This window comes from Rissa tridactyla, chromosome 6, assembly GCF_028500815.1.
Source record: "Rissa tridactyla isolate bRisTri1 chromosome 6, bRisTri1.patW.cur.20221130, whole genome shotgun sequence".
Taxonomy (NCBI): Eukaryota; Metazoa; Chordata; class Aves; order Charadriiformes; family Laridae; genus Rissa; species Rissa tridactyla.
Genome location: NC_071471.1, coordinates 32,137,017 through 32,281,195, shown reverse-complemented (window position 1 = coordinate 32,281,195; position 144,179 = coordinate 32,137,017). Strand labels below are relative to the sequence as shown.

At 39.7% G+C, this 144,179-nt stretch overlaps 3 protein-coding genes across 3 annotated transcripts; 2 read left to right on the top strand and 1 right to left on the bottom strand.

Moving 5' to 3' along the window:
• Positions 1 to 4,219: 4,219 nt before the first annotated feature.
• Positions 4,220 to 32,533, top strand: GPR149 (G protein-coupled receptor 149). The gene is made up of 4 exons (XM_054206652.1): positions 4,220 to 5,194; positions 6,233 to 6,425; positions 9,291 to 9,751; positions 31,961 to 32,533. Exons 1-4 carry the CDS (start codon positions 4,226 to 4,228, stop codon positions 32,531 to 32,533), a joined length of 2,196 nt encoding a protein of 731 aa, XP_054062627.1. The 5' UTR covers positions 4,220 to 4,225.
• Positions 32,534 to 38,836: 6,303 nt separating this feature from the next.
• Positions 38,837 to 59,810, top strand: DHX36 (DEAH-box helicase 36). Its single transcript, XM_054206522.1, has 25 exons — positions 38,837 to 39,085; positions 39,802 to 39,923; positions 40,723 to 40,924; positions 41,624 to 41,662; positions 42,916 to 43,086; positions 43,992 to 44,071; positions 45,088 to 45,162; positions 45,302 to 45,468; positions 46,049 to 46,130; positions 46,608 to 46,748; positions 47,987 to 48,089; positions 49,667 to 49,754; positions 50,624 to 50,679; positions 50,795 to 50,859; positions 51,368 to 51,511; positions 52,146 to 52,263; positions 52,920 to 53,018; positions 54,021 to 54,194; positions 54,472 to 54,558; positions 55,211 to 55,294; positions 55,393 to 55,492; positions 55,579 to 55,669; positions 57,230 to 57,350; positions 57,832 to 57,984; positions 58,879 to 59,810. The coding sequence occupies exons 1-25, from the start codon at positions 38,837 to 38,839 to the stop codon at positions 59,062 to 59,064; spliced, it is 2,997 nt and encodes a 998-aa protein (XP_054062497.1). The 3' UTR covers positions 59,065 to 59,810.
• A 5,340-nt stretch (positions 59,811 to 65,150) lies between these two features.
• On the bottom strand, positions 65,151 to 121,076 carry ARHGEF26 (Rho guanine nucleotide exchange factor 26). Its single transcript, XM_054206306.1, has 14 exons — positions 119,557 to 121,076; positions 118,000 to 118,039; positions 115,879 to 116,024; positions 110,293 to 110,349; positions 105,767 to 105,927; positions 89,469 to 89,621; positions 88,853 to 88,982; positions 86,840 to 86,914; positions 85,034 to 85,123; positions 80,039 to 80,193; positions 71,680 to 71,889; positions 68,571 to 68,638; positions 67,991 to 68,095; positions 65,151 to 67,313 (listed from the first exon to the last, which is right to left on the bottom strand). The coding sequence occupies exons 1-14, from the start codon at positions 120,610 to 120,612 to the stop codon at positions 67,171 to 67,173; spliced, it is 2,589 nt and encodes an 862-aa protein (XP_054062281.1). The 5' UTR covers positions 120,613 to 121,076; the 3' UTR covers positions 65,151 to 67,170.
• Between the last annotated feature and the right edge of the window lie 23,103 nt (positions 121,077 to 144,179).

Below are 144,179 nucleotides of genomic sequence, written 5' to 3'. Positions count from 1 at the left end.
TTTGTACAACTACTGTAATAACCTTGTCTCTCTTGAGTGACAAAAGTAAGCAAAACCATAAGGCAAAGCTTAGCTTAGTGCAAGGTATGAAAATAAAATGTGACGCACACTAAATAGGATAAATTTTTAATACCCTATTTGTTGTTTGTGTTTTATGAATGGTAAATATTTGATTCTCTTTACAAGCGTTTCTGAATTGTTATGATCAGTGTGTCTCTTAGAAATCCTTTCACAGAGTGTCGAGTAGTGCTGACTCTTCCTTTAAAGAGGCATCGTTGTGCAGTGCTGTTTGAAATGAGGCCAGAGAGGAGATTTCTGTGCCTTATGCATTTTCTCTTTGTGATCATTCCTTAGCAAAGAGAATTCACACCAGCATAAAGAATATATACCTATATTGCAGAGGACAGTATTTGTATTTGGAAAATCCCATAATTCAGGAGGCTAAATGCAAAGAAAGGGAATAGGTAGTAACGGTCTTAATCTAGAAATTCATGCCTGTTGTGACACAGTCCAAACCAAGGACACCACAGCAGACAAAGGTGTCTTTTTCTTTCTCTTGGTTTCTGCGAGATCATCACCTGTGGCTTTTTGGCAGTGCTCTATTATTCTATTCTAGCCCTGTTTCTTTAGAAAATTTGGGAGAAGGGGGGTTGTAATTACACTGTCTGCCTCTCTGCTCACTTACGTGTCCTTGCCAACCCCAGACCTAGTTGAATCTGTTCACAAATTTCAGGGAAATTTGGGAGCTCAATTACAATTGCAAAGATAGCGTTCCTGAAATTTTGAAAGATTGCAATATAAACTCATCCTTTAGAAGAGATCAGAGAGTCTAATTCAGATACATTTGCCCCAGTCACAAGAGACGTTTAGACCTTACTGGGCATGTAGGTCAACTGCCTGGAGGCACAGCTGTGTGGAATATTATGCTTCTCGTTGTAGGGTTGCTTGTTTCTTACTACAACCAAATTCTCTCTTTGGTTTTAAGATGAAACTTACTGTTCCGTAGATGTTTTATTGGAATTTATCAGCCATGTTAAAGAAAGAGAAATAAGAAGGGAAGCTACTTGAATTCACTGAATTGCCGCTGAATTGCTCCTAAGACCTTTGGTTTGTAACTATAAAACGATCAGAGGAAAGAACATTTCACTGTATTGTAAGTTATGGTAAAAACTGCCACCGAGAATGGCAAGGTGCAGTTCATATAATAAAATAGATTCTGTGGGAAGAGAAACTGAAGTGAGTAATACGTCATCTGCCTTGAATGGGTATGGCCATAAATAAAAGTGACTGTCTTCTTAAACACGCTGACGAGCATTTCATTCCAAATACAAACGTAAGGCACAGAATGGACTGCTCTTACCAAAGTGTTCAATAAGCTACAGAGAGGCACTGAGGCTGTATGTGCACAGCCAATAAAGCAAGGTCAGTAAAGTACATGAAGAGGATTGTACTGAGGGAACTTCCAGAGAAATTGTGGTTGATATATGCTGTCAGGGCTTTTGGATATCCAGTGTAGTTATAATGACTCAGGGTACAGCAGAAAAATTTTCAGAAGCAGGGAAAATAAATTTCCCAAGCATCATTAAAATTTTTTCTAAACAGCTGGCAGTAATGTGGCAAGAGCATATGAGGATGACACAGGCCATGGAAACAGGGAATTTAAGAATGAAAGTAACTGATCACGTATCGGGAAGCACTAAGACATACCAAGAGTGAATGAAGCTGGTTTGCCACAGTTTAGCATCCAGGTTAATTGAAATTTCATTTGAACGTTTCTTTATGGTTGCAGTATTTATAAAACCTCTGTTTTGTCTTCACTAGTTTCCAGTGAAGACAAAGTTTCTAGTGAAAAGGGAACTCTGCTGCAGCTTGCAGCAGATCATCTGCTCATTTTCATAAAACTTGTGGGAACTTAATACCTTTGACACTGTCAGATTGAGATGAAAACAATCATTTTATCAAAAGGAATTGGGGGATGGGGAGTGGAAGAGAGAGACATGCGCAGGCATGTATCCACACTCAGGCATGGTCATGCGTTTCCTGAGGAAGCCAGGCTAAAAAATAAAGGTCCAAACAAGGGTGAATGATGCTTCTTTCTCTTCTTATCTCTTGACTGTACTTCTGACCAGGCTCACACTGTTAATCTTAAGATTTAGAACACTGTCCTTAATTTAAAGTTGACTTACGGGGGCAGAGGTGACTGTGATTTGTAAATAGAAGGAAATGAGCCCTGGCCTTTAGCTGGCACAGCACAGATTAACAATCAATAGTCCAGCAGGACAGATAAATCACAAAAGCCAAGTCAAATCCTGTACAGTTAAAGGCCAGATGGATGCTCCAGATCCAGGACTGTGCCTTGTGTGGAAGGCAGGATGGATGCCCCTCTCTCTTGCAGATTTCTGGCATGAGGGTTGACAGTTGGTCCTGATAAATAATGCAGAATCCTCAAGAGGGAGCTGTGATGTGAAAGGAAGCATGGAGAAGCAAAGGCTCCTGGTCGCGCTGCATAGGAGGAGCATGGCTTTATGACAGGTCCTGCACTGACGACAGTTCTATGGCTGTATGGGGCACATGGAGTTGACTGGATGACCTACCCCGTTTTGTGGGATAAGCCATCCCAGTGCCATGGCAGGGCAGCTTGGAAATCGGAAATGAAGGAGGGGTTGTTCATATAAGTTGTTATTGCCCTTAGCTCTGATTCTTGTAATGTGGGCGCTTTTCACATGATGCAGCTGCAGCCATGCGTTCTTTTTCACTGCCTCTCCCATGTGGGGCTCCAACGCCTCTGAGAATCACTGCCTCCAACCTGGCAGGAGGGAAAACACATGAGCAATCCAGTCACTGGCTTGACACAGCTAGTGCGTTCCAAAGTGGGTAGAACTGAGCAAGGATCAGATTGTTAATAACACAGATTTCTAACTGAGTGGATTTGTAATGTTACCTAGACTAGAAGGTAATTGCGACAACTTTACAATATTACTCTTAATCAGAAAATGTTTGTCCTGCATCCCCATGGCATATTTGAACTCAAAGTGGTGCCAGAAAGAGGCAGAGTCCTCCAAGAAGATTGCATTGAACCTATCTGTCCACTTAACATCTGAGCATTGGAAATTTTGTCAGCTTATCAGTTTCACCAGTATTGCATTTCCTCAAGAGAAAACATTCATAATGTGCCAAAATGCACCTGCCTGTGATTCTGTCCATGCATTCAGCTAGAGCAGACAGACAGTCAGCGTTTGATGTGGCTCAGATTTGAATCATGTGGGGAATTAAAGTTTTATAAAGCCCAGACTGAGTTGAGATACCACATAGGCAGGCAACACCTGGCTGACAAGCACGGCAGTTGCCTGTCATTAATGAAAGGTTGTCAGTAAGTGTACAGTTAGCATCCGTGTGCAGTGTATGCACATACACATGTGCACTTGCAGAGGGAGTAGGAATACAGAAAGGCAGAGCAGACACACCCCTTCTGTTTCGTCTTCATAAAAGGCTCCTGCGGTTTTTCCCTTCACTAAGCTTGGAGTACAGAAGTGTGAAAGAATAAAAGCAGCACTCTAGCTCGTGATGCACAGCCCTGGAGCAGCCATGGGCTTTACGGGAATGACATTTACAGCTGACATCAGATCTGAGTATTTGCATTGGATTTCAGTGTCAGCATCGGAGGTGTGGCTTAGCAGGGACACTGTTTCAGTCTTCTGATCCAGCTAAGAGGCAGCTCCGTCTGAGAAGATACTCACTCCCCTCGTCTCTGCTATCCTGCTTGCATCTGACTCCTCCCTCCTGCAGCTCAGAACAGCGCAGGGTGAATCCAACAGCTTCTCGTTTCTACTATGTTTCTCCCTGAGCTACTAGAGCTTGAGCGTACCTGATACTCTGCCTTCGTTTCAACTGAACTCGTGAGTAAGGCACATTGCCTGATTATCTGTCAAAAGTGAATGACATGTTATTACCTGAAGAGCCTAAATTAACCATCTTCCAGTACTGAATGGATTATGAAGAATTGGATTTTTTTCATCACCTTTGATACTTCATTGTTGCTTGATTTTTCGAGAGCACGAGTTGTTCTGGTTATCAAGGGTGCTTTCACCTGAATATTTCTTCATCAGATGCCACAAAAGTCTAGGAAAACAAAGAAACTTGTGATGTGGAGCTAACAGTTCTGGTTTCAGCTAGTGAAAACTTGCAGAGTCAGTGAGAAGGCAAAGAAAAAAATTTGTCAAGGACAATGTCGGTAACGCCTAGTAATTTGTCACTCAATGGGACGAGCTTCTTCAGTGAAAATCATAGCATTATGGATAAGCCTAGTGAGCAGAGAACTTTGAATGTCTTTCTTTTCTGCTTGACTTTTATCACTGCATTCACAGCTCTTCTGGGCAGCATTTATTCACTAGTTTCCCTGCTTAAAATGCAAAACAAAACCACAGTTTCGATGATTGTGACCTCTTTGTCAATAGATGATTTGATCAGCATTGTGCCAGTGATTATTTTCATGCTAACCCAGTGGTCTAGTAGTGTCCTCCCCCAGCCTCTGTGCACCACCTCAGCGCTTATATATTTATTCCAGGGCATTTCTAGCAACCTGAAAGGGTCTCTTATAGTTTCTTACAACTTCTACACCATCAACAAAACTGAGACAATGAGCTGCAGCACTTCCAAGCGACGAGTGAGCATGGTACGGGCCATTTTCACCATCTGGATTTTCAGTTTGCTGATCTGCATTTTGCCTCTCTGTGGCTGGGGCAAGTACATCCCTACCTCCTGGGGTTGCTTCACTGACTGTGCCAGTTCCTACATCTTGTTTTTATTTATTGTCTACTCACTGTGCTTTTGCCTCCTTACAGTGCTCTCTGTTCCTCTAACTTACCAGCTGTTGTGCTCAGATGAGCAACAGCTATTACACATTGATTACCAGGAAATCTCTCGAGGCTACATCACCCCTGGGACACCTGCAGGCTGCAGTACTGCTACCCCATCTCTGTCACCGGTGGACCCTGTGGATAAAATCCTGAAGCATTTCCAAAACGCATGTCCAAGCTCAGAGGCAGTTTTTAGGAAAGGTGTGGCTGAGAGCGGTGCACTCGAGCCTGGTTGCATGAAGAGCGTACAGAGCAGGAGCTTCATGGTGGGCTTTGCCCAGAAACGATTCTCGCTGATTCTTGCATTGACAAAAGTCATTCTCTGGCTTCCAATGATGGTAAATTGTTAGATTGCTTTACTTTGTAATGTTTACTTACATTTAAATGGAGTGTGAGATGGTGTGCCATGTATTGAAACAGATGAACTGTAGCCATTGCAATCGTTCCTTATAGTGTAGTTTGTGCTGGCAAAAGTCCTTTTGAGCAGGTCTGTGTCACTACTGAATTTAACTGGCTTTCAGCAGATTTGGCAGAGCCTGATTCATCAGTGTGTTACTCTATCATCACATCATTTGTATCTCCTGAATACAGGGATGAATAAGGTCCACCCTTTTGTATTGCCAGCTCTCTGACAAGCATTGCTTCAGCATTATGGGGTCTGTGAATTGTACTAAACTCGCTCTTCTGCCCCTCCTCACAGCTGTGAGTCACGTCCTTTGCCAGACTGGTTAAAAAATAGGAGTTTGTTAGAAAAATTAGGTTTGCTTGCATCTTTGTAATCTCTATAGCATTGGGGTGATGGGGTGGGTGGGATGGCATGCTGTCCGTGTGCATGCACTGGTATATTTGGGAACAGGTACATTCATGTATAATTAGAAAGGAGTCTGTTGAGAACAGGGAACATGAGTCTGGGGCAGTGTTACGCCTGTCCCCAGGGTGTGTATAGGCTCAGTATCTGAGCTTCTCTCAAGGGAAAGAGGGCATTACAGAACATCTGCAGCGCAGTCCTGTGTGGTGCTAAGTTCTCTCTCCTGTTCTCCATCTGGAGTTGGGGTTCCTCCATACCGTGCAGGAGAGACTGAGCTCGCAGTCTCTTCTGAGTTGCTTGGACTGTGAGTTGCTTGTTTTAATAGTGCTCAGGCATCTATATTTAGCTTAAGCAAGGGTTTTTCTGAGAAATGCAGAATGAGGAGGAGAGCCTCTGTCAGTGTGTTTTCTCCACTCTCTGTTAGAAACAAAATTGTTAGGCTCAGCAAACATTAATGACAACCTGTGTCTTCTGGTTGTGTCATATTCACAGTGAGATGTTCTGTTTATTCCTGGAAATATCTCATGTGCCTGAAGCGATTTAAATTTCAAAATGCTCTGCCTTTCAGATACAAATGGTTGTCCAGCACATCACTGGTTTCCAAAACCTTTCATTTGAGATACTTAGCTTCCTGCTGACTTTGCTGTCTGCCGCAGTCACCCCAGTATTTGTCCTGTCAGAACACTGGATCCACCTGCCCTGTGGCTGCATCATTAATTGCAGGAGGAATTCGTATGCAGTGTCTTCAGAAGAACTCAAAAGTAAGTATGGAAGGGTGACACGCAGCTGGAATGTATCTTGTAGTAAAGAGCATAGGGAGTTAGTTAACAGTGTGTTGTACTCCTTGAAATCATTTACCCGAGTTACATAGACATTATTCAGAGCAACATGTGAGACTCACAACATTCATGCGAGACAGCTGGATGGAAATAGTGGATGCTGAGGCTCAGAAGCTTGGCTGAATTTACCAGGTCACTGTTAGATCTTTTAATAGAGTCTGATGGACTCTGAATCCTAGTTTCCTCCCTGGGAAAGATGTATATACCAAATCTGACTTCTACTAATCAAATACATGAAACATGCTAAACACATTCAATGTTGTGGGGGAAAAAACATGCTAATTGCGAGCAAATTATAAGAAGGAGAGGAGCTATTGTTGGTACACCTGTGCTGTAGCTACTAAGCAGAAACCACAGTGACACCAATAAGCAAATAGCAAAGGATGTGATTTTTGGGCAGGGCCTGTATCTCACTGTGTTCATGCTGCTTGTTAAAAGCTCAGGAACTCCTAGACAGTTTTTGCCTAAAAATATTTCCCTGCATGTTTATAAAGTTTACCTTGGTGTAACAGAGGATGCCAGACGTTCACTGGTAACCTTCTTACAATCTTCTAAAGCCCTGGTTTTCTCTGGGCCTCCATGTAGAACTAGCTGGAGGAATCCCTGCACACTGACTGTCACAGCATACCTCCTGCAGTTACATGACTTTTGTTCTTCTCATAAAGAACTTGATCATGTGGTAATAGTCAGAGAAATAGAAGACAAAGAAATACAGCTGTCGCTCCATCAACTTTTCTCTAGTGAAAAACACATTTAGGCTTCTGTGAACATGAATAACATTGTCATGTTTGTGGCTAAAAGACTGCATAAGGCTTCCCTGAAAATTTCCTGGCTACAGTTACTTATGAAATGCCTCAGTCTCCACGGTTCATGTATCTGCACAGAGGGACTGCATTTTGAATTACAGATGAAAATATGTTTACAGTATTATTCTGAGACAAGTATGTCTATTGAAGCTTACTATACCTACTAATGTAAATTCAGTATCTTGATTAGTGATTAATTTCTGGGCAAACTGAAAATGTACAAACTTTAAAAAATTTAGCTGTTCAACAGTAGATAATTATGGAAAGTCTGAAGGATAGAAATCTGCCACAGGACTTACATACATCTGTAGCTGTTAGATCTCTGTTAACGTATAGTAAATGTGTTCTGGTAAAAATACCAGTACAGAAGCCTACAAGGAGGGAAGATAGAGCAATAACTGATTTTTTTATTTATGTTCATAATTATTATCAAGAATATCTTAACATAAAAGTAGTTTTTATTTCCTATTTATAATTCTGCCGTTATATTAGTGTATAAAAATGATAGATTTATGCATTAATCTTTCAGAAGTGAGAGTTGCAGTGCTGGTTTGTCCCTTGAGGCCTTGTCCAAGGGGAATTGAAAATGCTGGCAAGTTTTATTTAGAAAGTTAGAATTGCAATGGAATGGCAGGGAATGGAATGGCATGGAATGAATGGAATGGAATGGAATGGAATGGAGTGGTTCACTTGGAAGGGACCTACAAGGATCATCTAGTCCAACCACAAAAGTCATGAGTTAAGTACTTCTGAGGATCTGGGTGTTTCACATTCTCTGGAGTGAAAGTCCTCTGACATCAGTGGATGGATCCCTGACATTCACTGCATGTTTAGGGAGAAAGCAAGCTCCTGAATCTTAGAGAAAAGCCATTCTCATTCATGGCTTTCACTTACTTTGAACACCTTCTCCAAATGCAGAACAGCTTGTGCTGCAACTGATGCTGTTTTAACTGCTTTCCCAGATAGGATGACTGCAGCTCATCAAGAAGGCAGTTTATTTCAGATGTATTCGGAGATAAATGTACAACAGATGGAAAAGTAGCAATTATAAAATTATTTAAAATAAATCTGTCACTTTTGGATATTTGTACTAAAGGCTATTCTCAAGTTTTAATGCAATGACTGCTAAGGTCAGAATTTCACTAACAATTAAATATGATCTAGTCAGCACAAAAAATGTTGAGTAGAAATAGAGGTTGTATAAATGTATCCCCATACCTTTTTTTTTATAATTTAGCATGAAAGGTTTGGTGGGAAGATGATTTCATTAGTTAAATAAAAGGTACTTCTTTATTTACTACATCATGTAAGATGAAAAGGGGGAGGATGGAGAATCTCAGGTAATTTCTATTAGAAAGGAGGAAGAATGAAAGGGTATAAATAATAATGAGAGTTTTTATTTAATTGTTCAATTACTGTGTAAGATTAGTTGGAGCACTGAATTTAGAACAGAGAATATATGAAAATTTCATTGTGTAAATACTTTGAATATTTATTTTTTATTGTAAAATTCTGGGGGTTTTGCTTGATTATTGATATTGAAGGTTAGTTATTGATTAACAGTAATATTTTATCATGTTGTACAATTTTACAATTTTTCACCTTTAGGAATAAGCTGAAACAGGCTCTGAAAAAAAAGAGTATTACAAAATCTAAGTATTTTCTTCTTGTGTGTATCCCATAAAACATCATATATCATGTGGTTTTGAAAATAGCAGATAATCTACCAGTTTCTGGGAATCCATTAACTTTGGAATGTGTAATTTCTGAATTTGTTAAGAAGGCAGTATAATAACATACTATCTGAGAAGTCTTTCTTCTCAACAATTCATTCTTTTTATGCATAGAAAATTGCCTGTTTCTAGCAGTAGTTAAATAATTTATTCCATGTTTTAGAATGTCATTTTCATTGTGTATGTAATCTCATTTTTCTTCTTGGTTTTGACTCTTATAATATGACTTTCCTTTCCTTTCTGCTTAGCCAAACGTAGGGCTTTCGAATTCAACCTGTCATTCCAGCAAGGCTATGGAATCTACAAAATATCCCATGAAAACCACCACCACCACCACGTTGGCGATGATAAATCTACGTCCTATCACAACCTGGTGAGCTACGATTGCGGTAACTCCAAAGAACCTCGGCGAGGAAGCGCCGATCGGCCCGTCGCTGGGGAGGCGGCGTTCAGCACCACGGCCCTGCCGGACAGCTCCCGGGACGCCCCACAGGGACCCCAGGCCCGGGCGGAGCCTGGCCAGGAGAGCAGCAGCGACCGCCTCCTTCCTGACAAACTGGGGGCCTTTAGCAGAGAAGAGGTCAGAAATTTTGATAAGTCGACTTTTTTTGAAGGACCAGAAAGGAGATTGTCTCACGAGGAAAGTCATAAACCTGAACTCACAGACTGGGAATGGTGCAGGAGTAAATCAGAGAGGACCCCTCGGCAGGTAAAATATGAATTTGCCCTTATTTTTTTCTGATGATAAGCTAAGAGTAGTTTTTACTTACATTGAAGTTACTATTAGTCCTATTGGTGGTATAGTTACTTTTAGTAAAAATCATACTTAACATTGTCTATTTTAGTAACCTCACACCTGTTGCAGATTCTGATCCAGCAACAATTTCTCACTTGTCTTCTTAATCATAGGAATTATCATTATTATTATTATTATTATTATTATTGTTGTTGTTGTTATTATTATTACTACTACTACTGCTACTACTATTACTATTATTATTATTATTTTGTGTGCACCTGCATCATCTGTATAAGGTAAGAATTCAGCATGAATTGTGTTAATTCATCTTAATGAATAGGAATTTTCTCTCCAAAAGATTACATTTTCAAGAGTATTTCAAAGCCTCTGGTGACTTTTTTTGTTATCCTTACATTTTGGGTAGGCGAACAAAGAGAAATGCAAAACCAAACATGAATGGTAAGTCCATGGATAAATGCAGATTTCAATCTGGGCACAAAGATTCCTATTAGATTCAAACAAAAAGATTCCAAATATTATATAGTTCATCCCTTTCCTTTAGATTGTGGACAGTTATTGAGAAGAAGAAACCCTGAGAAACTTACTAGTTTTCAGGAGCTCTGAGAGAAAAGTGAAGGTGGAGTCTTAATACATCAGCACTTGAAATTGAAGAGCTTGTTAAAGGTGTCTGTAACCTCACCTTGTGTAGTTCTTTGCACAGAAGTTCTGATTCTGCTCTCTCACATTTGCTGTGCGCTGTACTGAATCCAAGAGAGCTTTTCACAGCTTGGGAGAAGAGGAATGTCAAAACCCATAGCCTTTAAGGACATGCTGTCTAAAATTAATAGACTGAGCTCCAATCTTGCTATGAGACTCTTTCACCTAAAGGTGTCTCCTGTTGAATGTACCACCATTGCTGCAGAAGTTGGGGTTTGCTTTCAGTTATGAGATTGCAGGATTATGGTCTGTTCCCAGTGCAGAGTCTTCATTTGCCTGTTCCTTGCCATGCTGATAGAGGCATATCAAGAACAGCAGGATCACTGATTTCCTCAGCTTGGAGGTGTTTTGGTTCTGCTATGACAAACCTTGTTGTTAGTGCCCATACTGGGAGGGTCTTCACTGACTTCTGACTAGAGTTGGGTTCAACACTAAAGAAGAGCTGTGAGGGAGAATTGCCCAAAACTGCCATTTGTAGAATGGCAGACTGAAATTGGATTCAGCAAAAGGACAGCTATTACAGTATGTGAGAACGTGGGCTTAAAGGAGAACTGCCAAGCTTTATTTTCTGTAATCGGTGTTTGTTTAAGCAGAAAAATGTCACAACAGCTACTGCAGGTTGAATGCTCTTAATGAAAGAAGGGAAAGATTGTTAGCTGTTCCTTGTCAACTGCCTGTTAAGCGGGCAATGAGTATTAGGATTTTTTGTCTCCTAAAAATTCATGATTATGAACCAAAGGCGAAACACTGCCATGAGGCACCAGGTGAGCCTGCAGTGTGACATCTGTAGTGGAAATAGGAATGAGCAATAGCTGTTTATCCCTGTGGAATTTACGTGATGCTTTCATCACATACTGGACTCTACAAAGCATCTCAGAGTGGCCTGAGGAGTAAAAAAGAGATAACACTGTATCGTGCAGTTACCTGCTACTTCTGTGTGCACCTTTCCCATGCTATGGCATTTGTGCTTCAGCACACAGTACTGGTCTGCATAAACAGTGTATGTAATGGTCCTCTGGCAGCATAGATATATATCCATTTTCAAGATAAACCAGGGCAGTTCTGTGTACATATAAGTACGGTTTTCATTTTTGATATGTGACACAGTCAAAGGTTCCCACTGTTGCTGTAAATTGACTCTGAGACAACTTAAAATGTCAATTCTGGCTGCTCACCTTTGGAAGTTTCCCTTGGTGGAATCCAAAAGAAGACAGTATCGGCTTTCAATTTACTACACACGAGCAACCAGGAAACACATGCAAAAGAATTAAAACAAAGAACACTGAAGTATTTTAAAAAATATTTTATTGCTATTTGAGTAATAAATAGTAATACTATTTGAATTTGAATTTTCATTTTATTTTATTAAATTTCAGGAGCTTTTGTAGTATGTAGCAAAATCACTGCTTTTTTTCTGCTATATTTGCACAGTGAAAAGTTCATATTGGCCATAGGAAAAGCATATTTTCATTTTTTTTCTAGAATTGTCACATTGAGAGAAAACAAGACTGTGTATCTATCTTGTGAGGAATGAACAAAAACTTAAGTGAAAACTTAAATGCTCAGAAGGATGATTTTATATTTGGGGAAAGCCGTTTCTTGTGTGGTGTGGAAGCAGTTATTCTTCCCCTGTCCTTCAGTGGTCACACAAAGTAAAGTATCAGTTGCCTGTCAAAGGGGTTTAAGTGTCTCCCCTAAAAGAAGCAGAAGTCACTGTAAATCTGAGAAACACTTTTCCAGATGATGTGGTTGCATGTTTATGCCCTATTCAAGAACAACAGAAGATAGTCAATAATTTTACTGGAAGGCTTAGTTTTTCCCAAGCTATCTCGACAATGTTTGGAAGGGCAAGCTTGCATTCAGGAAGTTGAACTTTAAGGTCTGAGTGAGTGGAAAGGGCTTGACCTTGCCTGGGTTTTGAGAACCCTGTCTTCTGGAACAAGTGTTTACTGTGCTAGGTGAGACTGTCATGCTTTTGTAGCATTTCCTGCAGAACTGTGGCTTCTGTTAATCTTTCCAGTGTGTCACTTCAGTGAACTCCACAGTCGGTACAGTCTCTCCTTGTTTATTTGAATTCTGATACCTGCTGATGCCTAGAACACCAGTCCTTCCTCCCAGTGCAAAACCAAGGTGATGCAGGAGGCAGGAGTTTGGGGCACAATGACGTCAGAAGCCAAAGCCAGTCTGCCTGGCCGAAGGTTAACTAAACTCTGAGGGTTTGAGTGTGCACTGTGGAATTCAGTAGATGTTTGCCATTACATTCGCTGGGAGTCGGGCAGGAGGCTGTGTGAAGTCCACAAGACAGGAGCTGCAGAAGGCTTTAGGTTGGAAAGGATCTCTGAAAGTCACCTAATCCAAACTCCTGCTCCAAGCAGGGCTGACTTCAAAGCTAGATCAACTTGCTCTAGACCTTTGGTACATACATTGGTAAGATGTATAAGAGATGTTTTATATCTAAATAAGGGAATCCCTTCTCCCTCTGATAAACACAAGTTTATGATTTGAGTCAAAGTAGGAATTTGTTTGATAATTCAGATTTAATTGATAATCCCTTCATGAAAAAGCAAATGTTCATTTCTGGTGCAGTGTGCATTGATGAACAACTATGTTTCTGGGTGAAAGTAAATGATGACTCAACCTGGTTTTAATCTACTAGTTCTTGCTAACCCCTTGTTTGCCACGTATAGTTTCGTTAATAAAGTCAGTACATCACTAGGTTCATCATTAACTGTGGCTCCCTTTGCAGTAGTTTCCAGATGGTGTTTAAAAAAATTTTTTTAAAAATTCCTTTCCTGTGACTGCCATTTCAAATTGCTAGACCTGTGACTTCCATTACAGCAGGTATGAGCATCTCTTGTGAAGCAGCTGGCAGTGACTTCATGTGGATGGCTTTATTTGCTCTGGGGCTTTATATGTCACTTTTGGACATACTTCTTCACTACTTGCATTACAAGGAATCCCAATTCATTCTTTTCTGACATTTTCCAAGTTATAACACAGTGTGCAGTTGCCAGGCATTAAGGTTCCTATGGTCTAAAAGTTCAAGGCTTCTAAGTTACAGATCTCAGTGTTTCTGACATTCAGCATGAGCTTCCAGAGCTTCACAGCACTGACATTTGCTTTGCTGCTGAAAAAGGGCAGAATATAGAATTCCGGCAAGCATTGTAAAAATAACTTTAATGCATTTCTCAGGGGTATGTTGGATGAAAGATCAATTTGGGCCAAAGTTGAAAGCCACCCCTTTTATTTGTTCTGTCTGGAAGTCCCTAAGTATCTGAGAAAAGTCACTTTCTCCTCATCACTCTCCATTTCTCACCTTTGTTAAAAAAGGAGTCTTTCCCTAGCATTTATTGGCCATGTACTTCTGCTTAATTTGTCAATTAAGCTAGTCAACTGGGAAGAAGGTAAGAAACCTTACAAAGAAATCGATGATTATCCTAATAGGATAAAAGTTCTTCATCTTCAGTACTTTCAGACTATAAATGCTTGATCGTAGAAATAAATATAGATGTTCTTATTACAGTACTTCCAGCTTTCTTTTCAATAAGCAGAACTTGTAATAACTTACAGTAGGAGGACGAGTAGCAATTATACATGGGTTTTCAGTTCAGCTGTTAAGTGATGTGATAAATGTATCCTTACATGCTGAATTTCCACATAGCGAAGGGCATAGATGCTTGGCATGAGAACTTGATAAAAACACAACCATAGTCCTTCTGCACATACTTGTTGAAAAGTGGACAGTGAGTTGTCTTACAGAAAATTAGAATGCACTTTTCTCACATTAAAATTCTTTTATCATTTCTGTTGTTTCTGGTTTGAAAGCTTTTGAAATTAAGAGGTTCCACGATAGCCCTGAGAGCAACCAGGTCAGGGTGCTCCATTTCTCTGGTGCTGTTATTGGGGTTCCCCCTCCTGTTGTTGTGCCTCTGGGCTCCTTTCTGTTGGCGAAGAGGGTCTGTTACTCACACAATCAAGCAATTTGCAGTTCTGCAGCAAAATGGAGAGCATCGCAGTAACCAAATCTAGAAAATACCATGCCAATTGAACTTACAGTTGGGAGAACTACAGTGAACTTCAGCCAGGTATTTAAGAAATCATTGTGAGAATTGCTGCTGCTGAATGAGTAATACAATGTGCATTGCTGCAGCTGACGGGTGTCCCCTGTGGAATAAAACCTGCTTTGCCAAGTGCGATAACACAGAACATTTTGGGAAGGGCCAAAAAGGTGCAATAGTCTCATGCTGATCTCCAAGCAGTATCTAGCCAGGCACGCAGATTTTTCACAGAGGACAAGTATTTCTTACCAGCAGAACAAGTAAACCCTTTCCAATATAATCCTACCCCTTCCACCAGTGCATCAGCATTAATTTTGCTATGCAGATGAAGCACCAGTAACTGCCTCAGTCTTTGCCTGGTGCTGGCCATGGCATTTTCCTGTACTGGGCAGGTCATCAGAACTGAGCTGGGTGTCACCACCTTCCTAAGGGCCTGTTGTCATGCCTTTTATTAATCCTTCTCATAGCCACTTTGCAGATTGAACAGGAGAGGAGAGAGAAAAGGGAGATGAGATGTAGTGTGCAAATAAAAGCAGGCTTGAACAAGCATTGTTTCATGAAAGAATAATTGCCCAAAGTTTCCCTGAGAAAGCTCAGGAAGAAAAGAAGTGACATACCAGAGAACAGTCCGCTCTCAGCGTGCTGGGGCCCAGAAGCAAACCCAGCTCATATCCTGCTCAGGGTACTTGCGGCAGCAGTTTATTCTTTACAAGGTGACCTACTACTTCAGCCTTCCAAATGGCGCAAGTTCCCTGGGACACAACCTGGCTTGAGGAAGCTGTTGACACAAGTGGCAGTGACAAGAACCAGAGCGTGCTATGCAGAATGGTCTGATCGCCCTGGGTATTGGGGGGATGGGTATGAGGGGAAAGGAAAGGCAAGGAGGGCTTCTCCCACGAAAGAGAGCGTATCCATGCTCGTGTTTTGTTTGAGGGACCTGCCTGAAACACACAGACATGTCACTGTATGTTATTTAAAAAAGCCATGAAATCATTAAAAGGTAATCTGTTAACTTGAAATAAATTCTGCGTTCTCTGTAGACCCTGTTATTTAGTATTGCTTATGTAAGGAAACATAATTAGGATGTATACTTCTGCCACAGGTCACCTTAAGGCCATGTCGATTTCCAGAGTTCATAGCAGTGAGTGAGAATTTTGCTGGCACTGATATATAAAATTGATGTTGTTTAAAGACATTTTTGTGTGTGTGTGCACGCGTGTTGATTTATATTGAGCTGGTCAATTAGTTATCCTATTTTTGCAGGTAACTGTAATGATCTGGAGGTAGAAACTGATAACATTAAAATGATGATGCCACTGAGGAGATGCAGTGCAGCTGTGTTCCATGCAGTGTGCTTGGTCAGCACATTGTTTCTGGGAGGGCAGCAGGGATTGCACCAGCTCTCCATTGCCTTGCAAGTTGTGTTACTAGAGAACTGATGACAGGATCTTGCAGCCATTAGTTTTGTGCATCTGTTTACTCAGAACTGGAGTGAAAAGAGAGAAAAATAGGATGGGCAAGAGAAAGTTCAGTCACGTGTGTGAGTGTAGTTTAGAGTGAAAGGGCTTTATGTCTGCTCTGACAAAAACCACTCTCCAAAGCTATTGAAATAGTGCTGGTCAAGTGTAAAAAATTCGAGAAAGATCCATCTTTTTTCAGGCTTCTTTTTTCAGCCTTCTTTTTTGCGGAGTGTCTAATTTACTCCATACCATTATTTGTTTATTTATTTATTAGTGTTCACTAATTTATTCCAGTTCCTCACCCAGTCTGATGCTATTAGCCAGTTGTAGTGACTGTACAAAGGCTGCTCTCCAATCTTTCAACAGATCACACAAAAAAAGTTACTGCAAGGGCAGGGTATGAAGCATTCAGTTTTTCATTTCCAGAAACATCCAAACATGCAGACTGTGTTTTCCCTGCTACTTACCAACAAAACCTCTGATTATTTTGCAATGCATCTGTTACAAGCTTTGCCTCTACTGGCAGTACTTTAAAGTTCTCTGCAGTTTTTTGTAGGCTGCCATCAAAAAGAATTGACCTAATCTCATGGAATTTAGTTGGTCCCTTGCCTGATCATAGATACTGTTTCTCTCACTGGTAGTTGATCTTAATTCTGGTCTTAAAAAAAACCTTAGGAGTTGAGTACTTGAGGAGTTGAGGGGTTGTACCCCTCCCTGCAGCTTTATGCTGCTGACAATATACTGGTTTCTTCTGAAACCCAGACGCAAACTCTGTGAGGTACTACAGCTGGAGATCTAGGCTCATGGAACTGCGGTGTCTCCAATACTTTCCCTCCACAAGAGAGGAAAATGACATGTGAAGTAGTAGGCACTCTGCAGTGCCCATATCTCTTCTCTGCTCATTAATCTGCTGGCTCCCATGATGGGAGTGCCCAGAGGGAGGAACCCCAGGCTGAACTGGAGATCGGAGTCTACTTGCCCGGCCAGTACTGAATCCGCTTGAGAATATGGAGGGAAAGTGGAATTTAGCTCTGTCCTGCACATCATCTGGATAAACTCTACTGAGCTTCCCACAAGTCAAGGTGGGACAAAATACACATGTAACCCAGCAATACTACAGGCTGCTGCTGGCTGCAATCTCCGGTCACAGCGCAGTTATAATATCCAGCAAAACTAAAGCTTGATATGGCTCTGAATGACAGCAGATCCTTGGTCTGCCAGTTGCCTGGTTAGGGACAGTTTTGTCTCTGCTTTCTGAAAGGAGCCCAACACCAAAACCACAAAAAGCCAGTAGAGATGCAATGTTTGGATGTTACTTTTTTTGTTGTGTGGGCTGGCAGTCCATTGGGTGGAGCAGGAAGAAACGTCTGATGAGATGAGGTTGAGCCAGAGGCAGACTTTGGGAGTTTCCCTGCCAGGACTTCAGTTGGACAGCTGGAACTGGGATGGGGATGGGGTGGGGGGCCGAGGGGGCTGGTAGAACCTTTCTTTGCAATAGGAGAGAGGACACGTAGAAGAGGAGGTTCTTGGAAAGAAAGGGAAGATGCAGCTGCTCTCCAGGCTACTGCAGTAAATCCATCCGTGAACCTTTTTTATAAAGAACCTCTTTTATAATGTATCAATACTATATTGCAGTTCTAAAGAAATGCAACAATTTCCTTGGCTTGCATTTGGCCTTTGTTTTAGTTTTCTTTTATTTTCATAGCCAGAGCATGATACATTGCTCCACTGTAGAAGTACTGCAAGTGGCAGTGCATTTGTTTCAGCAGAACAAAACCTGATGGCAGCTGAAGGGAGACATCACAACATGGCTCCCTGTGACTGAAAAGCAAGTGGAAGGAGCAACATGGCATAATAAGTGACCTTCCTGCATGTCAGTATATGAAGAGGTGAAAAATGTCATTATCTATTCCACCCCTTCCCCCAAGCTCCTTCCTACTGTGTCATGTCCACTATTTTCTTTCTTTCTTCAGCACTTTCCAGTAAATTTACTCATCCCTTTCACCTAAAAGCTGTGGTTTTGCCTCTGTTTCAACCCAGGGAAAATGAGCGGAAAAATAAGCTTCCATAAATCTTGTCTAGCTGCAAAGCTAGGACATGGCAGTGGCTGCGCTGATGAAATGGAGGCAGAGGTGGGAATACTGCGTGCGGTGCTGTGTACTAAATTGTAGTGTTTACAGGCAAAAATATCCTCTTGGGCTGCATCCTGAGGGTAGGGACATAGCTGTGTTTTTCCCATTAACGCTAATGGAAGTCAAGAGACTGAACCACACACCATGCCCTGGAAATGTGCCCCCTTAATGTTTCTGTCTTACAATGCCGTCTTGTACATTTTCTCCCAGTTCTGCTTCTGTAGCAGGAGGTGTTTAGAGGTGTTAAATGGTTATAGTCATCATGCTGATGGTCATATGCGATATTTTCTCATTTGTAAAGAAATGTTAAATTTCCTATTTTGCTACCCCCAAACTTACAGTGTATGTTGGGCAGATTGGCCCAGTGTGTATACCACTTCTTCATAGTAAAAAAACCCTCTGAGGCAAGGGACTTGCTGAGATCTTACTGCATTTTGTGTGATGATTTCCATCTCACTTGAAGGCGGTTTGCACTGCTCAGTAAGGGTAGGGATCCAGTGAGAGGCTTTGCATCTCTGACGCAAAATTAACAGAGTAAGGAATTAGGACTGCTAGGCTCCTCTGAGTGTTAGGTCAGGTACAACTGGAAATCGTGTCTCGTGTTCGTATGACCAAACCTCTCATCTGCACTGTGATTAAGAATTAAAATGTGAAAACCTGTGTGCTTGGCTAAAACCTGGTCAGCCACCTTGCCAGAAGATTATTAGTTTCAGCTGAATGGAAACTGGGCAGCATTGAGGACTGTGGTTTGAAATTTAAACCCATGCAACTGGATCCTTGTGAATATGACTTTGTCTTTGCAGATTTTAAAGTTATCTGATTTGCACAGTGAGATAAAGGTATAAAGATTTCATAGTTAAACACACAATCCTGGAATTACTGTAGAGGTGGTCCTCATTGACAACCTCTTCACACACTGTACGAGGGGTGAGAGTTGCAGGCTGAGCTGCAGACCGCATGTCAGTGAGCGGAGGTGTGATATTGGAATAGTGTTAAAAAGTAGAGCTTTCCCCAATAAACTAACCTCTTGCCTCAGGTAATAAACTGGGGTTGGCTTTTGAAGTTGGAAGGTCAGAAGCAGATGTGGGTAGGTTACCTTTAGCAACTCAAACTATCAAAATGGGGAAAAAAAAATCCAACCGCGTTTTAGTGAAGTTTGTAAATAGAAAGGTTTGTCAACAGTGGGTCTGATCCAAAGCACCCCAAGTCCAAACATCCCAGCTTTTAGCCAGGTAAATATTCCATTGTATTTACTGGGGCTTTGTCACAGCTTTCATTTGAAAAACTGCTGGTTTTTCATATCCCTGAAGCCAGCAACCACTCCAGTACTGCAGGGGAGGGTAACTCTTAGCATGACTGCCTATTTTGCAGTGCTGTCTGCTGAGAGGAGGGATAGCGCATTCCAGCTGGCCTGCACTGCTCACTTGCCTGAAGTCATTCAGGGAAACAAGGATAAGAAGTCTCTCCTTATATTACTTTTTTTTTACCCTCTGAGCAACAAGTGATACTTGCAGAAGGCTGACCATTTTAATTTGTATTGTGAAAGAAGTATTTTTTATTCAGTTATTTTCAGACCTTAAATAAACAGTGAGAAGGGTATCAATTACTTTGATTTAGTTTTTTGAAGAGCAGGGTGCCAGACAATATAGGTGATGCCTTTGATTTTCTGTTGAATCTATGTGCTACTTGGAAGATGGCACTACCTTGGAGTGATAGTAATGATGCTGTAGCTGGTTGTCTCCTCATCATCTGTTCTGTGAGTAAAGAGTTACTCCATCAAAGCGATTTCTCTGAAATCAAAGTGGCATGAAAGGAGAATGAGGTAGCAGGTTTTATTTAACACCTATATAGGCTAGCTGTAATTGAGAGGAAGAGAAAAAATGGTACTTGTCATTTCTAACTCTTGCTCAGCTGCATTTTTGAAAGATACCTTTAACATCTCATAAAATACCAGTGTATCTCCCTTTCCTAAAAAGATTGGGTGTAAATATGTCATGTACGGTTTTTGCCTATAGTTAAGTGCCTTCAGGCAACAGAAATATCCCAGGCTTGCAATATGTTATAGGCTTTCTGATTATTTTTTTTCTTTGACTTGATACCTCGTCTGTGGGTTGCCTCAAGCAAACTCTTTCAAGAGACTCTCTGTACAGAACCTATTTATGTGCCCTGCAAAGAGAGAGAGGGGGAGGCTGTGTAAATTAATTCACTTAGGAGGAGTCGGCGCTGTATCTCTGTATGTCTGCAGTTTGAAGATTTTTTAGCAGTAATACATAGGATCTTTCTCACTCCAGGAAAGTTGTAAACATTCTGGTAAACACCAGGCACAGCATAGAGGCCGAGTTATGAATAGACTTGAAGATTGTATTTGCTTTCTACTGGCCTATACAACTATACTCATGCTAATCTGCTGTGATGTTCTCGTCTGGTCTCTTCCTGCGGGTGGTGTTCCCTTGGTTGGAAAATCAGTGTAGCATTTCACCATCATCTTCTAACTTTGCTCAAGTGAGGTAAAGTGGTGTTGTCCTTGTGGTGCTTGCTGACTCTCTGCTCACAGTTAAACTGCTATTGTCACTGTGTTGAATTGCATGAACAGGAGAAATATTGAGAGTAGAATCATTTGCCCAGGAAGGCAAGGCTGAATATAGGCAAGCTCCTACAGTGCTTCCCTCACACTGGTACCCCAGCATGAAGCAGCTAGCTTCCTATGGCTGCTGTTTATTCTGACTCGTTCAGATCTGTTGCTTAAACAGTTTTTTATGAATGCTAGATACAACTATACATGCACACGTGGAACTAGAGAAAAGACAGAAAAAACTGGGCTGTGGAGAAGTAATGAGGATAAATAAGCCTTGTGGAGCTGACCCATGACGCTGTATGTCAAAGACTCTTACAGGAATTAATCCCGCAAAAAGCTGGGACTGATTGATATCAATGTTCTTTCTGAGAGAACAGACAATGCTACAAACAAAATCAATATCACACTGACCAAGGGATCCTTGTACATTGGCCCTAATGCCACTTAATGGATAGGAGTTACAAAAGCCGTGCAATTTAGACACCTTCCAGTAAAGCCATTACATTCTAGGCTGATATGTTCTCCATTTTTAAAGGCTTGTGCTGTTCTTCAACATATTTTTCTTCATTATATTTTCCTAGTAAGTAGAAACACCATTTCAGTTTAACTTTACAATATGTGCAGCTCAGCAGAAAGCCTGTTAGTATGATGCTTGCAAATGAACTCAGAACTTTTTTCCAGGACTGGCTGTACACATGTCAAAGAGACTTCATCAAGTCTGGTGAAAAGGGTAAGGCCCAGTTTTGCAGCTATTACAGAATGAATGTCAGCAGATCTTCTCCTGTGCAAAGAGTGAACACTTCCTGGCAGCAACGTGATGGAGAGAGCTGGACCAGCCATCCCAAGCTCTGATTTCTGTACCCACCACATACTGCCCGATAGACCTCTTCTCTCTTCTGCAATACTAACCTTCTTCAGACAGTTAATAATGCAATGAGCCCTGTCAGTCAAAACCATAAGAAGTAATTTTCAAATGTTCATGACTGGAAAGCTTTGACAGATATATATAACTATGCAAAAGCCACGTTCTGTAGAGTGTGCAATGTAGGTTGCAGAGTTGCACCTTTCTAAAGCAGGAAATGTCAGTTCTGTGGACACTTAACACTGCCTTAATTGTGATCCAGTTGGCAAAAGCCTTATTACTTGAGACTCGTTGATACTGTGCAATGGAGATGCAGGGCTGGAGCTATTTCTACAGCTAGGAGCGAGGCAGTTGCCTCAGTGCAGTGCTGGCCTCCTTGTTCTGCTCTTTGAACTTCAGGTATTTTCTCTGCTTACTTCTCGATATGAACATAGGTGTATACATAGACCATGACCTTAGCCTTCAATTGCGTGGTCAGTTGTTGCCCATTTTCACTGTAACACATGAGGAAAACACACAAGATAGAAATTCAAGAGACATAATTATTTTGCGCAAGTAGCCACAGTGCTGGCATTTTTATATTTTCAGATGCATGACTTCGCGATTTAAATGTTCCTGTAGTGTAAATTTTTAATAACATCTCTGTCTCCTGCGCACCCCAAGTATTTATCTTCATGCAAATAATTAAAACATAACACTGAATTTCTAACTCTGCACACTTTTTTTTTACCTGAAAGTGCAAATAAATTATTAGAAATTGTCATAAATATCTCACACCTGTGAGAACAAGTGCATAGAGTTACATAAGGACCAAGTCTGTACTTGTTCTAAAAATCTTAGTAAGAATTACAAACATACAAATCAAAACAGACACACTTGTTTTCCTAGTTATTTTTGAAAGATCAGTGTAGAATGTGAGACAGATGTCCTGAAGGTAAGAAGTTTGGTAAAAGCCAGACATATCAGCCAAGCCCACCAGCTAAGCCACTTTCCATACTGAAAAGAGTTGTTTCTTGTAAAATTAGCTATTCTGTCTGTGAAGAAGACTATTAAAATGCAATAGATGTGAAACAGCAAATCTTTACATGAAAGTATAGATTGGTTGTAATAATTTTAGCATAAGTAGGTGTAAAGCATCTAGACTTCTGTAGGACATCAACGATTGCAGACGACAGAGAAACTGAAGCTCATGGCAGATGACTCCCATGAAGTCCAGCAGTAAGGAGAGCCATGGATTCATCTGAACGGCCTTAAAGCCAGGTGTCTCATGAGCTTCTGTCCATGCTGCACCCATACTGCAGGGGGTCACTATCGGTGCCATATGCATTATTTGTGCAATATTAAAGGGCTTTCTGTTTGAAGTCATTTACTTCAGCCCCAGACAACTGAGTAGAGAAGTTCTGGTATGTAGATTCACATAGTCTTACCTTGGATGCCTCTGTTGCACTTTCTGATACTAATTCGGTCCAAATAAGGGTCTGTCCACATCGGGCAGGCCAATGACAAATACTGGTTTTCAGGTCATCCGAGGTGAGCTTGTCTATTCTTGTCATACCCTATTAGCTCTAAATTTACTGCAGTCAGCCTCTTAAAGAGCAAATTGTTGCAGTAATTAATTTTACTGCAGCTAATTTTTATTTTTAGGGAAGCAGAAGACTAAGCCTCTATTTTAAAATAAACAGAAAACACATTGTCTCTGGAAAGAAACATCTGGATCCTTACTGGAAACATTCTAAAAATAGAACTTTTCGGCTAGAGCTGTATTCCACCAAAGTAATTAGGAATGCAAACTCATTAGAGCTTTATTTAGGTTGCTGATATTTCTGTTTGGGAAGACGGCGTGGCCCAATGGGAGTGACGTTGGACTGGGACGCAGCAAAACCTGCCGTCTGTTCTTAGCTCTACCACTGTGCCGTTCACAGGCTCGGGAGAATCACTCTCCATTCTGGGATCTCGCATCAGAGCTCTCCTACCTTTTCTGGAGACGAGACACACACCCTAATATGATCTGTACTTCACTGTAACACTAATGTTACACCTATCCGATTATTCCAGGGCCTGTGCTTCCTGACATTTGACAATGAGGAATTGCGAGGGAGAGTCTACAAACTATCTTGTGCTTGAATCCGTTGCCCAGACACAGGCCTGTAGACACAGTTGAGATGCCTTAGAGTGTCCCACTTGGCCTGCAGCTGCTGCTTCAGGAGGGTTCAGAAGGCTGTAGGTCTCCCATTAGTCCTCTGTTATATCTGAAAGTTTTTTGAGGGTATCTCGAATCCTCTGTGCCACCTCTGAAAGCACTAGGCAACCATGTCTGGGTAACTGGTTCAAACTTTAAATGTCTAAGTACGCAGCCTTCTTGCCTAGTCAGGGAGGGTAGCTCCTAACTTAGGTGCACTGGAGTATCCTCCAAACAAATTTTCTTCTTCCCCTTGATCATGTAGGAATTCCAGGCTCAGGCATTTCCTTTCTTCCCCCAGGTAACCTTATTTTTTTTCTTCACTGGCCTTTACCATACTGCAACACCAATTTATTGTCTTTAAAATCAAACTAAGCTGTGAGTTACGTGAGCCACCATTCAGCTGATGTGGTTCTGGATAGTTTATCTTTGATTTCAGTTGCTAACAAGCGTTACCTAGCTAAGGATCCACTTTTGGAACAAGTCAGCTTTGTTCTCAGGAGATGAAGTATTAATTGATGACCGTGTTTGGAGAATGGAGCTGTTCGTGCTTTCCTTTCCCTGCAGCGCAGCCATCCGCTCCCTGAAACAAAAAATTAATGGGAAATCCTGGGAAGTGTGTGCTTATACAGACTGGACAGTGATCTCTGCAGATGCAAAGCACTGGAAATGTGGGACCACTGAGTTTAAGAACCTTGTGACAGGATGAATCTACTTACACTTAATACAAAATGCAAAAAGTATATAGGAGTATTTGGTACTTAAATTATTAATATGTTATCCTTAAAGAATTTTCTAGACTTCCTCTAGCGGAATAAATTCTTGATCACTTGTAAACTAGAGTTTTAAATTATTTTGAACATCGCATGTAAATACATCAGAAACAGTATTCAAAGTTGATTGCAGTTGTACATTCCTGGCTGTTCTATAAGTGCCCAGCTCTGCAAATTGCTGATGAGCTCCAGCAGACAGTGAAGGGGAGCAGAGGAATGCCGTACACCCCTGGGAGGCACTTACCAGCATGCAGAACGAGGCTCTGCTTTGGCAAGTGATGAAATGAAAAATTTCTTAGAGTGTATTTGCAGCTTAATACTCCTTTATTAATATTTCACATAACTATTTCATGGCAAACCAGATAGAAAAGGGTGTTTTGCTTTGGTTCCTGCCAGTTTGCAAGGACAAATACAATAACAGATTTTGTAAAGGTTGTCTTTCCCTTTCTTTCCCTTCCCCCTCAAAAAAGCCATAGGGATCAAAAACTTATTTCCTGTTCAGGGAAGGCTGTGGAGTTTCTAGGTTCCATAAGTAGGATCATTTAAAAACTGTAAGTCAGATGGCTCTTGGTGGGTCCTTTTTCACTGCTTTGAGCATTTCCAAATTGCAGTCTTTCAGCCAGGGCCCATTGCCAAGCCGCCATGGGGCTCGGTCACGTCCTCTGCAGAGGCTGAAGCCTCCCCTGTGTGATCGCATCTTCCCCTGTGAATACGGCTCAAACTCTGCTCAGGCAGTCAGAACAGGACAGGGGAGCCCGGGCTCAAACTACAATGATTATAAGGAACGTTTGCCTCTTAGCAACAACGACTGCTTTCTGTCTTCTGTGAAATCTGGAAGGTGGATGATTTAATTTAATAATGAAAGGAATTGCTTTATCAATTATGCAGAGATTTCTCTGTTCAGTATGCATCAGCACTCCTTAAGGAACAAGTACATTTGTGATTTATTTCATTGTAATTTTTTGTCTTTGCTTGTTAAAAATGCATGTACTGGTACATGTAGTCCTCCAGTGAAATCCCTGTCCCAGATTCTGACAGAATCGCCTCCAGCCATCTCGGGCAGGAGCTGCACAGAGGGTATGCCCAGTGGTAGGACGAGATGGAAATAAACACTCTCCACAAAAAGGGAAACCAGACAAAGGAAGGGCCAGCTCCTGTTGGCAGGAGCTCGTGGCAAACATCACAGCGTTAGAGATCCTGCAGCATTCCCGAGTGATGAAATGCATGTGGATATATATGAAGCAACTTTGAAAATTACCAGCTTGCTGTTTCTGTGATGCAAACTTGCAGAAAACAGTCCTCCAGAGAGACAGCTCAGATTTAGTGCTAGTCTGCAACTGAAACCCAGCAGATATTTTGTGGGATTCAGTTAAAGCTGGCCTCGGCGTAAAGAGAGCGATTTTGGCTTACAGAATATTTTGATTGGGGAATGCTGTAGTTTTAATTGAAACATTTGAGCATTTCCAAATTGAAACCTTTCATTGAGTCATACCAGACATTAAGAAATAAATTGTAAAAAGGTAAATATTTTATATACATATATGCATGTATACAATGAATAACAAAATGCTTGTATGTATCTATGCATGCGTGCACACAGAGAAAAAGTATCTGTAAGTGGATGTAAGAACCAGAAGAGACTTAATTTTAAATCTGCCATGTTCAGGCAGCTAAGTGTCTGATCCTTCCTTCACCTCTCCTAGTTGAGAGTAAGTAAGGTCTCAGAAAGACAAGTCTTCGCACGATCAGAATGGCTGATAGCAAGGCTTCCTTGCCCTGTGTAGTTACCATGGATGCCAAACTAGTATGGGATGCATGAGAGATAGAAAGAATGCACTTCAGCTCTCGCGTGTCTTTGAGATAGTACTACACAACCTGGTATAACTAATTCCAATAGAGCAGACACAATACCGGAGTTGTAGAAAAATGTCAATGTTTTATTTAGGAACAACGATAGGTAGATATGTGTATTTAATACGCTGCGAAACTGCTGAGACACAAAAGCTGCAAAATGACAGTTTGGTTGAGAAGATAGGATTTTATTTTATTTCACAAAGCTCTTTTTACCTTTGTGCTCATGCCTGATTCCTGCATGCCTTGTCAAGACAGCATCAAAACGTTGTCTTTCTGAAGATGATCCAAGAAACAAGTGGCTGTAAATTTTCAGTACCTTCTTAAAACCATCTTTGTAGAAGTGCTTTAAAAAGAGAACACATAGCACAAATTGTATGGGAGGAGTTATGTATATTTCTTTTAGAAACTACATTTTCTTTTAAATGCAGGAATATATAGCATGTAGGCAAAAGTGTGGAAAGAGCCCAGTGGAGCAGTAGCCCTTCAAAGACCATTTTGGGCCCAAGCTGTGGTGAGTAAGATGGCAGACGTTCAGAAACAGCATAGTTGATCTCTTTCTACTTTCACTGAAGTGAAAATAAATTATAATCCTTCTACAACTGTGAACGCTCTTGTTCACGCTAAAATAATGCAGAGATGAGATACAGGAATCTGGATAGATGAACTGAAGGCCACTGTTAAGCGTTCCTCAAATTGATTCCTGTTCCTTGGGCTTTAGAATTAAATTGCATTGTAAGGCTTAAAATCAGAAAGCTGAACTGTAGGTAACAATGGGAGTGGAAGATAAAATACTTCTTCATGGAATATACCAGCATAGTCTGGTCTGCTAGTAGGTTCCTATTTATTGCCAGGGTTGTGTCATAAGAAGTAAAAACGGATATTTAATAATGTTATCAAGGACAAAATAAGGGTCACATTCTGTTCACATTAACAGTAATTGATATTGAAAGTGATTCCAGTATGGCTATACACAAAACCAGAAGTGCATTCTTCCCTCTTTCAGATTAACAGTGGTTTTATCCATAGCATTTTTCTGTTGAGCTGCTGGATTCTAGAGCGAAGCTTGCAAAGCAAGCACAAGATAGGGGACACTCTGAACCCAGGAGGGATCCTGGCTGCGGTGTTCAGTGCCCTGTGCATCACTGATGAGCTGAGGGGCCAGATCCAGTTCTTGGTCACTGGCCCCTTCCCAGCTCTGATGAAGAGTCCTTTCAGGTACTCTGGCTGCAGAGGGACAGTCACCGTCTGTGGCCCCAGCGGCTTTCCTCCAGCGTGGAGCACAGAAGTCTTCCCAGGGCTGCGGCACTTTTGGGCCAGCCCAGGTACTGCTAGTTCCCCTCAGCACTTAGCAGGGAATTTTCAGTTCAGTGGCTCAGATCTCTGCTTGGGCTTTGTTCCTGCCTTCCCCTATCATGTAGTTCCGGGTTTTGATTTAATTTTTAATAATCTCTGCTTAGGAAGTTCTACAGTATCACGCTGCTTACTTTTTTCAGTAAGTAGTTGGATTTTTTTAAACTGAACATTTTGCATTGGTGATGAATGGGTTTGCTTCATACACATGTACGTGGTCAAAGCTTGCAGTTAATAGTCCCATTTCCTTGCTACTCGGTTGCTGCACCGAGGGTGTTTAAGCCATGATTGAAAGCTGCTCCCTGCGAGGGCAGTGGTGAGTAGGCAGGCACCTGTCACAGTCATGAGTGCATGGCATTATGGTGCATGGTTTGCAAAGAGCCAAATGGATTCTCTACCTGTAGAAACAGGTGAAAGTGTCAATAATTAATATCTCTACTGGAATTGTTCTGGTAGAAAATGTCATAGTTTACTGGCTTCCTGGTTAGTGACTGTGAAGTGGCATAGAAGACTTGGTATGTCCCTTTCACTTCTAAAAGTAAATACTGATTTCTCAACAGAAAACAGACTTTGGGAAAGAGCTGTGAAATCTGTGGTCATTGGAAAATTCTCATTCTCCAGAACTGGAGTATTCATTCCAGCACTGAGTGAGGATTACTCGTTCTCCCTCTAGGTGCCTCAGACATATCCTCCATCTTCTTGATATTGTCTGACAAATCTGCAGTGTTTTATTAAGTAGAACGTAACCTTGCACTGAAGTAATCAGTTCTTATTTAACTTCTTTTTTCATACTCTTTAGACGTCTTTCTGTATAATCTAAGTGCTGTTTCAGACTTCTTCAGACTCTGAGCTTGATTAACAGCTAGAAATGCAGACACTCTTAACTGACCCTGCAAAGGACTTTCGGTGTTGACTTGCAGAAACTAGACAGGGGGCTGGAAACGGAGTTATAGGGCTTGTATCCAACAGAAACACTGTTCTAAATGTGTGTTACCAAAATCGTTAGGTATCCAGGCTCTATCTATTGCAATATCCAAGACACTAACCTTATCTCTGCATCTTCATTGCTTAGAACCAGTAGACTTTGCCCACTTGATCTTCCACAGAGCTGGATTTGTTGCTCTGTCCTCTGATGGCCCTAATTACCTGAGATGGAAGACAAGTGGACAAGAGCTTCCTCAAGCTGAGAAAGCAGTTATTCTCACATCTCTCCTTTCCTGGAGGAGTGATCCTAATTACTAATTACTACAGAAAATTTAAGTGCCAACACCCAACTGTGCTTTAAAAACAGGCTCCCTCATCATTGCTTTGAAGCAACAGCTGCTGGTGCTCACCTCTAGGAGAGCTACACTTGTGGGACTGCCTGTGTCCGCCATGGCTGGGTGTTGGAGCCGCGGCCATGAGCTGTTGTCCCCTGACACTCACTGATGTAGGACCTTTGCTGGCTCGATGACACAGCACAATAGCTTCCTCTGTAACTGTACATTGGAAGAACACTTGAGGACCATTTTTCTCTGACAAATCTATTAAGGAGACTAATATAACTTTGATTTCCTTCCAGCAGGGCAAGCCAGTTCCTAGGGTTTTTTCAGGCAAATTCCTTTGTCAGAAGAGCACTTAAGTCACAGTCTGGCAAGATTTTTCTACGCAATGAAATCTAATTTCCTTTTCATGCTTTTTAGTGAAGGTGAGGTAATGTGGCACTTGATATAGCTGTGTGTTGTAAAGTTGTACCTAATTCAATAAAGGTCTCATCACAACACCTTCCCTTAATAATCAGCAAGCAATTGCCCTTCCTAGCTCCCTATGAACAATTTCACCTTTCCAATTGGTATCCTAAACCTCTCTGGTTTTACCCACTTTCTTAGTTTTACCAGAAAGGAAGTATTCAACAGAACTGGTCCAAGTGGAAGGGGTCCTTTCTGTCCTGAAATAATGCCAGCATTTCTCCATACTGCTGATTATTAGACCTCATCTTCCTGCCACTCCTCCTTCTTCCTCTCTATCCACACAGTTTGCAGAAGACAAATCAGTACCCAGGAGGACAATATTGGAGCTTCTGCTTCTGAGGGTAAACTCAGGGTATCCCCCTGTAACTTACCTGGGAAAGACCAGTTGTATCTGAAGCTCGGGTATTCTGCCGTTTGTCTCTTGGCTGAAATCACAACACTCACAAACGAAGAGGCATATCCTACTCTCCTAGAGTGTCCCTCTCTCATTTTAGCCCTCCCTTGCATGGACAAAGAAATGTGAGTGCTGTCCAAACTGCTTACATGCCTCAGACTTACACATCTTGATAAATCAACTGTCTTTCCCTGGTTACTCTAGCTGTATCATGCTTTGTCACTTTTTCACCTCATGCATTGATTGCTGTAATACTGTTTTTCATTCCCAAATCATCCAGAAAGCTACGTGCTACTAAAGAGGGTCTCTGTGCACATGTATGTGTGTGTGTATAGAGACGGAACGGATGAGGTTTGCCCTGCCAGGCAGCAGCAGCAGGAGGTAGAGAAGCACCTTTGCTGGAGAGGGAGCTGCAGCGCAATAAGGGTAAGGTTGGAGTTCACGTAACAATGTGGTCTGGAGATAATCAAGGTAGATTTAAAAGATCGCCAATGGGTCCCAAAAGCAGCATAGCAACAGCAACACAGAAGACTTTACGGGGTTACTCACCTTGCTACCTGGGAGCTTTTCAGTAGCCTCCATGCACACTTCTCCCTAGTGTCTGTGTGGGTGCAGAGCTGGATTCCGCATCTTCCCCTAATTTCAGTAGCGTTCTCTGTTGTGCATTTCTCTCTAAACCAGTGCAGCCCTTCCTTGTGAACTGCCCTGTCCCAAAGTCAGCACTTACTGCCTGCCGAAGCTTCTGCTTTTGGCAAAGCTGCAGTTCATTTTAATGGTATTTTTTAGTGAATAAAAGCGAATATTCAAATGCTAATCCCTGCCCTTCTCGGTAAGCAGTCAAAGCCCAAATGTAGCAAAGCAGATGAGGATGGAGCAATAGATGAGCCCTCAGTGAGATTCTCCAGAACCCAAGTCTGATGTTTCTTTTCTGTGTATGTCTACTACTGCCATCACTATGGTTCTGTCCAGCACGAGTCACCGAATGGACAACACAGTTAAAAATTAAAGTCTTTATAGTGTGAGAAAAAGAGTCAGGATCTGTCCTGCAGTACTACAGAAGGGAACGTGTAACAACCTACCACTGAGTTAGATACCACAGTCCACATAGGAGCAAATCAGGTCTTCTGTTCTCCACGCAGGCACTCACAGGGATTTCTTTGTGTAATGCCTTTATTTATTTACAGCCTCTGAAACACTATTTTCATTGCAACTGTTAAAAATTCTTGGTTTGAGCATGACCTTCAGTAGTATGGAGCTGTAATTGAATTTTCTTTCTCTGCCTTCAAACATGTGAAAATTTCTTTACTGATAAATTCAGTTTTGCTCTAGAAAAATAATCCCATATTGGGTTCTAGAACCACTGTGAAATGTGGTTGGGAGTGAGGTTCTGGATGGGTCCTCTGGGCATCAGGGTAGTGGCACTATAAATCCTTATTATAGATTTCCTACTGATACTGTTGAATGAACATTATTTCCACCATAAAAATAAAAATGCATAAAAAGTTCCTTGAATACTATCTGACAAGTTGTTTTGGAAAGTTCAGCTTGGTAGCTAAGCTATCTTAACTTCGGGCACCTAGTTTAGTTAGGGTGCCCAAGGGTGACAGATGCTGTCAGTGTTGGGTCTTGGTTATGAAGAATCCTCTGGTGTCATTTCTTTCCTTTCCGTCGCTGTATGAGAAGCCTTAGGAGATCAGTGTCTTGATCTGAATTAAGCAGAGTGAAAAAACTTTTAGAGGTATCTGTTAATACTAACTGGAGAGGTGCCTGCTAGTGCTGGCTGTCTCATCGTGGACTGGCTGCAATGAAATGTGAAGTCTGTAGACTACTGTAATAAAGTCTCTGTGTCCATAAGCTGTTGCTGAGTCACAGTCACTTGGGACTTCATTTTTTACACTGAAGTGTATGATTATAAAACAGTTATCTACTCTTTTAAAAGTCATCATGTTAATTTAAATACCAGATTTCTAAAATACTACAAGGAAGAGTCTATAACAGTAAAATAAGTTAACAAACTAAGCATAACTGACTTATTTATAATGGATTCTAACTTCAAGAATTAGCATTAGATGATGGTCATTCTTTCTCTTTTCAGCGATCAGGTGGGGCCTTAGCTATCCCTCTGTGTGCATTTCAAGGAACTGTATCTCTTCAGGCACCTACGGGAAAAACACTCTCTTTATCTACATATGAGGTAAGCACTGAAGGGCAAAAAATAACACCCACGTCAAAGAAAATTGAAGTATATCGATCTAAAAGTGTTGGTCACGAGCCAAACCCAGAGGAGCCTCCTAATACATTTGCTGACACAAATGTTAAAATTCATTTAGAGGTTCTTGAAATTTGTGACAATGAAGAGGCCCTGGATACTGTGTCAATCATCAGTAATATCAGCCAGTCCTCCACGCAGGTAAGGTCTCCATCCTTACGCTATTCACGGAAAGAAAACAGGTTTGTCTCATGTGATTTAGGGGAAACTGCCTCCTACTCCCTCTTCATACCATCAAACAATCCTGACAGCGATATTAACATATCAATTCCAGACACTGTCGAAGCTCATCGGCAGAATAGTAAAAAGCAGCATATGGAAAGAGGTGGTTATCAGGAAGAAATACAAATGTTGAATAAAGCATACAGAAAGCGGGAAGAAGATGGCAGCAGCAATTAAAAGGCATTTAATCTAGACATTTAAACTGATTTGACAGACATTGTTCATCTTAAGCTACCTTACCAAATACATTGTCAACTGTTTTTTCCTAACATATAAATTAATTCCGTTTGGCTACACTGTAAATAGATTAAAACTTCTGATGATATATGGATGGGATGACAAATACTTAAGTGCTTTACAGCTTTGCATAGTGAATTTCAAGTTATTTATATATCTCTTTATTTGAGGAACACTTGTTCTAAAAGGAATCTTAAATAAAGTCTTAAAAACCAGCTTTGGTTGCTTGTTGGCACTGGGTGGTCTGTCTGTCGGAACCTGCAGAAAATGAGGGAGCGGATCCATGGGTGTGAAGTTACAACAGTTTTGGCTGACTTGCAATTCTGCTCTTACTAATGTGCCAGACTTGAAACATCTATCTGAAAAAATGTAGCCCAAACTTAAGACTAGCTCATTTAGTTGACTAAGTAGAGGATTAAAAGATATGTAAATTGTTTAATTTTCTACTGCTCTATACATGATTCATATGTAATACCTGTATTAGTGGCCATTGTATAGACCTTTGAATATGGGTGGCTGAAATGTAATCATGCACATTTTGTATATATGACATTGTGAAACTTAAGAGTGTTCTCATGGCTTGACATTTCTTTGATCAAATGTGACAAACTGGTTAATTTTATGCCAGTACTCTGAAGAGTCCCCTTGTTTGCCTCTGTGATCTCTTACCAAGTTAAGAAGTTTGCCAACCCTACAGAATATTTGCACTCAATCAAAATAAAGACAGTATTTGAAATGTTTGAAGAGCTAGGATGTCAAAAGTAATTTGAATAGTTCTTCATGTCTGAGTTGTCCCTAAGTAGGGAATAGTTTTACAATGCCATCTCCATCCTTGAGGCCCATATGAAGCTAGTACTTCTCTCGACACAGCCACGAGAGCAGGTGTACCTTGCAGATAGTTGCGGGAGTCCCAGTGGCTCATAGCAAAAACACTAATGTTTTTTTCTGCCATATATACTCTGTCCGTAAACCTTTTGCTCTTCTTTGGATGGACCCTCATGCTTTAGATCTGAGTCAGGAGCTGGGGGTTATGACTGATTTGTGACTCCTTAGGAGAGAGGGAAGGAGCTATCCAAGGCAGCCAAACTTACCGACTGAAGTTAGACGTCGGCCTCAAGAGGGTAAGTCTGGTTACCTACATCAAGTTCCTGTCCTGTATCACCCTCAGGAGGAGCCCGTCTTCCTACTTACTTATAAGGAACATAGAACTAAGTCTAAAACCAACCTTAAACCAGTGAATACTCTATTTTGTGTCAAATTCAGATAAGCCAAGGCAGAAACAGTGAATGGGGTCCTCAAGTCTTTCTTGAAATATGCTGCATATGCTTGAAATGCTAGTGCATTTTGACTGAGAGCTCTTTTTGAATGAGGGCTTATCATGCATTTCAGTTAAACAGAGGTAAATATATTCCTAGGACTTTCAGCAGTCTGGTTAAAAATTATACTGCTTCTTTAATGAGTAAATGCAATTTCCAGTGGTATGCGTGACGACAGATGTCTGCATTTTTCCACTCAGTGGAAACATGCAAGGGAAAATAAGCAGAACCCTATTCAGGATTCCTTTATGGGTTATGAACAGGCAGAGCAAAAGTGCCAAATCCTGTCTGTTTGCACTCAGCATTCGATATGGAGGCATGAAAGATAAAGAAGGATCACTCTGCAAGTTGTGCTTTCTGTGCACTGCCTTTCTCATAAGACTGCTTCAAGGCCCTTAGTTCCGCTAAGATGCTATGTTACATTTCAGATCTAACAAGAATCTACAGTAGAAGGAGCAGTCAGTGGTAAGACTATTGAATAAATCCATATCCATACCCATAGAGCAGAGGGACACATTCTGCTGTCTCTGTATGTGTTGCTTTTCTTTGTGTTCTATAGAAGGAACGCAAAAGGTATCTTTATAGCAGCAGACACACTCGATCCAGATCAAAGTAGCACAGTTGTGATGGAGGATGCAGTCCAGCACAGCTGTAGTTTGCTCAGGTGTTCTGCTTTCCCTGGAAGTGATTCGGGCTGTGTTTATGTGCTGATGTGTTAATCTCCGAGGGATATATTTACAAAGGGTTAAAATTTGGTGGTATTAAAATTCCGTATAGCCGCAACCCTGAGCTTGACCCAATTGTAGAGTGTTGTCTTGTTGCTGTAGTAAAACAAAACATTTTCTTTAATGAATCGTAAATTTGGTAATGTACGAATGTCTGATTCTTTTAATTTTTTGCTCTAAATGACTTACATCATTAAACATTTTAAAGCGTCTGAAAACCCAAGTTGTAATTATTGAGTAGATATCAGCTCCTTGCACAAACCACCTTGCTGTTTGAGAAAATTTTCTCCTGGTTTGTTTATTCACGTAAGTGTTAAAGTGTCTTCATTTATCATTTCATGAAATGTATTTGGACTTAATTTTTAAAACAGTTATTTTATAATAGTTTTTAAGGAAAAAAAATTTCTTCCTCCTCTGTTGTTTTTCCCCATCTGACCTTTTGATGTATTTCAGTGACAGCTTGACATTTGAGAGCAAAGTGTTTGTCAATGACCATTTGAAGGTGACTTGAAAGAGACCTCATCTCTGCTCAGACACCACAGCGACTGATGGAAAAAAATCCCTTGGAAAATGTGATCTGAGTCAGCGCCTGGGCTTCCCCTGCTCTTAAGATATGATTTGTTAAATAATGCAAAGGATAGAAAACCAGAAACTGAGAAATAATTTTTTGAGCTAATCTTTGGTAAGCAGTATATCCAGTGGGTCAGTGTTTCCTTTCAGTGGTACTCATGTACACTGAGAGTAACATTGCATTAACAGAGTTATAAGAAAAATAAATCTGAAATAGGCAGGCCCAAGAATCCCAAATGTCTCAAAGGATTGTGCTTCTTGAAATAGAGGGTACAGACAGGTGCTGAAATGTATATTTTCTATACTAATCTTGATAGAAAGTGTATCTTACAGCATCATACTATTTCAAAATAACAATAATTTCATAAAAAGATAATAAATGTTACTTATATGTTACATTACCTTTATGGATTTGGGGTTGATGCATAGATTCTGGAACATGATTTCACTTCCCAGTATGTATCACCGTAATGATTTCTAAGATGAGGGTTTGAGGGTTATGTTCCTCTCTCCTAATAAATTTTGGAGATTTAGATGTCTCAGAGCAGAATAAATTCTGTTTTTCTCAACTCAAGCAACAGCTTCTACAAGAATTACAGTACCCGTATCTGTATACTCCTGTATGTTGTACACTCTGTGTTTTATAAAACAAACAAATTGTAAAGACCTTCAGTCCTTGCACAAATGATCTGTACTCGTAGAGACAGTCCAACTGACAGCAGTGCTGCGAGCATGCAGTAGCAGGGTTTACTCACTGGATTGAGAGCTGTAACGTGGGATCCTTTTCTATTGTGTCTCCCCCTTCTCAGTGTTTACCTGCCAGGTTTTGTGTTTCCTCATTAGGAATTTAACTTCAAGGAATCTCACTTCCAGGTACTGAGAGGAGAACATCATCTTCTGTCCTCTTTGAGAGCTTGCTGCAGCGTAGAGACCGTTACGTACAGGTGCATTACTTTGTATCATGGTAGTGTGGTACTGAAGTGGATGTGAGTAGTGGTTAAAAGGACTTGAAAAGGCCCACTAATATGCAAACCACTGAGATAATTTCAAGAAATAGATCTTGTCAAAATGATCTATACATAAATGGATGCACATTTACTATCTTTCCAACATCTAAATATACAAATCTACTCAAAATATTCGAATTTGTAATGTCTTCTTTAGGGCGTGGGTTTTTTCACAGTGTTAAAAAGATGTGGCTGAAATGCAGTAGCTGCATGCATGCATATGGAAATTCCTCTTACGCTAAAATCCCATTTCTTTCAAGTGTGTGCACTGCTTAGGTGTCCAAATACACTATCATGGAGAGGTATACTGGATCAAACAATAAATCTGATAAGTCACCTGGGTGATTCAAGGTAACCCTAGAATATTTTTCTTCAATAATTTTAAGAAGATGTAACAGACAAAACCAGCTTTCTGACAGCTTGTTTAGGCATGCAGAACCTAACACACAATGCAACAGTGTGTCTCAGTCAAGCAGCGTCTGAGAGAGTGGCCAGTGCTTACAGGATATGTACCCTGGCTGGTGGCACGTGTTACAGATGGTCACCAGAGCCCTTTCATTCCAGGCTTCACAAGTTTCAGATTAATATCGGGCACGTCTCTTGTCCTGATAGATCTAAATAACAGAACTGGAGACAATAATTGCCCCAATTTATATTGACCTACAGGCTAAAGAAGGCAAGGGAAGGCAAGGTCCTTTGTGTGTGGGTAATGTTGTGCCACTGGCATGGAAGTTCATACCCGAGCAGCAGGATGTGTTTTCTCATCTGGTATTCTACCTTGTTTATCCTTTCAGATGAAGTTGTGCCATTCTCCCTTGTTTGGCCTGTATGCCACTGACATATTTAATCAGGGGATCTGTTAACATTTCTTAGATTTTGGCATTATTTATTTTGTACTAATTTTCTTTGGCTCTTTTTTACTGCCTAGTTGGTTGCCACTGTGAGATCTGAAGAATGCTGTGAAATGACTTCTAGTTTATGTAGGATAACAAACACAAGAAGCCATGGAGTGTGCTTCCCTAGACTGCATTAAGCTACAGATGCAGGGTGAGAAGAGGAGAAGAAAGAAATAAATTTATTTCCTACTAACTCATTTCTCTCCCACGCTCCTTCCTGTAATTTGCCTTTCAGATGATCTTCCTCAGGATCCTCCAGTCCTTGTACTCTCTGTTCTTGGTCCTCTCCTTTTCCCTCTTTTCTCCAGGTAACCTCACCCAAAGTTCAGCTACTTGCTGTGCTGATGATTCAGAGACCTTGGTGATGATTCAAACTCAGAGAAGTTTGAAAAGCAGTGGGTATTCTTTACTTCTCTTTTTATTCAAATTAAAATCCAAGCTTCTCTGAGATTTCCTCATACCTGAAACTGGGTATAGCTAAAAAAGACCCCATGATGCTTCTTGCACAAACCCTCCTGTGCAAGACCGTGGCATGATGCTGTACTTTTCTGCAGATGTACACATCAGCTCTGGATGAGTGGGTAGATCCATGCAGGACACTGTGGTGAGCTGTGCCTCTGGTCCCCCGCACACTGCAGTTTCATCTTTGGAGGAACAGGCCCCATCAGCCATCTGCCACCTACTGCCGTGATCACTAACAGGAGCTCCTTGTCATTCAGGTCCATCACCTGAGGTGTCTGAGTAAAAGGCTACGAGTGTACAATGTGACAAGGCACTGTGGTTTTGGTTTGCATGTCTTAAGGCTACGGCTATAAACATTTCGTTAAGCATGGAAAAGGATAAACCTAGCAGCAAGACAAGTGGCTACTTGGATGCATAAAGCATTTTGCAAGGGGAAAGGAAAAAAGAAATTACAGATCTTTAACTCGAGCACCTAGTTCTTATTTCTTTACATAGCCAACTGCTGGGAGGTGTTGGAATAACTGTAGGTAAATGGTAGGCAGAGAAAAGAAAAGAGAGAATGGCTTTCTCTGAAACAAGCAGTCCTTTACCCAAACGAAGTTTGAAAATCAGTGGGTAACATTGTATTTTGGAGATCTGAATGCCAGTAATTTTTTAATGAACGTAAATCATACCAACAAAGAAGAAAAGGCAAAATAATATGTAAAGAAATGAGATCGAAGAAGCATTTATAGCTGCACAATGGTGTTCAAGGAAACAAAAAGAACATTGATTAACTGTTGAAAGAGTAATAATTTGGTGAATAATTTTATCTAATTTAAAAGGTTTCATTCAACACTCCAGAGAACCTGGACAAAGTATACCATATACACCAGCGGTCAGCCAGCAGACCCAGAACTGGTAGCTATTTAAATTTGTATATTCTATTTAAAAAAGAAACACTAGGAATACCCATCTGCTGCACCGAAAGGGTAATAACCCCATGGGTAATGATAGAGACCAACATTTAATGTTTCCTTAAAACCTTATCTGCAGCCTCGGGAAGAGAAATCAAATCTTGGATCTGTAAATCAAAACAAGAAGAGGTATTAATGTAGGATGAACTTCAGTGACATGTTGCACTGACTGTATTGCCTTATTTAGTCGCTGTTATGCTTTGCTCCCAGCCGCGGTTTGCGATGGGAGCGGAACTCGAACCCGCGGGCGGCAGGGGCGGGGCGCGGGGGCGCGGGGCGGGGCGGGGCGACGGTCGGAAGTGAGGCGGCGGATGAGGCGGGCGGTGGCAGCGCTGCGAGCCGGGTGCCGGGCGGCCATGAGCTACGAGCACCGCCGCGACTGGGGTCGGGGCCGCGGCGGCGATGGCGGGGCCGCTGGTTCCTCCTCCTCCTCGGCGGGGGGACACGGCGGCCGCGGTGGCGGCCGGGGGCGCCACCCCAGCCACCTCAAGGGCCGCGAGATCGGGCTGTGGTACGCGCGGAAGCAGGGCCAGAAGAGCAAGGAGACGGACCGGCAGCAGGTGAGGGGCGGCGGCGGGCGCGGCCTCTCTGCGGGGGCGCCGGCAGCATCGGTGCCCCCCTCCAGCCGCCGCTGCGGCCCGGGGGCATTTCGTCCCGTCCCCGAAGCAGCGGGGGAGGAGGGACTGCGGGGAGCTGGGCCAGGCCGGGAGGAGAGCTCGGCCTCATCCATCCCTGTGAGAAGCGTCAGATCGTGCCGAAGAGTCTCGCTAGGCTGTCAGTGACATTGGAATGTTAATAATGTAAATCTGTCGATATTGCATTTTTTATTTTTGCTGTTAGTTGGCCCAGAGAGTTGGGGTTGTTCAGCCTGGAGAAGAGAAGGCTCCAGGGAGACCTTAGAGCCCCTTCCAGTCCCTAAAGGGGCTACAGGAAAGCTGGGGAGGGACTCTGGATCAGGGAGTGGAGTGGTAGGACAAGGGGGAACGGTTTAAAACTGAAAGAGGGGAGATTTAGATGAGATATTAGGAAGGAATTCTTGACTGTGAGGGTGGTGAGCCCCTGTCCCAGGTTGCCCAGAGAAGCTGTGGCTGCCCCATCCCTGGAGGTGTTCAAGGCCACCTGGATGGGGCTTGGAGCAGCCTGGTCTAGTGGGAGGTGTCCCTGCCCAGGGCAGGGGGGTGGAACTGGATGGTCTTTAAGGTCCCTTCCAACCCAAACCATTCTGTGATATGCTAAGCATATGTTGATGAAAATTGTACTTTTTTTTTTTCATTAGAGAGCTGTTGTGCGTATGGACGAACGCAGGGAAGAGCAAATTGTGCAGCTGTTGAATACCGTCCAAACTAAAAATGAAAAGGAGCAAGAAGCCATGTCTTGGTGGTCTGGGGATGAAGAAGGGTAAAGAGAAACAATTACTAATGCTTTTATTTACCTTGAATTGAACAAACGTCCTACAAACTGGTAGGAAGGCATATCAGAATATATTTACATTTAGTGAGCAAATTAGGTTAACAAATGTACTCAGTTTTCTCTACATGTAGTGTCGTACTGAAAAAGTTGGTTGTAACCATTGCTGTAAAACTCTCTTCCAGATTATTGTTGAATTTGAGCTGTTACGTTTGTGTTAAATTAATAAAAGTCTATAATTGATCTGCAGGTCTGCTAGAGTAGATATATGGAATTTTTCAGCTCTCCTGGCCTCTGGAATTACTCTTCCAGAGGTAGCATTTCACTTCATTTTTCACTTATTGTACAGTCTTGGAATGTTTTCTGTGAAATAGGGTTTAACACCTAAAGGATTTTAAATGATGTCAGTGAAATGGGCAGCCAGGTCTGTTACTCCGAGTTCACTGAAACAAGGTGTTTGGGTCTCTGTTCTGCTGAGTGATCCAGTTCCAGAGCAGTGGTTCTGGCAGTGGGTTAGGCAGTGATTTTCTGTAGATGTTTTGTTGATTTGTTAGCTTCGTTTGATGCAAAAGAACATTTTACATTTCTAGATACCGATGTAAAATTTTTGATGGCTGGTAATTTTCAGACTTTAATTGTTTTAATGGCATACGCCATCAGCTGATGGCCAGGTAACCTGTGGCTGTAATGTCCCAAACAGATTTCAGGTTTGCCTGGAATGGTTCAGTGTGCTCTTCACAGGCGCATCTTGGATAATCTTTGAAGTTTCTGTTTTCTGCACTTATTTCAGACCTACTCCAGAACAGCCCACAAAAGTGAAACCAGATACTGAAAAAGCTCCTGTAAAACAGAGGCCAGTCTTGGAAAAAACGTTTCTTGATCGCGATGTGGAATATCTCTTTGAAAAAAATGACCAAGATACTGATTTAGATGAGCAACTTAAAGAAGACTTAAGAAAGAAGAAATCAGATCCTAGATATATTGAAATGCAGGTACTTTTGCATATATTAAGTAGAAAGCTTTTGATTGGCCTATTTTTTTAATTAAACTAACCAGAAAACATAATTACTTGCAATATATTTACTAGGAAGTTGTCATGATGTTACTTTGCCTAAAAATCGCGTTCAGAATTTACAAAATGCGTACCTATTGGTAGGACAGTGATTAAAAAAAACCAAAAAAACCCCAGGCTTTCGGTGACAATTGCTGATTGCATAAAATCTAAAATTTTAAACTTACACATTGTCTAGTTGGGTGGGGTTTTCCTGTTTGTTTTATAGTGGATTGTACCCCTGAATTTATGCCTAAAACTGAAAGCACAAAAATGGGATCTGAAGGAATTGCCTCTTAAAAATGTACTTTGTGTTGTTCTAACAGACATATAAGAAGTTGTCAAATAAAAGAGTCTTACTGTGGACAGACAGTTCTCCCTTTGATTCAAGGCCCTAGTCTTGCAACAGCACATATGTAGCTTGTCACTTACTGAACTGTTGGTTTTAAACAATTTTGCTAAATTTAATGAAACTGAAAACATGGATGGAATTAAACTTATTTCTAGTAGGTCTGTGTTTATATAAGTATTAGCCTAACAGTTTGTCATGTTGTTTCTCAGTTTAGCTTAGATTGTAGATGAAATCTGTTTCAGTGTGGGAAAAGGTGTTTAAAGATACTGTTACTTTCTTTTTCCCCAGAGATTCCGAGAGAAACTCCCGTCATATGGGATGAGACAGGTAAACGTGTTTTAATTTGAAAGAATGTGCATTACCGTTGTTCTGTTTTAAAGTACGAGGAAACAATTGTGTAACCAGGACTAACAGGAAACTTACTGCTTTTTATGAAGGTGCAGAAGCTTCTCAAGTTCTGACACTGGCTTTGACTTCTTTCCAGAAAGCAGCTCAGGTTCTCTGCTTCGTGACACATGCAGAGTTACTCTGCAGTTAGATACAGTTTTATCAGTAGAGGAAGCAGTATTCACGGAAATGGTATTGAATGGTGGATACATTGAAGTAGTCTTTTTAAAGTATAGGTCTTTTCTTCTTCCTCTGCCAGTTAAATTTGTAGAATGTACCTGGTCACTTGCATTTTATGTAGAGTAATTGATCACTGCATGAACTGTCGTGCATTTATTTTCTTACATGTATAAAATTGTGGCCATTTGTTGAACACTTGCCCAATTTAGAGTTGAATAGAATGCAGATTAAACCTTTTTATTTTTTAATCACAGACTTTATGGCTGTACTGCTGGTTGTTACTGCCATTAATTCGCCAGGCAGAATATAAAATCAGTGACAGTGTGGGTTGTTATTAATAGATGTTAATTCTTCATTTGAAGTCACCTGTATGAGATAAATATTACGCATATTCTGTTACATTTTCTTTTGCAGGTTCAGTGAATGATTAGTGAGCTGCCTTTCTAAAGTTACTGTATTTGTCATAACGTGGTCCTTCCTGTTAGTGTTTGGTTCTTAAGACAGTTATATTCCCCTTCACAGCCCTTTGGATTGGGAAGTAGAGGCTGGGAGTGGAAGAAGTACGGTACTGTCAGTACAAGAAATGTTAAAATGTTGCTCTGAAAATCTTCAGTTAGTACAGTCCTGCAATCCAACAGAAAACACTTGTTTTCAGTCACCAAAGATATACAGAAGGCAAGAAGGAGGAAGAAACATTAAAAATGTATTTCAGGCTTTCATTTTAGTTATTTTATGTTGTTTTCATATAGGATCTTAAATATTTAAAACTAGTATTCAAATTTTATGTGCTTCAGACTTTACACATGTGAAGTCCAAATGTGCAGAAATTACTTCTGTGTGGTTTAAACTGAACTTGTTTTTTTTAGCATGAGAAATAGATGAGTATCTGTTTCTTTACTTGCTATGACACTTTCTTCGAAGTTCATTGCATGGTAGCAGAGAATTGTCAAAATCCTTTTAAAATCTGTTTTGAATAATAATACAGTGAATGTTTTCTCTTTGTTTGGAAACAGGAACTTGTAAACCTTATAAACAATAATCGAGTAACTGTGATAAGTGGTGAAACTGGTTGTGGAAAGACAACCCAAGTTACACAGTTCATTCTGGATGATTACATAGAGCGAGGGAAGGGGTCTACATGCAGGATTGTTTGTACTCAGCCTAGGAGGATCAGTGCTATCTCAGTAAGTGCTATTTGACAAACTGGTTAACTTACTTCTTGTGATTTATTTTTTTTCACTCATTTTTTTTTTCCCCCCTAAGACATCTGAGGAAAAATTACTGCCTTACTCAGAATCACTGAAATACACGTTTCTTACTGGGCCTAGGATCTGTGGGCAAGTTGATGAACTGAGTGTACAATCTGCTAAATTATTTAAAGTTAAGGTCTGAAAAAATTCCAAATGACCAGATAGGTAGTGTGCATCTCTTGGAGAAACTGCTCTGCCGTCACGTGTACACATGCTAAATTTAAAGCTCAAGATAAGCATTCAGCCTGTAGTGGACAGTGAAGATGGCTTTGTGTGTGTTGTTTTCAGTCATCTTGGATTCTATTGCAAATAACGCTTGTGTTAATATACACTAATTTGATATTCCATAATTTTTGGTCATTAATAAAGTACTGGCACTGGAAGCCTCATTCTTCCCTGAATTTAATCATGGTTTATATCTGTGACTTCAATGGATTTGGGCAGTGCAAACATTATGTCAGGCTCTTCAGAGGCATATTAATGAGCAAGAAAGAATTTGGCTTTTAAGTGCACAGTAGTCACTCTTCTTGACAGTGAAGTATCAAATGATTATAGAACCTTACTTCCCATGAGGAAAAGCTTGCCCTGATGAAAGGACGAGTGTATTGCTAATGCCTAAATGGTGTCTGTCTTTAAAATATGTCCTGGGTTGCAAACCTGTTCTTGGATTGCTGACAGGAAATGCTGTTCTCAGTGAGGAGAAAAAGTGATTTTCAGGGTGTGTGTTGTTTAGATTCTAGGTATTTCCTGCTGATGAGTAGCTTAAATCGTAGATCAGCCTTGTGGGATTTTGTAATATTTTTTTAATGCACTATTTTGATTTTATTTATTTTCCTAAGGTGGCTGAGAGAGTCGCGGTTGAAAGGGCAGAAGCATGTGGTAATGGCAAGAGTACAGGATACCAAATCCGTCTACAGAGGTGAGAGAGGCTCCCCTGGCAGTTCTTGTGCACTGGTGTACAGTAGTATCTATTGTTGCTCAAGCAAGAAAATTTTAGGAGTAGTTCTTAAGATAGATGACTGCTTTTGTTCTGATACTTTCTCCAAAAGGAATTCCTGTGAATAGTTGGCGTAGGGAATAAGGTTTCTGAAATTTAGCAAAAAGTCTGAGTGCAATTATTGTATTATATGCAACGTGGCATTATATGGCTAGCACCACGTTCTACTTTTGTCTAGTAAGTCCTTTTTTCAGCTCTTCTAAAAGGTTCTGCTATAGATAGAGATAAAACTGATGTGCCTAATCCATGAATTTCAAGGAAAAAAGTGCTAAAGGAAAGAATGCTATAACCCATACTTCTGGGGAACATTATGTATTAGCTACACTTACCTGTTGAGTAATCCCGCTGGGATCAGGTAATAAAGTTAGGTGCATTGACAAGAGTTCATAGACCTAGTGCCATAGAGCAAAAGCTATCAAAAGCTATTATATTTGGAGTCATCTATAATTTAAAAAAAAAATATCTGAAATGTTACCAGCAAATAATGGAATCTCAATTATTGTTGAGGAAAAACTGATGGTGAGAGATGACAGCTTAGTCCTTTCAGCATTTTAATTTGAGTTTATAGAATCTCATTTATGTTTTTCTTTACTATTTAATCAAGAATGTTACATTGCTATGTATTTACCTGTCATCTGTGCTGTGCTTAGATAGATACAAAAACTTGGGGTTGGAGGATCAATGTGCAAATGATGAAAAATGATGTCTGGGAAGTCAGGGCATTTGTCAAATTACAAGTAGTTCATTCCCCATCAACAAAAATGCTGCAACTGTGTCCTAATTCCGTGTTCCACCAATTGAACTCTAAGTGAGCAAATTAGAGAATGAGGCATATTTCATAATGTCTGTAATGACTATCTGCATTTTGATTTTAAGCTTTTGAAGTACTTTGCAAAATACAGAAGAGAACTGAGGAATTCTTAATGTATCTCTTTCAGTCGGTTACCAAGGAAACAAGGTTCAATTTTATACTGTACCACAGGAATTGTCCTACAGTGGCTCCAGTCAGATAAGTAAGTTTTTTCTTATTTAATAAAAAACTGAATACAGTTATGAAATGACTTGACTACTGAGCTGTTTCAAACAATCTCTGCTCTGTTTTTTTTAATTTTGCTAAGAACAAATGTTTAACTTCCGGCTGTCCTATTTTAGGCACTTGTCCAGCATTAGTCACGTAGTCCTTGATGAAATTCATGAAAGAAATCTTCAGTCGGATGTTTTAATGAGCATTATTAAAGATCTTCTGAATATTCGTTTGGATCTGAAAGTAATACTCATGAGTGCTACTTTAAATGCAGAGAAGTTTTCAGAGTATTTTGGTAGGTGAAATGCTTCCTATGAATGTTCTGCTTAAGTAATTTAGGCTTCTAAGGTGTAATACAGTTCTCAAATTTTAGAACTGATTTTTATCAGAAGAGGTAATGACTTCAATTTAACAAATAGTTGACAGCTAATGGAGATGCTTGTTCCCATAATTTTATCTCATCATGAGCATATGTTGCTTTTGTATTTGCTGTTCAGACCTATCGTAGAGACATGTCTCCAGCGTGTTTTCATGTTAAGTATTCACTAATATTTACCATATTTTAGAAGTCATGGTGTGAGTGGGTAATCAGATTAAAGCCTTTAGTTGTTCAGTTTTCTAGCTGTATCCTGTAGCTGGAACCAGAACATGCTGGAGAACAATATGCTGCTTGCTACCTATGCTTTTTTTTATTCAGCAACTGTATTTGGAATTGAATTTGGCATCTTCTATGAGAATTTAAAAATAAACAAACAAAACCCCCCTATAGACTTAGCAACTATGTTGCAAAAATACAGAAGAGTGTTATTGCCTTTGTTATTTCAGTACAGTATTTTATTTGCTGTTTAAAAACTGAGTTGTGCCATCCTCCACAGATAATTGTCCAATGATTCACATACCTGGGTTCACCTTCCCTGTAGTGGAATACCTTCTTGAGGATGTAATTGAGAAGTTGAGGTAAGTGTATTTTCTGCACACCGTTACAGACAGTATTTTGGGTTTTTTTTTTGCGTAGTATGTCTTTTCAAAGATTAACTTGCTACAAATAATCTGTGGAAAATTTAGGTGTGTTTTTCAACAGAAAACATTTCAAGGGACATTTAGAAGCATTTGCACATAGCAACCTGGAAATGTTGGCTTGAGGAGGAAAAAAACTTGTCTCTTCTCTTCTTATTCTGGAGTGGTGAATTTTCAGGCTGCTAAATCAAGCTAGTCTTTTTGTTTGTTCAGACCTTTTTTCCTACACATTCTCATGCTTACTAGAGATGGTACCTGCTTTTTTAAGATTTCTTACAGAAAAGAAATTTAAGAATCTTATTTACCTTGTATAGCTAAAGCATTGCATAGTTTCCATGGTTTGGAAAACTGCTATGCAGCTGGCTTTAAATGACTTTAGTTTCAAATTTTAATTATGTTTGTTATTTAAATTTAAAGGTATACTCCAGAAAACACAGACCGTCGGCCACGGTGGAAGAAAGGTTTCATGCAAGGACATGTAAGCAGACCAGAAAAAGAAGAAAAAGAGGAAATCTACAGGGAACGATGGCCAGACTATTTAAGGCAGCTGCGGGGCAGGTTGTTCTCAAGTTACTCTTTTTGGTTTTTAGACAATTTACTGTGCTTTTATTAATGTTGTGATAGTTGCTACTGTGGAAAACAATAATGGTGGTATTGCCCGTACAATTGGCTGGCAACTGTCGAAATGCTTTGGAGTTATCACTGGGAATTAGCTTCCTTTGCATCTAAGAGAACTTACACCTGACAAGTTGCTTGCTTGTTGGTGTTGTTCATTACGGTCTTCAACATGATGTTAGGTTTCTTGAGCTTTGGTCATTAGTTCTCTTCTGATGAATTCTTCTCTTCTTCAGTCTTTTTCTTTGAGAGAGATCTCACAGTATTTTAGTCTCATAATCAACATAATACAAAATATGCTGGGTTTTAAAAACAAACAAGCAAAAATTAAACAAAAAACAAATGACCCCCAAAAACCCTAACAAAAGAACCCCCCACAACCTTTTCCTCAGAATATTTTAATATTCCTATATAGTGGTTTAAAATGAAGCTAAATAATTTCTCCTCTTGAGCATCTAGTAGAGATTGTCTACTTGAAACATTCTTTTGATTGCCAGCATTTGACTACTTCGGTAATCTGGGTAAACTGATTAATTGGATAGCCTGGCTGATGTATTTCAGGAACAGCATCTTCCTGTTTTTCTCCTGTCTTATTTGTCTGTTGTGTTTTGGGACTGTCTATATGTCCAGCTTGGTAACAATAATGAATATAGGTGGCTCAGTTTTACCTCCCTTTTTTAAGGGAAAAGTCCTCAATGCTTTATCTCTGTCTGACCCATCCCATGCTCCACTCATCCTGTTTGTGCTCCTCCTTCCCTTTCCCACCATGTCTTTTGAATCAATTGGCAATTCTTGCTATAGCGTTGGCTTTCATGAAAGCAAAGGGCAGAACAGATGAGGTGCCTCCTGTACTCGCTCTGAGAGAGGGATAAATTGAAAGGTAAACTCGGATTGTTTAGGTCCTAGGTAATTCATGAGGAGGAGAGAGATGATGTAAATGCTTCAAACGCGGTTCAGACATAACATGGTAATTATTAAACTTACTATTCTACACTGACGATAATCATGCTAAACTAAATCTCAAGAGTACATTGGAGGTACAGTAATTGAAAAGACAAAGAAATAAATTGAGCAATAGTGGGTTACTTAGATGTATGATTGCGGAGCCTTATAGCAGGAACATGAGTGCATGACTTTGTATGTTAGTAAGTTACCAATGTGTATGCTTTCGATGGCTGTAGGTATTCAGCAAGTACTATAGATGCCTTGGAAATGATGGATGATGACAAGGTCGACCTTGATCTTATAGCAGCACTTATCAGACACATTGTTTTGGAAGAAGAGGTACGCTTCTGTCTCCTATCATCACACTTTAATAATGTGACTGAATTGACCTCAGTGGCTGTTGGGAGTGTCAGAGCTGACAGTTTGGCTTATTGTACAGATACAAAGAAGAAGAATTTTTTATTTTGCTCTTCTGAGAAGTAATCAACAGCTTTAAATATTTAATTACTATTTAAGCCCTGAGTTTAGAATGTGAGCAACTGCCGTGTTTATTGAAATGATGGGATAGAATCCATGTTTAAAGAGGAGCACGCATCTAAGCATTATTTTTGGGTAGAGGTTGTGGGTGTTAATGAGAGCTATGTAGGTAAGAAACTTGGAAAACTTACAAATGCATTTGATATGCTCATTTATGGTCCCTTGTGAGCAAGCGGGGAAAGAGAGAATTCTTTCACTAGCAGTAGAGATTGTCTTGTAAATAAAACAGGATAGGTATCAGAAGGTTTGGGTGCCATTTGGATTCAGATTGCTGCGGGTTTTTTTTCTTCTGTCTAAGCTTTTAAAAAAAACTTCAAATTAATTATACACCTTAGTTATTTGATGGAAAGTAATAGAATTACAAATTAAATTTTAACTTTTAGTTCTTTCTGTGACTGTGTTTGTTTGTCAAAGGTAATTTTCTGTGTAGCGTGTAGTAAAACTTACGTTTTATGAAATAGCTGTCTGAAAACCTCTTTAGTGTACAACCAAATCTCCGTTTCTAATTCTCAGCAACGGGAGGCAGAGGGCAAGAGCAATTCTTAGAGTTGACATTCACTGCCTCATATCTACACTGTGCAGTTTGCTTTACTGGTTTTCTGCCCGAGTAATTCAAAGCTGACTTAGATGCTGTGAAGACTGAATTTTGATTAGCAGAAGTCTAGTCACACTTACCAAACACGCAGCTAGGAGAGTCTTCCAACTTTCAGCTGTCAAGATTAGTAGTTAATACAGCTGCATTGTTATCCCCAAATGTGCCTTATCTTGTTATTTAGTAATAACGTTATCAGAATATTAATACTGGAAGGATCCTGTGCCTGAAGCAGTGACAAATGAAGAATAACTTCTGTTACCATACATATAATGTATGTGGACTGTCAAAACCTGAAGCTATATATTTGTTTCTGTGTTCAAAAACATCTGTGGAAGAGATGACACCTTGGCTGATTCCTTAAAGAGAATTTTGATTATTTTAAAATATTAAATAATTTAGTATTTCAGTTGATAGATCATTTAAGCTGTGGATAATGAGGATGAGTTGCTATTTTGTATTTTGTTCTACCTGTTTTGAAAATCATACGTTAGTTTTTCTGCTTTATTTGCAGCTCAAATTCTTCCAGTGTTGAAATGGTGGTGTTTAAAACACTGCAAGGGAAAAACATTTGCAATCAAATTTTTATTTATTATATTCAGCTAGATAAATGTAATTAACTCTTTTATAGAAAACAATCTTACAAACTTTGTTCCAAATTTCAAATATCCAGGTTTCAAATATCGTCTATCCACTACATATGTATTAGTGTGCAAGTAGCTGGTTCTTCCTGTAGCATATGATTTATTCTAACCTCTTCTCCCTTCACTCCCTCTTTTATATATAGGATGGTGCGATTCTAGTGTTTCTTCCAGGCTGGGACAACATTAGCACTTTGCATGATCTCTTGATGTCACAAGTCATGTTTAAGTCAGGTAAAAACCAAATTTTACATGGGAATTCTAGCAATAGCGGCAAACTTAATTTTTGCATGTGATTGCTGGGATTGCACTGGATTTATTTTTTTTTCTCATGTCTCGGAATGGTTGCAGTTTGTTCAGTGTTTTTTGCTTTTCTCTGGACGTGTGGTATCTCTCATCTACCTAATGCTAATAACTCATTTTCCTCAGTGTAGGAGTGAAAAATCTGAAAAAGAATCTTAGGCCCACATCTTTTTCCTTTTGTACTTTCTTGTAGCTGTGATAACTTCCGTTCAAAACTAAACTGTCTCCCTTCTCTGTTCATTTCCTGTTGATTCTTCAGCAGCTTCTGTCTACTGCTTTGCTGGTAGTTCATTTAAATCCTGTTTATTCCTAGAAGCTTTTTTTAATAGGACACTAGAATACTCTATGCCTATCCGATACACTTTAATTTGTCCTTTTTGCATAACTCATATTTTCGTCTAACTATGCTCTTGGCTATTCACACAGTCATCTTATAGTTGAGTTCATATTATGTATGTTCCATAGATAAAGAATTTCAATCTATTGAAGGACTGAGTGTCAGTTTATTTATTAAACTTGAGCAATTGTTAAATAATTTGAGAATTTAAAAATATAAATTACTGTACGTAACTCCATATATTTTCTTGAACTTGTCAAGTTATCATAGCGTAATAAAAAAAAATTTCCTCTATACCTTTTTACTTTAGAACTTGCCGTTATGATACATATACCTGTGAATTCAGGATACGAACTAGTGGACATACTTGCAGCATATTTTCTGTATTCTGCATACTTGATTTTCCTGTAAAACTAAAGTTTCTGTGCTTACACCGTATCTCTTACTGATTTTTAATTTTCAGATAGGTTTATTATCATACCTTTACATTCATTGATGCCTACTGTTAACCAGACTCAGGTATGCTTTTCTTATGTTGTTATGCAATAAAGTAACATTTCACAACTACAAAAAAAATTAATTAAGCATATGTTTGGTTTTGGCAAATGTATAAATGGGCCATGGATAATTACAGGTTTTTAAGAAGACCCCGCCAGGAGTAAGGAAAATCGTGATTGCTACCAACATTGCAGAGACTAGGTAAATAGCTAGCTATACAGACTGAAAAAAGCTATATCTTTAACGAAATGAACAAAAGTGGTAATCTAAAGTATAAACCTGTTTAATATTTCTAAAATATATGTTTCTGTATTTGTTCGGTTCATTTATAACAATTTATCTTTAGAAATGTTTATAGACTAAACGAGAGTTTTCCTTTAATTGTTTTAAACAATTAAAACATAGGTGTTACTATAAAGACTCGCCTTTGTTGTACATGATAAATCTGAGCTACCTATCCTCTCTGCAGACTTCAAAACCCCATGGGGTGACTCTCTCCAGACCTAGGAGAATAAATCAAACTTTTTACTTGAACTACTTAGTAATGTAATTCTTAACAAAATTCCAAACATGTTGGTTTGTTTGTTTTTTTTACTGATGGCTCGCAGTTTGGGAGGGGGTAAGGAGAGGCTAAACCCCTTTAAAATCCTAGGTCAATCTTGCAGAGGTGAAGAGTTGCATTTCTGTCTTTTTTTTTTTTTTTTAACAGCATTACAATAGATGACGTCGTGTTCGTTATAGATGGTGGAAAAATAAAAGAAACTCACTTTGACACACAGAACAACATTAGCACAATGGCAGCAGAGTGGGTTAGTAAAGCTAATGCCAAGCAGAGGAAAGGTCGAGCAGGAAGGTAAGAATAATGGCGATAGAAAAGTTTTGTGATGTTAAGTTTCCATCAGTGTTGTAGCACCTGTGTGCTGAAGATACTACTTCATGTGTTCAGAAGCAAATGCTAGCACAACTGTCTCTTGTTCTTATGTAAAGAACGGTTTCTTTGTCTTTCTAGGAAGCTGACTTAACTTGGGCTGAATTTAACTCATGAGTTTCCCTCCTTCTTACAGAAGAATAAGTCATGCATTTTTTTAAATTTTTGTTGCCTTCATACCTGATTTATGACGCTATGATAGATTAAAGTGAAAGTTGTCTACAACTTACTATCACTTAGCTATATACCAATTTTTTAAAAAAATCTCTCTCCCTCTCAAAATACTTTGTGGAGTAATTTCTCTCTTACAGAACTTAACAGTTCTTCTCTGGTCTCTTCATTACTCCTTTTGAGCACTTGATAGGAGGTTTCTGTGTTCAGCATGCCTCTTTTCCTGTTGATGGGTCTGTGTTTCAGAAAGCTGAAAAGGCTTTTACAATTGAATACGCTTCAGTTCTAATTCCTTGATTGTGTTCGTTTATAAACAGCTTTCCAAAACACCCCATAATGTCATGGTGTATAGGGAAAAAAAAATAATTACTTATTTAAATAATTCCAGAGTTCAGCCAGGCCACTGCTATCATCTATACAATGGATTGCGTGCTAGCCTTCTAGATGATTATCAGTTACCAGAGATCTTGAGGACACCTTTGGAAGAACTCTGTTTACAAATCAAGGTAAACATATGGATCTTCAAACATATTTATTACTTACTTTTCCATTGGAATAAGAGGTTGAGAGATTAAGTTAATGCAACTGTGAGCCTAGGGTCGCCTTCAAGTCAAAATTCTGTTACACTAGAAGTACAATATACTTAGCTATATAATTGCAGCAACTTTTGCAAAATGCATACTTCTATCTAGATGCATCAAACACAGGAAACACAGGATTGTCTAGTATAAATAAAAGCTGAAGTGTATTAACAAAAACTTGGACTGTGCTTCCTCCCCTCTTCCCTGCCCAAGTATCATTCAGTCAGAGGAGCTTCAGTGAGAATGGTAGTGAGTCAAGCGATATGGTCTTAAAATAATTTTACTAAAAAGTAGTTTTAGAACTGATGTGAGTTTCCTTTTTGGCATTTTGTATTGAATTCCTTAAGCATGCATAAGGAATACCATGTGTATGTGTACTGAATGAAGAATAGATCCTTATGTTTCAAATTTCATCATTAATACACTTTTATTTTTGTCCTTAATTCTTAATTAGTGAAATTCCATCTCAAGCTGTGAATTATTTACACTTTTTTAATTAGTGTGGTTACTGCTTACTAATTTTAGGTAGCCATCCTTCTCCAATTGCTGTAGGTTTTTATTGTTTTTTCTTTTTCTTTCAGATTCTAAAGCTTGGTGGAATTGCTTATTTTCTGAGCAAACTAATGGATCCACCATCTCGTGATGCTGTAATGTTGGCCATAAATCATCTAATGGAGCTGGTAAAGTATTGCTTAATGTACACGCAAGGAAAAAATCTATTTAGAACCATGTTACTGTGGTGTTTGTTATCAGACAGTTCTGATTGTACACATCTAGACATTTGCAACCTCTTACTGTATTGTGTAGATCCTTTATATATCTTCACTGAACAGAGGAAATAATTTCACATAATATGTGGTGTTTATGGGCTGCATAGAGTAGTTCCTGAGGAACTTTCTAAATGACTCAATACATATACATGCACCTTGCATGTAAATTCCTTACGGATACTTAATTTGCTGCTTCTGTTAATACCCTGCTCGTGGCTGCATCCACCAAGCTTTCCTATCCCAGTCAAATTAGTTAAAGAGTTTGAGATACTTTTTTTGTGGGCCAATAAGGTATATAGGAGAAAGATCTTGTATGTCACTGCCCCTCTGGATGCTGGGGAAGGAGAGTTTAATGATGCATTTGTACAGCTGATTTCTTGCCCTGCTATTATTTGTACAAATGAGTTGAAGCAATAAATTGAAACATCTCATTTAGATGAAGGGCGGTATTTAGACTGATGGCATGATTCTATAAATGTTTAGATGAAACTAAAATTCAGACATACATTTGGTGTTCTGGGACAATGCTGTATAGCAGCAAAGGGGAGAGTAAATAAAAACAGAAGTAATATTGAGGGTAAAATACAAGTCTAAAAATAAGCTTGGTTAGGAGAATAGGAAGACTCTCAAGTATTAATAATACTTAATACTTTCATCCAGAAAGACACTAAGCCCTAGTAAACCACTTGAAACACAATTAAAGGTGGTTTCCATTTTCTTGTCTCTAACTGAACATTTCTATTTCTCCATAACTTGCTTGATCACTTTCCTACCATACCTTATTACAGCTCATTATGTTTTCCAGCTATTAGACTTTCCTTTGTTCTCTAGGTATACTAGTGGCTATTTCAAGGAGATCCCATTTCAAATGCTGTATTTATTCTTTTTTTCCTTTTGTTTCCCTTCTGACAGAATGCTTTGGACAGACAAGAAGAACTGACTCCACTGGGTGTCCATTTAGCACGATTACCAGTCGAACCACATATTGGAAAAATGATCCTCTTTGGAGCTTTATTCTGCTGCTTAGATCCAGTACTTACAATTGCGGCTAGCCTCAGCTTCAAAGACCCTTTTGTTATTCCTCTGGTAAGACTTCTAAAAGGAGAATTACACATAAGACTTTAAGAATCTCAGAAAAGGATATTGGGACTTAGTGAGATGTTATAGTTTAAAAGCACTTTAATGTTATTTTCACATTAATTACATTTTTATTAGTAAAAGATTGCCTTCACATACTGTAAAGTATAGTCTTTGCCTACAGAATATTGGATGTAGCACACAAAGTATTGCTGTGTGTACGTATCTTAATTAAGAAAAATGGTGTGTCAGTCATGAATATTTTATAGGTTCTAATTATTCTCAGGGCAAAGAGAAAGTAGCAGATGCAAGAAGAAAGGAACTGTCAAAGAACACTAAAAGTGATCATCTAACTGTGGTGAATGCTTTCACGGTAGGCATGTTTTAATGTTTGGGTTTTTTCTTCTAGAATTTTAATTTGAGTAATATGGACTATTCTAAGGAGAAAACTGATCAGTTTAGGCTCTGAAGTATTTATTTCTTGACTTCTACAGAACAGAAAACCAAACTAATTTTCATTTTTCTAGTGTTGAGCAATCTTGTCTTCAGGCTCAATAACCTAATTTCTTGCAGATAAGTCTATGGAAGAGACAAAAAAACCATAATGTTACAGTTATCTTGCCGAAGTCATTAATTCTTGTCCTTCCGGCCTCTGCAAGAGGCTGAAGCTGACTTCAAAACTGTTGGAGGTTTAGCTGTATAGTATTGGGACGAGAAGAGGAGGAAATAAATGGCCTGGAATGCAGTTTCTGTCCAGGACTGTTAACAGTAGTAACAAATGAAATTCTGACAAACTTAGCTAGATTTCACTCCTCACCATGGAAAAGGGAAGTTTTTGATTCAAAATGTTACAAAGTTGTGGTTTTCTGCTCTGTGCTGCGTATATATAAACAAAGAGTTCAAAGGATTTACTTTCTCTGTTTTAGAGAAAAATATCTATATTGTTTGTTGACCTCTAGTTTTTGCTGTCTAACTTGTTCAGTATGTGTTCACTTACATCTTTGAACTATGACTTTAATTTTTAGGGCTGGGAAGAGACTCGGCGTCGTGGTTTCAGAACTGAGAAAGACTATTGCTGGGAATATTTCCTGTCTTCAAATACGCTGCAGGTAAGATCCTGACAGTTTAAAATCATGCCTGTGGGGGGGAGAAGGGGAGAAGCCTTTTGGCACAGCATCATTCTGGAACAATTTTTGTTATTTCCTAGATGCTGCATAACATGAAAGGACAGTTTGCTGAGCATCTCCTTGCAGCTGGATTTGTGAACAGCAGAGACCCCAAGGATCCCAAATCTAATACCAACTCAGGTAAACAGCGGAAGAAAATAGAAAATTTCTGATAGTTGAAGTCTCAGTTTGCAGAACTGCACTATTGACTTTGCTGTCTTCTGCAGATAATGAGAAGTTGCTCAAAGCAGTCATTTGTGCTGGTTTATATCCAAAAGTTGCAAAGATCCGGCCAAGCTTCAGCAAAAAGAGAAAAATGTAAGGATTTGGTTTAATGTTGATTTGTATTTGAGGTGTTTTCTACATTAGGTAGTTTAGCAAGGTGAAGCAATGGCTTGAGTGCATGAATGAATCTCTGTATAGCTCAGTCATGGGTGTGGGTTGCTTCATTTGAGAAGGGTAGAGGAGAGCATGAGATTGTTGATCTTCACTTTGTTTAACATTTAGATGCCTGCTACTCTCTGAAATACTTTGTGTATATCATACCATGGATAATGTTGCAATATATCAATAACACTGCTGCTAAAGGAGTCCTGCCATCATCTTTTGTCTATGGCAGCAGTTGAAACATTGTCCTTTCTTATTATTTGGCACCATAAAGTCTAGAAATTCCAGTATGTTATGGAGCTGATTTAAGGCAGAATGAAGGGTTGAATATTTGGACTGATTGTTTTCTGGGTGTGTGTAATGTGGAAACAGGAAGCTAGGAGCAATCGTGATGCCTATAATTAAAAGCAACAAGCAAAAAAAACCCCAAGTCATTTTTTCTGTGAAAGGAGTAAGAATAGGTAGTCAAAATGCTACCTTGTATTGTGTAATTTAGACCTGTCTATAGCTGACACTGCTTGTCAGTCGATGCTCCCTCTTGTACTGAGTCCCGTGTGCCAGAGTCACCTCAGTGCAGTAGTTTGCAAACCTGATGCAAGTTATGGTGTCACTGTGTCTTTGCCACATGGTGGAGCTCGGTGTCAGCCAGCTGCCCAGGAAGGCTCAATTTTATGATTGACTAAACAAGAGATATGTTACACTAACCACTTTCCTGGAGAGGCTCTCTCACACACTGTTTCTGTTCCAAATACTGAGTTCTATGTTTTACAAGATATTTCTCCACACAGGGAATAGAGAGCTCAGTGATCCATACCCAAAGAATTACATCTCTGAAATGTGGGAAGGAGGAGAACAGTTGTGCTTCATATCTGTTGTGCTTGGTTTCTGCTTTTTATTGTCTGATGGCATTATTACGCTAGAAAGGAAACGTGATTTTGGGTGCTAAGTATAACCAAAGGAGTTGACGGTTGTCCCTTGAGTCAGATTCATTCAAAGGCATGTGGTACAAGTCGAGGTACACCACTCTAGACTGGTTGACAGTGGTATAGCTAGTCCCTCGTTCCACACTGATGCCACTTAACGCTGAGCAAAGAATTCAGATGTGTAAGTTCCTTATGTGTTTTACCAAGCAGTTGCTTGAAACTTGGTTTGAGTAACCAAATTCACTAACAGACATGGTCCTTCATTTGGAAAAAAACCCACCACTTGTTTTTCTACTTGAGAGAATGACCGGGCTTATTAAGGGGGGTAATTTGACAAAGATTTCAAACTCTTTAAATGCACAGAGAGACGTGTCTAAAAGTTCATACTGTAGATTCAGTTGTAATCTTTTGGGAAAGGAGTTAAAGTTTCTTCAAACGTCCTTGTAGTTTCAGAGTTTATTATGCTAGTAGAGAATTGGAGGGTTTTTTTTAACTTGGGACACCATTGTGCTAAACTTTCAAGGTCTTATTTTAATCCTAAAATAAAAACTTTTTTTTTCCTTTTAAGGGTGAAAGTTTGCACCAAGACAGATGGAACAGTTAATATTCATCCTAAATCAGTTAATGTGGAAGAAACAGAGTTCCATTATAACTGGCTTGTGTACCATTTGAAGATGAGAACTAGCAGTGTATGTGAAGGTTTATATTTGTGTAATTTATTTTTGTAGTTCTTTAATAAGATTGGATCGGGGTTCAAAGGGGATGTGAACAGTGCCTTTGTTTGAAGCCTTCCTGTTTCGGGTCATTCTTTTTACATGCTATCAGATTATGTTCTTTGTCATACTGCTGGTATTGTTCCACAAATAACTACTGGGTTTTTTGTGGTTGGGATTGGGGGGGGGGGGGGTGGGGGGTTGGTTTCTTTTAAGGTTCTGGCAATAGCAGGTGTAAATTTTTTTTTTTTTTTTTAATCTCAAACCAGTGTAACACTAAAATTATTTTTTCCTCTGATTGTTACAGAGTCATTGGTTTGATTTCATTCTATGTGAAGGAATTTATGAATGGCTCTGAATAATGATGTTATAGAATTCTGTTATAAGTTTCATTAAGGGTTATTGATAACACTTAAGATGTTTTGAAGAGTGATTGGACAATTTTGGTGTCTTGCAGATTTATTTGTATGATTGTACAGAGGTCTCCCCATACTGTCTCTTGTTCTTTGGAGGAGATATATCCATTCAGAAGGATAAAGATCAGGATACCATCGCTGTGGATGAATGGATTGTTTTCCAGTCTCCAGCAAGAATAGCGCACTTGGTTAAGGTGACTATGTTTAATAATAACATATATGGAAGACTTAGTGTAACACTGATTCTTCTTAGAGATTTCTTTATTTGATATTACTATGTACCTATGGATTTACCACTACAGTGAGAGAATAATGTAATGTATTAATGTTCTGGACAGTCTGTATCGCATGGTAAACTGGGCAGAAGTAAACAGTAATGTACTCCCTTATGTTTGGCCTTAGGAGCAGGCAGTCAGATTTAATTTTTGTTTGTTTCCCATTTAATAGCTTGACTAACGAGAATAAGGCTGTGTGTCTGAGGTGTCAGGAAGATAGTGATGATGTTCTTGTGCAGCCTCTGCTGAAGAATTCATGGGGATATTGAAAAACGTAGAAGCTTCAGAGAAGAGTCATAGGGTGTATTTAAAGGATTTATAAACATGTCTTACAGTGAGAGATTTGAAGAGTTTTTCATCTCTTGTAGTTTTCCACAGTAAAAGCTGTAGGATGACTTGATCAGCCCATGACATGTCCACGCGGATATGGAAATATGAGGATGGGACTCTTCAGTTACCAGTAATAAGTTCCAGTGGAAGGAAGAGCTGAATAGCGCTTTGTTCAATATTAGATCCTAGAAATTGTGTCTCTTTTTTTGCCCCAAATATTTTTAATCATGAATTAGTCAGCTAATGGACATATATAGGCTGTTAAAAGGTCATCACTTCCAGAGATGGTCATCTGTCATAAAAGGTAAAACTGATAGTTTTTGAGAAGCAGCTTTTGATAGTGATGTTGAAATGAATTGATAGGAGAGCAGCAGGTGTAAAGATTAGGCAAACAGTAATGCTGTTGTGTGTAGCTCTAATTGCCTGTCTCTTTTCTTTTTTCTTTTTTTTTCTTTTTTGTTCATTCCAACAAACTCTTTGCAGAATTTAAGACAAGAGCTTGATGATCTTCTACAAGAAAAAATAGAAAACCCACATCCTGTGGACTGGAATGATATTAAATCCAGGGATACAGCAGTACTGACGGCTATTATAGACTTAATCACAACACAGGAGAATGAAGGTGCCAGAAACTATGCTCCACGATTCCAGAGTGAACGCTATAGTTGACACACTTTCATCTGTTTCGATAAAGCCAACATACTCAACTTTTTTGTTTCATTTTTTATAGCATTTATTTAGCTAGAAGAAAAACTTTTTTAGGGCAAGCTGGTAATTCCCTCGTACTGAAAAGCAGTTATTTCAAAATAGTTGGTAATATCTGTATATGCATGGTATTCTGTGTTCAGTGTAGCTTTTTAAGTAAGAGAAATGCAATGCTAGCAATGTTAGTTGATGTATGGTTCGTGTCCTGCTGTAGCTTTTTTCTTTTTACCCATCAGGTAACAGATATTAAAAAAACCTGCTAAAATACTGCTTAATAATACTTAAACTGTTCTTGCTGTTGGTAGAAACATCTCAAAAGACTTTTTTTTTTAATTGGGGTGGTGAGTAATTATACTTAGTATGTTATTCCAGCTGTGCAGCAGTCGTCTCACCACCACTTCCACAGAAGGTAATTATAGCTTAATTAAACTAAACTTGAAAACACTTGTTAAATTTGTACTGTGGGAGGAAACAATCTTCAGAAATATTCTCCTCTTTTGCCCTTCACCTCCTTCAGTTTATCTTTTTTCACTTTCTGTGCCCATTCATCATCAGTACTGACTAAAATTTCAGATTACAGGAAAGATGGTTAGATGAAAGTCACGGTGGAACACACTTTAAGGTTGCATTGCATTCTAATTTTTCTTTTTTTAAAACAGTCCATGTATGGGTTATAGTATTACATTAAAAGTCTTTTCTTTAAAATGTAACTTCATCTGTTTGTAGTTCTTAATGTTTTAAATGTCATTCTGTTCTGAATGCTTCCAACTATGTAAGAACACTGTTTAGGATTTCAAGTAGGGTGACTAGTTTGAGAAATGCTTGTTTTGATCAAACTGCTGTTACTGTTTTTAAACCCTGGGGGCTGGATGTGGGGCTGGGCTCTGTTCCCCACTGCGGAGGGCAGGAGATAGAGCTAAGGCTGAGGGTGGGTATTTAACACTGAAAAGTGCTGGTGCTTTACTTAGCAGCCCTCTTACCTGTGCTTTGCAGCTGTAGTTATGGTTATTTCTAGGTTTATCCTTGAGGAACAAAACTCTTGCATTTCATTTTGTTTGCCTGGAAATGTCACTCCTCTCCCTTCTTGGGGATTTCTGTTTCTTGAAATTTGTGAAAAATGATCTTGACCATTAGGCTTTATGAGCCTTATCCTGAAGAACACAGAACTGTTCAGGTGAAACTATTGTATTTTCATAGAGAAACAAGTCTTGGTGATTAGCCTCCAGATTTCCATTGGGTTAACAAGGAGTCAAGGCTGCCAAGCTCATTATTTCTACAACACACCTGTTCAACCTCCCTCCCCCCCAAATCAGTTGATTGCTTCACCCCCAGGTGCTGAGGCTGGTGTTTTAGTGAGGGAGGAGGAACGTTTTGCCCTGGGGCTGCAGGAGGCAGTTTAAGGAAGAGGAAAACAAAAGCTCCGGGGAGGGGGACGGTCGGGCCCGGGCGCCGGGTGGCAGCGGCCGCTGCCACCCGGCGCCCGGGCCCGACCGTCCCCCTCCCCGGAGCCGCCCGCGGTTTTATGAGGAAAATCCAGGGCTGTGAGGGGTGCGAGGACACACCGGAGTCCGCCGAGACCCGCCAGAGGCTCGGGTAGCAGGTAAGAGCGGGAGGCGGGCTGTCCATCCCGCCTCATGGCGGTGTTGAGCCGCTCTGAGGGCTGCGTCGCACTCTTCAGGAGGCGGGAGCCTCACCACTGAAGGTGAGCCCTGGAATCAAAGAGGGCGGGGGAAGAAATTAAATTTGTGATAATTTGTGTGGAAATGGAAAGGAAATAACTTTGCTGTAGCGCTGTACCTCAGGCTATTGGTCTTGGAAACAAAGGGGCGTTGTGCTGGGACAAGGGGCAAACTCTCACAAAATGGCGCCCAGGAGTAAGATGGCGCCCAGAGCTGAGGGAGCAGCTGTGCTTCTGGGGCCAGTTAAGGCCGTGGGGTGTGGGATGGTAGGGGCAGTTTACCACAGAAAAGTAGGGTGAGCTGCTCTACATCGCAAATTTGTGTCTTCTTGAGGAAGAATGGGCGGTAGCGCTGCTACTGGCAGGGTTGGATTAAAAATCATGGGGGAAAAAAAAAAAATAAAGGCTGGCACGTGGTACCAGTCGTACTCTCCTTGTTCTTGGTTTTCGCGGTACTTAAAAGCAATGATGCCTAAATGTCTACCTAACAACACAAAGGGCAAAAAGAAAGGGTAGCGATGGTGGAGCCTGTGTAAGAACAGCAGCACTGGCTGAACAGACAGTAGTTCTCTCACCTCCCCCCCCTCAGTTCCAGGTGATCGAGATGATGCTATGGTATCAGGGCCACCACTAGAAGAAATGCACACTGAGTTGGCCGTGGCTTGGTATGGTCAGATCTTTACTTACAAAGTAACGTGACTAATGTGTAAATAATAGTATTTGTTATACTTTTGCTACTGCGCTTAAAGTGTGTTGCTTGACGTACTTTTTTTCTAAGCAGAAAAGTATCGGAAACCTCTGTGTTCCTGAGAGCTTGAAAATTAGCCTTTTCCTAAAGTCAGGTGTACTGGTTTTGGCTGGGATAGAGTTAATTTTCCTTGTCGGTGCTGTGTTTCAGATCTGTGGTGAAAACGGTGTTGATGTCTCTGTGCTGTCCCTGCGCGGGGTCCAGGCCTTTCCTGTCTCACTTGTCCCACCAGCGAGTGGGGACAAGTGGCTGTGAGGGGACACAGCTGGGACAGCTGAGCCTGACTGACCAAAAGGATATCCCACACCAACTGTATGGTCATATCACTCAACAATAAAAGCCTGGGGAATGGAGGAGGAAGGGGAGACATTTCAGAGCTGTGGCATCCATCTTCCCAAGTCACCCTTAGCACGATGGAGCCCTGCTTTGCTGGAGACGGCTGAACGCCTGCCAGCCTATGGGAAGCAGTGAATGAATGCCTGGTTTTACTTTGCTTTACCTGTTGAACTCAACCCATGAGTTTTCTCACTTACCCTTCTGATTCCCCTTCCTCATCCCACTAGGGGGAGAGAGCGAGTGGCTGTGTGGGGTTTAGCTGCTTACCAGAGTTAAACCACAATGTCAGGTTATTAAGCAATCTGAGGTAATGCTTGTGTAAGGTTTTTAATTTTCTTTTCCATATGTATAGCTAGAGTGAATGAACGTTTCTCTTCCCAGTTCATAGTGCACTTAATGAAGGCTGTTTGTGACTGTGTAGAGTTTCTAGCATCTTCTGGACCTCCAGCTTATGGAATGAAACAGAATTCAGTGGTGGTAATTAATTCTTCCTGACCTTACTGTTATCTCCAGTTTGCCTAAATGATGTAGTTGTTACGATACAGCTGTCAAAAATTAATTTGCAGACTACAGTAGAGCTAAGAGCACTAATAGCTGTGTTTAATTCCCAGGAATCAAGACCTCCTCAGATTTCCTCAATCTTGGCATCAAAATTTACTCTAAGTTTGTTTCTAATACTTGTTCTGTCCACTTGTTTTGACCAAGTGTATTACTTTAGAAATAGGATACACAGGAAAAAAGGAAGCTTGTGTGAATATATTCTATAGATAGAGAGTTTAAGGTATGTGCATGTAAATATGATGCTGTGTAACGGCTGCATTTCATGAGGTTGTGTAGGTTGACTAAAGTGGTCCTACTTTTGCCTTTTTATTTTCAGCAAATTAGCTTTGCATAATGGCAAACAAATTTATTCTTTGATAGGAAAGTCAGGAACAATACTGCATTACAGTGTTACTTTTTAAAAAGTTCAGCAAATAAAAAAGTTCTATTATGTTGCAGGGATGATACAAAGAAGCAGAAAAGATATCAGTAGCTGTTCTTTAGCTGCGTCACGCCAGTATTGGAAATGCTGAGACAGGTTGATGGCAGGTGGGCACTGGTTTCCCGAAGGGGTGCTTGATGGCCTCCAGCAGTCCACAGAGACCATGTGGGCACCTGGGCTCACCAGGACCAAGTGGGTTCCTTCCCCTGGCAGTGCTGATGTTCAGTTTGGTCTCGGCTTCAGTGAGGGTTAAGCATAAACCTGAGATAATGTTCTCATCCATGCAGGCACCTTGTCGCTGGGCCAGTCGTGCACGTTGGGCTTTGCATGGTTCCTGCCCACCTTATGTGATATATATTTAATTGCATAAAAATGAAACTTTGATTCAGGGAACTGAGAGCCTTTTAGTTTTAGTCAACTTGCTTAAAACCCGATTGGAGAAGTTATGTAAGGAAGGGGTACAAATTCCAGGCCCTGCAAAAATGAAAGTTGATTTTACAGCAAAACTCTCAGTAGTATTCTGTCACTGCTGGGCTGTTTAATTAAAAAGGAGATACTAGTGTCATGTCCTCCTCCTTGGGCAGGGCAGGGGGGAGGAGAGAGAAAGTGTGTCTGTATCTGTGTGTGTCTGCACATGTGCACACTGGTTAGTGAAAGTAATGAATGAGGCTTTTTAGGTCATTCTCTTTGCAGTAAAAGTGCTCATCTTAGAGTAAGTTAGAGTTAAAAGGTAGCTTTTTTTTTTTTTGCTAATGAAATTATTGTGGAGTTGCTAGAAGGGAAAAAACCAGCACAAACAATCCCTTAGCTTTTGAAAACTTCCTTATACAAACTATTAGATAAAGTGCTTGTCGTGTGTTCTTAAATTTCCAAGACTTTGAGTTATGAGGGAATTTAGATGAGTGAAAGTCAAAGATTTTAAAGGCTATGTTTTCAGTGTTGTGCCTGCTCCTTTTCACTGTTTTACTTTTTCATTGTTGTGCCTGCCATGCCTTTTCCAGGCAATTGCTGTTGCTACACTGAACGGAACATGGTGCAGTCTTATTTCTGTGCATGGGGGAATTGCGTAGCGCAGACTGGAGCTGTGCAGCTTAGACAACACTGGTGGCATCAGCTGCTTCCTTAAAAAACTCACTGTGTGCTTTTTTTATTTTTTTAAATTTTGATTCTTTGTTCAAAGAAGGGTGGGGGCAAACAAACTATGCAAACAAGCAGGTGTGACAAACATATAATGGAATGAATTTGTAGCTGTCATGCCTGCACCAGTGAGGTTGTTAACAGCCCCTAGGTTAATGGTGAGGTTGTTGCCACTTATGAGAAGGTTCCCAGACCATTGTTGTGGCCAGCAGGAGCAGCCATCAGGCAGGAGAGGACAGTCCCCATGCCCCAAGCTGTCAGCACTAGTACAGGCAATCACCTTTCTTCCTGTGTATACTAACCCCTGGATAAGTAATGCATTATAAATAATTGCAATACACTCTTCCAGCATTTATTGTAACTATTTAATACTAAGTAATGCAGTCATCTTTAGCAAAAGACCTGGATCCAACATTTCCACTCCTGAGTGGTCTACAGTAGGGCCTTGTTTCATCTGTCTCTCAATGAATTTTGAATTATTTTCTTCACAGTCACTTCTAGAATTCTGGTGTATGGGATGCCATGGCCAGATCCTTAGAGGCTCATAGCATAGAGAGCAACAAAGCTGGTGAAGGGGCTGGATGCAAGTCCTCTGAGGAGCAGCTGGGGACTCTGGGTTTGTCTAGTTTGGAAAGAAGGAGGCTGAGACGCAACCTCACTTCTCTTTGCAGCTTCCTGAGGAGGGGATATGGAGAGGGAGGTGCTGAGCTCTTCTCCCTGGGATCCAGTGATAGGACTCATGGGAATGGTTCAAAGGTGTATCAAGGGAGGTTTAGACTGGACATTAGGAAGCGTTTCTGTACTGTGAGGGTGGACAAACCGTGGAACAGGCTTCCTCAAGAGGCAGCTGATGTTCCATGCTTGTCCGTGTTTAAGAGGCACTCAGACAAGCTTTATATTCTTGACTTGTTTCCTCTTCTCTCTCCTAATATGGTCTCTAACTTGAGACACAAGATGTTCTCCTAGGCCTGCATTTTATGCCATTGCTCTAAATTCATGTGCATATGTGTGACAGATCTGTGACGGATGAAGTAGGACAGATGATGGTGGTGTTCATCCTTAGAGAACAGAAGATTTTAAATGCCACAGGTTACAGAACAGATTTAATTACTTTGACAAGAATGACATTAACTTGCAGTTAACTGTATTTCTTAAAGAAAAATGGAAGCTTTTTTTAGTAAGGATTTAAAAGTATTTTATTGATTGTTGTCCTATAAAATCATAGGTGTTTTTCATTCCTAAAGAACTGCGTCCAACACTAGGAAAAATGAAAAACTCTTTAAAAAACATTACAGCATTTTTTGAAAAACTAGGTATGAAAAATATATACAATGTCTTAAAAAAAAATAAGAATAAAATTAATGTCTGGATTTATACATTCAGTTGTGTTAAACATCTGCCTGTGTACAATAAAATTTGTTAAAATATTAGCAGTATTTTTACTATGTTAAATAAGTCTCTGTTCAATTTACAGTTCCTCATTACTATTTTATCAGTCCACTTAAATTAATTTACAAGGCTGTATAACCACTGTTGGGCTGTCAAGGTAAGTATTTTTATACAAAAATTATTGCCTTATTTTAAATTGTTACAGAGATACATCTTTATAAACATCCAATTCATTCACAAACTCAATCAACATATTACAGTATATAAAACATACAGCTCCATTAAAAAGACAGGGAATGCAACAAGCAGAAAACCTTTGTACTACACGTTGTTCCCTCATTTTTATTGAACATGTTTTCTACTCTGCTGAGTTATCAGCTGGTCCTTAAAAACATGAAGATTTTTATAATACAAATTGTCACACCTATATACAGAAAAGATGCACTGAAATTTACTTCATTTTTGAGTGCATTTTATTAATGCAACATTAAGTGGTGTTTTTTTTCTGTGAAATTCCAAATCTAAACTGCAGATGCAAAAACTGAGCAGGTGGTGTGTGTAGTGCAATTGTGAGACAGCTTCTCTGAAGCAGAGAAGAGCTTCTCTGAAGCAGCACCAATGCGAGCTCCTCTGAAACTAAGCTCCCAGTACTATTTTATCTATTGCTCTCTCTCCCTCCCTCCTTACCTCTTGCCTGAAGCATCCAGTGCCATCAAATCACACTGCAGTAGGGGAAGGCGAAGATAACAAAATACCAGGTTAATCAAAGTGCTCAGCTATCTCCTTCCAGCTCTTTTCTCAGTGGTGGTCTCACCGTTTATATATACAATGGAGATGAGAAGACCTGGCACCTTAACAAAGCTCTTCAGCTGTTACTACTCTCCTGTAGTACAGAAGACCAGAAAGACTAGAGGACAAAAAACACCCAAAATCCAGAACAAAGTATTTCCAATGGATCTGAGACCAAGATGATCAACACTATATATTTTGCAGAGTTTGGTACCTCTTTCTTGCTTTCAGAAATCCTTTCACAACTGCAGCACTAGAAGGAGAAAAAGTCTGAGCTGCCTGAATGAGTAACACACCGTACTATAGACCACCATCACTGGAGGCATTTCTCTGGATTCTTCCCCTGGAGCTTCTGTCAGCCTTGCTAACATCAATTGGAGAGGTCTAATTACTTCTTACAAAGCCTAGGACCTCCCTGGATCTGTGCTGGAGAGGTAGTCCTTTAGGAATTATGGGGTTGGTTATGCTAGTTCAGGTTACACACAGATTTTGACACAACGGGGAAGCAAGCCATGAACATAGTCTCTGATACTGCGCATGTAGCCCTGCAGTTTCTTAGAAGCAGGAAACTCCCAATACTGCTATTCAGCTCCACCTCAATGGATTGGGCGAGTTTCTGGTGTTTGGTCTCCTACACAGACTGCTACACAGAGCTCTGCTTCTGAAAGAGAGTCAAGATGCTCAAAAACAGATGGAAATATGTAAAAAGGCACGAATGGAGGAACTAAAGTTGAAACTGAAATTTGAGCCAGGGAGATGCATGGCTGATCTCCAGTGCCTAAGAAACTACTTCTAGTTGAAATCTGCTACTGGTCGAGCCAGGTTTCAGCTCAGAGCTCTCAAAACACAAAGCAAAAAGGGATGCGTATCTGAAATATCAGTGCTCTGTTACTAGATTTGTTGCATTGGTGACCCACTCTTCCATGCGAGAGCTGTAGGGCACGCCCCCGTGCCCCCACCAACAGCAGTTAGTGCAAATCCTGTAGAGTAGTATGAAGAAGCAAAAACAGTCTACACGTTGGTTTCAAGTCCAAGCAGGCGTCCCATCCGCTCCATGTTCTTGTCAATCGTGGCACGACACGTGATTTCTTTAGCACACTCCATGGGAAACCAACCTCTTTCGCCGTCCCGCAGTCGTTCCCCTTCGTACCAGCCTGCAAGGGTGAATAGACAAAGAGTTACAAACCTTCTCAAGTTATGTTAAAGATACTTCGTCAGAACTGTGTTGCACTTGAGCAGACAGGGCTGACACAGTTATCACATACATTATACCTTTATCTATCTTTGTAGTGAATCAAGTACCAGATTAAAATAGATGCAGCAGTTGTGGTTTTTTTATGCAGGCAGACTACAAACAAAATAGTATGCACAAATAAATATTATATGAAACAAGTGTAATACATTTGTTATACTGTTATTCAAATATATCGTCTGAGGTAATATAAAGAATATAATATAATTGCAATCTAAAGAAAGCAATGCAGCACAATTGACAGGATCTTTGATTTCATATGTAATATTGAATAACATCATTAAGGCAGGATTTAGTACTTCAAGTGCTGACAGCTGCAAGCATCACTGAATCAGCCCATCACGAGACAGGAGAATCACTGGCACGTCCAGGCAAGTTATGGTAGGCAATGAGTTACTTTGAACATCTGTTCCCTATACAGAGGCTGTCCTTTAGAAACCTGAACCAAAATGCTCATGTTTTTCTTGGAAGCTAAACCTTTATTCATTGTAAGGCCAGTGCTATTAGGAAACAAATTTTACTAGCTGGATTTACCTGCAGCGGTGACAGTCGGTTACTAACTGCAAAATTCTCACTTACCATCATTTACTTTTTGATAAACCAAAACAACATCAGCAACTTGAAGAGACAGTTCATCTGACTGCTTTGCTGTGTAAGTTCGGATGATCTCTACCTGAGTCAAAGCTGTGGAAGAAATAAGACAGGTTGAATTAGAGGATTCATATAACAGAGTATCTTTTATTAAAAAATATATACGATTTATTTTAAAAATTTCCATCTTAGAGTATACTCCCCCCCAAAAACCCAAAGGAGGTAGCAAATTATGCAAATGGCTTCCTACCTGAGCAATTACATGCGAACAAGCGAGATAAACGTACAAGGGAAGGGGCTTTGCACTTTTGCTAACAGATTGAAACAACTGACCAAACTGGTGTTAATGAATGCAAATGGAAATTACTGTGTGAAGCAGAATGCCTCGAAGCCCCTGTGCACAGGAGGAGAGGGCAACAACACACGCATTGCATACAGAGCCCAGGAAAAAAATGGGCAGCATTTCTAAGGGTATTTGTAGGCTACATTTGCTCATGTCCCCACTAAGGGGCAGCGCATTTCCATTCTCCTGTCAAAGCTCTCGAAAATCTTTTTAGCTGTAACTTACTCGTCCTGTCCGTTTTCTGCCCGTCTCTGTCCTGTCCAAGCGCTGTAATCCAGCGAGCTCTGTCACTCCTGCAAACACCAAAGACAAAACTCAGTTTCCCAACTCCTGCTCTTGATAATGGTCAAGACTACTCCTCTTTTCAAAATTTTGTGTTTAAATTTTTCCTCTTATTGGGTAAGAGAACAAAACAAAGCCTCCTTTCTTCTCCTCTCAAAATATGGCCAGAAGGTGTGATACTACTTTTAGTAATACATTATTCAAACATATTTAATTGTTTTAAGCATGTTGGATTAGGGGAAAAAAAAAAAAGCCTATATACATGGGGCCTACTGGCATGATGTCTTATATACCTTTATTTTAATTACTGTTAAGTAATCACGGAATCACGGAATCTTCAGAGTTGGAAGGGACCTCTAGAGATCATCTAGTCCAACTCCCCTGCTAGAGCAGGATTGCCTAAAGCACATCCCTCAGGGCTGCATCCCTCAGGGCTGCATCCAGGCGGGTCTTGAAAATCTCCAGAGAAGGGGACTCCACAACCTCCCTAATGCAGGTAGACTTCTCTGCTAGTGTCTGCGACTAATATGTATTAGTAAACTAATAAAAAAATAATCCATCTAATGTAGAAAGGATATCATAAACACAATACAGCAATTTTAATATACAATACCTACAGGTTTCCCATAAGAACTATCTGCGACACTCACTCAGAATGAAAAGCTGTGATTATTTTTACATCCCAACACATTCTTCCTCCAAGATGAAACCACTGCAGGTCCTACTGACATTTGATACCTGTTCATCAAATGGCCAAAACTACAACACATGCTACTTTAGACATTTCAGTCATTAAAAGTAGGTGGTGCTAAACTTGCTTTTCAACCAAACTAAGAAAGTCTATATGCAATTTGGCATGTGCTTAACTTTGTGCTTGCTTTTTTTTTTTTTAAAGGAACAGGTGTTATTTATACTCTCATTTTCCATTCCCTGTAACCATTCTTAACAGTAAAATTACAATTCCTTTCAGACAGCTCTAAGAAAAATAGGATAATGCCAGACTGTCTCTGAGTTTAAGTATATATATGTCTTCAGAATCTGTGTGTACCATGCCTTATTCACAAGTACTTTTGTACTTGGGAATCCCACAGCACATGAAGTAACAAAACATGATAAAACTGTGCTAGAAATTTCTGCATCAGTGAAAACAAATTTAAGTTTTACACATGCAAATTTCTATTCAATAAGCACTCCAAACCCTCCAGCTTGGCCTTCCAACTGTAGATCCCCTTCCCATGCTCCTCAAAGATAAGAAAGCTACATTTTTCTGTACCCTGTGTATACATGATAATACTCTGCAAAGATAGGTAATTTCCAAATAAAGTAATTATTTTCAGAATTTTTTCCTCTGAATGACAATATCCTAGACTGCTATTTATATTACAAACAGTACATAGAAAATCAATAATAAAATCTGCAGAACAAAATGTCTTTTCTTTAAAAGGCAGACAACTAAAAATGTACTGCATTTTTTCCCCAATAAAAATGCGTTTCCAAACAAGTCTGAATCATCTGCTTACTTTATAATGAGATCTTTACTAGAAATCATTAACAGTCTGTAGTTTCTTTCAGGGTTATTCTAAACTTTGAAAGCAAACCTAAAACTGTAAATTTTTCCAGGCCAGGATACGTCTGGAGCACTCTGTTTCAAGTCTTCTGTCCCGTCTCCAGCTTCCACTAAAACAGATAAAATCTTTCACTTTTGTGAAGGGTTGTGTGGAAGTTAATGGCACCACAGAGAAATGATGGCCTCTCGCATATTTGCGCCCAAAAGAACAAGACACTTCTTGTTGTGTGTTTCTAAAGCGGAATGCTCTTCAAAACTGCGTCAGGAGAACAAGGACCACCTCTATCCCAGCACAGCTCCACTGCTTCCCCAAGGCAATGCCAAACTCCTCCTCCCATTTAATCCAGTACTGTTTCCACTTTTGCACCATCCAACCATTATAATAAATAATTCACAAATCACTGCTCCAGGACAAGAGCATTCTCCGTTCATACCTTCACAACGTCTGTCTGCTACCACCACGGTGCCTTAGGATGCACCTGTGCCTGTTTCTTCCTGCTAATACTGTGCTCTACATACAGACAACGTGGTACAAATGCCACATTGCTAAAAGACCTGACAATTAGAATAAGGAACACACCAGTGCAGAAAAGCACCAGAGACGGAGAAAGCTTAAATGAATCTCTGCAATCAGGTTATTCAAGGTCATCTTCTCAAGATAAATATCAAGAAAACCTCCCTTAACTGCAACAGTAAGAGCAACGTTTTCCTCATAGTCACCGGCATTACGTTTAGATTCACATGCTCAATTACGCAGCCTGCACCGCAGCATGGTGTGCCACGCGATGAGATGGGAACAGGGTTACAGAGCCTGGAACTCCAACTCTCACCACCTCGATTGCTTGTAATGGACCTTTCGGTAGAAATTTAAGAACCTGCAGTTGTTCACACCGAGTTCTGTTCCTTGGGGTTGGTAATGGTCTGAACTGTTTGTAGGACAGCTCTATATTGAAGCAGGCTGTAGAAAGCACACACGTATAGCACTTTCAACTACAGTCTACTATTTGCTGTTCTGTTAGGCACTGTTACTTTAGGCACTTACCCACTGGACATAATGATTAATATATCGGATAAAAGTGTTATGTTAACAGGTAAGCTAGGCAGAAAACCTGTGTCTTGACTTCCAGTTCTCAAAAGGTGCGTTAGAGAAATATGTAAACACATCATACTCAGCTACAACAAAACCTAGTGTTGACTCAGATACTTAAGTCACATTTGTAGTTCAAATTAAACAGTAAGAATATCACAATATGTAGTCAGTCATTAGATTGCGTAGTTTACTTAACACTTGCACTATGTGGCAGAACTTTGATTTCTTTTTTTTTTTTTATCGTGATATCACTTAGGTTGAAAATAAATTTATGGAAATTCCTTCCACAACCCTCAAACCCCAAGAAATCCAAACTGCTTAAATCTCCGTCCTGCAGTCCTTGTTTGCCTTCCCGAGTCAGCGAAAAATAACAGAAACAGTAACTATTGACTTACTGAGTCTCTGCTCCCAGGAGCATCTCCACCTTCTCTCCTGCGTGGTTACTGAGGACAGCCAGTCGGAAGAGGTAAACTGCAGAACTCTGCCGCGAGTAGAGCATTGTTGAAGCATTCTTTACAGGAGAAGAAGTCAGGTCCTCGCTGTCACATTGTTGTACCACCAGCTGGCCTCTTAACGAATAGTCTGTGACATTGTAACTCTCTTCACTGCAGAAAAAAGGAGGGAAGAAAAAACCTCAGAATTTTAATGTTTAGTTTGCCATTAAGTATGTCTGGAAGCAAACTCAGTCACAGAATCCCCTTTTAACTACACAGTATGGCATGATTCTTCTGACACCTCAGATCTTCATCTTTTCTGTTTATTTGTTTTTGAAACTACCAGTTTTCCAAGATAGAAAGTAGATCAGTTTTTAAACCCTGTGGAATTTCATTTAGTGGCACAGTTTAGGACTTTGGCGGTGTTGAGATGGTGGAAGCTCAACTTACTCAATTTGAAAACAAGCACAGCAATTGCATAGAGTTGTGCTTCTTTTTCTTCTGTAGCTTTGGACGAACGACAGACTTCAATTTTAGAATCTTATAGGAAAAAAAAGGTAAAGTTTCCCTTTTCCTGTGCCTGTAAAACTATGGGTATGCAACTGCTTCCAGATAAACACTATTCATCTTCATTTTAAATACAGGATAACCATCTGTACTCCTTGTACATCTGCATGTAGGTGGACTAATCTAAAAACTATTTTACAGTATTCTGAAACATAACCTTAGTCAATTGTGAATTCTAAAAACAGGCAAAGGCTTGTCACACGCTATTGGTCTTGCAAAATGCACTGCGCAATTTACCTTTTAGAGAGTACTTTGTACATAAATATACCAACTCTAAGTGATACGAATAAAGATTGCTATGTGTGCTTAATAACTTCCCAAAAGCGACTAGAAAGAATTCTAAGACATGAAGGAAGTCAGAAGCTTTGCTCTCCTTATGATTGAAATGTAGGTGAAGAGGTGGGCAAAACTTATCTTCACTCAAACACCACCGTGTTTGACACAGAAAACAGAAGACCTCAGAACTACTTCTTATGTCAAAGTTGTTGAATTATGCCAAAATGACATTCTGGTAGTTTTCCCAGATAGGTGGAACTATTAGACATCACAAATCAGAAGCATTACTGATTTTAACAACAGAAAGACTTAAATGAAATACGTACTCTTCCCTGAACAACAGACTTTTATTTCTAAATGTCAGAATCACTTTAGCTACTTGAGATCTTCTGGAGAGGTGAAGGCAGGGCAGAGAGAGGAAGAAGCACGTCTGGACAAGGCACCCCCTCCCACATACAACAGCGACAGACGGTAGCAGGAACAGTAACTTCAACCCCCCTATTCTTCAATCCACTACAACGTATTCATGACATGCACTTCGACTTCAGAATATCCAGACATCTTAAGCAGCATTCCTCAGTACTCTTACATGAGTTCAACCAGTTACTGTATCTATTGTTTTTACTACTTACTCGTATCAAGGCAATACTGGGAATATACTTTTCCCGTGGAAAATAACTGCATTTCCCAATTTTTAAAGTTTTGAAACATAGCTAAAGATCAGTTAAAAGAATCTACATAATTTACTTAAGAAATAGCAATTGATCACAAAAGAGAAGCCAAATTAAAAGGCCTTTTTGTTTCGACTGAAGCTTGTGAATGTATTTCTTAGAATTGTCTAACGTGCATTTGCAAGTTTACCAGGAAATATCATCAACCCAGGACACTGATAAACTAAATTACCTCATAATTTCATGTAAGCTTGTACACTTTTTTTCAGATTTACTGTCCTACACTGGTGCAACAAGAGAGAAAAAAAAACACCTGCACACACAGGCATAAAGCCAGTTCTCCCTCCTAGCTCATACATGGCTGTGTTTGCCAAAATTTGCAGTAAATCAAATACATCAGATTTTAAGGTGCGGCTATATAGTTGGCCTTAAAGTACAATCTGTTTAGACCTCAGTCTCAAGTGATGAAAAGCTATGCTAGAGCCTCATACTACTATGGTTCATTAAAATAATTTAAATTGAAAAAAATACTGGAGAAGCTTGAGTTTGCTGCCAGAGATACACGGAAACCCAAGCACTGAACTGATACAAATTAAATCCCAAACACCTGGAACTGAAGCTGTCTGAAATGCAGATGGTGACATACTCCTTTCTGGCAGGTGCAAATGAAGCGTGTTCTTCCTTTATGGTTGCTCAGCTGTTGTTAAGAAAATGGGCAGATGATAACTTAATGTCTGTTGGGATATATTCTACCCACTTCATGAACTCTTAGAAAAATACCTGCAAATACCTCATTAGTTAATATAATGGTCTTTGTAATTCTTATTTTCAGTCCTTCAGAAAAAGACTTGCAAATGAGCAACATTATAACTCAAAACATAAGTTATCGCCTATTTCTGTGACTCATACAGCATTAGAAGAATCTCTCTATTCTTCAAGTGACAAGAAGTTTACAGATCATATTGTATTTGTGGATTTTTGTGGATTAAGTTTCTGCCACTCCATCTAGTGTAAAACAAAACTTATTTAAACTATGTGGGGTATGTTCTTACTTTTGTTCTGTGAATTAAATACTTAAGTTGTTTGGTTTTTTTCCTCAGTACAGCTTTGTACATTCTCAAACAATCAACATAGTTCCGTTAGTATCATGTTTAATCCTCTCAAGTATTTTTTTGTTCTCTGTTCTGAGGAGGTTGGGGGCTTTACAAAGGAAGCAGAAGCAACAACAGACAAGCTGAGTTAGATTTATCCTATAGAAGGACTGAAATCAATGAAGCTCATAAGATGAACACTTTCCTTCCCCATTTCTTTTTCTTCAAGTCTCAAAATGGTACCAGCAGTTCCCCACAATCTGCTGGTGTTTCCCACTCTGAGGGCTGGAATCACAGCTCCCCATTCAGGCACCATTGACAATGGCACAAAAACATGCGAAAACATCCAAGAGCACTGTTGCAAGAACTTAAGATGGCTTTAAAAACTCTCCACACAGTTTTGATTAGCCTCGCTTTTGATCAGACTGTTGCTTCCATGTTCCTTAGAGTAAAAAAATTAAAAATTAAGTCACATAGGAAATGAGACTGACACAGCAAACTCTTTTAGAGCTCTGTAAAAATGAAGACAGGTTGATTATGGTATTACACATGACTTCTTGGGTCCCCAAGTACAACGAATACAGTAGATTACAAATACGTTTTGGTCTAATTAAAGGAATTTAACATAAGCAGACTGAGAAGCTGGGAGAATCTTCAATATTTCAGCATGTGGAAAGCATGTGCAAGTTTTAATTTCTGCACATATAACCCAGGGATGCTAAAAGGAATCTTAATTCAAATGTATTCTGTATGTCCTTATCTTTTGGGAAAGGTGTACACACAGCTCTTCCCTGAAACGTAACAAATTTAAAATTACTGTGATTCTCCTACTGTAGGCTACGGAAGGGGAGAGAGTAGAGACTGTGGATTTAAGTTTCACATTCCCCTAAATCCAGCTCTAGCTTCAAATGAATTCATTTATCCCCAAAAAGATGCTACTTATCACTTGAGGACAATTGCTTCAAGGACCATCTGTAGTAGCTGAGGGTTCCAAATGAAGAAGAAAAAAACACATCTAATAGCTATCAGTCTCTCCCTTCCTCTTTTTTTCTTAAAATACATACTCTAAAAAAGGGAAAGGGTGGTTTGGTTGGTTGGTTGGTTGGTTGGTGTGGGGTTTTTTGGGGGGTGAGGGTTGTTTTGTTGTTTTTCATTTGTTGGTTGTTTTTTTGGCTTTGTTTTTTTTTTTTTTTTTTTTTTTTTTTTTTAAGAAGTCAGTTCAGTATTTTAGTCTGGACAATCCTGCTTAGCCAATGGCAGAACTAGCCAAAACAGCTAGGGATGCTGCTGTAGTTATTTGGGAATCTTGCATCTGAAGAAGAAATGTAGTCTTCTATACATTTGCGTAATGAATAATAAATGCATTCCTTACTAATTAATCAACAGAGGTGAACCTCTACAAAACCTTCCTATTTCTTACCTCCATGCAACAAAACAGTCTGATTTGAAACTACGAGGCAGTCCTCATCTTTTTACCTCCACAAACTATCCTCCTTCCAGACGGATAACGAAATTTGCTGATGAAGCTGACAGTGCTGCAGTGCAGATGTACATAAAGGGAAAGTTAATGTGCTCAGCCAGGCAGCGAAGTAACAGGAATGACATTTAACGCATTCTTTAAAATTACTGTAATCAGGTAATACAAACATGCCAATGTTCATTTTCAGTTTAAAACTTAACTTTTTTGCTAAACTTTTATTTAGATTCAGAACATGAAGCAACAGGACTATTTTATATCCCTTCATAGGGATATGCAGTATTTTAGAGGCACTTTTATGAAGAACAAGTATCTATTGATATAATATCTTCTGTTCTAGGCCACCTAAACCTTAACAGGAAGCACACAGGCTGTCTCCCCATCTGCTTTCCTCTCTTCCAGCTGTGCTACTCTGAAACCCTTGGTGATCCATACAAGTTAACTTTGCATTTTTGCTTGCCTTTAGTTACAAAATCACCCCGGCACCTTGAGAAAAACCACGGGCTTGCAAGCAGCTGTGCACAGGTAACATTCCCAAGTAGCAATGAACCTTTGGGTGATGTCCAGTGTATGAAGTCCAGCTGCATTCCACTGTCAAGGTATTTCAGGAGCTGACACGCTACACAGCCATCAAGACAGACAGCATTCTAGCAGTATCCTTAGGGGATTATGGAAAACAGAATAGTCAATAAATGTACACTCATTCAAAAATATAAGCCTCTCTGGAGTTCACCTGAAGTCTTCCAGAAGCACTCAGGATGTAACTGGCAGGTTTTCTGAATAGCTGGATAAGGCAGCTACTTACTTGCATATACATTTATTAATTCTGGAGTTCTCCTGAATTCTGCAGAACCCAGAGCCATTAGTAACTAAAATATGTAACCAGATCCTTGTGGTCCCAGGAGGGCATGTGGAATAAAAGGAGGTGTTTGACTTTTGGTAGAGTTCAGAACTAGCTGTATCCTGGTTTTAGCAGGTTTTAGCTTTGTTTCTGTTACGGGTTTTTTTGTTTGGGGAGGTGCGTGGGGGGTGGTTTTTGTTGTTTGTTTTTTTGGGCTGGTTTTTTGTTTGTTTGTTTGTTTTTTACAGCGTACGCTTCCAAGCCTGCACAAAGTATGGGAGAAGTTGCCTCTGTAGTCCAGTCCTCTCCTCGGGCAGTTATAAGGTGTCCACTACGGAAACTCTACCGCACCTGGCAACAGACAAATAAGTATCTAAACCCAGCAGTTGAGCTCACCGGCTGTGCGGGAGAGGTATGGATGATACTTGGGGTTTAGAAGAGGGAGAAAACTGAAGACTTAGTATGCAGGAAATACATACAAACATAAAAGTAGTAGTGTGCTTAAACTAAGTATGCTATATTTTAATAAAGCACCAATTTCATCATACTTTGTGGAACCTGGAATAGTTTCTTCAGTAGCCCAAGAGAAAGCAAATCTCCCAAGCAAGACACAAATGACACTTTAAAAAAAAAAAATAATAAATCGGATTCTGTCTACACAGCATAAGGGGCTACAAGAAAGGACTACTGAACTGGAAAATTTCCCAATAAACTAAAAGCTGAGCAGTGCAGAAATGCAGATTTTTACACTCCAAGATCTTGTGTAGAATGAAATGCATCACAAGTTCATGTGTCCCTCTTTGGGCTAATCCCAATGTCCAGTCTTAAGTATTATTCAGTAGCCATTTGCCTTACTTCTTTGAAAGGCAAGTGTGATGAAGCAACTGACTACCCTGCTGCTTTCTTTACAGCACACAAGACAGCCCAAATGATTACCAAGGTGTCTGTAACACACACAGAAATGGACCATCCAGTAGCTGACATGGAAAGCGTGAGCCTCTGAAATGTTTCATAGTAGCATGAGATACAGCCACACAGTGTCCATTAGAAAGGAAGAGATTCTGGTAGCTAATCTCCATTTAACGTACTTTCCATTTAACCTACTTCATGGATGAGACAAGGCAGTTAGACCCGGCAGTTTTAATCAGGAGGTGAAACTGTAGCTGAGGAAGATTATAATGAATGAAGTATCGTTAAAATTAAAACAAGATTATGATGAATAAAGTATCATTAAAATTAAAACAGAAAAAACTGTGAAGCATTCTGAGTACACACCAACACAAGACCTCCCTTAATCTTTTTTGTAGCTAAAATGTAAGAGTTCTCATTATGAAAAGGTTTCTGGAACGCTTGCTCACTCAAGTATTAGAAATGCAGTTCTTCTAACGATGATTCTGACATTTGGAAAGTGTCCCTGAAGCAAGGATGCGAGCAGTGCCATATGCCGTATTGGGTTGGCCTGGAATTATTTAACAGTTACCAGCAGGACTTCGACGGGTACCATCAAGCCTGGCCTTTAAGCAGTCAGGACTGAGCCGCTGCCGGCTGCCTGCGCGAGGTTCTGCATATATGGCAAACTGCTCAGCTGGGATAGCTGAAGATTAACTTCTGGGTAAAGATTAAACAGCGTGATTGCAGCACTAAGCAACTAGTATTTTTAGCACAGTAGTGAGGAGTTATTTTTTTGTGCAACGTTAAGAATCTTCTGAAATGCAACTGCTCAAGTAAAAACACAAAACATTTAAATTCAACTAGCAACAAATATTTCTGTCCATTGCTGTGGTGTCCATGGGAACACTGTGGGTGGGAAAACAGATCACCAAAAGCTCAAATATTATTAATAAGCTTAGCCACTTGGCTAAAGTACATGCTTCATGCTCGGAGTATCTGGGAGACTCGCAGAAATCAGTCCTTTTCCATTATACCCATTTGTTTAGGGGGTCTTGCTAGCGTGAATATGTGAATCTGATCATTAACATGAAGCGTTCTTCAATTTTGGCTTCTGGGCCCATTTAGGACATTTCAATTCCAACAGCTGGAAGCTGTTATAAAAGCAAAAGCCCTGAAGTTTGGATAAGATATGTTGCTATAAAAATCTGTTTTATAATCTGGACAACGAGCCATCACGTAGGAAACCAATAAACAATGTAACAACACAGATAATAGATTTTTCACTTTTTTTCCCCAACTCAAAACATTTACTTAGCTACCAATACAATAATATGTTAACAGCAGTCCCATGAGAAAAGAAACGCACTGTTTAAAAAAAGTGCAGTACAGCTCTGTGATGTTCTGCCAGTGATTTAACAAGAGACTTTCATAGAAACATTTCAGCCTAAACTTTGATAAACATTGAATGTCAGAAACGTGTTCCCATCAGTAAGATGAAGAAATCTATTCACTTTTCTTCCCATCTTTATAAGAAACCCCTTCAGTTAATTATTTTTTCCATTCCGTTTTCATTTAGCTTTCTCTTTACTTAAATATTAGTGTTTTCTTCCCAGATTTTATATCATACCTCGTTCCTCAAAATTCATTTAAATTATGGATTAGAAATTTCACAGAAGGGTGTTTTTTAAAAATAGCTGGTATTTGATTTAACTGGCCAACCCAGATGCAAGGTAACTGTTCTTCAAAACAGTTTTTAGCCTCAGGAATAAGGTTTATCTATCAAGTATTATCTAAGAGCAACAGCAGAGGATGCAAATTCCATTCAATTTAATTAATCTAAACCTCCCCTCAAATTTAATCATAAGTATTTAAATGGAGACTGACAGAATTTGTATCCCATACATCATTCTCAAAAACAGCTGAAGTGTGGAAAGCACAGAAGGGATGAAAATTACTACTTCTTTATCCTTCCAAAACTCCTCCCTTTGCTAAGGCATCAAGGATGAACTTTTTAATTTGTTTGACAATTTGGAATGTCAATTGTGTTTGGCAAAAATAAAGCCTTTTTAACAAGTAGTTACTTGTCATTTCCAAACACAGTCTGATAAAGAAATACTAGAAAACTCAAGTAACTTCTTAATTGATTTACTCTCTCTGACACAGCGTATTAAAACATATAAGTGGCTTTACAAATGTTTACTGGACGTAGAACATGTTTAGTCCATATTTCCTCCTATTTTATGCTGCAAATCACCGGGTCCACTTACTTCTTTTTGAGACTCCTTCGTTCTTTAAAACAAAAATGTGGCTAGAAAATATGTAAAAACACTGTGGATGCAATCAAGTTTACCGTTCCAAAGCCAGAAAGCTTTAGTTTTAATTTCCCCGTAGAGGGAGACACACACAACTGTCACAATAATCTTAGAAGACAACAATAACTCGGCTGTTCTCTCCGTGATTCAAGGAGTTGAACACAAAGGCAATTTTACATCGGTGAAACTCTTACCTCTTCTTCTTGGTGATAATGAGGACATCATTAAAGAGGAAGAAGTAAACCTGCTGTTTAGAAGTTCTTTTAGAAAAAAGTCCGGTGTCTTCTACATATGCCATTAATTCGCCCCTTTTCACCAACCATCGTGAAGACGAAACCAATGGAAATGGCTACAAAGCAAGAAAATAACATTTTAATCCTTTAAAAGTAGAATTTTTAAAACTCAGGTAGAAGACTGCTATGTATTTGGGGAAAAAAAAAAAACAACAAATGCTTGAGTGAACTCAAAGCTCCGAGATCACAAGTACAAGCACAAAACAGAGGTTATCAAGGTTTAAGGTATCTTCATCCATACAACGTACAAGTCATAGTCTGCAAATACTTGAAAATCACTCATGCACGACATAGCTGCTCATCTAAGATAAAAATGAACAGATTTGATCAGTCATACTTGGGATGGAACAGACTATGCGAGATCGCCTAAGGAGATTAAAAGTAAAAAGACTGTCTCCCAGGGATACGTAAGTTTTTGTAGAGTAAGCAATCATTCTTTAAGCAGGTACGAACACTAGATTTTCCTCTAGGTACCTTACAGCTTTTCTACCTAAACAATCGGAAAGAAGAGCTTAGCTTCTCATCTCAAACATGACGGTTACTGCACACTGCGTTTCATCACATCCCTAAGGCCGGTTAAAATGATGCTGTGCCTTCTTTCTGATGGTGTGTTCTGTACCACACACAGAATAAATAAAATTAAAAAAAGTAAAATCCTTTAACAGATAAATACACTTTGAAGTATTCTTTGAGTATATTAAAACAGACATAAACAGATATGGAGACAGCATACAAGATCAGATTGGTCCTAATACAGTACTGAGCATTATTATCATTATTACTGAGATATTCAGAGCACGCAGAATTTTTCTACATTAAGAAGTAAGGTAAGTGAGGAATGGCAGAGGGCTTAGCCATCACATGTGGTAAAATCCATTTTCTGCTCTGCAAGTAAACTGAAGTTCCAACACAACTCTGCAAAAGAATGTGCAAAGCAGCATGCGATATGTAGGTTTGAATTAGCTGTCCATGTTAATGCCCAAACAATACACTTTGCTCACGACATCATAAATTCACCAGTGGTTTGAAGGACACACCTGACAATTTTCAGAGGACGTTTCTTTAGGCATCCACTCATGAAAGGCCATATTAACAAATAACTGCCCTTCCTCAGGAGGAACTTCAGCTTGTTTTTTCGCTGTCTTCCATTTTGTCAGAAAAGGTGACTCTCATAGTTGTCCACGATTGCTCTGTAATTTGCTATTGTAGCTCACAGACAGTGAAGTGTCACCAGTGTCACTCAGAGCAGTGGCTAACTTAGACTTCTGTTGATCCAACTTTACTACTTTCTCCTAGGACATGCTACCGGTTTTCTTATGGATGGTCATTTTATTAAAGACACGTCATTAAACCTCACAGGTTGTGAAAGGCCAGTTTAGCTCAGTGCTCGGACACAACAATCCCAGAGGAGCTCCATCACTGAAATCAGAGTTCTTTAATATTAACATTCAGCTTTAAAAAATTAGGCTTACTTTCAATCAAAACTCTACTCGTTCAGTACCTTCATGTGACATGAAAATCAATTTTTTAAACAAACGGCTTTTCTTTCTGTTTCCTGAAATGCAGTAACAGTTCCGTGAGACAATCCAGGAATGTGAAACATCGGACCATACCCAACAGTGACACCAGTGCGCTTTTTGTGACTACAAACTTGAAAGACTTTGGGCCAGATGCTCCTTGAACACAGAAGTCACAAACAAGTTTGTTTCATGAACAGAAAAGTCCGTTTGCAAAAAAGAACCTCAAAAAACCAAAAATCCCCAAACCCACAACCTTTCTGGTGCTAGAGATGAAAAATGTAAGAATAAAAACTTCTGTATCTCAGTTAAAAATTAAATTCTACAGATTAGCTGTGTACAAAAGTGACATAATATCTGAGCAGCCTCTCTTGTATTCCCATGAAATGTTCTACAGTTACATCTAACAAAATAATAAAAATCCCCAAACACTCTGAGGGTGAGCAAGAACAGAAATAGTTTACCTAATTTATAATGGTTATAAAACAGAATTATAGCACCACAATGGTTGTTTTACAGACAAAAAGTACTCCGACAATTTCTATTTGAGGATGAACTAAAAATTCATCTAATCTCAGAGTTCATAACATTTTCCTAATTGACTATATTCCAGTGGCGGCTTTTTACTTTCCTATTAATTTTTCCTTAATTGCCAAAAGAGTACATCACGTATACCATCTCCTTTCTATATAAAACAAGCCGCCAGAACTTAAAATGTACTGAAACTTGGCCAAAGAAGCCTCTTATACACCAGCTGGCAAGCTCTCAAACCACAGATAAGGTCTAAACCACTAAGTGGTTATATTTAAGATGCACAAAGGAAAAAAACTTGCATTAAAAAAATACAGAAAGTTGCTGTTACTCGCTGCTAGTTACAGCATGCAGAGGGAAGAGTTGTACAAGGCTCTCGCATCCGCAAAACCGGGGTCAACGGCATCCTCTTCCCAGGGGGAAAGTAAGAGACTATAAACCATTTAAGCACTTAAACACCGTTAGGTACTTCTGTAGATTTGAAAACTGTTACTGAAACCACAAAGCAGATCGCCCAAGGACTTCAGACTATCCAAAACACTATCTTAGACTATCAAAGACTTGAGCCTGTTAGCCATCATTGTTAGCATATGTAGTGATGTCACTTGTTAAGAGATGTTTTGTTTATTGTTCTTGTTGTAAGTAAACATTCTCGGTTTTTAGTCAAAGTTTGAAAATGAAAATACTTCAGACAAGTTCAGAACTATCTTTCTGGAGACCGCATTTCCTCAAAGACTGATGATGATCCATTAAAGAACCACATCTTTAAAAACACGAACCTCTAATTACTACCTGTATGGTAATAAAAACAATCTCGCAAAAGAATACTCATTATGTAATGGTATGAGACATTATTTATAGAAATGATATTTTAACAAACATCGAATAGAAAAAAGTAAGCGTACTTGAAGAATTATCTTGAAAGTACAGTAAAATCCCTACTGACTATGACTATGTCTGCTATTTTTTCCTACCGAAAAGGCTGACTGTAGAGAGGTTTGTTGGTTGTGTTTTGTTTTTTTTTTTTAATAACAGCCTAAATTGTATTTTCAGGACTAGAAAGAAAAAATTCGGAATACTTCAATATCCCAAGACTCTTTTAAAATTATTTGAAGGTTAATACCACGGTTACTAGCAAAACAAAAACTTGGGAATATTGAAGTGAACTGTACTAATAAAGGTGTAGTTTAACTTCAGCAATTCCCCTACCCTGAAGCCCGCTGTTGCCCACTTTGCTATTCCAGGCAGGTGGCTCATGATTTTGGTTGCCCATCCCATGCTGCCAGAAGGGCTGTCGTGGGCAAAGCTGGGGAACTCCTGCCTGCGGGTGGGACCTGCGAGCCGAGGCAGCTGCTGTGGGAGAAGCCGGCTGGGCCCAGGCATTTCACGCGCCTGTGCGGGCAGCGCTCACCAACCACAGCCTGCACTCGGTCACCCCCCACAAAGAGGATGACTCCTCAAACTGACAGTTTTCCCAGCAGACTATCAGAATCTGGTAAAAATAGACTGTAATTCCAAAAAACGTGTCCTAAGGTGACTGGAAATAGACCTGTGTTTGTTTTTTTTACTTCACACTACTGCAAATCCAGACAGTCAAATACTATTAGGATCCTTCCCTGGCCTAGAAGTACATACTTAGGTGCGCTTTCCCTATCGCGTACATGAGAACATCTCATCATCAAGCAGCAGCAGCTGGCCCCTCTCCTAACAGCAAGATCTTCACAGCAACTTACTTTGTCTTTACAGCAAAGAATACTTAATTCAATATACATTAAAAAAAAAAATTTGCTATAAAATAACTCTTAAAATAAAAATACTTGACAAAAGTTTTTTTTATCCTGACATAATAGATCATTTCTTTGCAAGAATTACTGTGTGATATGAAGATGCCATTAAAGTTCCACTGTTTACTCTATCAATTGCAAATACCGATTCACTCTAAAGAAACACCTGATTTGTTCCTCAACCGCAGTTAGAAATCTAAGCAAAACTTCAGATGTGCAGCTCACAGAAGAGTCAGCTCACGTGGGATGAAATTTATCAGAACTTGTTCGCACGCTGCCAGACAGAGTGCTGAAGTGAGAAACAGAACTGCTTGGCAATGCGATACCTCCCCCCAAAACATTTCTTTCATCCATCCAAAAAATTCCCATTCTGCAAGAGACTTCAACAGATTCATCAATCAGCCAGGTGCACTCCAGTGACACGGCCTCCGTCGCCAGTGGAGAACCGCAATGATTCTCCTGCAAATTGGAAATGATTGTGCATTCTTCTGCTTTTGTTTTATGTGAGGAGGAAAGAGACCAAAAAAAGCAATTCAAGCTCTGACAAGCCTCGAGGAAATGAATGACGAGAAGGATGGACACAGAGGCAGAGCAACGTGTGATTCTCTGTGTGAACTGTGACAAGATCATCACACACATTGTTATGAACTACGTAAAACAGCATAAAACTCTACCATGACTGATATTACCAGGTACTGTCCCGCCAACAAGGACGGTGTTCATCCACAAAGGTAAATGCAGAATCCGATATACCTCATTCTTCAGTAATTAATGACAATTTATTCTTTTAAAAATATATATATATCCCACAACTCTCTTCCCCTGAAAAGCCTCAACCTGAAGCTTAACCTGCTTGGTGAGATGCAACAGTCCTCAGTGACTCAGTTTCCAGGGCTTCAGCTATCCCAGAATATGAACTTGTCTTCCTTCACTGAAGTCATGTCAGTATTACAGCCTACGCTAATTTACTTTGTTTATGCTGGCAATGAACCTATAAAACTTAACACGTAGTCAAAACTATTCGTATGGTAAATGATTTATGGTCAGAAATACCACTATCATACCTTGATTTTAAATTCCAGTTGGGAGTTAATTGTGTACATCATTTCTGTCCTTTCCATTTTCCGAGCACCCTCGTTGCATAAGCGCACCAACTAGAAACAAGACATTTATTTAACAGGTTTAATATACTCAGGACTTACAATGCAAACATTGTTCCTCTATAAAACGCACTTCAGAGGAAGCAGAAAATTTGCAAAGGCACTGACATTTTCACGCCGGGTCACAGACATCATGCTTTCAAGACCAGAGTGTGTGCGGCCCTGAGCGAGCAGGTCTGACCTGGCAGCCAATTCCGCTCTCCTCCGGGAGGCTGGACTGGATGACCTCCCGAGATCTCCCTCGACCTGGATTACCCACTACACCGTGACAATTATTTATTCTTAGGGGAGTCCAGATGGTACAAAGGTTCATCCAGAAGTTCTGGCAGTGAAGGGGTATAGCTCTCTGATCCAAGTTAATGATCAGCTCCAACAGAAACAACCTCCCAGACTGACAGATCGGCGCCACACGCTGCCGCGTGTACCACACACCCCAGCTCACTCATAGAAGAAAGCCCCAGCACAAACATTAGGGTACCATCTTGTTAAACTAATGCAAACAGTACCCTAGAAAAGTTTCATTGCAGCTGACCTCCAGAACACAGTTTTAAAGCATGCTACAGCGTTACTGAAGCCTGCACGTGGGGGTGGGGAGCACATAAAAACCGGGGGACAAAGACAGAAAGGCATGAAAATGCATCCCCTTAACCCCGCCACAACAGGCAGGGACTTCCCAGATGTCAGTGGGCCTTTTCTGCTTTTCTAATCGAGCACTTCACACACCATACTCTGTTCCTACAGAAAAACCCAATTTTGTTGGCAGGAGTACAGTGCTACTGAGTTTAGGATACTTTCCTAAGCAATAAGCAGACAATAATTTAGGCATAAAAACAATCCCTAGTGGCCTAGAGTTTTTATTTTTCAGTACTCTTCCTGTTTGCATTATTTATACATGGAAAACATAATTTTTTCCCTTAGACAAGCATGTTCAAGGCTCAAGGTAATGTCTAGCCCCAACATGCAGAAAAAGACTGATTTTTTTTTTTAATAAAGAACGCCCAGTTCTTCACATTTCACAACAGTCCATGACGCATTACAGTTTCTGAAATTCTGAGATCTTAGAGGCAAAAGACAGCTAGTCTTTAGATCCACAGATTTTTTCTTTTCATAACACAATGTTTTGTTTTAAAGAGTTGTCTATTTCCAGAATATAATTATATTGAACAGATGGACTGGCTTTTCCCGCCAATAAAAAAAATAAAAAAAACCATCTGATTGCTCAGGTTCAAATGGAAGGAACTGGAATTTATTATGCAAGTAAGCGCTGTTGAAATTCACAATCCATGCATGGAAATGGACTGTGCTCTTCTTCCACCATTCATTCTTGGCAAAAAAGCATGACTACAGGAGAAGAGAACATTTTTGAACGACTGACAGGAGGCGATCTGCTTCACTTAAAAGCAGAAACGATGCTTAAGTTTGCTTAGAAGAATCAGACTTTGTCTCTGCTGTCAGGACAGTGTTTTGGCTTTTTTTTTTTGCCCCCCCCTTTTTTTTTTCCCTTTTAAAAGTGTCTGGTCCACCCCATGGCTTTCTGAACAAAATGAGTAATGAACCTGAAAATTAATTTTCAAGTAACTAAGAAAAAACAAAAGCAGCCACTTCTCCCAATGGAATTTTGAAATGACAAAAGCAGGCAGTGCAATTTAGAAAGGAAAACAGTCAAAGCAGGAAAAATTCTGCATCCATATTAAACTTTTAAGAACGTACCTTGCTCACTTCTTTTAGAGCTTGCTTGCAGTTCTCATATTTTGGTGAATCCTTAGGAGTTTTCTGACAAATCGTCTGAAATAAAATGTCAGTTACTTCAGAGGATTACATAGCACAGATTGTAACAAATAGAGAATTTTACATATATATTAATTGACACCAAAGAGGTGAAGTCACAGCTGTGGACCGGGATAAAAGAGAGAACATCGGATCACTTCTTCAGAGTGTTTCCCAACACTGAGGAATGCCTCCCTTGAAAGCTTTTTGGAGCAAAGTGATATTTTACGCCTCTTGGCCAACCTCCACCTGTGGCAACACAGTGGAAGAGACAGGCCATATACCTGCAGGAAAGGGAAAGTTTCTGCCATCTCGTCTCTAACGTTTTGCAAACCACAATAAAATCCCATTGCAGCTGTACATAACCAGGTTCTTCCTATTTCAAGTACCATGTTAAGCTTTTCCTGGAAGTTGAAATACCCATTTATGTACAATCGTACTTGCAAGAAGAAAACTATACTAGATTACTCTGTCTGACCTCCTCGTGGAAGTAAGTATTTCCAGAGGATTAACAGAAAAGGCTCTTGAGGCTACACTGTGATGTGTACCATGGAAAAATATGCATAACAGTATTATATTAAAACAAAAAAGCACATGGAAGAGAAGACAGCTGCAGCACCCAAATAGAGGAAGCGCTGGCAAGTAATGAGAAGTGAATCCGATCTATGATGTGCACATGACAGTTCTATCTACTCACAGAGGTTATTCTCATAAGTTAGAGGTAAAGACAAAGTTCTATCAGAAACAGGCATTTTGAATCAATGACCGACCACATAAATCACTTTTTTGATTGAGAAACAAAAACATTGTAAGATATTTTACATTAAATTAGTCTTTGGTTTAATTACGTTCCATCCTATCTGAACATAGTTGGAGCTGTATTTCTGGAATTAAAAGCTTAAAAATTGAATTTGCTCTGAAGCCTCAATATAAGGTTTACACAACCATTTCCAAGAAAAGCAAACAAACTAAACTGAAAAAATGCTTGGTTTGCTTGTTAAGATTCTTACAGCCGAAGAGGGGAAGGAGGCAAATAAAAGAAAAAAAAGAAAAAAAGGGGAAGGCACACCTAGTGACACACCGAAGTAACATGGGATTACTATTCCATTTTTTAAATTTAGGAATATACTACAGAGAAGAAAGTATTCAATGTCCATGAATGAACTAAGTAACTATCCAGATGATCAAATTAATCAGTGTACAATTTGCAAACATATAGATCAAAATTATTAGGCCTGTTTCTCGATCCTACTAATGCTAGAATCTGAGCCTGGATTTTAATCTGCACATAAATTTAGTTCTATCATCTTAACTGAAATCCCATGAATCTGGGGTGAGCTTTGCTTCACCAATACTCAGTTCACTTCATCACACTTCCTGAGCCGCCTGGTAGCCTGCGCAGGAAGGGAACATCTCACTGCGTAACGTGCTGGTGGGAAACCAAGTCTATTGATATTGCTCCACTCAAAGAGCTCCCGCACCCTTGAGAACAGAGTTCATTCTTCAGGGTTACGCTGTGACCCTCTTGAGTGTCTTCACAACCCTGCTCCCGAAAGTAAGTATTTATGCAAGAGGACCCTCATCTAATCTGTATGATAGGAAGTCCTGGTTTTTAAACTGTAGGGTTTAATTTTAATCCTAACACTATATAACACTTCTGCGCTAGGTTCCTCCTTGATTTCAGAATCATTTTGACCCTTTACTGTAAAATTTTTCTATTAGAATTTCTAAATATTTAATTTTTGAATGGGGGGTCAGGAGCAGGGGGTACGGGTCACAGCAAGCAAACAAGTTGTACAGCACTTCATAATCAATAGACCAGTACCTACAGCCCTGAACCTGGTATAAGTAAGAAGATATGAAGAGACTGGAATGAACTAGAATCTGAATATGAAAGAATGCTAACATTAAAAGAACATGCATCAAGGAAAAATAGAAGAATAAGTCTGTTCTCACATCCATCAGTAAGGGAAGACGAGTAACTCTCTGCATGGGAAGAATGAGGAAAGAGATCATTGGTAAATTCCGGCAATCTTCATGGGACTCGATCCGTGATAACACCTCTTTAAATGCTGGATTTGTGGCTCTGATGGGAAAAAAGGGGGAGAGAATTAAATGGTATGTTTTACCAAACGGTTGTGAAAGTTACTAGATTTTATTAATAGGAAAGTGTGGTTTGAAGGAGTCATATCAACTAAGCCTTCATCTTTATTTACTTAGATATAGAAGACCAGTATTGACATTTAGAAACCTCAAGTTCTCCCATACAGGAACATGAGTGCAGACAGACTCGTATGTAACATACAAGGAAAGTACGTCTCTGACACTGATTAAACTGTACTTATCAGTGGAAAAGGAATGTAATGCATGACCACAAACAGGATTGGATGATGCAGCCAGGCATGTTTTCGCTCTCAATTACTTCAAAGGAACTTGCACATTAAGGAAAGCTAAGCATGTAAGTACATGCTTAGTTGGAAGCCATAGGTTTTGCACCAAATACCACAGCCTACTACTCACTCTTACTAAAGAGGGGATGATTTTGCAACCGTATTTTAAAATTAGTTCTTACAGTAATTTCTGCAGTGTTCGCTGCTGATAGACTTCATTGGTGCAGTACTTTACATATGGATCAAACGTTGAAGAAGTATGCTTTTCGACTATATCACTAATATCATCAATAAAGATGTTGTTCTGATGTCTTGCTTCTAGTTCTTTAAAGAACCTGTAAAAAAAAAAAAAAGAAAAGAAATTACTTATTTTGACAAAAACAATGGCAGACTTTCTTTTGCAATATTTTACACTTCTCCTGACGCAACCCATCAATTTTCTAAACTAATGGTTTGTGAAAGGGTGAGATCATCTCTCCTTTGGCAAGGGAAAACTTTACACGATACAAGCCCAAGGGCGGCGATGTCACCTGGCAGAGCTCAGCATAAGCAATGCTGGCAAAGCTACTTCCCATTCTCTAGCTGCCAAAACTGAAACTGCGTTACTGATCTGGTTAGACTAGAATTTCCAGAAACAGGGTTGAAAAAGAAATGAAACAACTTCAAGCACAACATTAACACATTTCCTCTTGTAATAAAGGAAGTACAATACCAGAAATGTTCAATTAAATGAAGTTACATGTGAACTGCTAAACTAAAACCAAAAAAATACGTAGCAGGCTGAGCTGGAAGAGGTGCTTGTGTACCACATACTTCAATCTACCATGCAAACCAAACACCGATTGGAAACAGTGAAAATGGGAACAGAAACCAAAATCCTGAGCTGACTTTTTCTCCTAACCATGCCCGTTCCAAGAACTTCCCTACTGTTTGTCCTCAGTTCCATATCTGAGTCCCTTTGGCCTCTGAAAGCTTTCCACTGCTCCTTGCACTGCTGTTTTTACTAGAAAACAAAAGCCTTTATTTCCACAATGCTCTTTAGAAATATTTTACTGTTTGGGGTACAAAAGCTCACACAGATTGGCATTAGATCTATTGCAGGTCATTAGAATTACCTACACTGACACTCTGACATCACTTCAATCCTTCGAAATCTAGAAGCTGCTGAAAATCTCTCCAATACCAGACTTGCCTGCGGCCTTTATAAAAGATGACTCACTATAACAATCCTGAACTCCACAGAGCTAATATTAAGGAAATACTTGGAACACATGACCTCACATCAAGCTAAAATATTTTGAAACACGTTTTATTTTGGCCCTTTATTACATTTTCTCATTACTAACACTGGCTCTTCAAAAATCTGTCACCTTGTAGCATTTAATTTTTTTAAGGGTCCCACCAATGTTGTCTATAATTTGTTTCACAAACAAACTTCAAACATGTAAGAAGAGAAGAGGATGAACAGAATCTTATCGTATGAGTGTTTAACAACATGGGTTAACTAAAATTAAGACATTTTTTCAGGCGTGCTTAGAAGAAGCTGCCTCAATTGAGCGGTTGCCAGATTCTCACTCAGTCAATCACACAGCCGGAAGAATCAAGTGGGTTTTTTTGTTTAGGTTTTTATTTTTTTTATATTTTTTTTAAAAAGTTGTGACACATTAACTGCAGATTGAACTGACTGATGTTTGTCAGTATTGTCATTTGAAGAAAAACAGGACACTGCCTACAAATAGGTATAATGCCACCTATGACAGTGCACAGTTTTCTTCTCCCTCTTCCCCTTTAAATTGTGCAGCCATGTTTTTTTAATAGCCTTGCCACTTTTGGAAGGCAGAGTCCTCCAGCACCCTTCTCGCCTCCACTTATCCTATTTCAACGCACAAAATATTTCAAGTTGTCACTGACTTGTATTATCCTACGTATTTGTTTTTTTAGTACCAAGACCAGTGCTAGCTGGCAAAGCATACTAAGGTGCAATGAGGCCTCATACAATACATGGACAAATACAAAAGTTAACAGTGGCCTGAAATTTCAACGGGGTCCAAGAAGGGGGGGGGGGGGAGGGGGGAAGCCTCCAAGTCACAATTTCTCATGAACAACAGTCAGATTTCAACCACTGACCACCATGAACTGCAGACGACTGGAATTTGTTCCTACTCTACTCAGACACGTTTATAGTTGGGAGAACTTCTCAGCGCGCTGCCAATTTACTTTGCTCAGGAAATTAGGAAATACAGCATTTCTTCCTGCTGTTATGTTATGGCACGCTGACAAGGTGTTTGTCCAGGCTGGGCTACAACTTCCACTTTTAGAATTTATCTGATGCCTTATCAATGACATCATCAGTCACAGTCATTGTAAGGAACAGTAAAAATCTTAGATAGTAGATTTTAAAAAAGAAAAAAAAAAGAAATAAAAAAAGAGAGGGGCAGAGAAAAGCAGCATATCCAGGTCCCATCCCCCACAACATGTACTGTAAGAATTATTACCTCTGGAATCATGCAGCAGAGTTTGAATCAAAGGTTGTCTTTTTTTGCATCCGATCTGCTAATTACAATGTACAACCAGTGAACCAAACACATCATAAAAACCTGTTACTTAAAGTTTCAGGACAGATTCTGTCATAAAGATCAGTACTGAGTGATTGAGTGACTACATTCAATTTAACCAACTACAAATCAGTTGTGCTGTGTGACTGGCTTTTTTTGATTAATATCAGAAGGATTTATTTAAAGCTTTTGTTTCTGTTAAATCCAGAACTTTTCTGGTTAAAGTTAGATCCAATTAAGTGAAAGTCAAACAGCACCATAAGACAGCATTTGATTTCCCTCATTTTGCCCTCATGTTGTTTAAAAGAAATGTCCAATTTGCAATATTCTAAAACTCCCCTCTCCTAAAGGCTACATGCCAAATTTAGAAACGCAGGTTTAATTCATTTCCTGTTTCTTTCTTTTTATAGCACAGTATCTACAAACACTACAGATCTGACCAACACTGGAGTTTGCCCTGTCTTTATGACAAGGGCTCCCTCCCTAAAGTTGGTGGCTCCTGTTAACGGTCTTCTTATGTCTTCAGGCAGCTCATTAACAAGCTGGTAGTTACCAACAGGAACAATGTCCTAATACTTGCTCAGACAATTTTCTGAAGCTATTTTTTCCTACTCCTTGGCATTGCTTTAATCAACGACTGATAGCCCCCACTTTCTCAAAAAGTCTAGTTAATTCAGCTGTATAAACACAAATGCGCAGTGGTACATGTACAATGTTACAAACTATTCCACACAATTCACCTTTATAAGGCCTAAACTATGCCTCACTTTACAATTACAAAACTCCCATCAACATCAATAGAAGTTCTACTTTCACAGATGCCACGAAAACATACACAAAATAAATGCCCTACGATAACCATTTTGGTCAACATTTCTTCTCAGCATTTACTCTCCCTTCACCCCTAGATAAAGATACTAACTAACTATCTAGTTAGTATCTCACTTCACCCCTAGATCAAGGTAACTAAGATAATCCAAAATTAGACTGCACTGCATTAAAAATATTCTAATTAGGCAGGTAAAAGAGATTTTAACTAGGTAGGCCAAATCACCATTAAAAAACAATTGTCTTACAGAATCAGCTATTATCCAGGAGCAAAAAGCACTTAGAATCAAATGACAGCACATAAAAGGAATATACAGAAGGGTCAGAGGTACTGCAAAAAACCTAAACAGATTGTTTGCATCAAGGGTGACTGGAGAAGAAACTGATACCAAAGCTTTTCTGGTGAGTGAGACTGGGAAAGAGCTGACTTGGTGGAAGATCTGTCTGAAACTGAAGTAAATGTGGAACACCAGAGGTCACCAGACCCAGGTGATCAGCACCCAAGAGAGTTAAGAGGAAAAAAAAAATTCTGATGAAGTTACTATGAGATCATTTTATTCTGTTTGCAAAGTGACAGAATGCACATAGCAACATTGCCAGGTTGGTGAGAGGGACAGATGGTGTAGTGGCATTACAGTCGTGTGTACAGGTTACGGAGCTGTCATAGAATCAAGGTTCTCAAGCATTTATCTGACATTTTCCCCCTACTGCTTACAGTAGGGAAAATTACAGTAGGCTAATTTTTTACCTCCTTGCAGGTTCATGTAATTCTCCATTGCTAACCATTCTGAACAGCGCTGTTGTCCCTCTCCGTCAGATGTCACAGTCGCTGAAAACAGCAATCTGTCACCAGCAAAGTCTTTCTGTATGTAGAAGTGAACTGCGGTCTGGCTTGTACATTACTTCAAGTTCGTTATTATTATTCTTGCTTAATGTTTTTGAAGTAGTAATGACCTATATATCTGGCATGAAGAAGATTATAAGATTATAATGCAGATTTAGCTTCACAGGGACATTGCTACTGACACATTACTATCCAGTAACAGAAAAAGCCACTGGAGTGGAAGCAAGTACAATTTAGCTTCCTCCTCTTAGAGATAAGGGAACTGGAAAAACAATTACCAATTTCAGATAACTTCAGATAAAAGTAATAAAAATTTCTGAGTAGCCTCTCCAAATCTGAATATTCTCATCAGGAACAGAAGATTAACATCTGCATTACATTTTTTTTTTAAATTTTTGGGAGGATAGGGGGGTGAGGATGAATAATTTAAAATAGGAAAATTGGGGAAAATTACAGCCTTATTTCCATAGAATTTTTATGCTGAATCAGAATCAGAGCTTTTAGCAAACGAACGGCTGAAAAAGAACAGGATTGAAGTGAGGGACTGCATCCACAGGTGTTTGAAATGAATCCGTTTGTCACAAGAGTTACCACAATCTAAATAACGGAAAACAATACATACATACACATATACTATAACACCAACCACTGCAACAGTAATAGCCTATAAAAATATCTTTCATTAGGCAACATCCATTGAGCGACTACAAAGCCAAACAAGAAAAAAAACCCAAACAAACCCTGACAGCCTGTTCCTTCATTCTGCAACAAACTGGAACAACTTTCAGCAGGCCTACCCACAAGGAACTGTACTAATGGCAATAAAAAGCCACTTGCCTTTCCAAGTATTTATAGTCTTCTGGCAGAAATCCAGAACAATAAAAAGGCCATGGCAACCCTGTCAATATATTCTGTTACTGAGAGATTCTTGAGATAGTGGGTAAGTGCTCATAGCATCTAGTTCAATAGTACGCATTTCAGAAAAACAAATCTTGATTCAACCAATTAATACCCACTGACAAACGAACCCACAAAGAACACTCTGTTGCACTAGAAATGTAAATCTTTTTGATACATTATGAAGACATCACAACAGGAGTCTTCATTTTAAAAACCTTTCCCATGCTGAACAAAGTAACGCTTTTTATATTACTGTGAAGAAGCAGGGTGCTTCTGCCTGGCTGCCCGAGTCTGAAAAGCTACCTAATACTCATTTGTTACAGAATAAAATGATCTCTTGCATGTCACAATCAAAGAATTTTTAAATCATTTTGTGAAACCTTTTGACAACAGGGATACGGCTATTCCCATATAACACACTTTCTACAACAGCCAAACTAACAAGCACAGCAAAGGCCTTGGAGAATGGATGCGAACGACCAGACACATAACCTGCCTCAGGCTCTACAAACCTGGGTTGTCACCTGCAGTCCCCAGCTTCACAATAACCAAGTGTTAGCACTAGCAAATACTGGTGATGATACTATATGCAAGAGAACTAAACAATCTTGATATTTGGGAAGAAGTTTTAGTTAATATAAAAATATGAACCGTACAAAAACGTAAATTAAGCATTGCTTAGTCTTAAGGGAAGCGTAGCCACCAGGGAAATCTCTACCACCGCCTAGAAATAACAGTGATTTACAGAATGCCCAGGAAACTGCCTTGAGAAAATCTGGCATTTGTCATTTTATTTCAAATGACAAACTCCCCAATCAGGCTCCTGCCCCCTCCCTCTCAGAGCCCAGCATGCACCACCACAGGTACCACACACCTCCTGGCAGCCCCACGCCAGAGGGAGACCGCAAACACTCCCTGGTTAATCTTTCCCACAAGGGCACCTGTGCCAAGGTGGCAACTGCCTAAACTCCCACCAAACGGAAGGAAAGCAAGTTCAAAGTGCAAGTGCACGAATGACCACGTTATGCTGTTTTACAGCCCTGCTCAGAAGGCAGAGCAGCAGTGCCTGTCACAGAAAGGCCATGGGGCAGGAGCACACAGCACTGCGAGAGGTGACACAACACAGCGCAGCTTCGAGTGCTGTTGGACTTCTCTTCGTGCCATCGCAGGCACTTCAGCTGCTATCCTAGACATCTGTGGCATTAGTTATCCAGGGCAGCAAACTATTGCACGCACTTAAAGGTAGGGAGAAAGTTGCAGGTTTTGATACTGCTGCAAATAAAGCTGCTTTTCTTACAAAATGTACAAATAAACTGTATACATGATCTTCATATTGATACAGCCACATCCATAAAAGAAGTTAGTGTGATACGGAGCACAGCAAATACCACACTTGGACAGGCAAGATTCCCTAGGTACAAACACTGCACAGAGCAACCTCAGCTGTCCAAAGTAACGCAGAGCACTGCAATGCAAGCTTTCACCTCATGAGTTTGAGGTCCAATAAAAGATTGTACAGCTTTAAAATCTCATTTAAACAAAGCACATTGACCTAATGATACATGAGAGGAGCCAAGGGAACATACATATATCCTCCCACTATGACAGTCTCGCTAAACACAGATATTTCTAGACTTACTAACAACTTGGTGCCTTTTCAAAGCTACACATTCTTTTTATGCAAGAAGGGCAATGGCAGCTCTCCGAAACCAGACTGACCTCTTGAAGACTTATTGCTCAGCCTCAACTAAGAAAGGCTGCTTCTTCATTCCTTAGCAGTCTCTCTACAAGGAAAGAAGAGATGCAAGTTCGAATAACTGTTGAACTTCACTACCAAAAAATATGCAGAAAAATACAGTTTTCCTCCTTTGTGCTTCCTACAGCAACACTAAATCTGAAAAAAAAAAAATCAGTGAAAGATTTGTAAGCTGTGACTAGAATAAACCCTGCAAGACCCAACGGCAAAGCATGATTGCTTGAGAGGATCTGTGTGGGCACCAAGTTTCAGACGACTGTGGGAGTGATGTTCTGCAGGAAAGGACACATAAACACCTACTGGATAAATAGGTTTTGGGTTACAGCTGGAAGGCTTTAAAATTTTTTAAGTACTTTTTTTCCTACTGTACTTTAACACAAATACTCACATAAATAACTCTCATGCAGATGTTAGGCCACAGCAGAAAAGCCAGAGGCTCCAAGAAGTCAGCGACAAATGCTGCTGCGGGATTTTTTTTATTTTTTTTTTTTTAAACAGAGAATATATTTACATAATATAGGGATGAATTTCAATACAAATAAATATTATGGTAGATGGCAGCTTCATGCCATAGTTCTGGTGATGCCAGCTTCCACAGCTCTTCTCCAACTTATTCATTCCTTTTCTTACCATGCTCCTTCAGATATGTCACCGCAACTGCTTGTGGGCTGATGCTTGGTGAGCTCTGCGAACTGCTCTGATGGGGAAGCGAGGGAGGTAAGAGAAGGAAAACTCTGACCAGGTTTGTTTTGTAGGTTATTTCTCAACTATGCCAATCCCCTGGTCTGTCTGGCAGCTGCCTGAACAGAGGGAGCAATGAGGAAGGGGGAAAACCTCCAGGCGGCACTATCACCAAAACTGGACCTTTTACATCAGTATGCAAAAAAATAAAGGACTCAAATAAACAAACAAACTCTACTATGCTGGTCCTACAACAGCCCTCTACAGCAGAGAGGGCTGTTATGACTCTTTTGGTTATGACTTTGGTTGAACTCACGATTTTAAGGCCGTTCATCTGGAATATGGTTTAAATCCTTGTTCCAAACTATATTTCATCTCAAAATGAGGTATTTTTATTTGATGCCAAAACATATCTGTTGCTGGATAACACAAACCATCTTAAGTCACCAGTAAGGGAAGATCTGGTGTTTGGGTGGTGGGTTTTTTTTTCTTTTAAGAAAATAAGCTATACTGCTAACATTAAAAACAGTCATTAGAAGACAACTACGTAGAGAAGTATCCATTCTTAGGTTGAGAACCTCAGCTGGAGAAAGAATGAAAAGAAGTATCTCCAAAAGTACTTAATGATAGAAGTATAGGAAAAACTGGACACAAAGTCATAGACCAAGGACTGGCAGAAGAGTTTTGAAAAGTAATTACAAGAGGAAAAGTTCCAAGGGGACCTGACAGGGTGTCTCCCCTCATAAGAATCTGAGGCATTGAGTTACACACCATCTGTGCTGCATTTCCACCAGGAAGACAAACTGACAGTATAGAGCTTCAGAGTCATAAATTTTTCAGAAAGGGACACAAAGACAATTAATTTATCAAAATCATGTTGGCAGCAAAACAACACACAAAGAATACTGAGAGCACAGCGCGTAGATGAAGTTTTGATTACAAGCATAGATAGGCAAGAAAAAGTTACCAGAATTCTCCACAGAGAGAGGTAAAACACAGTAAGATTGTAAAGGCTACTACTCAAGAATACAGCTTTTGTAAATTTAAAATAGAAATTTAATTACTTTTCATCTGACAAACACTGCTAATTTTGTCAAGCTTCAGCAATCACAATTAAAATTCAATAAAAATACACACCTACAATCATGCAGTTGAGATGACACAGCAATTGTATCTGACTTCCCACAGCCTTGGGTCCTTTGCCGCTTCTTTCACTGAACCTTTTTCTGAGCAATATACACATTGCCACTCACTATTCCCTGACATTTGCTGTCAGACCAGTTCAAGTGAGATAAGGAAGTAGAATCATGTTTTGTGGGGAAGAAAAAAAGAAGCAGCAGCAGAGACAGTATTACATGGGAGAGACTGCAAAGGCCTTAAGAGAAAACCAGCGAGTAACACAGAAAACAGGCAAGGGCTTAAAGGTGCAGCCTGTGCCCTGTCTTTTCTGGGGAACGCAACCCTGCCACAGAGGTTTAAATCAATCCTACCACAGAGGAGGGTTGACCAGGACCATTCTTCAATTCTTTCCTCCCCTGGCATTCAAATGCTTGAGAAAACTGCAATTATATTATTTCAGACAAGTTAGGGGGAAAAAAAGAGTGCGGTGAAAAACACCCTGATTTATTCTAGGAAACTCTTGAGTAAAAATCATCAAAAGACCAGGTTCCCTCTATCCTTCAAGTCAGTACTGCAGTCTGTAATGAGAGGACCTTCAACTATTACTGTTGATCTTTGCAAATGGTGGTCATTTACGTTTTGATTATGTGGTAAAAAGAGTTGATAAATAGAGAGTACATCTAAACTGCCAAATAAAAAACCCTGAAACCCAAACAAGATAGTTAATGTACTACTTCACCATGCAATTTTTCAGAAACAATCCCCTGAAGGCTTTGCTCTGAGCAAAGCATGAGATGGCAGTTCAGGGATCTAGAGAACATTGGCAAATCAGTTGCACTGATTTTTTATAAATATGTATATATAAATGTATATACTCTTTTTTAAAAGAAGATCCAGCTATGTAGTGTCTATTTTAATTAGCGAAATAAGTAAACACAATAATTAACATGATCTGAAGGTCTCATTAAAAGATTGCACCAGCTAATACTATTTTAAAGGGATTAAACTACGTCTATGCAAAGCTTGACAAGCATTTCAAGATCTGTTGGGTAAAACACCATGGACACTGGATGCTAGGTTACATGATCAGCGTTTAAATGACACCGCAAACGATCCCTGGGATACAGAAGATTTTCTGAACAAATACAAATTTTATGCAACTAATATTTAAATTTCATATATCCAGCACTGGAAAAAAAGAACCATAAGGACAATTTAAGTTTCATGTTTCTTGAAGATACCGTATAATCTGTTAGACTGACAAAGTAAGGCAAGTTTATTCCAGCTTCTGGTCCTATCTGGTTTTAATAACTGACTTCAGGCTCAGGCTAAATTCACTGGTAACAGATACACAACTGCAAATGCCCTCCACCAACACTTTCTGTGCCATATGCAGCGTTATTGAAGATTCTCAGACAGCCTCTCCAGAAGTGATCTTTTACAACACCTCTAAGCAGGCGTGAAGGCAAAGATAAGGACGCCTAAGCAGAGACTGTGCAATCTAACATGAGCTATATTTAATTTCACAGAGGATTGCACAAGTCAGAAACAAGCAAATTGCGAATAGTTTCAGTTTTCTTTATAATTAGCTGGCATCCCTTCAGAGGGGCATCTGAAGTGGAGAACGCAATGGACATCTTGAATGGGACTTTACACAGGACAGAAGAGAACGTACTGAAAAACACTTCACCTCTCTTTACTAGTCTAAATCAATACTATATCGAAACACTGACTGTTCTCAGAAACTGTTTTAAGAGTTAAACCCATCCCCACTGGCAACACCCTCACAGCTCACTATCAGCAGTAAATATCTTGGGCTGAGAAACTTTTCCATAGGCAGCAGCCAAAAAAGTGCTTCCCTGCTTTGGTCACTACTGTGATTGTGTGTGACACGTCAGAGCTCCAGGAGAGGAAAGCTCAGGGATCAAAGTCCAGGTTATCGAGGAGGGCAGTGCAGCAGCAGCGGGAAAAACAGGCTCACACACAGTTAAGCAGACAGTGTCATCATACTCCAGTCACCATGGCAGAGTCACTGCCCAGTTATCTTCCTGTTGTGTCCTCCTACACCAAGCAACAGCTGACAACTTTAGTCTTATTTACATGGCATGAATATACACCATGAAGGTGATGGATGGAAATCTGTGAGTTTGGGGTATTCTTTTAGACATATTTAAGTGAATAATTTGAAGGTAAAGGCTTATTTTATTTTCTGGAAAACCAGGCATTTTCTTCAAGACCACTTTTTGTATAGGTAATTGCTAGGTATTTACTAAATTAAGTATTAGACAATGTGTGTATATATATGTATAAAAATTTCTAAGCTCATTACAAACAAAATTAATAATAATTCTTTCTCTCAAAGTTCTGTTCACCCAAGAAAGCTGAGGGAAGTATGGTTCTGTTCAGATTTGTTGTTCCTCAGTATTGAAGTCATATATCTAATCTTACCTCCAATAAGGAAGCTAAATTATAAAAGAACAATCACTGGGTCAGGAATGCAAGTACCAATGCCCTATTATTTTAAACTTATTGTTTACCAATGCTGCTAGTCATTTGCAAAGAAACAGTGCAGGTCAACCAGAGAGAGTTTTTTCAGCTGCCACAAGAACTCTGTAAACAAATAATTCCTAGATACTAAAGACAGAGTTCAGCAATGAGTGCTGATGTCAGAACAAGCCACGAAGGAAGCAATCGGAGGAAACACAAAGATAAATGCACTCCTACAAGTCATCAATATGATGCAAATCCATAAGTGCGTTCTGTGGGCACCTAAAATTTAAAGGGAAAAAAAATGGTATTTTGGACTCGCTGCTCTGCAATAGGTTCTCCGGAATGCCTGGAATCTCCTGACAATTAAAAAAGGCCCCAGCAGCAGTAAAAGTAGACTATGCAGCAAGGCTGGGAGAAAGGCAAAACCCACAAAGGGTAGATTTAGCAGTGCTCTGCAGCACGTTGAAAACCCAATCACCATGTATGGTCACTGCAGATCACCAGCACCTGCTGTGGGTCAGGGCAAGGCACCAGCTTCTGCACAGAGCCACAAAGGTGCCTCACATCCTGCTTCCAGATCATTTGGGATGATTTATCTCACTCTTGTTCACATTTCTCTGTCTACCATATCCAACATAACCACTCAGCCCTACTGGTAAGGAAGCCACTTAATCTGCTTCGACACTTCCAGTACAAACAACTTTCTTTGAAAGAGCAGAGGAATTCTCCCCCAGATCACACCTCAATGTCACTTATCCAACAAGGTAACCGTGCTCAGCTGGATGCCCTCAAGACATTACTCAGCTTTTTTCAAAAACTAACATCAAGAACTGTGATAAAACATAGAACACAGACTATCAGTCCAGACCAAATAGGAAAAAAGAATGTTAGTGACTTTTATCACTCTCTTATATCACTGAAATCAAATCGGTGAGCTGTAATTTATGAATAATTCTTTTCTGTTACAGTTCACCTGAATCACCCACGGTCTACTCACAGTTTTTACATTTTTTTTTTCCACTTTTTTTTTATTATTATTATATGCAGGTTTTGGGGTGTTTGTTAGTTTTTTCCAATCTCAAGAACTAAGCAACAGAACTCTGCATTCTCTAAAAGTAATGTTTTTTACGCCTAGTTAACTGATTCAATACACACATACTTTCCTGTGGAAAAAGATGAAGCTGCATCATTTAAGGATGTCGGAAAGAGGTGAAACCTCATTAAGCTAATTTACAAAAAAGTGCTATAAGAAAGCTTACCTGGCTCCTAATATATATTCACACATACAAAATTAAACTTGCCTCACAAACCCTCTCTACCAAAATCAAGACACAGAGTTTAAAAACCAATCAGAACCTATCAAAATATTTTTTGTTCATGTCTTTTTCTGCTAATGCTAACCTTCTGAGATTCATAAGCTTTTTGCTGGCCTAATGGCAGAGAGAGAAACAAAATGCTAAAGCTTTCCTTTCTCCTATAAATTTGGCTTTTAGACCTGTCAGACGAATTGTTCTTCAAGACATTTCATTTATTTCCCTGTAACTCCTCTTTCCCAAGACAGGTTCTTGGGAAACTGACCTCTTTTGCACCACATATTGAGACTGGAGAGAGTTTTCTGACTAGCGAGATTGATTGAGGAGTATTCTCAGACTACACAAGCTTTTATTTCTGAATAAGCTGGCCTATGGCATCCCCATCAGCTTTCATCTCAATGCAGCAGCTCTAACTGACTCGGGTTGCCATTTGTGTGATTTTGTATTGTATCAGTTATGAACTCCCATATTACACATACAGGCAAATACACAATAAAAGAGTTAAGCTTTCTAAAAGGCACCTTACAAGACGTTTTCATAAACAAACACACTGTATGCTGCACAAATTATTCAGATCAACTCTTCTTTGTTAGAGACATTCCAATGAGCTCCTAAAAGCAGGGACTGTCTTTACTGTCTGTATTTTGCATCTAACAAAGGCAGCTTTGTTCCAGTAGAAATGGCCTTGTCATGCATTAGAAGCCTATCTTGGTGTTTCTGGAGAGTTTCCATTAAACACGTTCTAAGTCGAAGTCCATAGATGTAAGCTTTAAGCACTTTTGTCTAAAGATATTTTTTACCAGTTCATGTTCTTTAGCTCCCCAAACTTTTGTCTGAGCAACCAAAACCACTGATAACTACGCTCATAGTTAGTGTAGATTTTCTATCTTTAAGTAAAGAAAACGCTGCTTAAAATATAGTATAATGGGACAGATGCTCAATGTTATTACAATTTCATAACAAAAGGATGGATTTTGCTACCTTGAAAGTGGGAAGCGATAGCTTGGAGATACTGAGAAAGAGGCTTCTGTTTTAAAATCACTTTCATTGTTTACACAAATGAGGTTGTGGAAAGCCAGCACAAAGTTTTGCTAGAGTTTAACAGTATTGCATAACTCGGGAAACAAAATGTGTTTTCATTTAAGTTTAAAAATGAGTTACAAATTCTGTTTTTACTCCAAGTTATAAAAAACAAGTTCTTAAACCATTAGACGTTCCAGACAAGAAAGAATAAGATCATAATTTTAGGCTAGTGTGGTATTTTTCCATTCTTTTTTTTCCCCCTCCCACTTCCTTTGAAGACTATTAATCAAAAGGGTTGTAAGAATTCCCCTAAAAATATTGCTCTCCCCACCCCCATCTCTGCTTTAGATATTTTAAGTGAGAAATTTGAAAGTGGATTTAATGATTTGGAAGCCTTGTTCAACACATGGAAAAACACCGAACACACACACACACACACCTATTCACATAGCTATACTGGTACGGTCAGCTGTGTCCTACAGAAACAATCCAAAGGAGAGGCAAAGTCAGCAGGTTAATTAAACTCTGATTTCTATTAAGCTATCTAAAGAAGATGGCAACCACCCCCCAATACATGATGGTTCTAGGACATCAACATTTGACTAGCAAAACACGTGCTCGTGATACTTTTACAATTCATACTATTCCTTGACTGTAAGGACTTTGATAACCTGCACTCCCTGACAATACTGCTGTTGTACAACTCCCATTCCTGAGGTGGCTGTGGATTTAGAAAATACCCAGCTTCTGGCAAAACACCTCAACTGTAATAGAGAGAAGCCAAAAGGGAATAGGGGGATGGAGAAATGAGGGTATACCACGCAAGTACAAATCTATACCTACTATATAGCTCCTAAATTAGGTTTGTACTTGACACAATAGATTAGACTCTCTCCCATGTATGCTTCATGAAACAAAAATCTTACTACTGCATAAACTTTAGAAGACATAAAATCAAACTGCTGCACAACAGATGAAAAATTCCCCAGACTTTGTGGGGCTTCAGAGAAATAGGAGCCAAGAAGGGATGTTACCATGACTGGGAACGTGAAATTTGAGAAGTTCCACAAAGGTAAATGCAGGTTTAATGCTAAAGAATTCAGAATATCACAATTTCTACAAGAAAGAAACAAAGGAGACAAAAGAAAAGGGGCGGGGTGATGGGAAGGACTGACTCCAGAAATATTCCTACCCTGACAGATTCCTTATCCAACCATTAGCCCCATTTCTGAAATGAAGCTTATATTTTTATGTTCCACAGGTAGAGAGAGATACATTTAAAGTCATACAGTTAAGATCAATCAGTATCTTAACTAGGCCATGTGCATCCTTTAGCCATTGTAATTGATTTCAAACTGGAAATAAAGCATAAGAAAAGAAGCAGAGACATTTTTATTTTTTAGTTATGCAGACCACAGAAATTCACCTACTGATACTGCTATTAACCAGGCTATAATAACAAACAAATTATAACAAAGCAAACCCTCATTAAATAACTTCTTGAAATAAAGTATTCATAACCCTGTTAGTGCACACGCATATGCAGTAATTATCAGAAATCATAAACCAGAATTTTCAGCACTTGTATCGTGTAAGATCTGCCAACATTTTCTTTTCATTAGGCACTATTTGTAGTGTATCCATTTTTCTAGTTATTAATTTTGTACTGAAGAAACTTACACCAAAAAAAAAAAAGCACAGCAGATCATCTTTTTAAAAGAAATACAAGTCTCTGGTGCCAGGTGCTATGGTGCGCACAGCACTGTTCATAAACAGTAAAATGCCTATGCTGTTTACATAAAAGATACCATAGTCACACAGTATGCTGCACATTGAGTACTCAGTAGAAAGTAAACAGTGAGTCAACTGATTAAGGAAAACACTGGCAAGAGTCAATTCTTAAGGGCAAGTATGAAACTCTTGCTCAATTTTTAACAGTTTAATAAGGGGAGACAGCTTAATTTAAGAGGCTGTAAAGACTAGGTATGACTACTCAATGTATCAAGATTTTGCTTAGGAACTGCTTAGATTTGAAGGATGCTAATTCCTACTAAAATACACTATGTTCTTTCCTTCCCTACTAATTTTCAGAGAAACTAACACCATGCCTATCCCATTAAATGTAAGCTCAAACATAGTGGCAAGGTGAGTCTGTCAAACTCATGTGCACGTTCACTGTGATTTGTATTTTCCATCTTCTAGCATGACAATTCTAGCAAACTAGCATGACAGTTTTGGAAGAAATGGTTACCACTCTAAAAGGGTTACCTGAGATTCCAGCAAGAAACCTGCTTTTATGTTCAAACAATTACTAAAATAGTAACCAGAGATCTCCAGATCAGCCTACCTATAAGCTCTCCTTGCCAGAAAAGTAAACAACTGTTCAACTTTAAGAATAGAGCGTATTCTGGCAAGAAGAGCCAGATGCCTCAGAAAACAAGAACATAGGTAAGGCATAGCCCAAATCTGCAAATACTACCATATAATCACAGATAGTACCAACCAAAGCTCTACTGTTCAAGGAGCTGCCTGTGAGTTCTATGATGAAAATATAATGCAAATAAACACGGGCTTACTCACAACACAAAAGCAGACTCTATGGTTAGCAAAATCAAACCTTAGCTGTTTACATTATATTAAATGATTCTTTAGCGCTGCAGAGCACATGTATTTGGTGCTCCCAAAGCATAGAGAATCAAATTCCATTCTAATTTATTTACAGCCTATAAAACCCTAAGACTCTGCATATTAGCAAGTGCCAACATTCGACTTCTCATTCTTAAATTGTCAGGCTTAAATTTTTGCTGAAGTTGCCACCTTGCAGCTGTTCCTTCATTTTGTGGTAACAGTAAAGATACTATTTTGTATACTGCATTTCATTACTTGCTTGAAAGATTTTGCCTACTAGTAGTCACCCTCAGGTATAATTTAAAAAAAAAAAAACCAAAGGTGGTTGTATTTTTACACTTACTTTTTGCTTGCTTCGTAAACATCCGTTATATTGGAGAAAAGGTGATGGCTTTCCGTTTTGGTCATTGTGAGACTCAGTTCCCTGGAATTTTTAAACATCCGGATCAGAATCTCCAAGCTCAGCAAATAAGAATGCTCAGAAGATATCACTTCGAATATTGCCTGCAAAGTGGAGTGAGGAAAGAAAAGACTTACTTGACTAGGTTTTGTTTGTTGGTTATTTTTTTATTTAAAAAGGAAAGCATGGAGGAGGGGTGCAAAGAAAAGTTACTGAATGTAAGCTAGAGATTATAATATAAATATTCACTTCCATCATAGTGTCTTTACTTAGAAATAAGTGATTTAGTACTAGAAAAAAAGACTTTTTAAAAGTCTACACTAAGACTTTTCAATGTAACTGCAGAGTATTTGAAGACAAAAACCTAACACCAACTGTGATCACTCCCCATTCATACTTCCAAGAGGTCTGTTTGGTGTTTTGGTTTGTTTTTTTTTTTTTAATTTAAAAAAAAAAAAAAAAAAAAAACAGGTCTGTTTCTGTAGTCCAGTTGGAAGCTTCCTATCAGACACACTACTGTTGACCAGGCAGTATTTGCTTTCGCTTTTTTTTTTTTTTTTTTTTTTTTTTTTTTTTTTTTAAAAACAGAAGCTAGTAAGTTATTTACTTGAAAGCATTCTTGAGCAACAGAGCTCTGCTTACCCAGGCATCTGCAGAAACGCAAAACCCTTTGCAAATTCAGGTTTTAGTCCTCTATCAGCACTGACACCTTGGTTACTTTTAAAACATGAAGTTAGGAGAGGCACATGAGAAGCTGAGCTATCTGCAGCAGGGAGAGAAGCCTGGAGGCAGAGCGGACAGGCGGGGTGGTAGCCACTATCCCCATTAGTGACCAGACAGGCAGACCTCCAGGACGTCCCCTCACCTCCCACAAACAACTTGTCTTGTTTTATTACCCTACCAGCAGCAAACTTTTAATGGACTCTTAGACTTTGAAATCCACATACTTGTTCCATTGGAAATTTTCATCTCTGATCTAGAAACCTATTCAGCTTTTAAACCTCTTTTACCTCTTCAGGCTTTATTTGCTGTTAATCTGCTCGAGTTCTTACATGTAAATACAAGGGAAAAAATTAAGTAATTTTCATGAACTTTTTTGGCATGAGCTCCACCAAGTCACATTTGTCATCAAGTGCTACCTTCCAGACATTACGAACATAGAACAGTTCCATCAGCAGAGGTAACATAACTTTGTTCTCGATATAACTAGTGTTAATGCTTGCATGTATAATTTCACTGGTTATTTGCAACTAACTTCTCTAAGCATTCTCAAACCAAAGGAGAAATACACACTTTAAATGCAACAGCGCAGATCTGATTATTTAGAAAGGCTAATGCCCATGGCTCTACACAGAGAGAGGATCTCACACCTGACAGTCTACAGGAGGAGTTCACTTAGATGGTCTGACATATGTGCTCTAGAGAGACCCTGCTCTTCCATGACCAGCTATAAAGGCAAGGACGACTATAGGCAGACTGAAGGCATCTTCCTGAATATTCCCAACTGACAAATGAAACAAACCATACTAGCAAGAAAAAGCACAAAACATTCTGCTGAGGACATTTGTTCCTAAGATTTCTTAACTAGTTCAAGTCCAGTGAATTCTGCTGGTGTTACTAAGGCAAGCTTTTGATCAAATACAATTTCTCTTGGGCATCCTGAGACTGGTGTTCACAGACTGTGCTTTCAAACTTATTCTTGCCCTTCTAAAAACTCTTCTTCAAAGAACTGAGATTTTAATAATGAAATAAGAAGTTTTAGATTTCTTTGAACAAAACAAACCAAAAAATCTGATTTAGCTGAAGCCTTAAAGGCTTATGCAGTGCCAAGATTTATGAGCTCCACAAAAAAACGACACGGCCATTATACATACAAGGAAAGGAAGTCTAATGTACATATCAGTAGTCTCTCCATCTCCTTACCTGCCTAAAAAGCTGAAGGACTCTGGTGCTAGGTAGCTAGGTAACAGCTACAACATCCTACATATTACTCACAAGAGCGAATGCTGCTGTGCAAGAAGATATGCAAAGGTGATGCTTAGAATAATGTTAAATTGCCTGTCTGCCAACTCTGTCAGCCTCAGGAATCTAGAGAATGTATACATACATCAGCCAAATTCTGGCAGCAAATCTACTTACTGTGTGGCTAACAATGTGCAGAAAGTAGCCTAAAAAGGGCATTTTGGCCCTTACCCAGCAACTATATTTCCAATCTTCAGTCTCACTGTACTACTCCCAGCTGTGCTCACAAAGAATGCATTTACCTAAGGATTGCTGTAGAGTTCCATGGCTAGTTGGTTTCAACCCAGTCATTTTTGAACACAGGAAAATATACAGGCCTCTGATTATTATTATTGTTTTGGTGCTTTTACTGAGGACCCTCATGCAATTCTTCCAGTTTGGTAACAGAAAGTCATTAGCACAGTCAGAAATAAACGGGACAAAGAAAGGTACTTGTTTCTAATGTGTAAGGAAGGAAGGGATATCATCTTACCATGACCCAAACACATTTCAGAGAATAAAAAAATAAAAAAGCCTTAAGAAACGATCTTGCCTTTGACATTCAGTAACTACACCACATTCAGAGGCTGTGGTGGCATTTACCAGGTGCTTGCTAACAGTATTTCTGAATGACACCTGAAACAATACTGTGGTTCATTTTCATAACATCAAGGTAAGCAGATATTTGAATCCTGGTGGACAGTAAACACTCTTAAGAGGTCAGATGCATGCTGCAGTTTGTACACATACACGCACTTAAGAGTTTCCAGCTTGAAAGAACGGAAGATCTATCGAAGATTATTTTAGTTCAAATCAGTCTGTCTATATAACACATTTTTTTTTTAAACAAAAGATAGACCAAGATCCATCTCATTAATATGTTCTGAAAGATGGGATGCATATGAATGCATGACATTGACATTTAATCAAGGTATAAAGCAAACAAATATATTTTTCTGCAGTGACAATATATTATGATAGCAAAAATAATCAAACAGGCTCTGAAAAGCAATTTAAAGAATAGATAATAATTGATAAAAGACAATTTAACATAAATACAGCAAAAGCATGACTTGGTAGTACAACTATATCTTAAGTATATTTATTTAGGCTTTCTCTGAAAGAATGGGCCTCTAATATTCAAATAAAAAAGAAAAAAATCCCTCAGACTTGAAAGCCTTTTTGGTAACATTAAAGACTTTACATTTAAAAGGCATCTAAAAAACTTGTTCTCTTTGAAGGGATGCAAATATGACTCCAGGAAACATAGACTAAAGGCTCCTAAAGGATACAGGACTGAAATAAATGCCTTGTGTCTCAAAGCTTCCCAGTGGGAGGAGACAGAAAAGCAGAACATGTGGCCTGAACTGCTGTAAGCCTCTTTCCCCAAAAAGCAAAAGATGATAGCCAAAGAAATGTAGATTAAAAAAAAAAAACACACCACCACCACACAACATAACAAACTATTGTCTACATTTCATGTATGCAATACAAGATGTTTCTGCATTTCATGTATGAAAACAACAGCGGTAGGTCACACAGCTACATTAATATTTGAGGCTTGCTATACACATCTGTGAACTTCACAGAAAACCCCAGTCAGGTCTCACTTGGCTACATTCACTGAGATATGTCCTGAAGTGAAATGAAGATAATTGGAACAAATTACCATGGCAGGAAATGCTACAGTGTTTTTTTCCTATTGAAGGACATACCTCAAGAACTGCAGGTATATAGTTGGCTAGGTCAGGCTATTCTTTTCAACACCTCTCATTCATTTTGATATAGCCCCTGTAAGTAAGGAAGGAGGGTAAAGCAGATAAAGTGGACAAAAGGAGAGAAGAGGAAAGAAGATAAAGAGGACAAAAGAAGCAAAGGGGAAAGAGACAGAGAGAAAAGATAACTACATCAGTAATAGCTGCTGTTGTCTGTACTGTTGACAGCATGGATGCACCTACTCTGTTTCAGTGTGAAAGGAAAAAGGTTACTTACACAGTGCTTGCATGTTCAGCATTGTTCACAGGATTAGTTACAACTAAGGGGCACTGTAAAAAGCTGTTCTTTGTTCCTCACTGCCTTTAAAAATTTATGTGCCACCTCCTTCCCTTGCCTGAAATTAACGCAAGGTTAATTTCACACTTTCCCCAATACAGCATGCAGCAGCGACTGTCTGCTGCTACTGAGTAGCCATCAACCAGGCTACATCTGCCGGAGCAAGCATACCTAGGAACCACTCCTCCAGCAAGACCCACAGGATGTTGGCAGGAGACCCGTGGCAGGGACATATGCACATCAGCAATAGACTGGTTTTGTTTTTTATTTTCCCTGGGGAGAGATGACACTTCACTCTAGGACAGGAAGCTGTGTGATGAACTTGTCTCCTTATCAACAAATAGAAATTATTAAATCAGGCATGCAGTACATCCCTAAACAATCAACGAAAAAGCATGTGTTACTCTAAAGAGTACCTCCTGTCTTTTTCTTTCTTCCTGGCTGATGGCTTCTGATAATCCATTCTTCTTTACCTAAGAAAAAGAAATTTAAATTTTTAACAACTTTTGTAGAAAAATACAACTTAAAAAAACAAACAAACCATGGAATTATCAAAACATTGGACTAAGAATTCAGCTAAAGAATCTGTCCACTTCAGAAAGACAGTAATGAACTGGCAGAAATTAAAAAAAAAGGTCAATAATGTCTGACATTTGACTTATCAAAGAACTAAATAATTTCATTAAAAACTATCCCAGGACACATACAGAACTACTTAGCAAAATCACACACAGTTGAATCATGATCACCCTGCACAACACTCTAGAGAGGTAGTTTGTCGTCCAGAAAATTATTCTGGAGGAACTACAGCTTTACCCTAACAGACATGGCAAAGCCTTGAGTAAATACCCCTGTATTTCTATCCTCAGCCCCACGGTAACGTCTCTCCCCACTTTGTACTCTATAGCCAAATCAGCCAAGACAAGTTTCCCCCAGCTCTCCATATAGAACCCTCCAGTCACAGCCACATTTTTCACAGACAGAAGCCACATGCTTAGCTACCAAATTCCACACTAGAAACCCCTGAAGTTTACTCCTTCCTGGTGCAAATCACATGCATTACGTCATTTAACAGAAAGTGAAGCACCAGGGAGGGACTGACTCCATGCATTTCCTACAGGAGTGTTAAACACAGGACTTCAGATCAGGAGGGTCATCTGCGTATGGCACGGTGGACCAGGGAAGGGGAAAGAGGGCACTGCACAGCACTATACATGTAAGAGATACTGGACATTAGACTTAACAAATGCACGTCTATTCTCTGTTGGTCTTCTCCAAAAAGCTCCTAACATATTATCATCAACAGCTTTCTCTTCTTACTCCAGTTGTTTCCTGGAATTTTAAAGGATATATTATTCCCCTTTTTATACCTGCATAACAGGCACCACTAACATGGACAGCAGGCTCAAGAGTAAAAAGATGGCACAACATTAAGAAATGCTGCACTTTGGTTTGCATGTGCACATGTACATACTTAAAAAAATAACGTAATTGTTCAAGCAATTGTTCTTTTGAACACATGTCACCACAAGCATACACTTCTAAATATCACACAAGAACTAATTAGATACCTTCCTATTAAACTATTAACCTGAAACCTTTAAAGCACTCACTAGGAAGTACAATGTCACTTTTCTTTTGGATGCAGTGGAGGACTTTTCTAAAAATATGCTGACACAGGAAATACCTATGACCATATCCAAGAGATTTCAATGCTTCCTGTTAACACAGCAACTGCAAATTTCCAGTGAGGTCAACGTGGCAACTGCTGTATTCACTTTCAAAAAACTGTAGCTGTGTTTCGTGATTGTTATTTTGTCATATATGGGTGTGTACATACTAAGTACACATATGAATTCATCATACAGGCAAATGGATCAACCTTACGTTCTTAATCAGCGGCAGCACTTCCAAAGAGAAAGAGGCCCAAACATGGAGATTATTTTTGGCATTCTCTGTGAAAAAAAATTCAGTTCCTATTTTTTCAGGTGTACAAAATATTTTAGCTTAAATATTGTAAAAATCACATTTGTGGTACTATACAAGCAAAAACTTAGTATAAGCTAAGAGCACAACTAGAAAGACTACGAGAAGCCCAACACTACAACTGCTAATGTCTTATTGTCACATTGGAGTGCTTTTCTCCAGCAACTCAGTTATGACTGATGCAACCATGGAGACAAGGAGGAAAGGATGGAAGAATGACAGGTTAACTCTGTGGTTATGTACAAGAAGTTCCTCCAAAACAAGGAGGTGCTGCGAGGAACTCACCAGAAAAATTTCTTTGACAAATATAGTAAGTGGTTGCTCCATAAACCAAATTGAACATAAGCCCTTTGATAACAGGAGAGAAACGAGAGCTAATGCAGAGATTAGCCCTGAAGATCCTTGACAGTAAAACCAGATAAGTTTTTGTTTGATACCACGGAGAAGAGGCAGCCATGGAAAGGTGGCAGGGTGAGTGGCTAAGTAAAGCAACTCATGACAGCTTTTTAAATAAATGAGAAAAATCAACACCGCATTGTCCCAAACCATAGAAAGAGATGATCAGAAAAATGAAACACAAGATGACCAAAGCGCAGAAGGAGTTTCGGGTTAGTGAGGCAGCAGTTGAGAGAACATGTAAAATCCTGATGCAGTGCTACAGAAATACATTGAACCTACTGGGCACGAAATGGAAGATTTGATGCTAAAACACACATTTAATATTAAATACTTCAACAGTTATAGGCCTCACCATGATATGGGACATGTGCTTCCAGTGCTAGATCTTAAGAGTATTTTATGATAATCACACCAGCATTGACAGTAGTAATGAAAAGTGAACATGCATCACATTCTCCAGGCTGGACAGTAAGGACATTTAAGTTCAAAGTCCGCCAGTCAGATGCAGTGGCAAACTCCACAACAGATTGCCATGGGAGGTGGTGAGGTGCCTACCTGTGGAGATATTAAAGACTTGACTGGACACAGTCCTGGACAACTTACTCTAACTGACCCTCCTCGCGCAAGGGGATTGGACAAGATGATCTCAAGAGGTCCCTTCCAACCTAAATGATGCTGTAATTCTTAGCATGCACAATAATACATATTGTCATTATCTGTACCAACTGAATGCTGCATTTGTTCGGAAGTAAATACATTTAATATAGCACACAAGTTAATATCAGTGCCTGTGATCTGCTGGAAATTCTTCAAAAATACTGAAAGATACTTTTGGCATATATTTTGGAAATATTGGTTGTTCTCCCTAAATTACTTTACAATGAACAGATGAAGGTTGGAAGGAACAGAGATAGTAGATAAGCTAGCTCTTTACCTAGTCATCTGCTTAGCTACTGATAGCTGTCTAATCTGTAACAGTAATCTAAAGAGGAAGGGGGTTCAAGAGAGGAATTTGAAAGGAACTGCATTTAAATAGCACCCTATTTCAGAGTCTTTAAATGTTCTTTGAAAAGCTCAATCACATGTGCATACACTGCAGGAAGACAGAAGAGCCCCCTTTTTTTATTATTATCATCACAAAGGATTTGACAGCTCCATACATAAAGGTTACAGCACCCCCTCAAATAGAAAGGCTGGTCAGAACTGCATCAGCTGTCGAGCCTGTATGGCCAAAGAAGGAGGAATGGATTCATTCTGATGCCTTTCCCCTTGATTTCCTAGCATAACCACTGCTAACAAATACCCTAAACATAACATATTCTCTTTCTTTCATAACATATGTTGAAACCCAATACTTTGACGTTTTCCAGCTGACTTCCTGTTACAATCACACACTCACTTTTTAATACACATTGACAGAATGTAATTTTTCCAGAGAGTTATAAACACAGACACTGAGATGCAGATTCCCTTTCCCACCCCGGCCCCCAGTGCACTACCTTTTCCCATATACTCCCCACATCCAACCTTGTAAATCAAGTAAAGACACTGAACAAGTTTGCTGTGCTAGAAATTGTAAAGAACAAGATGCTTTATGTAACTGTAAGCATGGAGGAGGAATGGTTCTCTTCCCGAGATGAACTTTATACTATTTTGTTCTCACAACAAATTAGTGTTTTTGAAATTATTATTATTACTGAACAGCATTCCAAAATACCTCAGCTGTTGAACGTTAAACTGCTAGTTTGCCTAGAAGGCAGAAAAAAAAACCCCAACCGATTTGACTTCATTATAAACAAACTTTTTTGCAACATTAAGCAAATTAATTACATTTAAAGCACTTCATTTGTTGAAAGAAAATTTAAAGCAAATCTTTTCAAAACTACATTGTCTTGCCTTCTTTATAAATCCCTCTTTGATTTGATAATTATATTTCAGTATGTTAAACTGGAAAAGATCATCAACATCTGTAAGACAGATCTTCTAAACAATCTAAATAGCCTCAGAAGATCTTGCTGAGGCTTCATAACTAATTTATATGGGACATACACAGCCAATGACCCCAACTGTCAAATATTCTAGGTGATCATGTCATGTAATAATAATCCTTTCCTATGTCACATATAGGGATCAGGATCCACAACATTCTACAAGTTACATAAACAAAAACCAAAAAAACCCCAAACCCTTCATTTTAGGAATATCCCTCCAGAAGCCACAGAAATTATCAAAGGATAAAATTAATCTCAGAAACACAGAATTTTTTTGCAGTTCCTTTAGTCTCAAAATCGTGCATACTAGGAAAGCCTGTAGAAATACCAACTAGTATCGTTAACTTGCCGCTTATTAGCGGGGATGCTAGCAAGATTACAGTACTTATTAAAACAGTTGAATTTTACTTTGTTTAACAATACTACTAAGAAAAAGCTACTGCACATGCTTCATAGACTGCGCTAAGGATAGCGGAATACCACCATCTGCATACTTAGCTTTTATAAAATGGCTTCCATTAAATATATGTAGTCAAATAAACTTAGAGTTGGCTTGCAAAAATTTAGAACAATTCAGCAGAAACTTGTTTTTAACTAACTGAAGCTTTTCTTCAGTATAATTCACTCACACACTTTTTCTTTTTTTAAACACAAATCAGTAAAGTTGTGTCTTTCCCAAATACAGGACCCTAAAATGAACTTTCTCAATTGCATTGCTTTTTATGTAGAACAAAGACCATCAACTGATCAGGATTTCTATGCTGTTCTTACGAAATGAAAAAAAAAAAAAAAAGGACTAAATCCTATTTAAGATTTGGTCCAAACCACTCTGATAGGAAATACAAAGCACAGATTTCACTGAGTTTACATGCTGTTAGGATTTAAACTGGTCTTTTCAGGTTTTCTGACAGTACCTCATCCAGAACAGCCAGATACAGTAACATACATTAGTGTAAACTGTAACTCTTCTAAGGACCTGCATCAGTACAGCTCCCAGCACCCTGTACAGGCAAGGCCTGAGCAGCCATCTCTAGCGACTGTGGGAAGTACGAAGTCAGGGTCTTAAATTTAATGCGCAAACAAAAGAAGCACACTTGACTTTTTTTTTTATCCAGCATAGTTTAAAAAGAAAAATATAATAGAAATGTAACTTAAACTGTAAAAATAGGAAATATTAACTCCTTTGCATTTCATGCTGAATTTTTTTCTTAGTAATTTCAAGTCACATATTCTAACCAGTCTTTTGTGTGGCCACATAAGCCTACAAACACTTGTGCTAGAAAAAGGGAGGTGTCAGGTAACCAGGGAAACTGATTTTGGCAGGAACTTCAGTCTATACCTACTAAATTTGACCGAGAAAAGATGGTTTGTGTTTTCTTTAAGCTGTTGCAGTTACCTTACATAAAACCTAAACAAAAGCTAAATTCAGACCTCCAGATTTGGATTAGTAACATCTGAATAGTTGCAAGCTTGTCAGCAAAAAAATTCAGAGACACCTTATATGTTGGAAGGGAGAAGAAGATGACAAACTTCAGCCAAAAACTCCAACAGCAAGTAAAAAGACTTGCTTCAATACATTCTTAGACACTCTATCTTTGTCTACTTATAGAATGATCAAATACTTACAACGGACAGCTGACTCCATGTTGATCTCAGGGGTTTATAGTGAAAAACAACCTTTTCATCCGATTTCTGCTCTCGGGGCTCAGACTCTTCTTCAGAATCTATGTCCAGAGCTTTTTCTTTATAGTTTTGATATAATACAGCATTTTCTGTAAAACAACAACAGTATGTCATTAATTGCTAGAAAGTTAGCTTAGTTGCTTTCATAAAAATTATAAGTAACATTTAAACAATGAAAGAAATGAAAATGTCAATGTGCCATTCACAAACTCCAAGGGACAAAGATAGTATCTTATTTAGGGTGGACAATGGTGCAGTAGAGTAACAATGGATCACTGTACCACTACCAAAAAGATCCACGCTGACTGAATTAAAGAACAGATGTGTCCTTTGTCAAGAAAAAACAGAAAACAATTTTTTTCTTCCTTGGTTTGCAGTACAATGTTTCATAATTAGCCAGCAATTTAAAAATGGAACACGTGTGCCCGTAGAGCAAGTCACTAATCTGGAGGTCTAGCTATTTTAATCTGCAAGACCATTATACATCCACTACCCATGCCAACTTTTATTCTGTCAGCTTTAAATACCATCTTTGCACTTCACTAAGAGAAGGAAATGATCCAAATTTCAGAAATTTGAGGTCAGAACTATTCCAAATAGAAACTTCAAAGCTTGCTTGAACAAGCATGAGGCCTATGAACCTTGAAACAAAATACACTCATATATTTCAGTACTGCCAGTATTAATTCAGTAATATCAATGGCAAAGAAACACAGGTGTGGAGCACACCCTTTCCATTTCCCAACCTCCTGGACCACACACCCATTTCAAAAGCAGACAGAAAAGGACAGAGAAATTCAAGACCAGAATAACCTACAGACAGATTAAGCAGTTAAGAAAGCAAGCTTTAAAAAGGTACTTTAGAGATGGGCCAGGCTTTGGACAATATCCAATTTTCCCATGCAAGAGAAAGGGGAAAGAAGTGAAAGGTCTGGCTCCACGCACAGCTGCAACTCCTGAGGTCTTACACGGGGCTGGGTGGATCTGTTCCACCTGTTCAGACCATACAGCCCCAGCTGAGTATTAAACATGGTCTGGACTTTTGTATTTGTTCTTTGGAATGTGTCTATATAGTTCATACACTTTTAAGACAGGAAATCGTGCACAGTAACTGAATTCTGAGAGGCATCACAGAAAATGTCATTAGTTGGGATCAGTCCAAGATAAAAGGGAGCCACTGGAAGAGAATCCAGAAAACATCACTAGGAGATAAGAGTGAGAAAAGTTGAAAATAAGAGTAAGACAGGGATTGATGCAAACAGAATAAAGTGGAAAGTTTTGAAGAGACAAGAGGAAAAGGAAGGTAACACCACAGCTTAAGGAGGCATTAAGCAGAGAAAAGCCAAGAGAGTAGCAGTTATTATAATGAAACTTCGATGGACTCATAGCCAGGAAAGAATTTTTTTTTTCTGGTTGAAATATTGGGAAAAGCAGCAACCTTTGCAAAGCCAAGAATTAATGAGTAACATAAAAGAGCAAATAGATGGACAATGTTTTTCTGACACTTAAACTTGAAGCCTAGGTAGCAGGAAAAGGATTACAAAGTCAAGGAATTCACCACCCCGCACCCTAGCCTTATGAGGAAAAGACAGAAATAGCTGCCTGAGCCATAAACTCAGAGAATAACAATTCAGGTGCCTGCTGCAAGTGATGACCCCAAGCCTGTGATGCACAAAAGCCTCATCTTGCATCTGGGAAGAGTCACAGGGAACAGGCAGGAAGGCAGTCCCAGCTGGAGGAACAAGCCTCATCTACGTAATTCTACAGAACTTTTAGGGTTGAGATAGACACATTGATCAGTTCATCTTTTAGGACGGAAAAGAGCTTAAGTTGAAAAAAAGCCCTTCAAACAAAACCCAATTTTTAACCTGCCACACTATATTCTGTAAAATATTCCCTAAAGTATGTCTTGTACCAAACCTACGGTTCCATATTTTAGTCAGCGTACTGAAAAACAAGGTACTTAGTCATTGACTATATATGAAAGAAGCGTGCAAAATGATCCTGAAACTCATTTCACTTGTGATTGAGCATATAACCAAGTCTGTACAGAAAAGGGCTTACCTTCCCCATCAAACGTCCCTTGTCCTTTCAGCATTTTCTTCTGATAATGTCAACAGAAAAGAGACATATACACATTAAAAGAAGAATGCAAAATAACCAACAGTAAGAAGAACTTCTATTTTATTTGATACTTAGGCTCCAAATTAACAGGCCCTAATCTATAAGCTTCTGATGTTGGACAAATATTGATGAAAACAATTGCTTCATCACAGAAAGTGAAAAGCTACTCTAGTTTTCCTTCTCTCATGCATTATTTATATATATTTATCCCAATTGCTTCATTTTTTCTATGTTTCAAAGGCATAGTATACTAGCTTTACAAGAGTTCAGTGAACTTGTAACTCATCCCACTGTAAACGGGCTTTTCTATGAGAATGAAGGTACATGACTGAGCGGCTGTCTCTTTCCATGCACTCTGCAAAGGACAACCACATTAAGTATTTTGTAAACTAACGTCTTGAGACCAAAACAAACCTTTGAAATGAAACAGCTGTTTCGGTGCAACAAGTCCTATGGCCAAAGAAGTTTATTTAAAACAATACTACTAGAAAAAGAGAGTTTTGTGTGTAAAGACAGGACAATGTCAAGTCCTCCTATTTTAAACATAACTTACTGTTAAAGTCTACTACCAAAACCAAACCAAAACAAACCACTACTCAGCAGTAGTTCACAATTTGATCTATGACTATTTCACCACCTGTAGCATTTTCACAAAAGCTTCCATAATATTTAATTTGGCTGAAAATTGTCATAAAGCTGATAATTATTTTAATAGCTACAGCATCAGCCCTTAGCCTCAAGTACTTTGTTACACAATTGCAAAAACTCCACAGAAATCTACCAATATATTTTTTTAAAAGTAACAAATTGTATGTAAAAAGAAGGAAATAGGAGATTACAATTTATGTTCAAGTACAAGAATATTTTCAGTGAGTCTTTATAATTTAATTTTAATACATTAATATTCAATATAAATCTACTAATCCTAAACGATTACAATCACTACTTAAAAACAGGCATTCTGCTTTTACTTGCGGGCACTACAATTAAGGTACAAAAAGATACCTGAAGTGTCCTCCATCAATTTAAAAATCATACTCAGATTTTTAAAAATACTTTAAAAGTAAAGTCTCAGAAGTAAGGGAGGAAGTTTATTTTTCTGTCAGTCTATTTACTCTAGCAGGTAGACTTTATTAAGTCAATGTCTTTTTTTTTTTTTTTTTTTTTTTTTTTTTTTACCCTGTTTGCTCCTTTCTGGGAGACTGGTTTTAAAACATCAATTTGACTGCGGAAAAAACCCCTCGATGTGCTGGGGAATCCAGGAGGAAATGCTACCCAGATTTCAACAGAATCACGTCCCTGAAACCTCCACCACTTTACTTTGAAAACAACACTTGTAAGCGATCTGTGAGACTCATCAATAACTACAAAAAGTTTTGTGGTACCAAAAAGCAAACTGAGAAAAGCCCAGCATTTATGGAACACACAGAGATTGCGAATCACACTCCTGTGGTCTGTACCATTCAAACCAACGCGTCACCGGTCAGCACGACTTACCTTTATCCTCCCCAGGCTCGAAAATTTCTCTTTATCTTCCACAACCGCTTTAAGTATGGGCTGGGACATTCTGTTTTTTTTCTTAAAATTAGCAGAGCCGTCGAAGTCCACGCCGCTCACCACCGCTCTGCGGTAGGACGTCGACCTCAGGCCTCGCCTCAGGGTGCCCGGGCTGTCCAGGTCGCCCTCGGCCTCCTCCTCAGCATCGGCGACCAAGGGCAGGCTGAGACTCTCCACCATGCTGCGGACCTTCAGCACCCTCCTGCTCGTCTCCGCGTTCTGGCTGTTGGCTTTGCTCGTCACCTTGATCTCAGAAGCCAAACTCTTGGGGATGATCTGCTGCGTGCCCACCTTGAGAGCGGCGGGGCTGTTGGTGCTCAGCACCACGGGCTGCTCCTGAGGGGACGCGGGCCTCTGAGGAGCTCCGCCTTGCTCTGGGGACATCGCCGGGGATACCCCGGGGGGCCCCGGCGGCACTTTTTCTGCTATTTTGGTAAGCCGGTTGCATTGCGGGGGCAGCGCGTTGCTGTTAGCGGGGGAGGGCGCGTCTCCCGTCGGTGAGGGCTGGGGGCTGGATGTAAAAACAATCCGCTCCTGCCGCGGGGTAAGCGCTGACGGGCTGGAAATCATCAGGGGACGGCCCAGTTGGCTTCCCGCTGAGGTAATGGTGCCGTTGGCAGTAAAACCGACAGAACTGTTCGAAACCAGAGCCAGCAGCGGGGAGGACCGCTCAGGGGACAGCTCGGGGGAGGCGGCTTTACCGGCTGGAGGTTGTGCCTTCCCGTTAGCCACCGATCCCACGCTGGAGTTGAAGAACGAGGGGCCCCTCCGGAGCGCTCCGCTACCCGGGCAGGTGCTGACGGTGCCGGCGGGCTGAGTCACGGTGAAGGTGCACCTGTCCTCCACGGGAAAGTCGGTGAAGAGCACCCCGTTGGCGCTCTGGTACGACTGGGGCCGGGGTTTGCTCCAGCCGCGGGGCTGCGGCCGAGGGGTCGACCTCCTCTTCCAGCGCGGCGCCGCGCTGCTGCTGGAGAGATCCGCCTCGCCCTCGTCCATCGCCCGCTCCTCGGGGCCGCCGCCACCTCAGGGCGGCGGCAGCTCCTCCTGCCCGCCGCCGCTGCCCGCCGCCGCCCGCTCCCTGCAGTTCGGCAAAGGGGAAGCAAACGGCACCGTTCGTCAGGCCGCGGCAGCCCCACCGGCGCGGCGGGCGCCGGGCCAGCGCGGGCCGGGCCGCGGAGGAGGGGAGGGGAGAGGCAGAAACACCCCCGGCTCCCACCAAGTCCGCGCTTCCCACCGGCGGGCGGGGGCTGCCGCCGCTCCCACCTGCGCGGAGCCCGCGCTGGGCTGCCCGGCCCCGGCGGCGGGGAGAGGAGGGCCCGTTCCCGGTCACGGTCCGCCCGCCCGCGGCGCCCAGGGCCTCACCTCATGGCAGCGCCCCCCGGGGGCTGGGGGACACGGCAGCCTCCCCGCCCCACCTGCGGCTCGGCTGAGGCGGAGAGTGGCGCGCAGCCCCACAGCAGCCCTTGCGGCCAGCGGCAAGCTGCCCCGCCGCGGCCCAGCCCCGCCGCCCGGCCCCTCCCCTGCCCTCCGCCCCCGGAGCGCGGGCCTGTGCCCGGCCGCGCAGGTAGCGAGCGGCGGGACGGGAGGGGCCGGGCCCGGCTGGCAGGGAGGCTGAGCCCGCGCGGCTGCGGAGCGAGGTAGCCCAGGCAAAGCACCTTGGCCGCGGCTCCCGGGGGAGCCCGGGACTCGACAGGAGTGACTGGAGTCACCCCTCGGCAAAAGCGGAATTAATTTACCTCGGTGTTAACTCGTGTGCAGTGCGGGCTGCCCCCGGCAGGAACGTCATCTAGGCCAGCGTTGGCGGATGGAGAAGCAGACCAGCCTCCAGGCACTCGGGGCCTTTTTGCAACCCATTGAGAGACATTGAGGCGCTGGAGCATGTCTAGAGAAGGGCAGTGAAGCTGGTGAGGGGTCTGGAGCACAAGTCTTATGAGGAGTGACTGAGGGAGCTGGGGGTGTTCAGCCTGGAGAAAAGGGGGCTAAGGGGAGACCTTATTGCTCTCTACAACCTGAAAGGAGGGTGTAGTGAGGGGGGGTCGGTCTCTTCTCCCAAGTAACAAGCAATAGGCTAAGAAGAAACAGCCTGAAGATGTGCCAGGGGAGGTTTAGGATGGATATTAGGAAAAACTTCTTCACTGAAAGTGTTTGTCAAGCATTGGAACAGGCTGCCCAGGGAAGTGGTAGAGTCACCATCCCTGGAGGTATTTAAAAGAGGGGTAGATGTGGTGCTGAGGAACATGGTTTAGTGGTGGACTTTATGATCTTAAAGGTCCCTTCCAACAAAAACAATTCTATGATTTTAACCCGTGCAGCTCCTAACAATGACAGCCCCGGTCTTTTCGCTGGAGGAATGCACAAGTACCCTCTGTGCTGGGAAAACGTTTGATTTTATCCTTGTCAGGAGCCATGTGTGGCAATGCCATCACTCCCTGTATTCCACCCCAGCTGTGCCCACCCCTCTGCACACACACCTGCTTGATCGTCAGGAAACGAGGGGCTTGGCCAGCTGAGACTGGCTCACCGGCTGCCCATGTCATGGAGGAAAGCTAGGAAAAGGTGCATCTTTTTGGTAATAAAATAGGACACAAACCGTGAATCTGCTGGGAATTCTGACAAATGACCTCACCCTGTAAAAACTGTGTTAATCTTGGCCTTCAGCCTCAGATTTTCTGCCATCCCAATTAGTGGTGAAATATTCAGGTCGTTTACACCTGAGTGACCTTCAGGAAGCGAGGGGGTGGGGGGGTGATGCCTTTGTTAGGCTGAAGGTGTTTCCTCCCACCTGGCTGAAAGGGCGCTTTGTGTTCATTGCCTGCAAGATGCCAACTTGATTTCTCCACAGATTTTAACTGAAAAAGAGTAATACAAAAAGCTTTGATGTGGAGATTGGGCCTGCAACACACACCAGCAATACCCTATGGCAGAAGCCTTGCCAGTGGAGCCCTGCGACCCAGCAGCCACTCCGGGGTTCTGTAGGACCAGGGACCACCTGCAGGGGTTTGTAGGAGAGTTCTAGGGGTGTGAAGCTGGCCCTGTGCATCTGTGACACAGGCGGTTCCTGAATGAGGGAGGAGAGCTCTGTCCTTGGGGTAGAAAAAGCACACAGATGGAGAAGTTCAAGTTGCTGTGGTTGGCAGGGGTAAGGGGTCGTTCGTTTCCCTGAGAGTATGTTGAACCAAAAGCCCCACCGGATTTCTACTTGGCAGATGCCAAATCATGAACTGATACTTAGGAAGTCTGAAAGCTGAGGTGATGATCATGTTTGTTATAGGAAAGGAATTTAATTAGAAAAGAGGAGAGAACTGTAACAGAGAGAAGGGCTTTCATCAGACTTGATGGCAAACTGTGTTGCAAAGGCTGTTTAACCAAGTCCCCTCTAAACATATGCATGAGTATGGAATCGGAGGAGAAAGGGCCAGGGGTAGCCTCACACAGGCTACAGTCCACTCTGGTGCATCAACACATGCCTAACTTTGAGAGTGCAAATTTTCCAACTCAAGTTCAACAAGATAACAGGCTTATATAAAGATGGGCACCCACTTAGGCTCCTGGCTAAACTTGAAGGGAGAAGTGCCATAAAAAAAATTGTTAGGTTTTCAGTTGTTCTCTCTAGACTTGCAGGAGTTGGTACGTCACTGAATCAGAAAAAGAGCAGATTAAAAGTGCTCTATTATCTTTTTAAAGATATTAAAAAAAATTATTTATACTAAGCCTTTTTAGTAGGTAGTAAACAATCAGAAAAAAAAATATAGAAGAAAATATAAGGAACAGCCAGCCACGTGTATGCACACATAAACTTCAGATGTATGAACTCTTCTGCCAGAAGAATCCAGGAAAATCAAAAATCTTACTGAAAATAACATAAAGCAAAGCACAATGAAATTAAAATTGACAAATTTGTCTGTCTCACAAATGAGACAAAACTTCAAATTGCCATACCAACTTCAAACAGTCAAAGCACACAAGGAAAAGCCACAGGCATGGCCAAAAACGGTAGTTCAGTCGTCACTTCAGATTTCACAGCCTTATGAATTAATTATAAAGAAAATTCACACACAGGATTATTTCTAAAATTATCTCTCAACTTTCCACATGAAATTGTCAAGGAATTGGATATAGTTGCAGCATATTACTTAAGTCATAAATCCCAATTATTAATAACTGAGGTAATCAGCTTTTACAAGATTATTCTCTTACACGTACTTATTAACTATGATGCAATTACAAGAATAATTTTTGTTTCTGAACAGCCACCTCAGTGTTCGATTTCATACACAGTGAAAAAGAAATAAAACCCTTACAATAAAATTGCCATTGTAAAAAAAGTAAAATCAACTGTATAATTTAAGAGAGGAAGGAAATTTAAATGTAACACCTCATACAAAGCAAGGTCTCAGTATAAAATCACTGAGGTACTTTTCTAGAAGTGAAAAAACATGAAATGAAGTACAGGCAGGGAGAGTGTGTCCTGTAGGGCTGCTACAAAGCACAGTCGCTTGCCAAGTGTAACACCTGAAAGACTGTACACCCCGTGATGTGGAGGGAAGAAATCTGCCAGTAAAGCTTTCAGCCATGCCTTCACAGCAATCGGGTTAATCCAGTTAATGACCTTGAACATTTACTAGTGAAAATTTTAAGTCAATCCACCATTTGCTTGCTACTACAAAAGACCTAAGAGCTAGTGTTACGAATTTGCACCAAACCAGAAAGCATTTCTATACCTGCTTGCCACTAGACATTCCTTGATATCCAGAAGACTATGTTTATCATAACCAGTGTGAGACAGAGAGAGATTAGAAGACATGCACGGATATTTTCAGTGGTCAATGTGGTGATTCCCTGAACAACTACCAAGGAAGACGGAGGATTATTCATCTTTTCCCCACATCCAAATCAAGAGCATACTTTTCCTCTCTGTGAAATCAGAGAGAGAAAGCATTAGTGAGACTCTGGCTTTGTTTGTGAATTAAATGTCTGTGCTTTGCAGTCCCAAATGCAGTGCTCGTTGTATGCATTCTGTAGGATAATTTTTAATAGATGACAGTGTAATCACTATCATACTCTACATATTTTAGGTATATTAAATACACCATTTTCTTCTCTCCCTCTCCAACTCAGTACGGCACAATTATATCTTGTCACTTAGACACAAATGAGAGATTCTCTCAAGGTAACAAGCCAACAAGTAATAGTAAGATTAAACATAGCTTTGGAGACATTACAGGTTTTAATATATAACTTATTTTAAGATCTTAGTGTAAAGATCAAATGAAGATTTTCATGTTGGGACTGTGCTTTCTGGCAAAAAAACAGAAGAGGAAGAAAAGTACTTGGACACTTTGTATGTTCAATTTCAGAAACATTTAAAATCTATAATGAAGCTCAGGGCTGTCTCTCTGGTGTGTGCTCGGCTATAGCTCTTCGACCTCACAAATACCTAGAGATATTCAGGAAACCCCTGTAATTCAGCGTTTTAAAATAAACTGACTTATTCTGTTTGCTGTATCAGTGCTGCTTAATTCACACTTTTATCAGTCCTCTCTATCTCCTGGTCACTTTAGGGTGTAAGGAGGTGTGAAAGGAGAACCTGTGTCACTGGAAACTGACTGCAGCAGAAATAATTCCCATGCATGTTCTGTGGGTAGCATTACTTTGGAAACTGTCCTTCCCAAAACCAGGTCCCAAACTAGCCATGCCCCTAAAACTGCAGACCTGTGCAGATGAGTTTCACCGCTGTGCGGGGTCTGCAAGTCTTTCGCTGCCACCAGCCTCCTGCAGTTGGCTTTTTCAGCAACATCTGTCCCCTTCAGTGCCTACAAGCAGAGGTGAAGGGGATGAAATGGCTCTACGGGAAATGCCTATCTGATGTTTAATCTGCAAGGAAATCGACTCTATGTCCCATCTGTATTAAGTGGCAGCTATGAAATATTAATATAAATAACATTCTTTTTAAACTTCTCTCTTCATGACTTGGGGCAGTCTGTTTATGGTCAGCTGAAAAAGAGCCAACTGTTCTCGGAAGATTAGTGCAAGTCTCGATCTCATAATTAGCATGCATGAAGGAATAAGACTCTTACTGTCTCACAAAAACCCTACCACAACAACAGGAGTGACAGAGGTCACCACAAACTAAAGAAAAGACGAGATGCAAGTGTGATGGAGCCAGGCCACTGGTGAAATACTTCTGTTACTGTTTTCTCCACTCTGGCAGGGACATGAACTGCAAGGCAGTGGAGCTTCTTGCCAATGAGAGTAGCAGAATTTTACTGAAGAGGACACTTGTTACTCCAGCAACACAGGCGGTCTCAATGTGCTTACAGCCATGCCACGTAGACACCCACCCCCCTTTCTTTTCTATACAGCTGTAGACTGTGAGAGATTTCACTCTGAATAATGCCCAGCTAAATTTTAACTATAGATGAAAGACAGCAGAAGATCAGTTCTTTATTTCTGTTTTCCTCTTAATTGTTTTTGCTGTCGTTAAAATAATCAGCACTAGTAGAAAGCTTTGCAGCATGAACTAAAAGCTTTTAGGGTAAAAACGAATCACATTAATGCTCATGGAGTATCAAAGTTGAAACAAGATGCTATTTCTAGTGTTAAACTGGGATGTAGCTTGTAACAGAACAGCAGAAAAAGAGTAAGAAAGAATGAGTACCCTGAGAAACATGACTAATGATTGAGGTACTGCTACCTCTTTGATTCTTATAATGGAAGTTATGAATTTCTTGTCTACATTATCATAAAAATAACCCTCTGTTTACTAACACTTAAGCTGATATTACTTCACCAGCAGTCTTTCCTGATAATGTGTCTTCATTTACTGCATCAGAAGTGGGTCCAGAGATCAGTTCTTCCAGTTTTAGGATTTCATTTACATGTTTGAAATTCTGACAGTGAATTCCATCTCAATAATAGAGGTGGAATCTAAGAACATCCTTTCTATAGGACAACAGTTAAGGAAAAGTCTCTGAAAAAAATGTAGATATAAACTCTTTTAACTGATTACTATAGTTCATAAGATGTTGCTATTTAAACAGCAGGAAGATAAGGTACTTCATACATTTCCTAACAAAAGGATTGAAGCATTGCTTGCCATAGTTGAAGACATTTTGTGGTTGCTATTAGAAACTAAAGAAAGCTTGGGAGCCTGCAAAAACATGTCTTTGCAGCTAAAGGATGCTATTTCCTATGTCTGCTCTTTCTTTCTTCCTTCTTTGTCTGCATGTTGCACAGAAAATGCCTGAACAAGTGACAGGAGGAAGAGAGGATATGTCTACAAAGAGCTGCTTCTTATTCTTTTAGTTCAGGGGTTTGGGAGGTTTTTTGTGTTGTTTTTTTTATTTAAGGAATGAACATTCTGCACCTACAGAAATTAAAAAAAAAAAAAAAGAGAACCGCTGTGTTTTTGATCTACTTCCTTAATGATGGGTAATAATTTATGCTTTTGATTCACCATTGTCACTCTTTGCAGTCGGAGCCAGAGAGTCACCTGATGCGCAGCCCCTTTCAGGCCGTGACTATCCAGCCTTTGCTGTGTCGCTGGACTTGGCCTGTCCACCCTGCAGCTTCAAAGCCTCAAGTGGGATGTGGTTACACTTGCCCACTGCTGATTGCTGAACCTATGTACCAGGTAACTCCACAGGACCCCTCTGAACGCAGTCCTGCAGTCTCTACAGCTGGGGTTGCTGTTATAAATGGAGGCTGAAATTTTCAAACCTGAATCTCTCAGGTTAGACACCCAAGCCCTATTTAATGGCTTACCTAAATTGGGCTGGTTTTCAGAAATGCTGAACCTGGTTTAGTTTCAAACAACTGGACAATTGATTAACCAATGCACCAGATTTCCCCTTTGCTGCATTAAAATGCTAGAATTTTATGAATGCCATAGCAACAGAATCAGAAAATGAGGAAATCTGGAGTGTGAGGCATAGAAGCTTGTATCTTTTTTTCTCTAATGAGCTGAAACTCTGAAGTGTGCCTTTCCTCCTTAAATTCAAATTTCCCATTTGTACTCTCTACATTCAGATTCCACGCTTCACTTAGCGCTTCTTGGCTGAAGTTCCTTCAGTGGAAACTATGCATCAACGCATGCATAACGGGTGAGATCCTGATTCTGTGAAAGGCTGTGGGAGTTTTATTATTGACTTCAACAAGACCATGATTTTGGCTCCAGTAGGACTAATTGGATCTGAATAACCGTGAGGTTGATAGAATTCCCTGATCTACTTAGTGAGAGGCCATTCTCACATTTCACTAGTCCTTCTTACATGGCAGTGTGGTATGTACAATATATTGCCCAAATAATGTGCAAGGAGTCTTTCTGTAATAATTTTTTTTGGCCAATAGCAGCATATATAAGATTGTTCCTTTCCTAAACATTTTGAAAAAAGGGCACTTCTTCTAATATCTTTCCTCTTCAAGCTATTAGAAGTGTTCCAAATTCAACTCTGAACCCACTAATTAGCTCAAGTACATTTTAATAAGCGGGATTTAGTCTGTTGTTGTGTGTGCCAAAATTTAGCTATATGGTTTCTCTAAGATCAGGTTTATCAAAATTGTCACCTTTCCAGTCAGATTCATGCTCTTATTTTCTAGCAGTCACTTAAGTGTTCTTCTCATTTGGGAATACTTTCTATTGTATTATCTAAGTCCTTTCTTAATCCCTCACCTTGCCTGTGGCTTATTTTCTAACCTACCTTCAAAGTTCATTTATATCTCTGCTTCTCAAAAGATCCTTAAAAATGAAAAGACACACCCCAGACTGAACATTCCATTTTCTCATCCCTTACACCACCATTTTCAGAACCGATTATCTTTCTTCTTCAGACAATAAGCCCTTATGAAATAATTTTGATCATTCACATCTCTTAAATAACTTTGTGTTAATTAACACAGGAGACTATTAATAGTGAACACAATTAGATATGCAATGCAATCTCTTAAAAGTACTTGTCTTACTACCTGCTCAGCTTGAGTGCTGTCATTGCACTTTACTCTGCTGGTAAGAACCATTCTCCCCAGCTTATTGTCAAGTCATGAAGACATACATGATGTGCCCATGACCGGCCAGGAGTCATTATATAAAGAAGGATTGGTCAGGGAGTCATACACTTCAGCCCCACTTCTGCTACATCACTGCTGCAATAAGAAATATAAAACTGGCAACACCAGAGCTTTCTGTTGCTTAGTCTCTCTCCTGCACAAAGGAGATCTCCAGCTGTCCCTTCAGATCTCCTTTCTGACAGCCTGTGCTCAGTGCAGATGAGTAAAAGCAATAGCGGAGAATCTAGGTTTATTTTCAAACACAACTTCACTAGCACTACATCTCCCATTGTAACAGATACCAGGAAGTACTTCCTCCTGCAGCAGCAATGCATTGGTGAATGTCTCAACAGATGGAGATGGCAATATGCTTGCACAGGTCTCAGCACCACAAAGTGTTACAGAAGCACAATTTACAAAGCACATCTATTGCATGGTTTGTAAATGGTAGTTCTGACAATTGAAATTCTAGAACTGCAGTCATGCAGTCATGAGGAGGACAAAGAGGAGAGGGGGTATGTAAAAGAGAATATGGCAGGAGAGAACAGAAAGACCTTCAGCTGAAACAACAGCAAGTTAGAAGCACAGTGAGAAGTCTGAGAATTCATACGCTTCTAACAAGACTAAAAAGAAAGAACATGGGGGGCAGAGACACTTAGTAAGCCAAGAACAGAACAGAATCCCAAAAGAGAAGAACACTGGATTCAAAAGGAAGCAAAAAAAAAAGAAGTGGATAGACAAAAACCGTTTTGCCAAAGGCCTCTGTCTGAAGAAGAACAGCTAGTCCACTCTGCCTAAGCAGTAAATTTGGCCAAGATTACTAATTTTATCTATGAAACAAGTCCCCATAGACAAAACATTTTAACCGCTTTTCAGTTGGTTTCAAAATTAGTAACAGACTAATTTTACCCTAATTTTATCAAGCTGAAGGTGATCAAGACCTTGAAAAAGGCATTCTTCCAGAGAGGCAATACTGGACCCAAAATAAGCAGAAACCTTGCCCAGCATAGCTGCTGTGGAGCATAAGCTGTTTTATAAATGTTAATAAAGAGTCTAAATACTTTTCAAGTTACTCTGAAAAAACTTATCATGAGAGTAATGTGAACTTATTTATTCCAGCAGGTCAGCTGGCCGGCATGCATAAGCGTGGGCCTAACAAAGAGCAGGCTGCTCAGCAGTGTCAAGTCCACATACTTTACCTAGTTGGGAAGAGCTTTAATAGGCGAGAGCCTTTCTCAAAGGACGAGGACTTACTTAGCTGATTTCCACTGACTTTGTGGCCTTACAAGTACTTAAAACTGGAAGCGAACATGGCACTAGCTTGATGGCTGAGGAAACAGAACCGGAGCTGCCCTGAATGTGCCAGGACACCACCTCGGACATTTTCATGATCCATTAAGTGGAGCAGCAACTGTGGGCAGTGCTGGTTTTCAGACAGCTTTAAGGTGCTGGAAAAAGTAATTTGAGCTAGTACACGGATTGAGACTTCTCAGTGGTTTTACAGCATAGGTGACAATGCTCTGTGGTCTTCTGAATGATTAGAAGGAGCTCTGTGGATTGTGGCTCCTGTTACAACACTGCTTATATTTGTATGTGGTCTTACTGTGCTTTGGATTTTTAGTTTTACAGGCTGATATTTTGTATGGATTTTTTTTAATGTTGAATTATGTGCATCTGGGGTATAGAAAAAAAAAGGTAAGAGTGGATTAAGGTACGCACATATACAGCAAGAATGTTTCTTCACAGCTTTCAGAAAGTTTTGCCTGGCTCCTTCCTAGCCAGCTCTGTGCTGTTAGATACATGTCTGGATTCATGTGTGGTGTCAAAGTGTTTATGTTTCATTTACAGTTTTATTCAAATTTTCTCAGGAGATGAAAGACAAAGTGGCTGAAAATATTTAAAAATGCAGTCTGAAAGCAAGAGAAAAAAAATTTAACATTTGTGTCATTACTTGGAAAACCTAAAAAGAGAACTGCAAGCAGCAGTTTCGTCTATGATACTGTAAAGTGCTTCCTGTTCTTCTTGTTTCTGCATGTTCTTTCTTTCTTAAAAAATTGGACAAATAAGAAAAGAGATACTCAATTGCTGGCATCCTCTGTCCTACAGTACTGAATTAACCTGGCACTTGTCAGGCCAACATTTCAAACTACTACACTGCAGCGTCAGTGTGTTCACTGACTGAACTGGAGGTTACTGAAGCAATGGATAACATTCCCAGGCAATGTTATGATGTGGTTTATGTTCTTGGCTTTTTCAGTGATAAAAGGCAGAAGCTAGAAGGAAATAGAGAACATGTTTCTCTCTCTAAGAGAAAAAAAGAATGTGTGCTACAAGATAGTTTACCTAGCTTGATACCTACTTGCTCTGTATCATAATTAATCAATTCTTCAAGTAGCAATATAACCAAATAAATTATCTTAGTCATCTCACTTTGAGTTGTATAGGCTCCTTGATAAAAGCAACTGTTTTTAAGACCCAGCTCAGGGATGTTAAATATCAGATACAAATGCTTGCAAGTGGTGAATTCTCATGTGCTGAAGGGGAGAAAATGTTCATTTTTGTCAAGCAAGATGTTTCTCCATCAAGATACATTTTATGGATTTTACTGTATGCTAGTTTGCGTGTGCCTTTATGGACTTTTGTGACTTGGCAACAATCATGCAGTAAAGCTCACGGGAAAGGAATTTGGTCTTACATTACACTCTGAGCGATGGCACAGTCCACACCTCTTGAGCTGTGTAACTAATAATTCCTTATGATCTGTTCAGTTAAGCCTGTCCAAACTCCTTTGTAAATACTCCTAAATGAGTTTACTGATTTAGAATTAATTTTTAAGCTTATTTTATACATGCCAAGTTTACATAGATTTAAGTACATCCAATGGGTATACAATAAAAATTATAGTTCATCATGTACAATTGGGATGTAGAGGGGAGTCCTTCAGTAGCTTCAACACTGAATTTAGGTCGTCTAAAGAAACAGAAAAGTGCAAATCAACTATCATCCACTATAAAAAATATGACAGCTTTTTTTTTACTTCATTTTTTTTAGTGTGATAAAAATAAATAACTTCTTAGAGGAATTAACGATGCGTAGAACAACTTAAAACACTAAATAAACATACGAAAGTTTGCTGTAGAACATAAAGACGTGCATTTGCCTTAACAAAACAGACAGGTGATCCTTCCTCTTGTACCCTGATTCTCTTTTCTTTGCTGTTGATGTTTAACTTTATTCCTCGTAATGGTAACATTCACTGTAGTACCTCAGACTATGAGGCAACCGATTCTGAAATAGCCATCTTTTGCATTACTGTAAGCACTTGGCACCAAAAAGTCACAAGAACTGGAAATACAGATCCTATCTGAAGACAAGGCAGAAACATTTGACCAGATACAGAATACTAATCACTGCTGTGTAGGTTATTAACCACTACCGCATATCATAAATGCTCCAATCGCCAGCAGCAGCCACCTGGCTGCCACTGAGGGCAGACTCCAGGTGCGCTCTGTAAGAGACCTTTGGCAGACATCAGCTGTATTCATGATAGCTGCATCAATAGTCCATGACAGTGTACAGGGAACAAGTCTAGATGTCCCTTTCTAACTTGGCCACGTTGGTAATGATAATCAAAACCTTTTGCAAGGAGTTTGAAATAAACTGTTTTCTGCCATAGGTGAGCAGAGGGCAGTTTAGTCAAGGCATTGGAAGCCTCTTCACTCATTTTAGTAGGCTTTGCAATGGAGTTTTTTTGCATGGTCTCAGTCAGAATAGCCTGCTAGGTGTCAAGCGACAACTAATCAGTAATTTAAAGTTTAAAAAACCATTCCCAAATCTCCTGAGAATTCCAAGAGAAATACTTAAGCCAGAAGTAAGAGACATTAGAAAGGACAACCAGCTGCAGATGTTCTTATCCTTGTGAGTGAAAACCTAGAAATACTTGAAATACTCCAGATAGTTATGACTGGCCAGCAAACTCCACAGCAACTATATATCTTTGTTTTAAGTAAACCATTAACAGAACAATCCAATCACAATGATAAAAACCACACTAATATTCTTGGACTAAACTACTTAACTGTAACAAGTCATCCAAAACTAAAGCTATAAAAATTGAGACGCTTCCAATAGAGGAAAAAACATATGAAGGCTTCTATGACACAAAATTTTTGAAAGCTGATCTTTGAAACACAGGAGGTTTATTAGAATTACACTGTCTCACAACAAAGAGGTCTGCTTTAAAATTTAAGTCTAAAAATAGTGTTTCTCACAGTCCTGCTTTGAGTGAAAGATTTATTTAAATTACAGTATAATTAGAAACCTTTCTTTGCCCTTTGCAGAGTCAAATTCTGATTATTAATTACCCATCTGAGTCAATTCATGGTTATGATTTCAGAAAGAAAACAGTATTTTAACAACACTCCATACCTGGTTTAATAAACTCCTTGCATTATTGCACTTGGAGGCATTTTAAGTACAAATATATTTGGCATTATATGCACTGTTTATATTTTGATCCAAGTAGTTTTGTGGGGAAAAAAAAATAAAAAAAAGGTTTCTCAGTTCTCCTCTATTTTATGTCACCACACACAGAGTTCAAAAACAGCAGGGAAATCAAGTCTTCAGTTTAAAAATCTGGACTTGTTATGCAAAGTTCTATACAAATAGGAAATTAATATGGAAAGGGAGAAGGTAATGATAAGGAAAATATTTCTTTCTAGTTTCATGCATCTTAATCCTGCAAGACCTTGCTTGTATAAATGCCATACAAATAATTTTTTTCCACGTTTCAGTTAATTGCACAGTCTTCAAAAAATTAGAACATCAGGTTGTAGCTACTCCGCTCCTTACACTAGATGATGTCTGTTTCAAAAGATCAGCCTGAACTATCTCAAGTCTTATAATTCACTTTTTTTTCATAATGTACATTTCCAGTTCTTTTTTTCCTTGGAGGAAAGCACAATAAAAGTATGGCCTTAATCCATTAAAAATATGAAATCAGATTTTAAAATTGCAAGCCTTTGGCTCCATCCTTGTAATGGGAATTTCATTCATGTGATAATACATGCCTCTGAGATCTTGTTGGCAGCCCTCACCATGCTTAAGAGAGGCCAGCAGGAGCCAAGCGACACGGTAAATCCCCTGTCCTTACTCTATCAGCGTGTAGTGGAAACATGGCCACAGGCCATACCGAGGGCACTGTACACTGGTATTCATCTCAGAAACAGGAAGGAGGGATGCGTTATTTTGGGATGAACATTTAAACACTGCTTTTATTTACATACTTACATTACTAAATTATTTGGGCATTTTAGACACAGAAATATATATATGTTTATATGCACATATTTTTTTCCCTAGTGATCTATTTTCCTTCTGTCCACAACCACCAAATGCATCCACAGCTGCCTGGCTTTCCCAGACTAGCTTTCACATGAAGCTCTGCTAAAAAATAACAGAGAGGCAGGCTCAGAGAAAGGTACCCGGACAGGAGCAGGGACAAGGAGTGATGTCACTGCACTGCTCCTGACACTTACAGAAAATGCACCAAAGCTGAAAGCGCAGACCAAATGGCCACATCCCGTTTACCAAGGATGGGACCACTGGAGAAGCTGTAAGCAAGCTGTACAGAATGGATTCAAGAGGCCCTTGGCAGGGCTGTAAAGGCATGTGAAAAGTCCCCTGTCGAATGATACAGCAGTCCCAAGGGGAAATAGAGCTGAAAGGGGAGCTCTGGCTTTTTGCCTGTTCAGCTCTTGCTTTCTTTACTCAGACAGTTAAGAGAGGTGCAAAACAATGCCAAGCACGTTGCTTAGCAAGTTAAAGTTAAAACTAGTTCTTTTCTTCTTTTAGCATGTTTATTTTCATTAGTACCTGTATGTATTCATATATTCACATATACTTTTCTTAAAAAGTTAGTTAGCTTAGAAATCACTCTGTCAGATTATTTTTCGCAACCCACCATTGCTAGTACCTGCATGCCTTGCATACTTCTAAACCTGCTGGATAGGGCAACTGAGGTTAAGGATATTTGATAGACTATCAGCATAAATGTACAGTACACGTTTGTTTGGGGAAATACAAATGTTCACAGCTGACTTGTCACTGACAAAGAGTTGAGGTCTCTTTATCCAGAAGGGTACTATTTTCCATTGTCCCTATCCTTTCCAGAGGGAACAGATATTTCTCTCATTTATGCAAAGGGAGGACAGGCAAATAATGAATCAAAAAATGGGCTGCTCCTTCCAGAAGCTCCTAGTAACCAGAGGTGATGCCAGGATGGTAGGGCCGTCCATTTCTAAAACATACAGAGCTTTGCCCAGGACTAAAGAATAAGATAGCAAATGGAAGGCAGCCACTGCACACACATAAAAGCTCTTGTCAGGGTAAAAGAAAAGCTCAGCGTGGTTTTAGTCCTGTATTTCAAAAATACAGTATGAAAAGCTCTTCACAAAACTAAACAGAGGCAGCTGAGCTGGCAGTTATAATAGACCCACATTAACAAGCAAGGAAGCAGGCAACTTCTGAATCTATTAAGAGAAAGATTTCAGGACTTTTTTTTTACTAAAAAAAGATCCACTTTCTCCACATGGTTGTACACCATCATTTCACTTACACATGCTTCACATTTTGTCCATTCTTGTTTTCTTTGGAGAAGTGAAAAGACTGTTCTGAAAAAACAGAATGGAACAGAATAGATTTCCATGTGTATTTGTGATAAATACTATTAAAGAGTAAAATTAGTAAAGGAGTCATTTTAAGAAAAATACTAACATGTAAAGTAGGGATAGTTGCTATGATTCTTAAAAAACATAGGAATTATTTTTACATTTCAACAACTACTAAAGGTAAGACAAAAAGCACAAGTGTCCTGCCTTAAGAGTTTAATTTCTTTTATAAAACTAGTGCTCAGCAGACACTGTGTTCTTATGGGGAAAAGGATGTAGATGGAACAAAACATGACTGGAGTGAGAATGCCTGAGATGTGGAAAAACAAGTGAAGAACAGGCAGTTCCAAGTTCTGTATTCACAGGCCAAAAACCCAGTCAGTGAAAACGAATACATGACTTAATAATTTTAATAAATAAGGCCTCTGTTTTGATTTCCATGGTTTGAGAGAAAGTTTCTGTCAGGCTTCTTCATTTGCCTTCTGCCATGCCTAGCTGCAGTACCAGACTCGGGCAGGGCAGCAGTTACAAGGAATTTGTTATGGTCCATTCACCAGCACAGCTGCCATGTGGCTCCCTCTGTTGTGTCTAAGGTGGGCCTCCCAGCAGTCCCAGGGCCATGCAGTATTGTCCCTAGTATACAAGAGATGCTGTTCATGCATCAGTCAAATCTAAGTCATGTTCATAGTAAGTGTTCTGAGTCCCATCCAGGCCCTTAGCTAGAATACTAGAATTTTTTTCCAGGAACCATTAAGATACAAATGTCTTCTTATCTGCTTGCTGCTGGTGGGCAATGGCTCACCAGTTTTCAAGCAAAGACGTAACTGAACACAGCCAACAGTACTTTTCACTGGGGAGATGTGAGCAAGACATACACCACATCTGCTCCGCAGAGAACTGGTTTGTTCTGTAAACACGTGGATGGACAGCAGGAGAGTTGAGCACAGGCTGAGGTACCTGGTATCTCCTTCACCTCATGGAAAAATTAGCAGGTGCAGAAAGGCTCATGAAGCTACATCAGAAATCACACTGGAGTAGTTGCAGAGAATGGTTTCACTGTTGCCCTTTCCCTGCTAGGAAGGAAAAAGGGAAAAGATTCTCTCCTTTGCTCCAGGACGCTCTCACTCAGCCAGCGTCCAGCCAGCAGCACCTGTCTCTCATCATCACCCAACTCATTAGCGCCTCACCATACACAAGTCCAGTTTAGTTTTCATGTACAAAGAAATTGTAGGCTTATAGTCTTATAGTCAGCTGCATGCTCAAGGATTCATTGTGCTGTATGCTACAGTAATAGACATTATAGCATCTGTGACATAAGAATCCAAGGCCTATTAATCCTGTGTTTCTTCTGCATTCAAATTCTTATGTTTGATAAAGAGCTAAAGAAATTCATGACTTACATTCCTAGACTGATAAGCTTGTTTCCAACTAACCTTCACAAGCCTCCAGCTGAAAACGTAGTATGACTAAAACTTTGAAGGTGGAAAAAATGTGAAAGTGTTTGACCTTAGCCACTGCTTCACCTAGTAGCAACAGAATAACTAGATTCACTCTTTGTTCACCTTATTTTAGTCCAATAAAGAGCCTAGCTGCAGTAGAAATGTGAAAAGCAAACGAAGATGAGAAAGCTAGACCTCCCTGACCTTGAGGAGATAAAATTCAGCAAAAAAAAGTTACCCTGGTTAAACTATTGGATTATAAATGGATGAACCTTTCTCCCCAAGCCTCCCTTGAAACTTAAGACTCATTTCTAATAGCATTTTTCATCTACTTCCAAAAACTGCCTAAGTTGAATTCACGGAACTTTTCCCACAACTGACTGATCTCACCTGGAGGCAGATGATCAAGTCAAAGATTAAAGGTACAGGAAAACTTGAGAGAGAAATCTACTGCTTTTCTTTGCCAATTTTTTAGAGAAGCATAATCCCCATCTTCGTCACAGCTCCCAAGTATTATAGCCTGATGTAAACCTAGAAGAGCCTGAGCCAAAGTCGTCCTCCTGTGAGGCTTTCCCAGAGATGGGTTTCCATACAAGGGCCAATGGCTCTGTGCCTCCTCTCCAGGCTGGTTTGGCAGAACGCTGGGAAGGCCCAAGTTTTGCAGTAAATATGGAAAAGACCTCAAGAGAGCACCCAGACAAACCTGCATCTGATGCCATTTGGCAATACAGGCAAAGTGCCAGGACATGGTGCATTCTACTGCAGGTAAAATTATCTACACAACTGCTTTTATGAAAGGAAGACAACTTCTATTCATTCTGTTATGTTATGCGAAATATGTATTAGTTCCAGAACTTTCTAAAATTGTCACCATTAGCCTAACTTTGTTCTCATTAGGCGAGTGGCAAGATTTGTATCCATGCCTGAGAATCAAGCTAAGCCAGCAACCTGAATTTTGGAGAAAATCCTCTCCTAAAAAAATTAACGCACACTATTATGAAATTTGTCCAAATAGCAACTTATCTAGTACACATTTCTCTTCACTTCTCTCCACAGGGTGAGGTTATACATCTATTAATGCAATTAATTCACAGATCACACAATCATGGATTTATATTTCCTTACCTGTCCCTTTCCCTTGCACATATAAAAAAGAGACACAGATGCTTAAGGAAAAGAGTTATGGCTTAAGTTTACATCCACACAAGTTCCCTCACTCTGTTCTCTTCAAATCTGCATACAGGTCAGCAATAAGGTTCCATCAAAGAGTCCAAAAACCACATTCTTAATCAGGCTAAATTACTGCTGACCCAATCCTGTTTGAATTCTCCCACATAAAATAGAACTGCAGCTAAGACATCTAGTGTGATAATCGCTATTGGACATTAATTAATAGTTATTTTAATTTACAGATCAGAATAATATATACATGTTAGCTTGCCAATCATACTACTCCAGAATTAATGCTAGATATTTGAGGGACAAAAATGCAAACAATGCTTTAAACAGTGATTGACATGCAGTTACAAGCATTCATCCAACCAGCAATTAAATAACTTGCAGAAAATTGGTTTGTAACAGATAAACTAGTTAAAACAGATCCAACAAGAACACGTGTATTACTTGCCAAAATATCAACTGACCCTGAGCTCCAGACGCTGTTTTTCCTCACATTGCCTTTGACTCCTGAGATGCCTCCACTGCACACTGTCCTTATCTATTATAGCCTTCCATCTTGCATTCCTGCCTGATATTCTCTGGGTTAATGGCTACCACTGAGCAGACATGGAGCAACCGTCTTTTTTCTGATCTTCACTTTGCATACTTGCAGCAATTATCAACCATTCACTACATGTTCTAGTGCCCTGTTACTTACTCTTCTTGAAAAATGTACACAGACAAACCCTCACAGAAAATCTATTGTGCCTTCAGATTTCTCCGTCAGCAAAATTCAGTGTTTGGTTCTAGGACCTTTCTGCTTGCTCTGTCTTCTATGGCTGCTGCAAAGAGCAGTGATCTTTAGCAGAGTGCTTTTAATATAAGCATTGTTAAGTGACAGTTATACTTACAGATTAAGGTATCTTTAATATAAGAATTTAAGGAGCTAACAAATGAAAGACAGTTTACATGAATCACTGGAGAACGGTACCCTGAGATTTACATTTCAGACTCCACTTAAGGCATAATTCCTTTGGTATTCACTGCTGTATTTTAACTGTGATGAACACATCTGGCATTAATAAGAAACATAACATACTTTAACAAGAGTCCCACTGCTGTCAATTGCAACTCATGAGAGTAAACAGAAAACAGTTATTTATAAAACCATTCAATCACAAAGTATTCAAGAGTCTGTAACAGAGAAATCTGCACAGTTTATCACTGTAGTTCCAGTTTATATGAACCCTAAAGCAAAGATAAATAAACCTCCTGGCTGGTATTAGCTGGTAAGTGTTGATCAGCCTTGCATGAATCGTGGCACATCCCCCACACACAGGGTGTATATCAGACAGGTCAGTCTAACTGCCAGGAGAAGCCGGCTACTCAGCCAGCGCCATGGGCTTGTGCTCTGGGCTGAGCTTACCGGGCCATCATTTGCCCAGCACAAACTTAAATCGTTGGTCAGATTTCAGCTCAGCGAAGGACAGTGCTGCTGCATGAAGGATGTTTGCTCCATCGAGAATGGCTGATGGGTTGTTTAAAATGCACTGTGCGTTAGCTATTGGAGGAACGAAGTGTGGGACAGCTAACCACCAGGCTATTTCTGCCTGTTCCAGAAACAACAGCTCTGGGAGCAATGTCTGCGAATTGCATTTTTCTGCCTACACAGAAACCATGTATGTAGAAGGGAATTTATATTTTTAAATATATACATGCACACATGTATGTATATATTTAATAATATATTTAATATATATTTACACATATGTAGACATCCTTATCTAGGCAATTTGATGAGGGTTTGATGAGGGTAACTTTACTACAAAAGAGGTTATAAATATTTAATCAAGTAAAAAAAAAGTAGTGTCTGACTTACACGATCAGTCATATATCATGAGTGATCAATATGATCAAAATTATTGTACAAAAAAAACATAGGCAGAAAGATCTGATTATAAATATATCTATATTGGATATGAATATAACTTAGTTCAACTTAGTGGAAAGACTTATAGCTTCTCATTGACTTAAACAATTTTTTAGTCCAGCACATACATTTATTCCAATCGTGCAAATACTTCGCATAAGTCAAGACTGACTTATTACATGGCAAAAGAAGGGGATAACTTTGCAAATAACATTCATGAATGAATGTCCATATGGCCTATTTGTACAAATGCGTAAAGAGATCAGTGAATAACACAATATTCTATTCTAAGGATGAGACGACATATTTGTATATGCCAGTATGTAAATATTATATTAGTTATAATTGGCAAATATTGCATGAGAAATTACTGCCTTAATATTACAGATTAAAAACGAAGCCTGCAACAAATATTCATCCAGCTACCAAGTCTGATACAGACTTCTCATGCAGATTGGAGCAATTAATGTATAGACTGGCAAGTTTTTCTGCAAGCACATATGTATTTCTAGAGCCACAGTCTTAATCTCTTTCTGTGTCCTTGTTTCCCACAGAAATAAAATAAAGACAAAGGAAAACAAGAGTATGAGAGAGGGACTGTGACCATTTAATATTAAAATATGCAAGTTTATTTTATATGTTTTCGACATACACCTTTTTTGTTACATAAAAAAGCAGGCAAAACAGCCATTAGATACAAACGGGAACCACAGAAACAGCAACAGAATTTCAAAACAGCAGTGAGCTTAAAGGAAGGCTTAGAAATGTGTTTGTAAAGACAATAAAAGAGCCATTAGTAAAAAGGTACAGATGTGAACATTTTAATTGACATACTTGTTTCAAATTTGCAGTACTCATCAAACAGTTGGCATGGAAAAAAAATCCCAGAATTTCTTTTCCCCTGTAAATTAGGGAGCTTCTCTCATTCAGTTGTACATGACTGTTTGTGGGAAACACCCTTTATAGCAAATAGGAAGAACAAAATAAAACTGCCAGAATAATGCTGCCTGTCATCTCTTGCCTTCCTCAAGTTTGTCAACCAGTTGAAGTGTTTAGCATATATAGATCATTGGAGTATTTTAAAACTTAGAATTTTGGGTTATCTACAGACCTAGGTCTTTAAAGAGGCTGCTGAGAGACCCTTGCACTTTGAATAAAGCCTCCAGGAACATATGTAAACAAATCTCTATACCACCCTTCTGAATTCAATATGCTCCAAGTCAGGTTGCGAAAGAACTTTCTTATTTTCCTTGTGCCTAAAGAGAGTTCAATGCAGGGCCAAAGGAGAAATGATTAGAAATATTAAAAAGGGAGAGGAAATAAAAAAGGAAAAAAATCTCATGAGAGCAGATCCTAGAAATACTGCAGTTTAAAGTCTGAGAATTGGCAGGCGACCAAGAAACATACTGAGAGCAGAAGACGACATGGGGATTGCAAGAATTGGCAGGCAGACATCATGGGAGATGCCAAATGAGAGCACACAAAGAGAGTGAAATGAGTCAGAACTTACAAAAGGAGATATAAGAAAGAAAACCCAGCACAAGGGGAGAATGAGAAAAAGGAGACATGATCCAGGACTTGCAGCTTTAAAATGCTGCACAAAAGTAACTGAAAAACCTAATTCGCCAGAATCAATCTGGTATATGACAGAGAAAAACAACAACCCAAAGTGATGGCGCACACAGTGAAAAACACTTGCAGGGAACTGGGATAAAGCAATAGTCGAGAGAAAGCGATTGAATCAAAGTCCGTAAATCTTTCTGGGTAGGGCAATTTGCAAACTGCAGGTTTCTATTATCATTTCTCTCTCTCCTTATCTTCAGTCTTTGCTCATGCAAAAGCTAGTCAAGGCTGCAGGCTATGTTGCTGAGTGGAGGTGTTGCAAGGGAGGAGACAGTTCTAACAAGAATGCATTCCTTTTATAAAATTCTGTCGGCTTCCTTGGAGATTTCTGACAAACATGCAAGTTTAGACTGCACATTAAAGTTCTGCTGCACATGACTCCTTCAGCTAGTCACAGCTTATTTCTGTCTCTACCTGCTTGCCATGATAAAGAAGTAAAGCCTTGCTTGCCTAGAAAAAGCAGAATCCTTGTTTCAAGAGAGTTTTAAATATAAAAGGATTGTACCACTTGTTTTGCAATCTATGCAGCATCTGCTCTTTAGCTCTAACCTCTTACTGCAGCACAGATGTGCTGTCTGTTCCGCTGTATGCAATTCATATGAAATCTTGAGCAACTTCTCCTAAGCTCATCTTCCATCTTTTAGGCTCTGACCTTTGATCCTCCTGTAAACTAATGTCATTAGACAAGGATAGCATGCTGAATCTTTACCTTGAAATGCTTTATGCAATCTCTTTATTGTTTGTGCTTACCTATTTTGATTTACTGAAATTAACACAGGCAGTTGTAGTCTCAGCTCTAGGCAGCACTATGCACAGATGCATATGCATATATACAACACAAATATACAACTCAATTATAATTCTAACAACTTCACTAACTTCTCCCTTCACACCCATTTTCCCTTTTGATAGGTATTTTTTTACCATCAACATCTTAAGTACAAGTATGCTTTGAATCATTCTCTAAGAATCAATTAAAGTAGATAAGAAGGAGTGGGTGGGTGTGAAGGAGGGCAGGTGGGCTGGCTCTGGGTTTCCAAAACCTCTCATCTTGATGAGCACACAACTCAGTATGAGAGAGCAAGAAAAGCAAGACGGAGTAGGTGGGTGTCAGGCTGCTAAAACTTTACAGACCAGAGATAACACCTTAGCACCTGGGAACTGCTAAGGACCAAAGCGCAAGGAGTATCTGCGCAACAGACCTACTCCAGAGGTGGTACTTACACTGGCTGCTAAATGCTGCAGCCTAAGTCATCTCTATCAGAGCACAGATGGATTTTAACTGGCTGTTGGGTCCAGCACATTTCTTTAACTGAACCTCAAGATACTCAAGCTTGTATCCAAAAACTTGGGATATCCAGGCCATCTGCAAATAAAGTAAGCATTTGCTGTCCCCTGTCATCTTCTAGCAAGTGGAACACCAGCCACTTGCCTTTGTGCCAACCTGAACAAAACCCGAGGTGCAAACTACAACGAAGGTGCAGGTTATCACCATCACCCTGCCTTGGAGCTGACTGTCACCTTGGTATTATGTAACCATGCTGGAATTAGCCTGGTTATTAACAGGTCACCAGACAAGATGACCACACGTTGTAACACCACAGGTAAAACCCTCGACACAGAAAGCCAGAGGCACAAAGTAGAAGAGGCTGCCTTTCAGATGCAGTTCTTTGCCTTGTCTGCACTCAAAGGTTTCTCTGCTTTGACTGTGTTGGAATGTTTCATGCAGTACAAAGCTTAGGGAAATTTCTACAACCCAAAGGCAGCAGGATTACTTTCAACTGAGGAATAAGTTTGTCTAAGCCCATTTAAACCAGTATAATTTCATGCATGTGAAGGAATGGATCACTAGAAAAAGGAGAAAAAGATCACTTATCACATTTAACTAATTACAGTGGAACACAGATGGCTTGTTCAAAGACTGATTTTACACAAGATCATTGTTTTCCTAACTTGTATGTAAGAATTTATTCATGAAAATATCTTTTATCTAAAGCTCGCAAGGCTCTGAAAGTCTTTTATTATAACGTACCAGTGTGAAAAATGAGACACAGTCTGAATCTACTGAAGACTGAGACACAGGCACAATCTAAATCAGCACTGTAGAAAGGGTGGCTTTGCATGCTACAGAAAAGCTGAGAATATTCTGTAAGCATGCTATAGAAGAAGAATTTTTGCTTTTCTTGCCATTTGAAGTCACCACAGGTATGATCTTAGTTCTCTGGCACCTTCAAACATCTCTGCAAAGGTTCACCTGAACTAACTTGCACTTAGCTTTTTTTCCCACAGGACCCATGTGCTTAAACAGAACAGTGATTTAGCACAGATGACAAGCAGTAGTATCTATGGATGCATCTCATTAGTCTGTTATGAATTTTTGAAAGCATCCTTTGAGATAGAAAAACCAAAATTGTTAACAAAATGGCCACCAGCTGATTTGGATGGTTTTGTTCCTATTGCATATATCCTACAATGCATTTTACAGTGCTAAAATCACGTGGTTAAATGAAATTATTTGAAGAACACTTTTATAAATAATTTTGATTTTTCAGGGGAAAAAAACACCTTTTTGTGACATTTTGGAGAAGACGTGATCTAGAATTTTTAGTGTTTTAGAATTTCCTTCAGATTGTAACAAGGTATCCAAAGGGATATTGTGAAGAATACACAGTATCGTTAGATACACAATATCGTTAGATA

Bases quoted from the DNA above. Each gene is read 5' to 3' on its own strand.
- GPR149 (XM_054206652.1), top strand. From the start codon at position 4,226: ATGTCGGTAACGCCTAGTAATTTGTCACTCAATGGGACGAGCTTCTTC. The intron at 5,195-6,232 runs GTAAATTGTTAG...TCTGCCTTTCAG, and splicing joins TTCTCTGGCTTCCAATGATG to ATACAAATGGTTGTCCAGCA. The intron at 6,426-9,290 runs GTAAGTATGGAA...CTTTCTGCTTAG, and splicing joins GTCTTCAGAAGAACTCAAAA to CCAAACGTAGGGCTTTCGAA.
- DHX36 (XM_054206522.1), top strand. From the start codon at position 38,837: ATGAGGCGGGCGGTGGCAGCGCTGCGAGCCGGGTGCCGGGCGGCCATG. The intron at 52,264-52,919 runs GTAAACATATGG...TTTTTCTTTCAG, and splicing joins AACTCTGTTTACAAATCAAG to ATTCTAAAGCTTGGTGGAAT. The intron at 54,559-55,210 runs GTAGGCATGTTT...TTTAATTTTTAG, and splicing joins CTGTGGTGAATGCTTTCACG to GGCTGGGAAGAGACTCGGCG.
- ARHGEF26 (XM_054206306.1), bottom strand. From the start codon at position 120,612: ATGGACGAGGGCGAGGCGGATCTCTCCAGCAGCAGCGCGGCGCCGCGC. The intron at 116,025-117,999 runs GTAAGCCCTTTT...GTTGTTTTACAG, and splicing joins AGGGACGTTTGATGGGGAAG to AAAATGCTGTATTATATCAA. The intron at 85,124-86,839 runs GTACGTTCTTAA...TCTTGTTTCTAG, and splicing joins CTCTAAAAGAAGTGAGCAAG to TTGGTGCGCTTATGCAACGA.